Source organism: Armigeres subalbatus, chromosome 3 (genome assembly GCF_024139115.2).
Source record: "Armigeres subalbatus isolate Guangzhou_Male chromosome 3, GZ_Asu_2, whole genome shotgun sequence".
NCBI classification, from domain to species: Eukaryota; Metazoa; Arthropoda; class Insecta; order Diptera; family Culicidae; genus Armigeres; species Armigeres subalbatus.
In genome coordinates, this window is record NC_085141.1 from 337,240,241 (window position 1) to 337,384,419 (window position 144,179).

At 39.7% G+C, this 144,179-nt stretch overlaps 2 protein-coding genes across 3 annotated transcripts in view; both read right to left on the reverse strand.

Moving 5' to 3' along the window:
• Positions 1-2,502: 2,502 nt before the first annotated feature.
• On the reverse strand, positions 2,503-87,834 carry LOC134225784 (glucosylceramide transporter ABCA12). The gene is made up of 16 exons (XM_062706138.1): positions 87,198-87,834; positions 32,360-32,896; positions 21,391-22,122; positions 20,303-21,327; positions 20,117-20,237; positions 19,719-20,048; positions 19,466-19,661; positions 19,225-19,408; positions 18,677-19,160; positions 18,390-18,622; positions 4,747-5,490; positions 4,509-4,689; positions 3,644-4,453; positions 3,480-3,587; positions 3,026-3,421; positions 2,503-2,965 (listed from the first exon to the last, which is right to left on the reverse strand). The coding sequence occupies exons 2-16, from the start codon at positions 32,438-32,440 to the stop codon at positions 2,621-2,623; spliced, it is 5,970 nt and encodes a 1,989-aa protein (XP_062562122.1). The 5' UTR covers positions 32,441-32,896; positions 87,198-87,834; the 3' UTR covers positions 2,503-2,620.
• Positions 87,835-142,764: 54,930 nt separating this feature from the next.
• Positions 142,765-144,179, reverse strand: part of LOC134221353 (polyserase-2-like) — a 2,142-nt gene continuing 727 nt past the window's right edge. For both annotated transcript variants that reach the window (XM_062700549.1, XM_062700550.1), the window contains 2 exons: positions 143,041-144,179; positions 142,765-142,985 (listed from right to left, as the gene is read on the reverse strand). The exon at positions 143,041-144,179 is cut by the window's right edge. In XM_062700549.1, the coding sequence (XP_062556533.1) occupies positions 142,771-142,985; positions 143,041-144,179 (1,354 nt within the window). In that variant the 3' untranslated portion in view covers positions 142,765-142,770. The remainder of the gene's footprint in view (positions 142,986-143,040) is intronic.

Consider the following 144,179-nt stretch of genomic DNA (forward strand, 5'->3'; position numbering starts at 1 on the left):
GATTTAGCGGTGTTGGCAGTCATGGGTGAAGTGAATTAAGTGAATCGACTCATCATTAAACACACGACTGCAATATATGTTCAACAAAATCGTGAGCAGTGACTAATATACTTATTAATACTATGTTTGCACTACGGCCTGAATAACATGTTATTCAAATTATCGACAAAGAAAGCTCATCAAGATAGCCGAATAACATGTTACAAGGCCCTAGTGTGAAGATAGTATAAGTCGTGACGTGAATTTGGAAAGGTTGAACGGAATTATGAACAAAGATGGTTCCGACGATTTAGTAATTTGGTTTTGACCGTTTGGTGATTTTTCGGTGACTCGTTTCTGAGGCTGGTTTCCTGCTTAAGTTCAGTTAGTGGAGGAGTTGTGAATGTGAAGAAAGAACGATACGGTGATAGTGACCGCAATAATTTTCGGTGATCATGATGACTATGTTAACATTAACGTAATGATAGTAGGTGAATATGATGCGTGATTTCATTGCTTATACTGAGTGAAATGATTCGTAGGGGCAGAAATTATATACTTTTGTAAAGGTAAAGAAGAAGAAAAGAGTGATGTTGATATTAGTGATGGTAGTTTGACAATACTAAGTGCTTATAATGATGGGGGTGGGCTGTTATACAAATCCTTGTTTTCATCAACACGGCCCATAACAGTGACCACATGAGCAACATCGCTTAGGAACGTCTGTGTGATGATGAAAAACGGGAGGCTCATAGAAGCCAATATGGGCTGGGTACAGTGTAGATTAATAGCAAGGGACAGCTGCCATTGTAACCACCACACAAAAAAAAAAAAAAAATAAAAGTGTTTTACTCGTGTTAAATTGGCAAAGCATGTATGGATTAAATATTTATTTTCATACCCCTCATGGGCAAATGCTGTTTGAACAGTTTTTTCAACGACTTAAATATATAAGAGAACTGCTCCTGGATTTCGAATCATGGCTCCGATGTTCATCCCATTGAAAGCAGAGCAATGGAAAGGTATTTGATTTGTGATTTTTTTTCAGCAGGAGTTCGCATGTTGACAAAAAGAAGCGAAGAAATTGGTGCCGTATTTCTTTACTTCCCGATAAGATGAATGTATTTTCAGTGAGTGAGATGGAAATCGGAACAGTTCCCCTACATAATTCACGACATAGAAAAAAACTGCTAATGTTTTTTTTTTTTCATTTTCGACTGAAAGCGAAATGAAAAAACTCCCGTGGGTCAAACAATTTGTGCTGAAAATTTAGTTTCTATCCATAGTAGTAGTTTCAAGCTTTGTATTCCTATGCAGGTCTTCTTCAGGAGTAAAGGTTATATGTGGGTTTTATACAGGACTCTACGAAGCTTGGCAGCTTTTATAAGTCTTGATCAAAACCAACATATAACTTAACTGCTGGATTTATGTCAGTTCCATTTTTTAGCTCTGAGGAGGAACACAGGAGCATTATAAAACCTAAAGAGCTGTGGTTTTATATTGGAATTCTAAACGTAGTTCTCAAGTACTCTTGCGGATCTAATTAAATGACAACTGAATAAAACCAAAATAAAACTTTAAGCATTTCTACATGCCGTAATAAAACCTCTATAAAACTAGCATAAATCTTCGAAGCATTGAGATTGTTACTTGGGAATGAATGGGCGAGCTAGTGCCAGATACTAATGTCAACCTGTTGTTGGTTTGCGGTGTGCTGAGTGTAATGAGGGTAGGATAGATTCGCTTCCAGAGACTATAGGGTAACTGCACCAATTTTTGGCGAAAACCAGTACACTTACCCTAAGAGTTTTTCGTAATCGAGGCACGAGTTGAATGGCTCTTGAGCACTGGAAATCAATTATCCGGGTAGTCAAGATGTACCGCTGTCGGGAAATAGTTCGTCGTGCGTGAACGCATGGCTCTCGGATAGTCGGAGCACTATTGAACTACAGTGAGCGTTCACAAATTGGGGCACGACCTCACCCCAACTAACGAATGCCGTTCGCTAATTGGTGCGTTTTGACAAGCGTCAATGTTGTTTACTTTTTGCATTGAACAAAGAAATTTTTTACGCGCCAGAAAATGTCGATCCCGCCAAAAGTTTGGAAAATTATAAGACAAGCTTAAAACTTTGTGAGTTAGTGGTAGCGACAAAGTAGAAGAAACCATCCAGGATCCCTCTTTTTATTGTGGGTTTTACCTTCGGGTTGGCCGTGATCGTTTCGGTTGTGCCAAGCCAGTGAACGTTGAGTAACCATCCATCATTCCGGCCACGAATTTCTAACTTTGTGAGCGGTAGGAGTCGCTGTTCAAGAACACCCTAGAAAGGTTTGTTCCGACCGTCACAGTTGAAGTTTCCCGTGGGGGCCGCCATGTTGTGGTTGTGGTGGTCAATGTGGTTGAGTTTGCGTGCTCGAGCTCATTGATGACTGCCAAAAATGATACATGCAGAGAAATTCAGGGTCTTTCCACCGGAAAACAGGACAGACATTTCGGATTGTTCAAATAATAAACTATCGCTCATTTGCTTAAAATAATATCCATGTGTATGTACTAAAAACCAGCTTAGTAGGTAAGTAGCTTGCCCTGTGGACAATGACGGGAAAGTGGGGACACGGGACCCGGACGGATTCCGTACTAATCAGTTTTCCACGAACCCACCGTTGGAGTGTTCCTCCTCGTGGTTCTGCAGAACGTTCTCAAATACCTGATCCAGCAGACACCGCGAAACCGTGTACCGCAACCGATTGTTTTCGGCAAAGTGATGCAGCTTAACAACTAGGTCACTGACGCTCGCCGTCAGCGCTGGACTGGAATCGATGGTGTTGTTGTTCAGGTTGATCGTAACCTGACTGTTTTTGTGGAGCTTTTCAATGCCACCGTTGGTGTGCCGCCGCCGGTCAACCGACTGTACTTTGCACACAAACTGCAAAGAGTTCTTGTTCTGGATCAGGTCCTCTGAAATGTTGAACTCTCGTTTGATAGTCTGTGGAGTGAGGAAGAAGAATGTAGATAAAAGTCGTTTGGTAGAAATGAAGACACTCACTCTAATGAGATCCACTTCCCGATTTTCTTCGAGGTAGATGGTAATCAGGTAGTTGTTACCGTATCGTTCGGTAAGGTTGTCTGGGGTGTCAACCGTGAGCAAATGTCCATCCTTCAGGATCGCTATCCTTTGACAGATCCTATCTATCTCCGATATGCTGTGAGAAGTGAGCAGAACCGATCGGTTTTGACTGTTCAGCCGTTCGATCGTTCGGTAGACGATGGCTCGGGTTACCGGATCCATGTCACTTGTGGGTTCATCCATTAGAATGATGTCGGTGTTTCCAAAGCAGGCAACCGCTACGCAGAGCTTCCGCCGGTTTCCACCGCTGAGATTCTTGACCAAAATTCGTTTGTACGGTTCCAGGTGATACTCTCTGAGAGTTTCAATTACCAACTGCAAAGAATGCTAAAGTATTAAAGTCTGCGAGTCACTTTATAATATCTTCGCTTACCTTATCGATGTTATCAACGTTACGCAACTGGCCATAGAATTCGATAACTTCCTCTACGGTGAGCAATGGATCCAAAAAGCTATTCTGCGGGCAGTACGATAAGCAGTTCTGTAAAAACAAATCCATTAGTAAACCACGTAGACCAGAAATACATTCCACTGTACCGAAGAGAAGAAGCAGAATCCACCGCTACTCGGGAGCTGTTCGCCAGACAGAATGGAGAATATCGTTGATTTTCCTGCACCGTTTGTTCCCAACAGTCCGAAGCACTCGCCGTAGTGGATCTTGAACGAAACATCATTTACAACCACATCTCCAGATCGGTACTGCTTCGTGAGGTGATCCACTGACAGGATCTGATCGGCAGTCAGAGATTTCTTCTTGCCATTGCCATTCACTACACCGTCTTCAGATCGGACTGCTTTCAGCTCGTAAACTGGCGTGTGAGAGGATTCCGCCTCTTGGAAGAACCTCTGAATGACCTTTCGCTCGATAATCATGTTCAAGAAGATAAAAATTGAGCCCATGATCACCAATGCAATGAGATGCGGTTCAAGGATCGTCATCAAAGGTTTGTAGGAGTCAATGTAGTACCGCTTGAATATCTCCGCCTGGATGTAGTTTTTGGACAGCTCGATCAGGCCATCTGCTAAGGCGTGTTGTGGCAGGATAAGGAAGGCCCGATTCAAGAAGTTCCGGAAATGTTCCGAGGTATCCGATTCTCCCAATATGTCGAACAGGATTATAGTCGTCAAGGTGCCAAGAGCGGTAATCACGTTAAGACAGAATAACGACATATTTGCAAAACTGGCGTCGTTAAACAGCTTTTCGAAAAGATGCACCGCTGGAACGGAGGCAAATCCATAGAATACAAGAAGAAGACAGATGCCTTTTAGCTGGTCTTTTTCAACGTAAGATGGAATGGCGAAAACTTGGAACACTATCACTGCTAGGGCCACGGCGATTAGGAATATCTAGGAAAAAAGACAATTTAACTACGGAAAACAGCTATTGAAGTATTGATCTCACCATTGCGTCCCAAACATAAGTAACTCCCCAATAGTGAAAGAATTTCACTCCAGCGAGCCTTTGTTGCATCTTTTCTCCTCGCACTCGTTCGTTGACGATGTACACAGAAGCTCCTGCCAGGACCAAACTGAACGACAGCAGCAGGATCAACGAAATGCCAGCATCAGCAACCTGCTGAAGACTATTGAAAAGCAGTTAAATCAAACTCTTTATCAGTTTTTACATGATGTCCACTTACATCGATGAAATGGTCAGCTCGTCTTCTTCGATCTTCAGCGGATGGTTGATCGTGCGAATACTATAGTTGGTATTCTCCAGTTCCGATTTCAAAATGGCAGAATCCAACAGATTTAGCCACACCGGCATCGAGTGGTATCCCTTGTTGTTGTACCAAACAAAGTGCTTCTCCTTACGAGCGGTCAAACCTCCGAAGCGACGATCGCTGAACTCGTAGTTCGTCTGTAGTAACCAACGGAAGGCTTCTTCGGAGCTTTTGAACAGGTAGCATTCGGAGTCGGGACAGTGTGACAGAATGCCGGCGTCGATTTCCAGCTGAAAGTCGCTGCCATTGCCCGGTCGGGTGTAGAACTCTGCCGATCCACGGTATAGCGCGGTAGAGAGCTCCAGAGGTTTGTCGTGTTCACCGGGCGGTCGAAGAGTCATGAAGTACATGGCGATGATTTCGAAGAGTGTTGGAAGAATCAGAATACATATAAGAAGGCGGTAATTGCGGCGGAAGTGGAGGAACCGTTTATGGAGTAGGCTGTTGATTATCTGGAACGAGCCGAGGTTGTGTTGGGTGGGTTTGGACCCATGGAAGCCATTGGCAGAGATGATTTCCGGTTCACGGATTTCGGCTGCTTGCGACTCGCGGCTGTTGACGGCGTTGAAGACGTTCATGAGGTTTTCGTTTTTGACGTCGTAGTTTAGGATGAGTTTTTTGTCCTGATACTGGTTGAGCTGATCAAAGAGCGATTTCAAGCTGTTTGGATGGGAAGGTTAGAGTTTAGATAATTGATAGAGAGAAATTGTAAGGAAGTTAACGTTTCGGCACAAAACAGATAGGCATGATAGAACAAACTGCAATATTCAAAGTAGGCTCTTTGCGTATCAACAATCGACGAATGGCACTCCCGTATGTTTCGGGACATTAAGTGATACAACTGTCTAAAATTGTAATCAAAATACTGTTACAATAGAGTATTATAAGGAAGAGCTAATATCTTTGATCTTCCAAGTGGCCGTTGATAATTTGAGTTAGTGAAGAATGACCGGGAACATCGATACCCCTTTTCATGACGATGGCCAACGAGCCCCAGTAATTATTTCGTTGGACCACACGCGGCGGTATGGAAGAACCAACGATTCTGAGGAAATGGTCCACAAAAGTCTGGAGTTTGCAGAAATCGCTCTCAATAGAGGTAGGTCACGACAGCCTGTAGATACGTTTTCGTCAAATCAGATAGATCCCCCACGCTTCGGAAAACCTCTTTTGAACTCGACTCCTTCAACTATCCCTTATAAGACAAGTACAGACAATAGCTTAATTCTCCAACATCTGTCAGCACTTAACAGTGTACTACTGGCGGTGGCTAATGCTCCTATAACAAGTATCCCTAGTTAACCCAATCCAATTCCAAGTTCGTTGGCATCGCAGAGTATTCCTTCCATTGTTCCTGCGAGTGGTCCGAGCGCTCAGCAACTTGCAGCCCGGCATGTTGTACCGAAAGATCTTCCCGTTTTCGATGGAAATCCGTTGGATTGGTCACTCTTAGTATCTACACTAAATCTACCCAGATGTGTGGTTGGTTGTACCGACGCAGAAAACCTCATGCGACTACAACGCTGCTTGAAAGGAAATGCTCTTAATGCGATCGGTTACCAACTCTTGCATCCTTCCTCCGTCCCTCTGTACCTGCGCCAAGGGCCGATAAATTGGAAGCTATCATCAGCTTTGGACTTGTAGTACAAAATGTGTGCGGCTATCTCCAATCCTTGGGTATGGACAATCACCTTTCAAACCCAATTCTACTGCTGGAAATGGTGGGCAAGCTTCCAGCAAATGTGAAACCGAGCTGGGCTCTCTACCGACAACAAGCTTCCGAAGTGGATCTACGAACGTTCGGGGTTTCCATTCCATGTCCTCCTTCGTCTCCGATGCAAGTAATGTTACATATTACATTGGTTATGAATGGAAGTTGGATAAGCCGAAACAAAAATAAAAGGGGTTTCTGAACGCGCACGATAATGGTGAGAAGGCAAAGGGGCATCAAGCAAATTGCGAACATCAGAATGATAGCATCTCCGTAGAAAAGGGAACACTCCAGTCCAAGTCGTGTCCAGTACGTGAAATGCTGAGCCATAAAGTCAGGCAGTTCTTCAAGTTCCAGAGAAGCAGCATCGATGAGCGTTGGAAGTTGGTGCAGCAGCTACAATTATGCAGACGATGTTTGACAACACATGCCAAGTGGCCATGCAAGGCACCAGTTTGTGGATTGGTGCGAGTTGAAGCATTACAGTCTGTTGCATTCAGAGAATCCAGACCCGTCTTCAACCAACGGCAGCATCGTTAAGGGTCACGGAAAACGCTTTTTAGAATTATTCCGGTTATACGGCAGAGACACAACTATCGACGTGCTTGCTTTCTTAGATGATGGTTCTTCATATACCCTGATGGAGCAAGCGATTGCAGATCAACTTCGAATCGACGGTGAGGTAGAATCGTTATGTTTGCAGTGGACAAATAACGTAAAACGGACTGAATATGATTCTAAAATAATTCAGCTGGATATCTCTAGCATTACTGGAGAAAAACGCTATATGTTGGATGAAGTACGAACGGTGGAAAGTCTTGGCTTACCACCACAATTGCTATGCTATGAAGATTTAGCGGAGAAATTCCCATATCTTAGAGGATTGCCGGTGGTAAGCTATGGTGGAAAAGTTCCTCGTATTTTGATAGGGCTGAATAACACTGACTTGCTGGAAACTTTGAAAAGACGAATGGGTAAACCCCGTGAGCCGGTTACAACGAAAACAAAGTTAGGAAGGACAATCTATGGAAACGTAGAAGGCCTGAATAATCCACCGGAACATCATCGTCTGTGCTGCACCTAGTGATTCTGACCTACACTCTCTGGTTGAGAATTTCCTCTCCGTTAAAAGTACTGGAAAGATGACGACCGACGAGCGCGTGAAATAATGCAGAAAACGACGCATCGAATGACTTGATGAGCTGGACACCTTTGATTCGCGGAGAACCTGGTTTCTTGCATTAGTGCTGAACCTGAATAAACCGGGAAAAATCCGTATGGTGTGGGATGCAGCAGCAAAGGTTGAAGGGGTGTCTTTCAATTCGATGCTGCTCACAAGTCCGGACATCCTTACATCACTTCTGTCAGTTCTATATCGCTTCCGCCAACGTTAGGTGCTGTGGTTGGAAGCATCAGGAAAATGTTTTTTTTTTCAAATCCTCATAAACCCTGAGGATCAACAATCTAAATGTTTTGTGTGGCACGACGATCCTGTGAAACCAATTGATGTATACGTGAATAATGTTGAAACCTTCGGGTCAACATGCTCACCATGTTCGGCGCAGTATATAAAAAACAGAAATGCAGAAGAGTGGAGAACCCATTTTCCAGAAGCAGTAGACGCCATAACAAACAATCATTATGTTCATGGCAAGTGTTTGTTACAAGATGTCTGGCGAAGCAAAGTAGATTGGGATCAGGAGATTCCGGACTACATCTATAAGAATTGGTGTCAATGGATCCGGGCAATCCGTGAGATGGGAAAAGTTAAGATACCACGGTTTTACTTCCTGGGATACGGTTTATCCAGCCTAGATAACATAGAGTTGCATGTGTTTGTAGACGCAAGCTTGGTGGCCTTTTTTCTGTGTAGCATACTTCCGGATCATAGTTACTAGGCCCAAAGGGTCATTTGGCCAAAAGGGTCAATTAGCCGAAAGGGTCATTTAGCCGAAAGGGTCATTTGGCTCAATAAGACATTTGGCCGAAAAGGTAATTTCGCTGAATAGTGAAAATTGAATTTGAAAAGTGAGAAATAAGGAATGAGAAGAGAGACGTCTCATTTCTCACTCTTCATTTTTATATTCTCGCTGTATAAAGTAAGTAGTGCGAAGTGAGTAGAGAGACGACTCACTTTTCAAATGACCTATTCGGCCAAATCTCCTATTCGGCCAAATGACCCTTTCGACCAAATGACCCTTTCGGCCAAATGACCCTTTCGGCCAAATGACCCATTCGGCCGGTTTAAAGTCTCCTTAATAAAGACACAAAAAACCCTTTCGGCGAAATTACCCTTTTGGCTAAATGACCCTTTCGGCCAAATGACCCTTTCGACCAAATGACCCTTTCGGCCAAATGACCCTTTCGGCCAAACGTATTTTTCGTCCAAATGTCTTATTCGGCCAAATGTCCTATGACCCTTTCGGCCAAACGACCCTTTTGCCCAAATGACGTTCGGCCTAATGGTCTGTTCGGCCACATGGTATATTCGGCCAAACAACTTTCGGCCTAGTGGCATTCGGCCAAACGACCCTTGGCCGCAAAAAAAACAACACAATTCGAATAAGGCAGAGTGACTTGACAACTCTAGCCCTATACGTTTGTCGGAGTTGACTATTGTGGCCTACATTTCATTCGTATCGGTAGGAGCAATGTCAAGAGATGGGTAGTCTTATTCGTATGCCAAACCATCCGCGCCGTACATCTTGAAGTATCCAGTACTCTCTCAACCGACTCTTGCATATTGGCAGTGAGACGATTCATTGCTATAGAAGAGGTGCTCCGCAGGAGATTCACTGTGATCATTTACAGTTTCAAGGCGCTAGTAAAGAACTGAGGCAAAGGCTACAAAAAATCAACAAAATTCTGTCAAGTACCTTCACTAACTGACAAACTGTGTGGCGATTCAATCCACATGCGGCGCCCCATATGGGAGGTTCGTATGGGAACGTTTGATTCGGTCCGTCAAGATCGGCCTGAATAGTACACTGACTACTTGCAAAAACCCTAATGAGGAAACATTTTATACATTATTATTTCTGGAAAAGCGCTGGTACTTGACTGGACTTGCAAAAAGAGCTTAAAATATATTTTTCCTTTATTAAAGTGTTTTTTGGAAAACGCGTCTGGAAGACCGATAGAAAATTCGCTGTGTTTTGGAATAACACGCCTTGCAGACTGCCGAGTAAAGGGTTGACCATCTTGAAAAACCCAAAGGTGAGTCTTGTAAGCATTGATTTTGGTTAAAGTAAATCTAGTTTGAACTTCCCTCCCCTTGGATATGTTACCTTGCCGTGGTGGGTGGGCTTACGCCATTAGCACTGATATGGCAACCAAAGACATATCCTGTCGTGGTGGTATCACATGTTGACTATTTTTGTTTAATGCCGCGTCATAATCTGGCATTGACGCACTGATCTTACGGATGTGATCCAACGGACGTCGAGTCTTGGAGCCTTGAATGGTAGTGCAGTAAGGCAGATCTCCCTCAGTGATAATGGTGGTAGATCTCTTCTTTTCTGCAATACTTTTCTGAAGTGTTCCCTGATTATGATGAGTCGTAGCCGCGCTTAATTCTAGCTAGATAGGTACTTATTTTTATTGAGTGTGATCAATTTTATCGACGGTAATAGGGAATTGACTGTTGGATTCACTGAGTAGAAGTTTTATCAAAACTAGGAACGTGGCGCCTTTTTTTTGTTATGGCTCACTTTGAAGAACCATAATTAAAAATACCAGGGGCCCTCCTTAGCCGTGAGGTAAGACGCGCGGCTACAAAGCAAGACCATGCTGAGAGTGGCTGGGTTCGATTTCCGGTGCCGGTCTAGGCAATTTTCGGATTGGAAATTATCTCGACTCCCTGGGCATAAAAGTATCATCGTGTTAGCCTCATGATATACGAATGCAAAATGGTAACCTGGCTTAGAAACCTCGCAGTCAACAACTGTGGAATTACTTAATGAACACTAAGCTGCGAGGCGGCTCTGTCCCAGTGTGGGGTTGTAATGCCAAGAAGAAGAAGAAGAAGAATTAAAAATACCACAAATTATAACGATGGTATGCAAACAATTCTATAATAGCTTATTCATTCTCGATAATTTTTACTAATAGATAGGGAATAGGCGTGATGAAGCCTTACTTTGCCACCGAAAAGTGAATCTATAGCTCTGACCACGACCTACACAATTAAAGATACGCTTGCTTTTAAGGCTTTAGGACAATTAGACAACTTAGGGACCATTTCTTCATCTTCGCAAAACGCTTTAACTAGTTTTTTCGTCTAAGCAAATAGTTAACCTTTAGTGATACACAACTGAAGGCAATTTACTGACAGCTATACGCAACATAATCTACAACTAGCATTTATTTAAACTGAATAACGTAGGAAACATGTAATAACTAAGACAAATTTTTTTTAGTAAAGTTAAACATTATAACACGATATGACACCGTACTAAACATTTGACATAATTATGACTGAGAATACGAAAAGATTGAAAATAGAAACATAGACGTGGAGATCAATCATAAGACTTCCTAAGCCCATCATCAAATTGAAGCTCATGAACTGTCGAATCTTGTTTGGAGGCAATTCCGATGCTGTCGAGGACTATCGTAGCCCACAATGATAATATTCGGGGTTTTCTCGAAATGAAGTTCAGAATATGTAGTGATTAAAATTGTGAGTACAGAATTTTTGATGATTGCTTGGTGAACGGTTCTAAACTGCGGCCCGCTTTGGCCTTTTAATGCAGTTTTAGAGGCTTTCACTAAATAATCTTCAAAATCTAATGCAACATTATAGTTAAAATACGTTTTCATTAGAGTTTCCTACTTCATCATCAATATCAATATATTTAGACTGAAACACGTGCGATTGATGATTAACTAATAAATTTTTAACGTACTTTTCGAGCTTCTGTTGCTTGATGGGAACATGACCCAAACGCTATTGATTTTAATTAGAACTAAATGTAAAACATATAATTATATATAATAACTGACATTTCTCCACAGCTTAAGTATTCATCATAAAACTATCCCCAACCTGCCCCAACTCCTTAGGCAGCGATATACTATGAGTATATCCCGCAAAACTTAAAATCCCCATGGGTAAAGATGTTGTGAAGCCTTATCCTTAAGTCCCTGGAGTATCATGGACGATATGAATTCCAAATTCACATCGGTGACTTGCCCCCTGGCCCCCTTATACATCAATAAAATAAAATAAAATAAATAAAAAAAGTAAATCTAGTTTGAACTTCATACACTTCAGGCGGCTTCAGTGTACATGAGGCTACCAGTTTCTAATCCCAAGTTTGTTTTGGAGTTCGGTAATCAGGTTTCTCAAATGTAACATATTCAATGTTCATCTTCGCCTCGCGAAGTAACTTAGGGAATGTAAATAGACATAAATTGATGAAAAGAGTAAAATCTATCCCCTTAAAGTGCTTATTTGACTCCTTTTATGTGTTTTTCTCATTTTTATAATGCATCGCCAATGATAGGTGGATTAATCTGGGTTTTTATGAGAGAAGAAGGGGAATGTGGGGTTTGAGTAAGTTACCATTAGCGTGGTATTACACATTAGGGTCTCGCCGACATTTCTCACCAACACGAATGCACGGTTCGTGGTTGCAAGCAATCCCATTTGATTTTGCCGTGACAGCTGCTCGTAGTTGCAAACAAACTGAGTAAAAGTGTGAGTGAAATATGCGTGTACGTACACGCTCGCAGAAAGCCTAATCATCGTGTCAATCGATGAGCAGCAAGCCGTGACTCGGCCTCTACTTGTCAGATATTCGTGGCGCGCACACGCACCCACGGAGAGCTGCTGTCATCGCATTTCGCTCTGGCCATTTAAGACCACACAGTATCCATTTGAAATCTGGCAATCAACTACAGCGAAATCGAAACTAGCATAATTTATTTAATTTCTAAATTTGCCTGCTGAAAGCGGTGTCGCGTAGTGGATCACGTGTCGAGCGTCTGCACTTTTCACTCCACCGTGACAAGCGAAACTCCCTAATTCTATACAATAATGTGTCTCGAAACGTTAAGCATAGATAACCGATATTTAAGCTGACTGATAACAGAAGTACAGACCCCATACGATTTTGGCAACACGTTCGGAACATCAATGTTGCCAAAATTTACTAGTTTTTGTTTTCTCATGATACTTTACATTAGGGGCCCTCCTTAGCCTAGCGGTAAGACGCGCGGCTACAAAGCAAGACCATGATGAGGGTGGCTGGGTTCGATTCCCGGGCAATCCGTGAGATGGGAAATTTCGGAATTGGAAATTGTCTCGACTTCCCTGGGCATAAAAGTATCATCGTGTTAGGCTCATGATATACGAATGCAAAAATGGTACCATGACTTAGAAACCTTGCAGTTGATAACTGTAGAACCCGAGCAGGAGGGACGACCTCGATAACAGAAATTGGCATGAACTAGTCTTGCATAAGAGGTAAAATACCAAAAGCTTATATGCAGAATACTTGAAGCATATCATGCTTAAGTATTTCAATACCAAAATAATAATAATTTGTTATGCATTTGGTATTGAAATTCAATTTAATAACTGAGTATGTTATGGCTCAAGTATTGTTCATATTATTTTTTGGTATTATTCCTTTGGTATTTTACCTCTTATGCAGGGCTAGTTCATAACAGATTATGGTATCAGAATTAGGTATTATTGAGCCAATTTCTCCTGTCGGGAAGGGCTGAATGAAAACTAAGCAGAGAGGCGGCAATGTTCCCAGTGGGGGATGTAATGCCAATAAGAAGAAGGAGAAGAAGAAAGTACTTCACATTTCTTCACTTATTGTGGCGTTAGACCACACTGTGTCTAGTTTTTTACGCCAATTTTGAAATCTAAGCTTTTTTCCTATACATTTTATTTAACGTGATTTTTTAACGATTTTATATGTTATTTTTACGCTGGTTATATTTTGCCAAAATCGAATGGCTTTGTTGCCAAAATTCAATGGGGTCTGTACATATGAACGCAACTGATTGGTAACCGACGAATCGCAGCCAATAAGTTTGACAACCGCAGTTGCGCTTCTCAAGCACAGTTTCTTTAGACGATCCCCACCAGTGCGTGAATAAAGCCAAAATAGCAACCTCTATCATGACGCGAACTCGCACCGGTCGTTGGTAAACGGGTTTGGGAAATGTAAACGCAACCTTCGGTGAATAGCGAGTTGGCAAATTTGGCGACCCGCTCCAAGCGTTGCCAAACCATCACACGGAAAAATAAAGTAACTCATAAATGAAAAATTTGCCACCTTCTGAAAAATTGTTCGGTTATTTATCATCAAAACTATAGATAGTGGAAAATATAGATGAGCGAAGATAAATCCTCTGTCTCCAAACGAACTGTCAAACGTGTCTCCAAACGAGCATGACGTCACGATTTCAATGGAAACGTTAAGGGCTGTGACGTCATATGCGCGTGTGCACGGGCAAAAAAATCGACTCAGCCATGCTTTCGCTCATCTATAGATTCTACTATCTATAATCAAAACCATTGTGATGGTGGTCAGTTTAGTTTGGATTTCAACTGATTGGTGGCGCTAGTGTGTATGAAATTACGTGATAGGTTAGATATCTCGAATTCTGATATTTTTAGATTTTTTCTGTCTTCTACAAAGTTGTTCGAGTGGTCTAATACTAATGACACACTGGTGGTACAAGTACCATGGTACAAGAATCTTGAAATGAGTTCCGTACTGATTATTGTCTTTATCAAAGATAGTCTTGGAATAATTTTCTTGTCCTCTTGTACCATGGTACAAGTACCACAGGTGTGTCCTTAGTATAAGCCATCATGACGAAAGTATGTTTAGTTCGAAATATAACCGCTTGACGGCGCTAGTGTATAAGAAATAACATGATAGGTTAGATATCAAGACATATTGCGATTTTTTTCACCATTTCGACCCTTATGATAAAAATTTCGTCTTACTCAGATTTCGCTTTCGATTTCGCTGCTGGCTACCGTGCGCATTTCACTTGAAGATCGTGACAGCTGCCGCAAGGGGCCGTTCAAAAATTACGTCCAAGGTTTGAGGGGGGGAGGGGGATTAGAGTTTTGTGACAGTTTGTGACAGGGGAGGAGGGGGTTCGTCTTCTGTGACGTCCATCCACAAGAAAAAATACTGAAAGCATTTTAGGAACAACTTATTTTTTAAAACGCATTTTAAAAACTGTTAAAAAGGACATAACTCATTATGTTATTGTAAATATAGTGTACCAAAAAGAAAAACCAAAATAATCGCAAAAATAAAAATGACACACGTACGTACAGGGGGAGGGGGGGAGTCAATGATTTGTGACAGTTTGTGACATGAGGGGGGGAGGGGGGTTGAAAATGCCGAAAAACGATGGACGTAATTTTTGAACGATCCCCAAGCCCCCTCATGTTTCATTGTTCTCAGCTCTCCAGCTGATCATGTTTACACAACAAAACCAGCTGGTGCCTCGATGTTTACATTCAGTCCCATGGTTCTCAACCGACCACGTGCTTGACAATCAAGGTAATCTATGAAAAGGTTGACGAAAATGCCTTGAAATACAAAATTGACAACTTTTGAATTTCGTTGAGCGAATCTAATCATTCGTGAAAAATACAATATTATCTCAAGATATTATCTCGTATTCTGAAATTTTTAGAATATTGTCGTATTCTACAAAATTGTTCGGATGGACGAAGTTATCAAGTTTAGTTTGAAACACAACCAGTTGGCGTCTAACTAGCGTCCATCGCAATGGTTCCAACCATCCAGATAACTTTGTAGAAGACGGCAACTCTTTCCAAGTCTTATAGATCTCGAGATATCCACCTCATTGAATTGTTGCATGTATGCTAGCGCCACCAAGCAGATGTGTGTCGAACTAATCTGATAATCACAAATCTAAAAGGTTTGAAAATAAATATTTATAAACATTTTTTTCTTATTTTTTTATTCCGTGTTTGTTATAGCAACCGCGGATTTTCACCACCGGTACGAAACATGATTGCACTTCAACAACCTTGATAGAAACAACCGGTGCGAGAACAAGTGCGTAAATAAAATATGAACGCAATTTGTTCTTATTAGAGCATCATTATCGGTCGCGAGCATTTTAATCACCCGCGCAGCGCTTTCATTTTAGTTTCGTCACTCGTTTCCGTATCGGTCACTTTTTTCGGCTCTCAATTTGGTTGCTGTATTCCTTACCGGTGACGTTTGACAGTTGACAGTTCATCAAATAGCAGCGCTCTTATCGCGCTACCAAATTTGGTCACCTGTCAGTCGCGCTACTGTTATAGCAGCGCGTTTAGTAGCGACCGGTAAAGTGTCAAGTAATGATACTGCGCTGCCAAACGGCTTAAACTCACCACCGGTAATCTTGCTCTTATACACTCATTTGGATACGCATCGGTGGGGATCATCTTAGACGATCCCCACCAGTGCGTAAATAAAGCCAAAATAGCAACCTCTATCATGACGCGAACTCGCACCGGTCGTTGGTAAACGGGTTTGGGAAATGTAAACGCAACCTTCGGTGAATAGCGAGTTGGCAAATTTGGCGACCCGCTCCAACCGTTTCCAAACCATCACACGGAAATAAAGAGTAACGCATAAATAAAAAATGCGCCGCCTTCTGAGAAATTTGTCCGTTATTTATCATCAAAACCATTGTGATGGAGGTCAGTTTAGTTTGGATTTCAACTGATTGGCGGCGCTAGTGCCTATGAAATAACCTGATAGGTTAGATATCTCGAAATCTGGAATTTTTAGAATATTGGCGTCTTCTACAAAATTGTTCGGGAGGTCAAAACCATCATGACGAAAACAAGTTTAATTTGAAATACAACCGCTTGGCGGCGCTAGTGAATTGGAAATAACCTAAAAGGTTAGATATTTCGATAGTTGAAATCTTAAGAATATTGCCGTCTTCTACAAAGTTGTTTGGATGATTAAAACCATCATGACGAAAGCAAATTTAGTTAATAATACAACCGCTTGGCGGCGCTAGTGTATTGGAAATAACCTGATAGGTCAGGTATCTCAAAATATGTAATTTTTAGAATATTGCCGCCTTCTACAAAGTTGTTCGGGTTGTCAAAACCATTATGACCAACGCAGGTTTAGATTGAGATATAACCGCTTGGTGGCGCTAGTGTTTAAGAAATAACCTGCTAGGATAAATATTTCGAAAACTGAAATTTTTAGAATATTGCCGTATTCCACAAAGTTGTTCGGGTGGTGAAAACCGTCATGATGCAAGCAAGTTTAGTTTTAAACATAATCGCTTAGCTAGTGCATAAGAAATAAACTGATAAGTTAAATATCTCAAAATCTGGAATTTTCAGAATATTGCCGTATTCTACAAAGTTACTTGCCATAAGACGAGTTCGTACAATTCCATTTAATTCCACCCCTTGGTTGTACCTTTGACAGATACTTATTTCGACTTCTACAGTAAGGCCATCTTTAGTGTCTCGTACTTGACTCGATTCGACTCAGCTCGAGCGCCAACGAGTATTGCGGTTTCAAACAAAATTTCTGGTTTGATTACCCTTTTAAATCTTACATAATAACCAACCTAACAGATAATTCGGATAACTTTGTATAAGATGGCCACTTTCCAACTCTCATACACTAGCGTCGCTATGCGTATGAATTCCAAACTAAACTAGTCTCCATCATAAATGTTATGGCTACCCGATCAACTTTGTAGAAGACAAAATCTTTCTAAGTCTTATAGATCTCGAGATATCCACCTCACTAAATTATTGCATATAAGCTAGCGCCATCTAGCAGATGTGTGTCTAGCTAATCTGATAATCTCAAAATGCATTACGCACATATTTATATTACAAAAGTTGGAGCGCGCTCTGAAAGATTTGAAAATAAATAATAATTTTTTCCTGATTTTATTTATTTCCGTGTTTGCCTCAATAGACTAACGCAAAATGAACTCCCCCAAGAAATTATGACGTTTGAGCGGGTCGCATAATGAACGCAAAATGAACTTTTGTTCGAGAAAACGACCCGCTCAAATGTCAAAATCCATTAGGTGAGTGAATTCGATGAACCCCTGCATAAGTCTACAGTGATCGTTCGCTAATTGGGGCACGACCTCACCCCAACTAGCGAATGCCGTTCGCTAATTGGGGCGGTTTGACAAGCGTCAATGTTGTTTACTTTTTGCATTGAACAAAAGAAAATTTTACGCGCCAGAAAATATCGATCCCGCCAAACACGGAAACAAAACGTCAACGAGTTTTTGACATCACATTCTGACGTTTAGCTGCTTTTTAATTGGGTTTCGCCCCAATTAGCGAACCCCCAACTAAAAAACGCCCCAACTAGAAAAACCCCAATTAGCGAACGTTCACTGTATAGCAACCGGATATTCACCACCGGTGCGAAGCATGACTGCACTTCAACAACCTTGATATTGTCGGCGTAGGACCAACTTAGAACTCAGAAGTCGGGACTTCCGAAACGAACTTTCTTCCGAAGTTTTATTTGTCAAATTAATTGATGCGTTGTTTAGCGCATCTTTAGGCGAATCCAGCGCACTATTTCCGAGAAAAATCCAACTTCGGTATAAAAAGCGTTATAAATTTGTTCCGGATAGACAATAGAAACAACCGGTGCGAGAACAAGTGCATAAATAAAATATGAATGCATTTCGTTCCTATACTAGACACTCATTTGGATACACATCGGTGGGGATCGTCTAATCGACGGATGCATATTACAGATGTTTACACAACGTGTCCGATACTAACCTAAATATCTGTTATCTGTGCGTTTACCAATTTTTCCAAATAAATACTTACTCAATTTCCGACGGATTTTCAGTAGTATACGTGAGCTTGTACTGCAAGACATTCCTTGGAAGTTTCGTAAACTCGTACTGCACGTTGTTTCGCTCATCCAAGCTCTTGTTTAGGTCGGCTATCAAATTCGACCGATCACTCTCCGTTAGTGATTTCAGCGTCAGGTCCAAGTACAAAGTGTTTGTGAAACGATTCTTCAGCTCCTCGTGGCTCTGCTCGAGAATGGCTTTTCCCTGTAAGATGTGAGTCGTATATTATCTTCTTGGATAGAACTTCCCGCAACTTACGTTCTCCATCACGACGACCTTATCGCTCAAGGATTCTGCCTCGTCCAGATGATGCGTTGCCAGAATCACCGCTCGGTCTTTCCTGAGAGTTTGGATTAGCTCCCAGATGTACTTGCGGGCTTTCGTATCGACGCTGCTGCACGGCTCGTCCAGGATTACCATGTTCGGTGATCCCAGGAAGGCGATGGCAATGCATAGCCGCCGTTTGAAGCCTCCCGAGAGCTCCGAAGCGCGGTAGTGTTTGTACTTACCCATCTTCAGGTTATCCAGCGTTCGTTGAACTTCGGTTTCGAATCCTTTGGTTAGCTTGATGCGAGCGTATAGCTGTAGGTGTTCCTTGGCGGTGAGGTTTGGAATGAGAATGTCATTCTGTGAGCAGAGGCCGATCTTTTCTGCATTGTTTTTCAAACCGGATATTAGATCATAGTCTAAGGGGAGGTTGACATCACCCACTATGGGGAGAATCTGACCGGTCAAGAGTTTGCTGAAAATGAAAAAAAAATCAAATTAAATCATGGGTACATAGTAAGCGATTACCATTATCGTACATGATCGTACTCTTCCCGGCTCCGTTGCGACCAAGTAGACACGTAACTTCGTCCCGCTTGAAGGTGATCGACACGTTATCGAGAACCTTTTTGCCGTTTTCGTATATGACATCCACATTCCGCAATTCGGCCCCAATACTTTTGTCTAATTTGGCACGACTAACCTGATAAAACGTTGTGTCCTCTGTAATTATTAAATTAGTTTAGACAGTGATTGATGCTTCTTGTAAGCATTAGTTACCATGAGTAATTTTTTCGTAGATAAAGCCAATAAGATAGTAGATTATCGCATCCAGTAGCATCATCATTATTCCGAAGGCCAGGTCATTCTCTTGAATTGACCCCTTCAACGCCATGAAATCTGCACTACGCTGTTGTAGTTCAAGCCGCATAATGTAGCGCCAAGCGTAGCAAAAGGCTGTTGAAAACGACAGGCTCTGTAAAGAAAACGAATTCCTAATGTTCCGTTGTTAAATTCATGGCTCATATCTTACCGCTACGAATTTTCCCGCGAAGCTTAGCACTGCTCCCAAGGAGATAATTACGATATAGGGTAGGAATGTTGTTAGGAACAGGATGACCGCCGATACCGATCCAATGCTCGCTGAGCTAAAGAACATTGAACACATATAGCAAAAGGCGATCAAGCAAACGCCGAACACTAGCAGGTACACAAATAAAAAGATTTTGCTGGAATGTTCAAGAATACCTCCGCTATACAGAATGGACAGGGCGAGAACGAAGACAATGCACAGCTCAATCAAGGTGGTTATCACCCAGGAAATGGAATCCGAGTACGACTTCAGCCCCATGGCACGCATCAACTGCAAAGTGAGAAAATAAAACTATTTTATATCTGAACAAATAAGATGTTTGTGCTAAATCACCATACCATTGTATTGCCGCTTTCCTTCATCCAAATCTTCTGCCGTACTGATGAAGACACATGCACGATTAGTGCAATGAAGAAGCACATTTGAATCGATTGCGCCAAGTATAGACCTTTCTTGAAACTAAAAAATACAAAACAGAATATTCAGTATTTGTACAACTATTTAAAAGTATTACCTATACTAACTTATCTTTAACATATTTCGGATACGGGAACTGTTTGGTGTAGAATTTCTCATCGGAAACCTTGAAAGTCAATTCCTTCTTCTTAGGTGGACCACCTCCCAAAAACAAACTGAACAGGTTGAACTGCGGAGCTCTTTTCCGACGACTACGAACCGTTGATGTGCTCACCACAAGCGGTTCCTCTTCATCCACCTCTTGCTCCTCTTCATCGTCGTTGAAGTCCAAATAGTCATCCAGCGATGATTTGTTACTGAATTTGGCTAAATCCGACTCCGATATATTGATGTTCTTACTCAAGTTTGCATAAAGAGATTCGAGGTCTTCGGTAGACGTACTGCCTTCAGTAGTGGTTACCGTAGTTGCTTCTGTTTCGTTACTATTTTCTTCTACACTCAGATCATCGCCCAATGACAATCCCAAATCGCCAGACGACGCTTCACTAGTTCTCTTCTCACTTTCAGTCATTTCTTTCTTTAAAGCCTTAATAATGCCCATATCTACTGCGTGCTGGATTTGAATGAACCCGCGGTGGTACCTCATGTCCAACTCGAAACTAGCTTCCGGATCTGGGAACCAGAATCGATTTTTATTTTCTATAGTTACGGGCGTGTCATCAATTCTCATTCGTATCTTGTATGGAATCTCGTTTTCCGTAGTGCCGTTTTCAAAAATCAACCCCGCGAAGAACATCTTCTTCTGATTTAGCTTGAAAGCTTCATCTTCTAGTTGTTGCTCCGAGTCCACCTTAACGAAGCGATCGGTCGAGAAGCACTCGAAGATACTGGCAATAGTTTCCAGTGCGACCGCTACAGTTTTGTCGTTCAAAATTCCGTTCAGCATAGACTCAATCAATTCGATGTTCACGTTTCCACCAACGATCATCTGCACTAGAGGAGACTTGGCCAGCTCGATCAGGCTTTGAAAGCTGCTACGGAACGACTGATCTGTATGGAGCAACTGCACCGTGGTGTTCAACGCTTTGAAGAAGTCTCGCAGTCGACCCATGTCCACGAAAGTTTGATTGGTCTGAAAAAGCGAAACAACAAATAAATCTAAGCTAGATCAACTTCCACGACTTGATCGACTCACAAATTTAACAATCTCATCATTCCTATCGTTCGACGGCCCATACAGAATCTTCCCCTGTAAAATAGGTTTCAGCTGCTTCCAAGTGATCTTACCATTGTTCGTATTGGTCACGTCCCTGTACAGCTGCTTGCAATACTTGGTCGGCATTGCCTCCAACTCATCCGGGTCGGCCCCTTTGAAATCCTTCGAGTACAAAACATTATCAATAAACCTTATGTTTGTACTCCGAGGGAACGGCTTTCCGCACAGGAGCTTGCCGGAGTTAGAGAACATTCGATCGTCGGCGAAAACTTTCTGGATGTCGAAATCACCGCCCACCATATCCTGTAGTTCGGGAAGCATCCGCACCAGCCGGTCGGCGTTGCTTTCGATCTCTTTGAAGCGTCCATTCGTTACGATCGTCGTAACGGCACCGATGAAGTTGCGATCAATTGGTAGACCGATCACTGCATCGAACAGGTCCGGTGTGTCCAAAAATATTTGAACGATATCCAGCACCGGAGTCACCGGTGCTTTGGCAAAGTCGGACGTTTCTTCGTACCTTCGGGGATCACTGCACTCGTTTTCAATAGTGCAGACGTATGACTGGAAAAACGGAAGGATGCCGTTGTTCTGCAGCTGCCGGGCTGGGAACTGGCAGTCGGCTATTTCGACGGACTGGAAGCGATTGCGCAGTATGTAGAGCGATAGGAAGATCAAGCAAGGCCACAGGTACTGAATGATGGTCATCCACTGGAATATAGAGAACAAAAAAGAAGAAATTAAAACGAAGGTCATCGAGAATCAAGCTCTACTGCTATGTCTTCAGGATTGGGTTTAATTATTCGTCGTCCATCGAATTGGATTCATCGTTACGGCATTTCTGCAGAAAGTGAAGAGCCTAGATTTCCTGGGCATTAAACGTGATTTGACGCGCCGTTTTCCGAAGACCGATTTCAATCTGGTTAATCGGAATAAACTACGCATCACCGCACCTACATACCAGGTGGCGAATGAAATTGCGAAAGACAATGTACAATGTTGAATATTTAGTTTATGTGGCCTCCCGGGAGGTCAACATAGAATGTGTAGTTCACGCAGCGAGGATGTGCTTGCAAGGAAAGGTCATTTAAAGATTGCCCTGCAATCTACCGTGGATATTTTGGACTGTAAGGAATTTCATCCAGCAGCCACGCACGGTAGATGGGGAAAAGTTATTTTTTATAATTCCTGATCATAATACCTGGTTTACAGTTCGTCTCTAAATGATAAAACGGTCTACTTTTCCATATCAACGAAATGGGTGCTTTAATGAACATTATGTAGCTTAAATGGGTTGCATAATATTCATTATAACACTCATTTAGGTGCTATGATGAAAAAACAACTGTAATTACATGACTACATTTTGCTGAATTAGCTTGGGTAAGTATTCAAATAGTGTATTCTCTGCGTCGCGTAATAAATGAAATAGTTTGATGGACATGACATCAAAAATTTCCAAAGGCAAGTAGGGGAAACGACGGCTTTGGCAGGTTTTGTTCTATTATCGTTATCGGCGACATGAACGCACAGGTAGGAAGGGAGGAAATGTATAGACCGGTCATCGGCCCGGATAGTCTGCACACTGTATCGAATGATAACGGCCAACGATGCATAAGCTTCGCAGCCTCCCGCGGAATGGTAGTCCGAAGCACCTTCTTTCCCCGCAAAAATATCCACATGGAGATCACTTAACCAAGAAACGGAAAGCTAAATCGACCACGTTCTAATCGACGGTAAATTCTTCTTCGACATCACGAACGTCCGCACTTACCGCAGTGCGAATATTGAATCCGACCACTACCTCGTTGCAGTATGCCTGCGCTCAAAACTCTAGACGGTGTACAACACGCGTCGAAGTCGAACGCCGCGGCTATACATTGGGCGGCTACAAGACAGTTGACTAACGCAAGACTACGCGCAGAAGCTGGAAGTGGCACTCCCAACGGAAAAGCAGCTAGGCGCAGCGTCTCTTGAAGATGACTGGAGAGATATTCGATCCGCCATTGGAAGCCCCCGGACCGAGAAACGACTATTTATGGGTGCACGCTCTGTCACAGATCAGGTGTTGCAGAAATGCCGCGAATACAACGTGCCCACACATCATCTATTAATCGACTTCAAAGCCGCATATCATACAATCGATCGGGACCAGCTATGGCAGCTAATGCACGAAAACGCATTTCCGGATAAACTGATACGGTTGATTTCTGGAGGAGTAGGACGCAGCGCGGACCTTCGCGGCAGAACGTGGAACGTTATAGACGGATGTGGAGACAGCAGACCCGCCTTTTTCAGGAGAAAAAACGCCGCCTGGAAGAAGTGGAGTGCGAGGAGATGGAACAGCTGTGCCGTTCTCAAGAAACACGCGAGTTAGGGCCTAGGCTGACCATACGTACCATATTTAACGGCACAGTCCCGTTTTTTAGACCATATTGTGCTGTCCCGTCGTAATCTAAAAAATCCTCAATTTGTCCCGTTTTGATTCTTCCAAAGAGCTCCAAAATATTGTTCAAACAAATTCAAAATTTTAGTCAGGAATCTAAAATCTAATACGTGGAAAGTGTTTCTTTTATGTTTTTATTAGAGAGATTTGCAACTCTCGGCTGGCTCAATTCTCAACAAAGAACGTGGACGAAATCTATCAAAAAAGTGTGAGATATTATAATATTAGTGTTGCTTTTAAAAGAATGCTTTTCTTAAGGTTTTTAACAGTCAATGACAACTGGTGCTTCTCCGGGAGATTTTTTCATACAGTTTCATTCTAACAATTTTTATCTGCTTATTTCGGAGGCATTAAAATTTGGCCAATTTCATTAGTGGATTGAACGGAATTAGTAAATTGGTAGGCAAGTATTTTCTTAAAATCAGGTCAGGCCTGAACGTCAATAAAATGAAGCGCAGGGACAGATATTCTAATCTCCAGATTAAGTTCATTTTCGATTATTCTTTTTGAATCTGTCGAAGTAGGCAATTCTTTTTTTTTAAATCTGCTTTACCACATAATTTTTGATCAATTGATTCTTTTCGAAACATTAAGAATCATTCAAAGTCTTTCTGAATAGTTCAAAACCATCCACTGTAAAGAAACGACGGTATAATTCATAAATCAACTGAAAAAAAATCAATCGAATTAAAGGCTATATTCAAGGGCCTCACGTACCTGAAGGCTAGTTTAAACATTAGGAGCTTGTCTGCAAATTTCGCTCCCATGTGTGTAGACGGAATTTATTAAATTGCATTATGAAAAAATTAAACATTCCGCACGATTTAAAATACAATCCGGTGGAAATCTCTGAAAGTCCGAGCTGTAAACCAGACTTTAAACTGTCCAGGATTTTTATGCTTTTCGCAACGAAATTGCATGAGTCCCGCTTTTTTGGAGGCACATCGGAGGAAAATCAATGGACGAGATTCCCGAGGTGTGAGGCTACTTTCAGCGGGTAATTTAAATAAATTTCGATCAAAAAGAACTGTAAATTGGTTAAATTTTACATTTTGTAAGTGTTGGTTATGTTATGTGATGAGTGTTGCCGAGAAATTCGTGGAAATTTAGTGTTATACGTGAATTGTTTGTGTATGGAAGGTATGTGTAGGTTTTCCCAGTACTTTAGCGACTGCCGTAGAGCAGGGCGTGATTAGCCTCCACCACCCTAGAAGACCGCAGCCAACCACTCAGCATAGTCCTCCAACCCAACACCAGAGGGCCAGAAGCACCATCGCAGCCATGAATGATGCGAGGTGACCGACCTGGAAAAGGAGGTCATGACCCTAGGATGCGGGAAACAAGCCCAAACCAGGTCACTTATCTAACGCATTTCGAAGTAAATGGATAAAAGTTTGAAAGTTAGCAAAAGTTATCGAGTTAGAAAAAGTTTGTGGAAGAAGACCCGGCGTATAGGACGTCAGGTAACTTGAAGTGGCTGCTTCCGGACACAGAAGCTGATCCCAGCATTTTCTCCTTCTCAGAACCCCGCCGTTTTTTTTGGTTTAAAAACCCTCGCAAGAACCGCCGTCATTCCCAGGTTCCGTAGTCGACCTAATACGGCATTGTTTCCGCCGATAGTCGATCGGCCATCTTATCGGGGAAGTTGCAGCGTAGCAAGGAGCGAGGAAGATCCCCAAGCCACCCCGGCGTTACCACCGGTAAGCCGCAGCGAGCCGAGTCGTCGGCCACAGAAGGAAGAAAGTGTCAGTCACCGACGCTAAGTAGGCCGTTGAAGGGCGAAGGAAGTGAAGATTCCGTACCGAGGAGGAAGCCGCTGTCTACGCCGTGAATGTTCTTGCAACGAACGTTGAAGACAAGGAAGGGCGGAAGGAGAGCTAGGTAGAGGACTATGAAGGACTGGAGTTGGAAAAGGAAGAAGTGAAGTGGCAGAATGCTGCCAGGAAGAGGGGTCCCAAGGAAGACAGGTTAGCTAGGCTTAATAAAGTGCAAAGGCCAATAAAGTGTCACAAAGTGAACTTTTGTGTGGTTTTCCCTACATTTCGATTGCCTGCGAGTAGCTTGAGGTGAGCGTGCTGGCCCTGAGGCCATTGATTCAGGGAGTCTCAGCATAGCTCATGGCATACTTACCCAAATATTACAATTTATTCTTATGCACCAGCCATATTCATGAAAATATTTGAAATTGCATTTTATTAAAGTTCTTCCCTTGTTGAGATTCTTGTTATTCTTTTCTGCCGATTTTTTCTCACTTGTATTCATGAAAAAGGGATTTGGCACGGGAAATCATTAATTGCACCTAAGCTCTATTCGCATTTGTCTTTTGACATTTTTTCTTAAAACTATTTTTTCGTAGGCTTCGAATGGCGAAAACCAGCAGGGTGCTTTGACAATTGTTTGTTATTTTCAATGGTTCAGAATTGGAAAAGTTTTTGATATTGTTCAATAATAAAATCCTTAAGCCTCCGTAATCTAAGAGTAGATTAAAATTAAATTCCAAAATTTCGGCTCCGTAACGTTTCACGGCAATTGAGCCTCCAAAATAAACGAAAGATTAAAAAAAAAAATCCAAAATTCCACAACTTTTCTAAATATTGAAAGATGCGTAATTTTCTGTTCCTTTATGTTTTTGTCCGTGTCCCTTTGAAGAACGTAATATGTGTAATTTAGTATTTTCCACAGAAATGATCTGGTCAGCCTATTCGTGCCGCGAGCCGAAATGTGCAGGGATAAGGATGGGAACTTCCTGACGGGCAAACGTGTGGTGATCGAAGGGTGGAAGCAGCACTACGAGGAACATTTGAATGGCGCTGAGAGTACAGGCAGTGAAAGTCAAGGCAGCGGAGGAGATGACTACGTCAGTTGAGCGGACGATGGAAGCCAACCAGCTCCCATCTTGAGGTAAGTTAAGGATGCCATCCAACAGCTAAAGACCAATAAATAGGCTGGTAAGGATGGTATCGGAGCTGAGCTCATCAAGATGGGCCCGGAAAAAGCTAGCCACTAGCCTGCACAAGCTGATAGCCAGAATCTGGGAAACTGAACAGCTACTAGAGGAGTGGAGGGAAGGGGTTATATACCCCATCTACAAGAAAGGCGCGAGCTGGAGTGTGAGAACTTTCGAGCGATCACCATCCTTAATGCCGTCTACAAAGTGATATCCCAGATCATCTTCCAACGTCTGTCACCATTAGTGAATGAGTAAGTGGTCCCAACGCACCATCCGTTCATTGATTTCAAGGAGGCGGCATACGACAGTATAGACCGCGTAGAGCTATGGAAAATTATGGACGAGAACAGCTTCCCTGGGAAGCTTACCAGACTGATCAAAGCAACGATGGATGGTGTGCAAAACTGTGCAGTTCGTTCGAATCGCGCCGGGGACTAAGATGCCTGGCAGAGTAGACGCGTCTACGCGACGCCGCGCGGAAATTGCACACAAAGGAATAACAATCAATAATAAGGAGCTGTCAAATCGTATGGACGCTTCGCTTCGCACTTCGTGTCTACTCTGGCCGCTCCCTAAGACAAGGTGATGGACTTTCGTGCCTGTTGTTCAACATTGCGCTAGAAGGTGTCATGCGGAGAGCCGGGTGTAACAGCCGGGGTACGATTATCAACAGATCCAGTCAATCTATTTGTTTCGCGGATGACATTGTCGGCCGAACATTTGCAAAGATGGCAGAACTGTACATCCGCCTGAAACGTGAAGCAACAAAAGTTGGACTGGTGGTGAATGCGTCAAAGACAAAGTACATGCTTGTGGCCGGAACCCCGTCTATCGTAACACTGCTTCTCAGGCACGACAGGTCCCGCCTGGGAAGCAGTGTTACGATAGACGGGGATATCTTCGAGGTGGTCGAGGAATTCGTCTACCTAGGATCCTTGCTAACGGCTGATAACAATGTTAGTCGTGAAATACGAAGGCGCATAATCTATGGAAGTCGGGCCTACTACGGGCTTCAGAAGAAACTGCCATCAAAAAACATTCACTACCGGACCAAATGTGTTATGTACAAGACGCTGATAAGACCGGTAGTCCTTCACGGGCGTGAATTATGAACAATGCTCGAGGAGGACTTGCAAGCACTCGGAGTATTCGAGAGACGGGTGCTTAGGACCATCTTTGGCGGTGTGCAAGTAGACGGTATTTGGGGGCGAAAAATGAACCACGAGCCCACCCAGCTCTATGGCGAACCCAGTATCCCAGGGCTGGTAGCGAGTCACTTTTTAGTGACATGGTCACTATTTTGTGCCAAGTCACTTAAAAGTAACTATTTTTCGGAAAATGGTCACTAAAGTAACTATTTTCGCACCGCCGTTTGCAAAAAAAAACTTCAAAATAAAAATTTGTACCTACCGTTATCATCATTAGTTGATGAAATGCAAATCTGTTAGCAAAATATATAAATTTGAGAAATTGCACCTATAAAGCTGTTGTTGAGAATGGACTCCACGTTTGAAGTCTATGCTTACCCAATTATTTGGATATTTTCAGCCCATTATTGAATGCATTATACTCTTGAGCATTCATTTAACAAGGATTATAAGGGTAAGAACTTCACTTGTGGTCATTTTTCATCGTTTCTAAATATTCATTATTTGTCACGTCAATTCACATAATTCAGAGATATTTCTGCGACGAACCACACGGCATGATAGCTCCTTTTCTTAAATTATTGGAGGTTTTATATTGTTTTCATAGCATTCATCTAGAAAGAAGCAGGGTCTATAAAAAATTTGAAACACAAAAATATTGAATTTTATTCCATAAGATTATTCCGTACGATTTTTTTTCATGGATTCTCATTTCTCGGCGAAGTTTTTACAAGAATTAACGTTGCAATTCCCGCGGAAATTTCTGAAAGACAACAGGAATGTCTGTGAAATATTTCGCCTTGAATTTATGATAAGAAAGAATTTCCGGAAGCTTTTGTGCTGATGTTCGCCATCGGATTTCTGTTGAAATTTTCGTTTGAACTGCTGGAGAATGATTTCATAAGAATTGAAGTGTTTCCGCACAATTTCTGGGAAAAAATCCTTGAGATTTCCACAAGCTTTCCACAAAAATTTAATTTCTGTTGAAATTTCTGAAAAAATCTTCTGCATCAAATTCAAGATTTTGGATCACATTTTACGAAACTTGAGTAAATTTGTTAGGTTCTGAATTATTTCTCTCTGAATATAAATTAAAATAATTATCATATTTTTATATGAATTCAAATAATTTGTATACAGAACTTTTTTTTATTAAGTAATTTTCACGTAAGTTTGTCTAATTATCAACAATTACAACAAAGCCGTAGGTGAACAGGACCATCTAGAAGGGATGTGATACTTATTGATATTTTCTTTGCTCTTTTTCAATGTGGTAAAATCATGTAAAAAATTGGAGACAAGCCAGCCTAGTATTGAAAGTCTCCTTAATAAATATTAAAAAAAAATGTAAAAAATCAGTTTTATTACATGAAGTGCACTGGAAGAGAAAACGTCCAGTAAATTGTGATAACAAAAATTGATATTTTTCGCGTACTTGGCGCGAATTGGATTTCAGTCGGCGCAGATTTAACACCGGTCGAAACTTAGATATGGTAAAATTCATGTTATATCTGAGTCCTGGTAATTTTTTTTAGTAACATCGGTTCACGGGCAACCGAGATTAGGGGCTCGAATAACAAATGGTAAATGGGCACTGTATGTATTTAAATTTGTTATCTTGTCTTGTCTTGTTTTAGCATATGCACAGTCAGTATTGAAAAGCATCCTGGAAATGACGGTTTTGTTTCCGAGCACTTTCTTATCAGCATTAATATTTGCAGCGTATCATAAATATGACACAAATATTAAAACGGCCAGGCCCACCGTGCAGGCTTGAAATTGAGAGATAATTCATAACTCCCGGCAATCAGATTATTCAGTAATGAATAACATGCTGATCCATAATGATCACCAAAAAGTTTTGAATTCACGAAAAGAAGAAACGGGGACATCCGTACCAACCGAAATGAAAAGGTGACGTTGGGAGTGACATTGCTAAGAAGATTAATGTCACTCCTTGCTGATCAAACTTCTAGGGATTTGTTATTATTGAAAATGTTATTTATTAATTATTAAAATCACTCTCCTAGTTACGGTGAAGATGGCCAGCAGTAGTAGTCCTCGTGCTTTTTTAGTTTTTGTCTTTTCTTGATTTCTGATATTATTCTAGATAAGGATTTGAAAAAATATGATACATATCACTAGTAAGCTGAGTTGCATTTGCATTGCTAACTACTAAACATTAGTTTCCAATCTACTACGAGTTACACAGTGACAATGCAAATGCAACTCAGCTCACTACCTGTTCAATACTTCATTCAAAAGTCACTATTTGGTCACTTTTCTGCATCTGAAAGTCACTATTTTGTCACTTTTTCGTCATCGTTGGTCACTAGTCACTATTTTGAACGGCATTTATCGCTACCAGCCCTGCAGCATCCAGAAGGTAGCTAAAGCCGGAATGGTGCGATGGGCAGGACATGCTTCAAGAATGCCGGACAGTAACCCTGAAAAGATGGTGTTTGCTTTCGATCCGGCATGTACGAGACGACGTAGAGCGCAGCGAGCGAGGTGGGCAGACCAGGTGCAAAACGTCTTGGCGAGCGTGGGGCACATTCGAGGCTGGAGAGATGCGGCCTTGAACCGTGTATTGTGGCGTCAAAATGTTGATTCAGTGTTATCTGTTTAGATGTAAACTAAATAAATGAATATTACGGTTTATCAAGGCGACGATGGATCGGATGATGTGCGTAGTTCAAGTTTCAGGGGCATTCACGAGTCCCTTCGAAACGGCAAAGTGATGGTCGTTCGTGTCTGCTATTCAACATCGCTTTGGAGGGAGTAATACGAAAAGCAGGGATTGACACGAGTGGTACGATTTTCGCGAAGTCCGTCCAGTTATTTGGTTTCGCCGACGACATTGATATTATGGCACTTAACTTTGAGAGGATGGAGGAAGCCTACATCAGACTAAAAAGCGAAGCTAAACGGATTGGACTAGTCATCAACACGTTGAAAACGAAGTACATGATATGAAGAGGCTCAAGAGAGGACAACGTAAGCCACCCACCACGAGTTTGTATTGGTGGTGACGAAATCGATGTGGTTGAAGAACTCGTGTACTTGGGCTCACTGGTGACCGCCGATAACGATACCAGCAAAGAAATTCGGAGACGCATCATGGCAGGAAATCGTACGTTTTTTGGACTCCGATCGAATAGAGTTCGCCACCGTACCAAACTGACTATCTACAAAACGCTTATTAGACCGGTAGTTCTCTACGGGCACGAGACCTGGACGATGCTCGTGGAGGACCAACGCGCACTGGGAGTTTTAGAAAGGAGAGTGCTGCGTACCATGTATGGTGGGGTGCAGATGGCGGACGGTACGGGAAGAAGGCAAATGAACCACGAGTTGCATCAGCTGTCGGGAGAACCATCCAACGTTCACACCGCGAAAATCGGAAGACTGCGGTGGGCCGCGCACTTTGTCAGAATGTCGGACAGTAATCCGGTGAAAATGGTTCTCGATAACGATCCGACGGGAACAAGAAGGCGAGGTGCACAGCGGGCAAGGTGGATCGATCAGGTGGAGGACGATTTGCGGACGCTCCGCAAACTGCGTGGTGCAGCCATGGACCGAGCCGAATCGAGAAGACTTTTATGTATTGCACAGGCCACTCCGGCCTTAGTCTGGTAATAAATAAATAAATAAATTATGCAAAATGATAAAAATATGCGATCAATTCTCCTAAAGTGCTTTTTTGACCTTTCTAATGTGTTTTTTCTATACATTTTCTGATGCACGAGAAAGGCATTATCGCCGCTAGGTGAATTAATCTATTTTTATTTTTAGGTATAAGGAAGGCATTAAGGTTTTTATTTTCTACTCCTGCAGATACAGATAAAATAAGTAGGACAACACTTTTGTTAAATATTTGTAACCTAATCTTGGTAGATCGAAACAAGTTCGGAAACACTTTTCAGCTTATTATCTCAAAACTAAGTTCTTTACACGGCTTCATGTGGAACAGATCTGACTTTACATTTCGAATAGCTCCTCAAGCCGTATCATCAGGACGTATATTAATCAACGCAAATATAATTAAACTAATCAAATATACGTATATATATTTTCAAGACGACAAAAACCAATTAACTTCTGAGCAAATCACAGTTGCAAAGTCCATTAGCGAATTGGCACATTTAATAAAGGCTAATGTTGATAGCGTAGTCGGTTGCTTCCATAAACGGCATGAATTAAAGCTGTGTGTGGTATTGAATGGCAATAAGCTTCTAACGTTGCGCTTCTTATCATATGGCGCTTATTAACTGTTTAAATCAACTACTTTTAAACTTTCAAACCAGCAATGTACAATTCTGGCTATCAATCAAGAATGTGACCTCCTGCAGGTCATCACAAAAAGCTGTACGGATTCCTTAACAAAGAATCTTTTTCACTCACCGGCTGTCGTATCCGTACGAGGTAGTCCTTCCGTAGCAGGGCTCGAATCTGCAACCAGTCAACATGTTTGCCCAGTTTCATGGCGCTGATATCCAACCGCCTAATTCCACCCAATGGTTGTATCCTCTAGAAACACACGTTTGACCGCTATACAAACAACAACAAACAGTGGCAAATGTTTGCTGTTTGTAGCTCGTTCACACATTCACCCACCCTTTTGATTAATGCAGAGCCACTTTTTTTTTGCTAATTACACAAAACACTAAACACCAGTAGTCACTTAAGCCAAATATGTGTAATGCAGGTGAGGTATTCGTAAAATGCTGCGTGGTTTATCGCGCTATCACAGTGGCGACGACGACGGTGGCGGTAATTATCACATAGTTTACAGCGCTCACGTTGCTGAGCCAAAGCCTGGATTGTTGTTGCATTTGGGGACTCTTCACCGTTACAAGATTTGCATGACAAACGCGTTGATCAAATTCTATAGTTGAACTTGAATTTTCTGGACACTTGATGATTCCTTAGTGGATGACCCTGAAATGAGAGATAGATGATAAGAGAACATGTGAGAATAATTATAATAATCATCATAGCAGAAAGCAAGCAAAGATACTTCAAAGTAAACAGAGATTGCTTTCATCCCAAGTCACTTGCATATATTTGCATATGGTAGCAACTACTGACTCATGTGAGCATGTCGTTACTTTGAAAGTAGTAAAGATGTATCATTTAGCTTAATTCACATTCCATAACAATAAATTCCAGCTCTATATCATACTGCTTTTGGTTCTATAAGAACTTTGGTAATACATATTTTTGTTAAGATCTCAAAACGTTTATCTAATATGGGTCATTCCGCGCCAAGTGACCGAGAAAAAGTGAAAACTTGCAGGTGAATACTATGAATTCTAACCAAAATAGGTGTATCTACTTATTTTGGGCCTACATTTTGAAAAAGCATTTGATCCGACCGTTTGAGCCGCCCCTCCGGCCAAACACACCTCCCCGTTTTTGAAGATTTTTAAAAACATGCCATTTTCAATAATCGATATCTCCGCCCCTGATAAAGCTACAAAAAACGTTAGTACCAGTTTTCCGCTTGAAATTTTGTGAAGATTTTACAAAAAATATTCCAGATGCAAAGCAGTGTTGCCAACTACATTATTTTTATGAAAAAAAATAAAAAATAGCATTTTTCTCAAAATACGTATAATTTTTGTTTTGATTTCTCAGCGGATTTGAGTTTATCAGGCAATTTCCTGTCAGAAACACTTATCGTTACAAAGTAAAATGAGCAGTTGCTGAGTTATGACGGTTTTAGTTAGGTATAATCGAAGGTTTTCATTCAGCATATCGTTCAATTCGTTCTGTAAAGGTAAACAACTATGATAATGTAGTTTTTTTAGTTTCATTCGAATAATTTACAAAAAAAAAACATATTTTTGCAGCACATAATGCTTTTTGGGCCAGTGATGCCAGATTTTCACTGAATATGTTTTAATGGTTTAAAGTTATTATTTCTGATCATAATACCTGGTTTACAGTTTGTCTTTGATTGATAAAACGGCCTACTTTTCCATCGCAACGAAATGGGTGTAATGACCATTATGCAACTCAAATGGGTTGCATAAATTTCATTATAGCACTCATTTGGGTGCTGTAATGAAAAACCAACATTAGGACAGTAGTTACATGACTGCATACTGCTCAATTAGCTCTGCTGGTGGGCTACAAAAGTTCAGTTTCAATAGATCTTTAAACGAGGGAAATGCTTTGATTCCATTAACTTCAATGAAATCAAGTTTTGCTCCCGTTAACATCAGTTTGAAGTACTCGTGGATTACACATACACATATTGTATAAGTGCCTGCTGCTCCTGCCAGAACGCATTCGGGTGGCCGATGTTCGGCGAATTAGATAAATCCAATTTGGTAAAAAAAAAACTTTTTTTCCTTGAAGAGGGCATATATTTCAGACAGATTCGCTAGAACCAAACGCTTCTGCTCCTGCACCCGTTTTCCTCCTTCACGTACGCTTTTGCATTATTTTTTCCCTGTCAGTTCCTTGCTTACGTCGGCCTCGCGAAAGAAATCCTGAACTTAATAGGCTCTCGACTGTTTGAATTTTACTAATACATTTTTTTTTGGCTTTCAGTCTTTACTGGCTATTAAAACGACATATTTCTTCTACGGGCGTAGAAGAAATATGTCGTTTTAATAGCCAGTAAAGACTGAAAGCCAAAAAAATGTATTAGTGAAATCCTGAACTTTTTGTACAATTTCTTGTTGGAGGGGATTACTCCTCTTAAGATTGGGGCAGCACAAAATACCTTTTGTGTCAACACATTCTTTCATGTTCCTTACTAAGCGTTCTGAACACTAAAATTCGTCCGAAGATAATAAAATTTTGATAATTATGTCAGAACATAAATTTATAATCAATAAGGGGTGGCCCATAAACCACGATACATTTTCGAGCCCCATCTTCTTTAATTCCTTAGTACAGAGGTTCCCAAACTTTTTGGATATGCTAGGTGGTTCTAGCAGAATTCAATATTGTTTGCGACCCACAAGGTGCAAAATGAATTGATTTTTAGAAATTTAATAAAAAAGTGAATTATATTGAGCGAATCATACTAAATTACTTTATATTCCTTTATTTATTGGATTTGGAATTTCAAACGATTTGGATTAGTTTTGTATTGGATTGAATTTGGATAGGATTTGGATCAGTTTTGGATTGGATTAGATTTGCATCTAAATTGGATCAGATTTTGATTGAATTTAGATTGGATTAGATTTAGATTGAATTTGGATCTGACTTGAATTGGATTTGTATATGATTTGACTGGATTCTGATTTGCTTTGGTTTGAATTTGGTTCAGATACGGGTTGGATTTCGAATAGATTTTTCAATTGAATTTATATTGTTTTTGGACTGGACATGGATTTTGACGACCAGCACAGTTCAGCATTCATATATTCACCTGTTCTGGATACCTATAGAAAGCTATTTACTTCTTAAAATTTGTTGTACTTTAGTCATTCGTTTATTAGTATTCCAAATCTAATCATTACTTATAAGATTCAAGTCTTAAAGCTGGTATACATTTTTAGGCCAAAAAAGGGACTCAAGTATGAATCAAGAGTTGTCTTTCGCGGCACATCAATGATTATCCCGCGACATCCCTGGAGGTCGATAAGTGTTTTTGACAAGAAATTGCCTGATAAACTCAAATCCGCTGAGAAATTAAAAAAAATTATACGTATTTTGAGAAAAACGTCGTTTTTTATTTTTTTTAGAAAAATAATGTAGTTGGCAACACTGCTTTGCATCTGAATTATTTTTTATAAAATCTTCACAATATTTCAAGCGGAAAACTGGTACTGACGTTTTTTGTAGCTTTATCAGGTGCGGAGATATCGATTATTGAAAATGGCATGTTTTTTAAAATCTTCAAAAACGGGGAGGAGTGTTTGGCCGGAGGGGCGGCTCAAACGGTCGGATCAAATGCTTTTTCGAAATGTAGGCTCAAAGTTAGTAGATACACCTATTTTGGTTGGAATTCATAGTATTCACCTGCAAGTTTTCACTTTTTCTCGGTCCCTTGGCGCGGAATGACCCAAATAAGATTTACTAAAGCTGCCATATCTCAGCAACGGCGCATTTTACTTTGTATCGATAAGTGTTTCGGACTGGAAAAAGTCTGTTAAGCTCGAATCCGTTGAGAAATCGAAGAAATAAATATACGTATTTTGAGAAAAATGCTTTTTTATTATTTTGTGAGAAAAATAATATAGTTGGCAACACTGCATAGCATTCAAAGTATTTTTTCTAAAAACTTCATCAAATTTCAAGCGAAAAACTGGTATTAAAGTTTCTTGTAGCTTTATCGGGGGCTGAGATATCGATATTTGAAAATAGCATGTTTTTAAAAATCTCCAAAAACAGGGAGGGGTTTCTGGTTGAAGGGGCGGTTCAATCAGCAAGTTCATATGGTTATTCAAAATAATAGACCATAATTAATATGTGCCAGATATTTTCCATTATTTTTAAATAGGTTAATTGCACGTGCTCGGTCACTTGGCGCGGAATGACCCATATATGATTTTGAGGGCTGTATGCATCATGCATAATAAGCTATGAAGCAAAATATCTTTCATACATGAAAAGGCTAGGTTTTTAAGGCTAGATTTGAACTCACGGTTCGATCGTCGGGCCTGTAAGGCAAGGGAAGGAATATCTGCAGTAACACTCTTAGTGTTTTATTCTCAAAGCAACCTCCAGGAAATTCTCTGACTATATATTTATTCAGAATAAACTTCAAGGAACCGCACCCATGATCATCCGACCGGCGAAGGCGAACGTGCTGTCAACAGTACTTAGAAGCTGCTCTGCTACGAATCGTGGTACTGTAATTGAAAATTGAACCCTACTTTGCTTGTGAGCTCTTTTATTATAAGGTAAACATAGCCGTGTGGTTGCTGATACAACAACAGAACTGGGCAGAACCGTCCAAAGGTAGCTTCTAATTGCCATAACAAGCTGGCTCGTTCGTCACTTGTTCAATATTCAATGACCGGCGCATACCGACCGGTATTGCTATAAAGATGTAACAACCGGTCTTTGTAAACATGTAATAGCCAGAGTTGTTTCACAAGAAACTCCTAATGTCCAGCGTCATGCGATCGCCCCTTTGCCGTTTGCTGCACGATGTCACCTGATAGTAAATCGCTGAGAAAAACATCCATATGCGGATGTGACATCCGAATGAATGGGCTCATTTACGCTGAGAATCACGTCCACATTAGAATAATGTTATCAGCCTGCGCGTTGTGCGATCTCACAGCCACAGTGAAATGGATGTCCAATAAAAAGTGGGTATTTTCAAATAACCTTTTTTGTTTGTCAATTTTCATATCATAACTTTGTTAATAATACGTTTCATCTCAAATGCATAATAAAACTAAGTACTGGATTTTTATTTCATGGTTTTTTCCACAAGTGCATATATTTTAACAATTACGTATAGAAAGATATACCCTCCCTTACTATGTGCAAGGCACTTTTCAGCAGTCTGAGAACCGATCGATTCTCATCTGACAGCTAGCAAAATATTTGCCATTATTGAATACGAAAGCACCAGCAGAGCACTTACGGTTTAGACAGGAATTTTCAACGAAAAGGCATTGCCACCGACTGGTAGTAACTCAAGTGGAAGATGGCTATCGAACGCGTCAGCAATGAATAGGTTCAGCGTGTGTAAAATGCTCGTGACGATCGATGGGGTTCAGTGGCAGAGGGTGGGCGCAAGCTGGACCCAATCGAAACACCCCGGCCGGCCCGCCGGAAGACAAATCGTTAGCTCGTTGAGATTGCGTCACTGGAGAAGATGCCGGGACTGGGATTTAAATAGATTATGCTGATTGGCGGTTCGCAGCGTGGTGCATTGAACGCGGGCAACAATGTAATTAATCGATAATGAGAGATGGCGCAACGCGCGATGAGAAATGGATAAAAGGGTGATTCTATTTCGCCCAACGCCTCGCATTCACAGTATGATTCTATTATAAGTCCCGGTTTGAGAAATCTTCTAAAAATAGCGTTAAAAATGTTGACAAGTGTACAAAAACTATAAAGTATTATTGTTGCATAACGAAGAATCTCTTGTACTGAACATTGTTGAAAAATGTGATGTGATCATTTGACTATGTAAATGTCGATAACTTTTTTCAAATGCCATTTTCCTTTCAGTACTCTGTAGCACTTGACATTGCTCTAAATATGATCTTTGCGGCGTGCGAACAAACCTGATGTAGAATGACATGTAGTGACATTTTGATAATTATGATCCACACTTTAGAAAAATATTTCATTAGTTTAGATGCTAAGATTATGCTTAGATGGTTTTGGAATCGTCGAAGAGTTGTAGGTTTATCGAACATCCTTATTTGGATTGCCTTCCGAAGGGTGTTTACGACAATTAGTCAAGGGGCATCAAATGACATTTTCATCTCTTCTAACGAAACATCATTTGATGGCGAGAATAGGCTTAGAGCTTGATATTAGCGCAATAACGGTCAAACTTAATTCCAATTTCCCATTCCGAGTAGAAGAGCATATAAAAATTATGGGTTAGGGACAAAAGGTCGAAAGACATAAGGTCGAAAGACATAAGGTCGAAAGGACAAAAAGTCGCAAGACAAAACGTCGAAAGACAAAAGGTCGAAAGGACAAATAGTCGAAAAGGACAAAAGGTCGAAAGGGGCAAAAGGTCGAAAGACAAAACGTCGAACGGGACAAAAGGTCGAAAAGACAAAAGGTCGAAAGGGACCAAAAGGTCGAAAGCGAAAAAGGTTGAAAGAAACAAAAGATCAATAAGATCAAAATTACACAATTTTTAACAATTAATTAAAATGCATTCAGTGAGTACAACTAATAGATGGATGTTTGGGTTTTCTAAATATCACATCGATCTGTCATAATGACGCACACCGCACATCAAATACATCATATAGTGAATAGTGAAAAATAAAAGGGCAACTTTTTTGCCAACTGTATAAACAACTCTGTCTCGCGCAATACAAGTTTTATTCATTTCCAAAATCAACAATCTGCTTTATCTCTAACAAAACTATCTAGACATTAATAATATTGTTTCATAGTAATTTCTCCTTCTTTGAAAATGACTCATTCTTCAATTTTCACACTCGAGTGTGTTATTCTTTCTGCTTGAAGTTCAATGCATAGCACAAACACCAAACTTGTTATCAACTTTTTCTTGATCGGAATTTTGTCGCTTTCGACGTTTTGTCCCTTTCGACGTTTTGTCTTTTTCGACCTTTTGTCCCTTTCGACTTTTTGTCTTTTTCGACCTTTTGTATATTTCGATCTTTTGTCCTTTCGACGTTTTGTCTTTTCGACCTTTTGTCCTTTCGACCTTTTGTCTTTTCGACCTTTTGTCTTTCGACCTTTTGTCTTTCGACCTTTTGTCCTTTCGACCTTTTGTCTTTCGACCTTTTGTCATAGATTCAAAAATGATATCATCATATGTTATTATGTTACACTAAATTTCTACAACAAAATTTGTTAGAAGCTTGGTGCATGATGTTGTTGAGATAACTGATTTAAAAAAATCACACTACTTGAAACAAAAAGCTTCCAAATTTTGTTACAATTTTATCACAAAAGTCCAAAGTACAATTTTGTTAGTAGGCTGACCAGATCATTTCGGTGAAAAACCGAAATTTCAATGTTTATGGCATGGACCTAATTTTCATTTTTCTTGTAAGAAATAAAAAATATTTTAAAGAGAATCATTCACCACCATATTCTTCTACTGTATTAAGTTAGTTGTGAAAAATACTAAACTACAAATATTTCATTCTTCGAAGGGACGCGGACAAAAACAAGAAGGAACAGAAAATTACGCATCTTTCAATATATAAAATAATTAATACTCTTAGATATCAAGGATTTTATTATTGACCAATATCAAAAACTTTTCCAATTCTGAACAATTGAAAATAACAAACAATAGTCAAAGCACCTTGCCTAAGGGGTTTTTGGCATTCGACGCCTACGAAAAATAGTTTCAAGAAAAAATGTCAACAGACAAAAGCGAAAAAAGCAATAAGGTGGAATTATTGATTTCTCGTGCCAAATCCCTTTTTCATGAATATAAGTGGGAAAAAATCTGTGGATAAGAATGGCTGAATTGTGAACTCAAGTTAAAAATTGATTCTCACAGGTATTTTAAACAACACTGCACGACAAGTTTTATTCCTTCTTACTTCATCCTTCTTCTTACTTCCTTCTTCTTTCTGCTTTTTTCTCGTTTCTTCCTACTTCGTTCCTTCTTCTTTCTTCTTTCTTTCTTCTTCTTTCTTCTTTCTTCTTCCTTCTTTCCTCTTTTTTTCCTTCACTCTTCTTCCTTTTTTCTTCTTCTTTCTATCTTCTTCCTTTCTGCTTTTCTCCTTCTTCCTCCTTCCTTTTTTTATCGTCCTTCTCCTTCTTTCTTCATTGTTATTTCTTCTTCATTCTTTTTTCTTCCTTGCTTCTTCTTTCATCTTCATTTTTCCTTATCTTTTATATAAGAAAATCTTTTATTCCTTCATCCTCATTTCCTTTTCTTTCTTCTTTCTTCCTTTTCCTTTTTTTTCTTTTTTCCTTTTTCCTTCTTATTCTTTTTTCTTTCTTCTCCCTTCTTCTTTCTTCCTACTTCCTTCTTCTTTCGAACTACTTTTCCCTTCTTTCTTTTTCATTATTTCTCTCTTCTTTCTTCTTCCTTTTTTCTTTTTTCTTCCTTCTTCTTTGTTTTTTCTTCTTTGTTCCTTTTTCCTTCTTCCTCATTCCATCTTCCTTATTTCTTCTTCCATCTACCTTCTTCCTTCTTTCTTTTTTTATTATTTCTCCTTTTTTCATCTTCCGTTTTCCTAATGTCTTCTTTCTTCTTAGTGCTCTCTTCTTCCATCTTCCTTCTTCTTTCTTCTTCATTCTCCCTTCTTCCTAATCCCTTCTTCTTTCCTCTTCTTCCTTCTTTCTTCTTCCTTCTTCCTCATTCCATCTTCCTTCTTTTTTCTTCATACTCCCTTTTTCCATGTTCCTTCTTCCTTCTTTCATCTTCTTTGTTTCTACTTCCTCCCTAATCCTTACTTCTACCTTTATTTTTATTCTTTCTTCCTTCTTCTTTTTTCTTCTTCCTACTTTCTTCTTTCTTTCTTCTTTCTTCATTCTTCCTTCTTTCTTCCCGAGTAGCACATCTCTGATTCGGTTGCGGCAACTCAAATGTATATGAGTTACTATAACTTACGTACAACATGTGTGCAGCTTGGGTTCTTCCTGCTCCTTATTCCTTCTTTTTTCTCCCTTCTTCCTTCTTGCTACTCGCTATCTCACTTATCCTCCTCACCTATCACATCTAATTTATTACCAATATCTTCACATTACTTTGGACTCCGCAAGACGCTCCGATCGAATAGAGTTCGCCGCCGTACCAAACTGACTATCTACAAAACGCTTATAAGACCGGTAGTTCTCTACGGACACGAGACCTGGACGATGCTCGTGGAGGACCAACGCGCACTGGGAGTTTTCGAAAGGAAAGTGTTGCGTACCATCTATGGTGGGGTGCAGATGGCGGACGGTACGTGGAGGAGGCGAATGAACCACGAGTTGCATCAGCTGTTGGGAGAACCATCCATCGTTCACACTGCGAAAATCGGAAGACTGCGGTGGGCCGGGCACGTAGCCAGAATGTCGGACAGTAATCCGGTGAAAATGGTTCTCGACAACGATCCGACGGGAACAAGAAGGCGAGGTGCACAGCGGGCAAGGTGGATCGATCAGGTGGAGGGCGACTTGCGGACCCTCCGCAGACTGCGTGGTTGGCGAAGTGCAGCCATGGACCGAGCTGAATGGAGATGTCTTTTATGTGCAGCACAGGCCACTCCGGCCTTAGTCTGATGATAAATAAATAAATCTTCACATTAGTCATTTCTCATTTGCCACTTCTCACTTCTTGCTTCCCACTACAAACTTCCCTCTCACTACTCACTATTCACTATCCGGTCAAACGGTATTGGCCAAATGGCGTTCGGTCAAATGACCCTTGCAGCCAAACGGCATTCTTCTAAACGGCATTCGGCCAAATGACCCTAAACCGTTTTCGATTGCCACGTGATCTGGAATAGTTTGATCTGCTTTGTGCGGTCGGTTAACCTTTCCGTCCCCAACGTCTATTTTTAAGGGCTTTCAAAAATCTAAACTGCTGACAACTGACCCCAACGGAATCTGAAATAATTCTGGAACCGTATTGTGGATAGCCTCGAAACTAAATCAAAAATTGGGATCCATCCGGATGGAATGCAACTTGTTGCGAAAGAATCGGTCAAGAAATGCGATTTTTACAGCAGTTTAGATTTTTGAAAGCCCTTAAAAACGGACGTTGGGGACGGAAAGGTTAATAAATTATTTAGTGCGCCTTTTATTTAACCTCAATCAAATTACTCACCACATCCTGCAAACGGTTTACTAAAACAAACTTTGCTACACTTCGCATTCCATAAATTCAATAGCTTAAAGCCCGAAGTCCACTGTTTGTCATAATGACAAATATTTCTTGCGGAGACGAGCCAGCCTAGGGCTGAAAGTCTCCTTAATAAGGACAAACAATATTTCTTACTTAACTTTCCAAAGGACCTAAGTAACATTTTTTTCATGAACTAATTTGAATACTGCAATCAATAGCTTTCATGTTGTTCTGTTGTTTGCGCTATTCAAATTAATTCATGAAAAAAATGTTACTTAGGTCCTTTTGAAAAGTTCCGGACATCTATGAAACCGATTAGAAATCGACATGGATATCAAGCTGACTTGACAAATATTTGTCATTATGACAAACAGTGTACTGATAGCTTAACACACAATAATGGAGTAGCAACCGTGAGCGCTCAATCATACTCGCTCTTGCTCATAAATATTCAACATTTTTAAAATGACGCCCCCTTCTAAAAAAATATTCCCTCTAAAACTTTTCCTCCTTCTAGAAAGTTATTCCTACAGATTCAGAACAAAAATCTGAGGTATCCAGAAACCACCCAATATATCAACAAAATTTGTTTGAATTTAAATTTAGTTTTAATCAGTAATTGAGATACGAGTTGTCGTAATTATACTTGAAGGAAGCGTGTATGTGAACCTTGAACCAAATAACTTGGTTTCCTAACAACGCTTTGGTCTCATCGAAACCACTAGACGACGGCTAGACGAATAATTTGGTGTTTTCTTTTTATCTTTTTAAGCGGAAATTTTTTATCAGATTATATGTCGTAGCCATATTCTGGAGCAAAAGACATTGCGTACCCTTGAACCACTATAAACAAACTTGTCATGCAAAATCGAAAATTTGCATGTATATATTATTAAGATGTAGATCTTCATAAAGTATCACTTTGTTTTGCCGCATAGGAACCTGCTATGGAAATCGATTCCACGAATTCAAATTAGCTTCCGGATGAGATAGATACTGGGGATTCCAACATCACTAATTCTCTTATTTTTGGTATGGAAACAGTAGGATTTGATGGAAAGACTTCATATCGATTGTAAAACCATAAAAATCCCAAGCTGATAAATAATTGACATAGCACTGGAATAATCGGTTAGATTCTGGAATATACACTGAGTCGCGTCACCTCATTATTTTACGACACACATCCGTGAGAAAGTAATTCCACCGGAGTTTGCTTGTAGGAATTTTCCCTTGCACGCAATTCGAGGCACTGTGCTGTGACGCAACGGGTAGTCACGATATTAATAATTCATCTCTTCACATCATTGTTGTAAACGGCTAGCATGTTTTTAGCGTACTTAACCTATCGACTACCACTGATCCCAATCCAGTCCGTATACACGGTGTGATGATCCTTGAGCATGTCAATATGTACTTTGATCGTGAATCTTTTTATAATGCTTATTTAACGACATACTTGTTAAGTAATTATTAAAATATTGACGGTTTAGATGGATGACCTTAAATGCGATGAAAATGCAAATAGGACCGGTTTACGGTCAGCGAACAGCTGTGTGGTGCCCAAACGAGATACGGGCATCCAAAACGGACCCACTTTTCCAGCTGTTGTAATGTTTGAGATGAAAAAATTGCTTCGCATTTCAATTGCGATCTGCGTTGATCGCTCGTTAATTTGATATTCAACTGGAGGTACCCTGCTGTTAGGTGGGGGATAATTGATCATGACAAATCGGAAAAGAACTCGTAGCTTTACTGTACGGCATCGTACCTACGTACGATCGTTGACTTTTTTTTCTCTTTCGCATTGTCATTGTCATGGGTGTAGGGAGCTTTATTTTGGTTAGAGTTTTTTTTTGGGAGGGGTGGTAATAAGCAGTGTGAAATAGAATAAAATATATTACAGATTTTCAAACCATTCTGTTTTGCACCGAAAATTATTTTGATGAATTAGAATTGAATTATCTAATTTCAATATTTTGATAGAGAACACAATCGCCAGTGAAATAATTTCAATCCGCAACCGCAACGAAACAGAATCGTCGGATGTTGGTAAAAAATACTAAAAACACAACGTTGTCTTTATTATTTCCAATTCAGGATGATGGTAAGTCGTTTCGCTGGCCCCTTTTCATAATTGAGACAATAATGTTTTTTTCTAAAATTCATAATTTTATTTATTTGCATACCTGCATTTCGATTTTTAAATAATGAAACCAAAACAAAATCATCGGAAGAGTGACAGTAGCATCGTAGCATAATGTGAAATAAAGGGCCATGTAGCTAAGAGGTGTTTGGTGCTATGTTCTAGCCCCTTAAAAGTTTGAAATGAAAATTAAAAGCCGTTAAAAAAAAATATATAAATATATATTTGTACATTGTATATTCTTTTGACTAGGCTATTTGAGGGCTGAGATACAACAGATTGAGACTGAGATTGAGAACAAGCCAATTTCTCTGTATGCAGAATTTAGAAGGGGCTGATTCCCTCTCTAGCCTCGCCAATGATCATAATTGCGAGCGCCGGCTTTAGAGGAGCAGAAAATTACCCGATGCTTTTGCTTTTCACCCCATAGCCACCCATTTCCACTACTATAGTAAATCAATTTAACCGCAGTCGACTTTGAATAGACTCTGTAAGCGAACAACGGTGGATGAAAAAAATAAATCGGTGGGTGACTGACTGTTGTAATCTGTAGCGAGGTTGTAATCTATCCAAATGGGCTCCGTTTACCTGCATGACCAATAATTTCCAGACTGAGACATGAATTTACAAAAACTGCCCCCGTATCTGAACAAAAGCATTCTAACTCGGTGATGCATAAAATTAATTCGCAATGTTGCGCGCGAAAACGGGGCACTGACTGAGTAGAATGTCGAAAATTTCGTTCGCTATACTAGGCGCTGTGGGAATGTGAAGTGAGTGATACTACTTTGGTTTTGAATGTCTAGTGGCGGTCTGCTGACGAGGCGCAATGATTTTAGATAAGTATCTTCTACTTTAGTTCTATGCTTGGGTTAAATTGGGAAAATATGTTGATCTAGATTAGCCTATCCGTTCCTGACTTCTGTTTTTAAAAGCTTTCGAAAATTAAAACTGAGGTAAAAATCACATTTCCTTCGCAACAACTTGCAATAATCTATGACTTTTAATGGCAATTTTCAGAATGTTTGGGAAAAATCTAGATTTTTTTTAATCACTGAAATATATAAGTTCTATAGCCCATCAAATTTCCATCGGCAAAACCCTTATGGCCTTTTTAAATTTTTTAAATTGATTAAAAGAGGACGGGGTTTTTCAACCGTGTAAAAATAAGTAAGGGGGGGGGGGTGGTGTTGTGGGGATTTGGGGTTGTTGGTCTGAAATCTATTTTAGCAAACTTTAATTCAGAAATCATCACAACAGATAAATTCAAAGAAGTTGAGCATGTCTGGGTAAAAAAAAATGTTATTTTGGTCCTTTTGAAAAGTTAAGCGAGATATATTCGCATCCGTTTATTTCCCACTTAATCATGCTTGTAAACAACATAACTATGATTCTTTATTTGAGTGCGCTGCACAAATACTATCAGAACGTCCACCGGAGGTTAAAGTGCACATCTATGGGAACTTTAATCAACGCAATGCTGACTTTATTCTAGACTATGAAAATTAATGTATCCTACTGACAGCCGTTGTGGATAACGAAACAGTGCAATTATTTTTTGACAAGTTTGCAAGTTTAGGATTGAACCAAATTAATCATATAAAAAACAGTCAAAATTGCTATTGAGACTTCTTGTTGACAAATATCTAGGAAGATTTTTGTGTAACAAAATCTCTAAATCCATTATGGAAATGTGAAGCATTGCACAGCAATCGAATACTTGTTATTCATGCATGAACAACAATGTCCCAAAGACTGTGGGTATGAAGATGTCTTTAAATACAATTTAACGAACTATGGAACTATTCGAGGTAGGATAAGCAGTGTAAACTGGCAAATAGTTTTATTTAAGCAACGAAGAAAATGCTAAGGTATCTGTTAAAACTTTTCACAGATTATAATCGACGACGAATAGAACACGCACTGTACTTACTTGCCCCGATGGCTACTGCAAACTAAGGAAGGTTGCGCTTGTCTCACGAAACTAAATTTAGACTATTTCTTAAATCTGCTGAACGAAAGCTTCGGCAGAAAAATTGATTTTTTGTTGACACTTGGTGCGGTTTGGCAGAACCCCGGTCATTTGATTCACAGTTGCTATCAATCCGCAATAACATCATTATTCTTACTGGAATTTCGAAACTCAAGGCCGAATTAGCTAGAGAAGCAAAAAGTGAAAAATGAGAAGTTTTTTCTTCCTTCTCCCTTTTTGCATCTTCCTTCTTCTATCTGTCTTCTTCCTTCTTCCTCCTTCCTCCTTCCTTCTTCCTTATTCCCTCTTCCTTCTTCCTTCTTCCTTCTTCTTTCTTCCTTCTACCTTCTTCCGTCTTCCTTCTTCCTTCCTCCTTCTTCCTTCTTCCTTCTTCTTTCTTCCTTCTCCCTTCTTCCTTCTTCCTGCTTCCATCTTCCTCCTTCCTTCTTCCTTCTTCCTTCTTCCTTTTTCCGTCTTCATTCTTCTTTCTTCCTTCTTTCTCCCGTCTTTCGTCTTCCTTCTTTCTTCTTCGTTCTTCTTTCTTCCTTCTTACTTCTGCTTTCTTCCTTCTTCCTTCTCCATTCATCGATTTTTCTTCTTCATTTTTCCGTCTTCTTTCTTCTTTCTTCCTTCTTCGTTATTTTTTTCTTCCTTCTTACTTCTTCCTTCTCCCCTCTTCTTTCTTCTTTCTTCCTTCTTCCTTCTTCCTTCTTCTTTCTTCCTTCTTCTTTCTTCCGACATCTTTCTTCCTACTTTCTTCTTCCCTCTTCTTCAACCTTCTTTCTTTTTCCTTCTTTCTTCTTCCCTCTTCTATCTTCTTTCTTTTTCCATCTTCCTTCTTCCTTTTTACTTCTTAGGAAGAAGAAAGAAGGAAAGAGGAAGAAGAAAGAAAAAAAAAGTTCTTTCTTCTTACTTTTTCCTTTTTCCTTATGCCTTTCTGTTTCTTCCTTCTTCTTTCTTCCTTCTCTCTCCCGTCTACCATCTTCCTTCATTCTTCTTCGTTTTTCTTTCTTCATTCTACCTTTTTTCCTTCCTCTTTTTTTCCTTCTTCCTTCTTCTTTCTTCCTTCTTCCATACAAGACATATACCTTTGTCTTCGCGAAAGTTGTAGCAAAAGCTTTCGTGAAAAACTTTGTCGAAGACACTTAGTTCGTAATTTCATTACTTTTGGAGATTTATATTACTTTTCAACGTAATTTATGCAAACTTTGTGTTATTTGGTAGTTCAACAAGTCGCAAATGCATTACATGTGAGTAGTCATAAAAAAATATTACTGAGAACACGTAATAAAGCTTTTCTGAAAAGTCGCGAAAAAGTGGATTTCAAAAAGTGCCTGGGCAATACGCCCCACCGTAATCAAACACGTTTCATAGACCTTCATTAGTATTTTATCTATCACATAATAAAAAGGTTACAAATCCTTATGTGCTTGACATTAAAAAACCAACATAAGTCCATTTAAGCAGGTGTGAATTACATTTCAATATTGTCCATACAATTTGGAAGCAACTGCTGCAGGCTCGCTGCACTTGTGTACAGTTGGTAAGGGCATACCGTCCTGCCTACACTGGGGCGTTTTGGCCAGTGAAACATGTTTTCGAAAATCGTTACATTTTTGAAGATGGAAGAAATTTTATATCATATTAACGACTGAGAAGCGTTATTTTGTTGCCCAACTGAGTGTTCCTGTGCAAGTTTTGCGGACAGTATGCTAGAGTCGCTCCAGAATGTTGAGCAAACAAATATGAAAAGTTACATCAAAACTGTAACTTTTTGTATTTTGCTATTATTTTCATTGTGTAATAGAAAAATACTTCCACATTCACATAGTATGATGGTTTTACAAATATTTATAGGTTCCAACTGATTTTCACCCTTAGTTAGGTATAGTTTTCTAGAAATCAAAGGGGGGCGTTTTGGCCAGGTGGGGCGCATTATACCGTCTTACCCTATAAGCATACAAGCATATGGAGACGCATGGTGCGCTGATTCATTAACTCCTTGTGGGGATTGATTTTGTTTTAAATAGTAAGAATTTTTTTTTGATGAAACATATCTTACACACTCAGTTCAGCTCGGCATATTTTGATTCTTTTGCCGAGATCCGCACAGCCGAGCGCTCGGTTTGTGTTTTTCTGCTGATATCTCAGCTGAAAAAATAGTTTGTTTACTGCGGCATTCAAAGGAGCCACCGTAAACATATGTTTATTCAGCCGATAATCCAGCAAACGAACTTAAACCGAGATTTGCACAGCCGAGATCAGTAGAAAAATTTAAGTGTGTACATTCGCTTACATCGCTAGTTTAGGAATGAATTTAAAGTTCATTACTTGTACTTTGTTATGCGTATGAGATTTGCCCGTTGTTCAAAAGAACTATTATTTTGTTTTTATTTTTGAAGTTTTCAAGTCGTCACCAAACGGCGTATTTTAATATTATCTGAAGCTCTCTAGAACATGCAAAAAATGTGGAAATAAAAATGAAACAGATATTTCAAGGGGTTGTCAGCATAATACGTAAAAAATCTCCAAAAGTAACGGAATTACGAACTTGGTGTCTTCGACAATGTTTTTCAGGGGACTTTTGCTACAATTTTCGTGAAGAATCAAACCTTATATGTTGTGAATTGCAAAAAAAAAAAATATTTTTTTTCTTTGTTTTGTCACTTGTGACTAGGGATGAATCGATACTAGTAAATACGAGTAAATACTCGATACTTTTGATACGATACCAAGTACTTTTGGAATCGATACTTTGAGTCCCGATACCAAGTACGTATCGAATTGAAGTAGTTGAATCATTTGAGTACTCAATTCAAAATCCGTTAAATCTTATACAGATAAATAGAAACATTGTTTTTGTGTAATAATCTTATACTAAAATTAAAAAGTATTTAAATCAGATAAACACTTTCAAGTTTTTTTTTTCTGCTCAACACTTGTTTCTGCTAACTGCTATAACCTATTAGTGAAAATTACAAAAGCGAACTTAGTTTAATTTTAATGATTTCCTATGATCAACTTAAAATTGAGAAACGGAAATGTGGCCGATTTTCAATCCAAGTCAGTTATAGAATATTGGTTTCTATTTTAAATGTAGCTTAAGCGGAAGACGGCACGGAAGGGTTGCCAAGTTACTTAATAATATATCAAATGAGCTGAACCATTCTAAAGTTGGTTTAAGCATAGTCTCTTAAAATCCATTTGTCCACAAAAGGTGTTATAAACATTGTCTCAACCTTATTTGGTCCACACCACAGACCGCCGCTATTTCGTGCAATACATTTCCTTATACCCTTGTCACTTTTGAATAACTCGTTCAATTTTAAAACAAATAGAACTATCAAGCAACCCTTCCCGTTTTCTAGAGCCATCTGTACAATAGAAATAATTCTTCGTCGTCGCAGAATGCCATTAGTGAAAAGAAAGTTTTTTTTTGTATATTTTGTGGTATTAATCTTAATGAAAGAATATATTGAAACTTTATTATGTTCCCCCTGCATAAAGGTAATAATGGATAAATAAATAAAATAAAAATAAATTACTCAAATATCTTGGGTAATCTTAGCTTTGCACTAATATTTGGGGCTGTTTTTTAGTAGCCCTATTGAAGAAGCATCAGAGATTTACATAGAAAGGAACATGAATTTGAAATACAGTAACTATTAATGTTATGTTACTTTTAAAACAATTGGTTTACATTTATAATGTGTTTCGCTGTTGACACACTCTCTATTTAAGTTAACTATAGATTCGATGGACAGAAAGTAATGTGAAAGTGCTTTAAGAAAAGCCTCCCGGAATCCAAATTTGAATCTACTCGCGTTTTCAAAAACACACCACTCAATATGGAAGCAACGCGCAACTGCTACTTTTATTATTTAAAATTTTTTCATTACGGCTAAATTATGGATAACTACTTGTTAGTGACAAAATAATTTTACTTCAAATTCATGAATTACTCATATGATACGAGTAGGTATCGATACTTTTAATTCGATATTTAGTAGTATCGATACTTTTATTCGATACTACTTTAAAGTAAAAGTATCGATACCTTAGTGGTATTGCTTCATCCCTATGTGACGGCTAAGACTGCTCACGGTCCATCCCGCCTAAAAAAAAAAATTTTTTATCTCACTTTAAGGGGGATTGATCAGTAAGCAAAATACCTCTAAAGAAGCGTGTAAGCGCTCGTCGATAAGCGAGCCCATTGTGCACCGTACACTACCGGGTAGCATTGGTATCGGTATGTGCTACCAGGAAATGACAACGTCCGTCATCTACGTCAGAACCAGAAAATGACAACGTCTGTGTCATACGGGATGATAAGCAAAAAGCGCATGTTATCGACAAATTGATAATCTATATCCATTCTAGTTCTTTAAAATCTGCTAATGAGAAATATTTGCTAAAATTTAAAGTTTTGCTTAAATCTAGAGCCATCTTAGTGCCTTAGTGCTGTTGTATCCACATGAATTAATTACCTCCTAATTACGAATATGCTACAAAACAAGTGAGAAACTAAGATAGGTACCGTCAACTGGGGGGAGATGATCATTTTTAAGACAAAACATGCAATAACAATGTGTGTTTACATTTTAAATCGAAACAAATATTTTCAAAACATGTACTGCTATACGTTGCAATAATCAACAACTTTAGTTTTCTGAAATGCGTTCGCATTTATTAAAATAAATTAAATTATCACACATTTTTTGAGTAATCTGGTTTGGGGTGAAGTTGATCAAGACAGCTCTACTAAAATCATTATGACCTAGTAGTCAAAATACACTAGGTTATCTGTATGAATGTTGAATTTCCTACGTAAAGAAGTCTACGAAGTCAATATTTGAAACGAAAATAGCGTCATTTATGACAATCTCTCTCTTTCTTCCACAAAATACATTTTCATGATTATAATGAAAAAACTCGGATTTCTACCTCGCGGTAACATTACTTGAACTGAGAATATTGTTGACTACCGTTTCATAAAAAAATTTGGCACTTTTGACTGACACATCAAATGATCATCTTCACCTCAATGATCATCTTCCCCCCAGTTGACGGTACCCAAGAGTGCATAATCACTTCCCTCGAACCTCCAAGAACGGTAGGCCGTAATGTACATAACTAAATCAATTTCAATCACCTTCAATCACCAAGTTTAATGCTGCAGTGACCTGTGTACAGCTGCTGCAGTGACCTGTGTACAGGGCTGCAAAATGGTGGGTTGACATCAAGGAAAGAGCGCCCAACAGAGCTCTGGTCCCCACAAGTCCCTATCTCACGCTTCCACGGGTCGTCCGATGACAAAAGACCGCCAGCTAAGGGTTGTGTACTTAGCTGGTAGTGCAGCCTGGGCACTGTTGTCCTTCTGACATCAGCTAGAGTGAGAAGGTACGCCTTGAGCGTCTGTTCACCAGGAGGTGCGGCTCAAACAGCGTCTGCCTGGTACCCAGCGGCAGATTAACGAAATGCTGTATCACGTCAGCTATACCTAAGGTGGCAGCCCCATCATCGCGATGTAGGTAACGCGACCCCGGTAAGGTAGCTTACTGGAGTCTCTCAAATACCACGAAAAATGGAGATAGAAGAAAAAGAGAACGTTACTTTTGGCAACCGACCCGGCAACGAAATAAGGACTATGATTGGAAACTCGGTACCTGGAATGTCAGGACCCTAAATGAACCTGGACGAGTGAGCCTTCTGGCTCGTGAACTGCAGAAGGTTGGGCTGAACGTGGCTGCTATTCAAGGAGTCCGATGGCCTCGATCCGGAGAACGTGAATTCCGAGCCGTGGACCCCACGACCATTCTGCATTCAAGTATAACATCTATCACAGCGGCGGTGAAAAAGCAGAGCATGGAGTTGGTTTCGTAGTGATGGGCAAGCAGATGAAGCGAGTGATGCGGTGGAAACCCATTAGAGAACGAATCTGTGTGTTGAGGATACGGGGCAAATTCTTCAATTACAGCCTAATCAATGTTTACGCACCGACAAACGATAAATCCGACGACGTGAAGGACCCGTTTTATGAATGTCTTGATAAAGCCTATGGAGAGTGCCCAAAGCATGACGTGAAAATTGTTATCGGAGACGCTAACGCTCAGGCCGGTAGAGAGGTGTTTTTCCGTCCCATAATCGGTAGGGAGAGCCTTCACTCCGCTACCAATGACAACGGCCTACGGCTAGTAAATTTTGCTGCTGCAAGAGGGATGGCCATCAGTAGCACCTACTTTGCACGAAAGAACATCCGAAAGCACACCTGGAGACACCCAAATGGTGAAACTTGCAACCAGATAGACCATGTTCTGGTGGATGGGCGCCATTTCTCGGATGTTATCGATGTGCGGACATTCAGAGGTCCGAACATTGACTCTGATCACTACCTCGTTGTCAGTAAAATTCTATCACGGTTGTCAACTGTATCGAACGAAAGATCACAGCGAACGATGCGTTACAATATCCAGCGATTGTCGGCGGAAGGAGTATTGGCAGAGTACCGCCAGAAGCTCGACGTACGGATAAGTGCAATCAACGTTAGCGACAACTTCAACGACCTATGGAAGTCGATCCATGGATCAGTGAGCACAACAGCACAAGAAGTTGTAGACACTGCACAGAGGCAACTCAGGACGGGTTGGTTCGATGCGGAGTGTCAGAGAGTGACAGACGAGAAGAACGTTGCCAGAAGCCGAATGTTGGTGTCGGGTACCTGATCGAATAGAGATCGGTACAAGGAAGTAAGAGCAGCCGAAAAACGAACCCACCGCAAGAATAATAAAGAATATGAAGAACAAGTGATTAGCGAAGCGCAGGAAAAATGGAGCAGAACGATATGCGGAGGTTTTATGAGTCTGTCAATGGCGTGCGGAGAAAGACAGCGCCATCTCCCGTCATGTGCAACGACCAACAAGGGAATTTGCTGACAGATAAAACCGAAGTGGCTGCCAGGTGGAAGCAACACTTCGAGACTTTGTTGAATAGTGGAAGTGACGGTGCATCGGTGAACAGAATAAATATTAGCGACGATGGACAAGCTGTGGAGTCACCTACACTAGATGAGGTTAAAAAAGCTGTTAAAGAGCTGAAAAACAATAAGGCTGCGGGGAAGGACCAGCTCCCGGCTGAACTTCTCAAACATGGCAGTGAGCAGCTTTATGAAGTTCTGCACCATATTATGTCGAAAATATGGGAAGACGAGGAAATGCCTGCTAGCTGGTTGGACGGCCTCATTTGCCCAGAAAGGGCACAGACTGGAGTGCGCCAATTACCGACGAATAACCCTTTTTAATTCGGCGTTCAAAATCATGTACCGTATTCTGTTTAACAGATTGAGACCGCTTGAAGAGCCCTTCGTCGGCGAATACCAAGCAGGTATTCGTGAGGGCCGATCAACGACGGATCAAATGTTTACCCTGAGACAAATCCTTGATAAATTCCGGGAGTACAACTTGCACACATCATTTGTTTATAAATTTCGAAGCAGTAAACGATCCAGTGAAACGAAATGAATTATGGCAATTTATGTTTGTTTCAGGCGAAACTGATAGAACTGATTCGTATAACGTTGGACGGATCGAAATCAAGTGTAAGGGTTGCGGATGAAATATCGACGTTATTTGTTACCTTAGATGGATTAAAGCAGTTATGATGCACTCTCGAACCTACTGTTCAATATAGCGCTCGAGGGAGCGATTAGGAGAGCTGGTGTGCAAAGAAGCGGTACCATTATCATAATATGCTCCTGGGATTTGCGGACGATATCGATATTATCGGAATTGATCGCTGTCGTCTAAACCTATGTTTAACAACGCGCGCCCTTTGAAGATGTACTGCAATATCTGTGCCGTCCATGCGGCCGGCAGCACTGGAACGGAGTGACAGAGCTGCCGCCTGTCACAATGCGTGAGTAGGCAAAAGATCAAGAACAGTTGTGAGTTAGTGAATTATTAGATAACGCATTTTGCTATATTATTGGATTGTATTGTATACACATATATTCATTTTTCATTTATTTAGTTAACATCTAAACAGATAACACTGAATCAACAATTTGACGCCACAATGCACGGTTCGAGGCCGCATCTCTCCATCCTCGGATACGCCCCACGCTCGCCAAGTCGTTCTGCACCTGGTCTGCCCATCTCGCTCGCTGCGCTCCACGCCGTCTCGTACCTGCCGGATCGGAAGCGAACACCATCTTTGCAGGGTTGCTGTCCGGCATTCTTGCAACATGTCCTGCCCATCGTACCCTTCCGGCTTTAGCTACCTTCTGGATACTGGGTTCGCCGTAGAGTTGGGCGAGCTCATGGTTCATTCTTCGCCGCCACACACCGTCTTCTTGCACACCGCCAAAGATGGTCCTAAGCACCCGTCTCTCGAATACTCCGAGTGCTTGCAAGTCCTCCTCGAGCATTGTCCATGTTTCATGTCCGTAGAGGACTACCGGTCTTATTAACGTCTTGTACATGACACATTTGGTGCGGTGGCGAATCTTTTTCGACCGCAGTTTCTTCTGGAGCCCGTAGTAGGCCCGACTTCCACAGATGATGCGCCTTCGTATTTCACGACTAACGTTGTTGTCAGCCGTTAGCAAGGATCCGAGGTAGACGAATTCCTCGACCACCTCGAAGGTATCCCCGTCTATCGTAACACTGCTTCCCAGGCGGGCCCTGTCGCGCTCGGTTCCGCCCACAAGCATACATATATATATTGTTTTGAATTTCCATACTTGATACAAGTTATAGTAACACGGTAAAATAATATAAACCTACATCAAACAAATTAAAGCTAATGAACCTATATGCCTTAGATACTTGAACTATTGATAACATACTAAATAGAAGAGTGGTTCCCAAGCTATCCTTATAGTAAACACAAACGGTAATCGGTGAGCTAAGAGTAAATCAATAATTATTAAATTCCAAATCATACAGGAATTGTCATTACAGCATACGACTTCACCACCTTAAGACTCTTACTTCTCATTAAGACCGAACCTAGGGAACTAAACGTAAGTACCTCAAGACTGTTAATTAAAGAGATAAGCTATTTGTTGGATTCGAAATAAGTGCTAAACACCGATACTCTTCGTATTATTAACAATTGTTAAAACCTTATAACTAATTGTATATTCCCGTATATATTTCCACTACTTTAAAAATAGGAAATTTATAAACTCCTTAAATAAAGAGCAAACGAATACGAATCGCTTCGGAGTTTACAAATTCGGAAAACCCGGGTATTCGTCAGTTAGAACGAACTCCAACAATCGCCGTGCCGTGAAAGAGGCTTTTGTGCCTTTTAAAAGGGAGACAGCGAGGATTGGACTCACGATCAATACCAGCAAAACGAAGTACATGGTCGCTGGCAATCAACGTGGGTTCATTAGTGGTAATGGTAGTGAAATAGTGCTGGATGGTGAAAAATTTGAAGTGGTAGAAGAATTTGTGTATCTTGGAACATTAGTGACGTGCGATAATGATGTTACCCACGAGGTGAAAAGGCGTAGTGCAGCTGCAAATAGGGCTTATTACGGACTTCGTAACCAGCTTAAGTCCCGTAGTCTACAAACGCAAACAAAACTCGCGCTGTATACTACTCTGATTCTTCCGGTGGCTTTATACGGCCATGAAACATGGACGTTAAACGAGGCTGATCGGAGAGCTTTCGAAGTGTTTGAGCGTAAGGTGCTGCGGACAATACTCGGCGGTAAACAGAAGAACGGTATCTCGCGGCGCCGCATGAATCACGAATTGTACCAGGTGTATAAAGGGCTGGATATTATTAAGCTTATCCAACACGGCAGTCTACGGTGGGCTGGTTACGTTGTTCGTATGCCGGAAGAACGTCTAGCGAATAAAATATTTTGTAGAGAACTCGGAAGAGGCCGCAGGCTTCGTGGAAGACCGCGTACACGATGGCTTTTTGCAGTTGAAGAGGACCTGAGGGCGCTCAATGTTCAGGGCGAATCTATACCGTTTCGTCGAAAGACATTTCGTCGAATAACATTTAGTCGAATGACAATTGGTCGAAAGGACATTACGTCGAATGGACATTTGGTCGAAGGGACATTTAGTCGAAAATGAATTTTTAATCCAGTAGAGACGTAGGACATTTGGTCGAATGAAGTTTGGTCGAAAGAACACTACGTCGAATGGACATTTCGTCGAATTGACATTTAGTCGAAATCAGATTTTAGATAGAAGAATCTTCGTACATTTGGTCATATGACGTTTGGTTGAAAGTGGATTTTCGAATTAATTATCTTAGTATATTTAGTCTAATGACGTTCCGTCGAATGAATATTTGAAAGAAAGGAACTTGAGCCAATTACAATTAAAAAATAAATGATTTTTTGCGGTGTTCATAAAAGTCATATAATTATTGTTACAATATGGTCTAAAGAATGATGGGTTAATAAAAAGAATAAATAATACGAAAACGGTGAATATTCCGATGTTATTCCCCACTGGATATTGACTTCCGCGAACACCTCTATCCGACTAAGTTGAATCTATACCACCTGGTCAAAAGGGCTTTGGGACAGTTCGTCGAATGACATTTCGTCGAATGACGTTTAGTCGAAAGGACATTTGGTTGAAGGGACATTTAGTCGAAGGGACATTTAGTCGAATGGACATTTAGTCGAATGGAAATTTAGTCAAATGGACATTTAGTCGAATGGACATTTGGTCGAATGGACGTTTAGTCAAAAGGATATTTAGACATTTTTGGTTAAATTTTAATAAATAATCCACAGGATACATGAATAAACTGGTTGGATGAATTCAGTGGACATCAGGAAGTTCAATCAGCAGCGGAAGAAACGAATAAGGAAGCCAATGAGGATTTTTCACCTGAGCTAACAGAAACTTCTGGAGACCCTGGTGGATTATTGAAAAATTGAAAACCAACAGAAATATGAAAATATTAAGTACTGATACCCTCTATTCTATTTTTCGGCAATTGGTAAAAAAGCAATGATATCAATGTTATTTTGCTAATACCTCATCGCTGTCAGCTTTGAAGCATTTCGTTGATTGACATTTGGTCGAATGGAAATGATTTTCTTATTCTTTTCATTGATACTCCTTCTTCCACTCAATATTTATACAATAATTAGTTCAGTATAAAATGGTCTTTCAACCATAATTCGTTAGTTATTGGCCAAAAATTTAATTTTAACCAAATGATCATATGACCTAATCTGCCATCTAACGCATATTCGTCCCATGTTTGCTGGAATGTCCTATGTACATGGGACAGTTATGCGTGTAACGGTAGTAGAAACATCATTCGACTACATTTCTTTTGACCGAATCTATACCGTTTCGTCGAAAGACATTTCGTCGAATAACATTTAGTCGAATGACAATTGGTCGAAAGGAATTCATCCAACCAGTTTATTCATGTATCCTGTGGATTATTTATTAAAATTTAACCAAAAATGTCTAAATATCCTTTCGACTAAATGTCCATTCGACCAAATGTCCATTCGACTAAATGTCCATTTGACTAAATTTCCATTCGACTAAATATCCATTCGACTAAATGTCATTCGACTAAACGTCATTCGACGAAATGTCATTCGACGAACTGTCCCAAAGCCGTTCAGGGCGACTGGAAGCAATTGGCCCAGGATCGAGTCCAGTGGAGAAGGATACTCCATTCGGCGTAGGTTCATCGAAGAGCTGTAGCCCATCAAGTAAGTAAGTAATAATAATATTTCTATTCAGAAAGTATTCAGAAAGAATATAAAATTGGCTATAACAATTATTATAAAAATCCTCCATTCTTCCATATGTTTTAGAAAACTATAACCATACATCTGAATGTCTAAACAAATCCTCTCTGAAATAATATTTATTATTAAATAGGCAGAAAAACAATATGCAAATTTTCTCCAGGAATTCCCTCGACAATTGCTCCAGGCATTCTATCTGGAATTCTATCAGAAACTCTTTAGGAATTTCAATATAAATTTCGCCGAGAATTGATCCGAAAATTCCACCATTATTTACTACAAGAAATCCTCCACGAGCTCCTTCGTAAGTTCTGCAGTGAATTCTTTAGATAATTCTTTCGTGCTGTTTCTCATAAAATTTTCTGAAAAATTGCACCGTGGAATTCCTCAGAATATTCCGTGGAAATTCTGCAGAATTGCCAGTGAACATTCCTGAAAATTTGGCGAAAAATCTTCGAATTTCTTGTGTTCTTCTTCTTCTTCTTATTGGCATTACATCCCCACACTGGGACAGAGCCGCCTCGCAGCTTAGTGTTCATTGAGCACTTCCACAGTTATTAACTGCGAGGTTTCTAAGCCAGGTTACCATTTTTGCATTCGTATATCATGAGGGTAGCACGATGATACTTTGATGCCCAGGGAAGTCGAGACAATTTCCAATCCAAAAATTGCCTAGACCGGCACCGGGAATCGAACCCAGCCACCCTTAGCATGGTCTTGCTTTGTAGCCGCGCGTCTTATGTAAATTCCATAAAATTTCCGTGAAAGTTTCGAATAATTTCTTGTGAAATTTTCAAAGACTTCCAGGAAATCATTCAGGTTTTTTTTTTAAGAAATCAGTCAGGCTTTCTTCAGAAACTTGGCTGGAAATTCCTCCCGAAGTTCTTCCGATAGTTTCTCTGGGAGTTCCTCCGGGAGGTCCTCTAGGAATTCTTATAGGAGTTCCTCCTGAAATTCCTCCGGGAGTACTTACGAGAGCCCCTCCGGCAATTCCTTCAGGAATTCCTCCGGGAGATCCACCGGAAGTTTCTACGATAATTCCTCCGGGAGTTTCACCGGAAACTCCCAGAGTAATTTCCGGAGGAACTCCCGGAGAAATTTTCAGAGGAATTCTCGGAGGAACTGCCGGTGGAACTTCTGGAGGAATTTCTTGAAGAACTACAGGAAGAATTTCGAGAGGGAATGCTGGAGGAACTCTTGTAAGAACTCCTGGATGAAATCCCAAATGCAATTCCGTAAGAATTTCAGGAGGAAATTTGTGAAGAAACTTCTAGTGGAATTTTGGGAGGAAATTCCGTATGTATGCTTGAAGAAACTCTAGACTGCATTCCTGTAGGAAATGCCGGAGATTTTCTGGAAGAATAGCCGAAGAAATGTCTAGAAGTAAAACTTGGAGAGGAGAAAAGAAACGAAAGAAAAGAATCTTCAAGGAATTTCCTCATGAATTTCCTAAAAAAATTAGTGACGGTTTTCTAGATAAGGAGGAATTACAATTACATGAGAAGGATTTTCGAACGATTTTCAGAGGAATTAATGGATAACTTTCCGAAAGAAGTTGGAAGTTCACAAGGGAGCTTCTAGAAGGATTTCAAGAAGAATTCTTGAGCCCGAAATGTTTCTAGTTGTTTCGAATTTTCCTATATTATGGATCCTGGTTACCCCGGTAATCACCTATTTCTGAATATGATTGGAACGTGCTTAGTTTTATTCAAACTAAATCACAACCTAGGTAGTTTTTCGCAGTGAAACGTTCCATGCATTCACATGAGTCGACTGTCCCTTCACTATCGACTCATGAAAGTTTCCGGGTTTGTTTTCTGCGTTCAAACCGTCAATAGTTGAACATATTGCAGCGCCGCACTCTAGATCGACTTCAGTGAGAGCATGATTGTTTTCTCCACAACACACCAGATCGTTGCAATTTCTTGATTATCGGACATTCCTATAGTTAAATTTTACACTTCCCCATACATATGAACACTACGGATCCCAAGACGAGTTATATTGCCGTTCGTGAATTATATTGCCTCAAAGGAAATTCAAACTTATTATTATATATAGACGCTGTTCTGCATAGTATGGCGTTAGTCAAAAGTAGAAATACTAGAATAAGAGAACGGCGAAGACGCCATCTTGTTTCCAATCGAACCGTCAAAAGCGGTTCCAATTCGATTTGTTTACATTTTGCATCCATAAGAAGCAAGAAAAAAGTTCAATTCTCGCGCTTAGTTTCATAGGGGCGTATCTGTATTGATCGATTTCTCTTAAACGATTTTATATTTTGTTAATGACTCAAATGTTTCAAAAGCTACAACCGTGATTATTGATTCTGGTGCAAGATACAAGCATCCTTTATCACACCAAACCATTAAATCATGGACAAACTAACGCAATTCGCTACAATAATAAAAAGAAAACATCGACGAAGAGAAATCGATCAATACAGTTACGCCCCTATGAAACTAAGCGCGAGAATTATTAGAATTATTTTCACGATTTCATACGTTGCCATTGATTGTATAACATTTCACCGAAAACTATTTTGCGGAATTCATTTTCGCGGTTGAACATTTCGCGGAATAACATTTGGCGGTTTGTAACTTTTCGCGGTACGACATTTGGCGGATTGTACCTTTTCGCCGAATGACTTTTGGCGGAATGTACCATTTCGCGGAATGCACCATTTCGCGGAATATTAATAGTAATAGCCTTTGTTCATTCAGCATTCCGAAATTATTACCTGCGAGGTCTCTAAGCCAAGCTACCATTTTGTTTTGCATTCGTTTAACACGAGATTAACGAGACTATCCTTCAGCATAGGCTTGCTTTGCAGTCACGCATCTTCCCGCACGGCTAAGGAACGCCTCCCAGAATATTTAGAAGTAGTTTTCAAAATTTCAATTGCCGCTTATACCGGACAGATACATCCATTTAAAGAAGACGTTACCCCTCCTTTTGCCTTATACCGGGCAGACGCGTTCATCTAAAGAAGGCATTATCAACTACTTTCGCCTTATACCGGGCAGATGCATCCATTTAAAGAAGACGTTACCCATCCCTTCGCCTTATACCGGACAGACGTATTCTTTTAGAGAAGGCCTTATCAACTCCTTTCGCCTTATACCGAGCAGATGTATCCATTTAAAGAAAACGTTACCCCTGTCTTCGCCTTATACCGGGCAGATGCATTCTTTTAAAAAAGGCATTATTAACTCCTTTCGCCTTATACCGGGCAGACGCATTCTTTTGAAGAAGGCATTACCAACTCCTTTCGCAGATGCATCCATTTAAAGAAGGCGTTACCCCTCCCTTCGCCTTATATCTATATACTCCTTTTAAAGACGGCATTATCAACTCCTTTCGCCTTATACCGGGCAGATGCATCCATTTAAAGAAGGCGTTACCCTTCCCTTCGCCTTATACCGGGAAGACGTGTTCTTTGAAAGAAAACATTAGCAACTCCTTTCGCCTTATAACGGGCGTTAGATACGGTCGAGTCGAACCCGTACCCGATGGGTTCGGGTTTGAAAAATTACTACAATATCGGGTTCGGGTCGGGTACGGGTTTGAGAAATAAAATACTGCAAATTATTTTATTCAGTTTTGTTAATTGTGAGGCTAGTTTGTTGTTTGGGCTTACATTTTTTTCAATTTTAAGAGAACCAGAAAATATCTTAGGTAACCGTACCCTTAGTGGTGGTAGCACCAATAGTGGAGGTAGTGGGGTTTTAATGAGATTTATCATGATTAATTATTTTATACACTTTACGATGGTTTCAGTTGATGCGTCGTGCTTTAAATATCCTGTTAAATGCAACTTATCGTAAGATTTCGCTTGAAAAACGATTGAAAACAATGTTTTTCCTTAACAAAATTGACTCTCTTGCACCTATATTGGTGCAACTGTACCAATAGTGGCGAGTCCCATAAGAAACTAATGGATAGCCCCACTATGGGAATCAAAATTAATTTCTACCGCCACTAAAGGAACAGTGTACCCATAGTGGTGCAAGCAATATTTGGTAATTGTTGATGTTAAATGACATCAATCTCATTTTTGTTAGCAAATTTATTAGTTTATCTATTGACTAAGATATTTAAGCTGTAAATTTCCCATAACTATCAATTTTTAAAAAATATTTTCTTTTGTGGATCTACTAATACCTCCACTATTGGTACCGTTACCCTAGTTTGAATTTCTCGGGGAAAAATTGTGTGCGGGCTAAAATAATTAAATTATGTCGGGTTCGAATCGAAATTCTCGGGAACGGGTCGGGTTCGGATTTGCCATAAATGCAAAAAAAAGTTGCCCGGATTTCATGTAATTAAGCAGAAATCGTTAATTATTTGAATGATAATTATTCTAACTGAATTCCGCCAAATGGCATTCCGCGGAATGACTTTCGGTGAAAAGGTACATTCCGCAAAATGTCTTTCGGAAAAAAGGTGCATTCCGCGAAATGTGTTTCGGTGAGTTGCAGGGGAACGACACCCAATTTTTTCACTATGGATTTTGACAGGTTCGCCTGTTCGTGCTTTTTTGGGTGATAAATTTATCCCCCAATGTCAAATCACCCCAATACTGATTTATTTTGCAATAGTATGTGCGCGAATTTTGAATGTTTACGTTTTTACAGGAGAATATGATGCAAAACGCCCATTTCACTCAATAATGCAACATGATACAATCATGAGAAAATAAAGAAACAATGAACGAACTATAAATTAAAACTATTTTAGACTCGATTCCATGCTTTAAACTTAAGAATGTTCAACTTATTTGCTCAATTCTTTAGAATGCTACTTGCGTAAGACACTGTCTATGCCTTCGTTCGTTTTATATCATTTTCACCCTGGAAGTTGTTTGTGTTGCATTCGCAGTGCACTCGTATTGGTGACTCAGAAAAGATGGGACAAAGATGGCGTAGCTTGTCATCCCCGTGGTGAGTTGATACATTCCGCGAAATGTCGTACCGCGAAAAAAAATTCCGCGAAATGGTTTTCGGCAAAATAGTATACAACCGTTGCCATTTCGACAGTTTTTCACTCCCCAGTCAACACAAAATCGCATACGCTAGCGAATAAGTGTACATGGTGGAGGCGCATTCCTCCATTTGACTGCATGCAAAATGTGCGTATATGGCCTCCACTTTGTATACTTATTCGCTATGATATACGATCTTGTGTTTGCTGGGTCCGCCGGTCTCTGGTTATAGGGTTGCTAGTCAAGAGTATTCACCGTTACTGAATGAGTACATTCCCTTGGATCATATGCTCCGGGAGTTGCAAGTTAACTACAACGTATAGTTCTCAGATACATATTTCACACCTGTAATGAAAGTAACTTTAATAAACATAATACTGTACCGCTCATAAAAAAAATGATTTGGTCGCCTCGTGGTGCATTCCGGCGGGGAATACTTGTATAGCACGTGCTATTTGTACTGCGGAGTAATTTTTCACATCTATGAAAAATTGGAAAATTATCACGAAGTTGTCATTTTGTTACAAGGCACAATATAAAACAAGAAAAGAAAAGAGAAAGAAAAGAAGAAAATTTGAATTCTTGCACAAATTCCTTTGTTGACAGAGAAATAAACAAATTTAGATATCTTTTGTAAGGAGGAACATCACCGTCAGCTTAGACGAAAATTTCAGTCCAGTGTTTGGAAACAGTTCTTGTTACACTTTTTATAGCATCCGTCATTATGGTGAGAATGGAAAGCTGGATTACCTACTCATCTTAATCCTAATCTTTATGGTAAATCTGATTAAGAAAAGATTCGCAGTTTTTATTTGGTAAAGTTTTAACTCGTGTGCCACTTCCAAAGTTGAATTAACTAGTTTATTAAATTTATTAAACAATAATGAATCTAATAAATACTATTATTAAATATATTATTGAATGAAACATTTGTTTTTTCCCGCATTCGTGTAATACACATAGATAAATTAGAAACAGTCCATCTGATTTTCATCTTTTTGAAAAAATGTAGAGCCAACTTCGGATCTCGTTTTGTTTGATGGTTTTGTCATTATTATCGAGATTTTCGCTCCATGGCCGTTTGGCATTTTGTTTGATGTATTTACATATTTACTTAATAGTTTTTGCTTTGGTTTTCCATTTTTTTTTTTACATTTTGGTGTAACCATTCACCATAAAATATGTCCCATATTTATTTTTATTCGCAGACCAAGCTGTGCCCTTATTCCATTCACCTAAGCCAATGAGCTATGTCTAGAAACTCTAAAAAATAGCCGTTAAGTATTTTGAAGCAGCAATTTCGCTACATAGTGTCATTTGCTATAACAATTGAAAATAAAATATATTGGGATGCATTCATAGAATTAGGTTCCAATAGTACTCTGAAATGAAACAAAATTAGAAAAAAGCAAATTTGCATTGATAATAAAATTTGTTATTACTCAGTTATCAGTTAATCACATGATTGATAACTAAATATCAAAATGATAACAAGGATAACTTATTATATATTATTATATATTAAAAAAATGGTTTCTAGGTTGCAATGGCACATTATCTGTTGTTATCTTATCATCAGGAACGCACCACAATTTTCTAAAATGGAAAAGAATCTGTCCTCATTCGGATAAGAATGTTTTGTTTTTTCTAAAAACAATCATCAGATGAATGCACACAAAGCCCTGTGTATACTAAGTCTGATTTGATAGAAGAAGCGAAATCGGTGCCCAATGAAGAAGGGGTAAATCCTTGGGTAAATCACAGCTTGACTCTACGTGCAAAAAAAAATTAGATGAGAATAAAACAGCAAATGCGTCAACAAAATTCAAGGTTAACCCACAAATCGCCAATCACATGTTTTGCCCCAGTAACCGATTCGGCACCAACCTACTTAAGTAGCGTAACGGTGTGAAGTAACAGTTTGGTGCTACTACGCTAGGCGCTTTGTGGGTTTTCCCAGTGCAGAGATCGAAGGAAAGTCAAATTCTTTGTTCTAAATTGCATTTTTTTTATTTGTCATTCTATAAAATGGACTTTACCGCAATATTTATATTGGTGATAATTCTGTTCAAATAAAAATATTGATGAGAAAGCCCCTTCACATTACAATTATGTGAACCAGTACCAACCTCGTACAGTTACAAGAAAATAATAAATGCTGAATTCTCCATTGAAAACATAATTGATTTAAATAAGAAAAATAATTTAAGATTTATTATTTGAAAATGAAAATAAAAGGTTTATGTGCATTTAAATTAAAAATATGTTGGAGTTGAAAGCTAATTGGGGGTCACAGAGATTCCCAATCAATCATTCGAGCAAAAGCATGAGAACGTCAATACGTGGAGCGGCAAATTCCATTTCCAAACCGGTATAAACGTTTAGACAATGTGTAATACTTGCCTCTTATGTTGTCAAATTCATAGAATGGCAAGCACAAAAAGCTTGCTATTAACAACTGTTGAAATATTTTTCGGAACAACCATGTTAAAAGGCAGGTCAAGTGACGGTGAGAAGCGCTGTCTTCAGCAGCAGGTTCAGTGAATATGAATACATATGATTAAGCTTGGAAGAACAACCCGCTGTGGCTGGGTAGAATGACGCAGAAGTCATCTGATACAAATATACGAAAACCGGTTACGCAATAATCCAATAAATTAATGATCTTCTTCTGCGGTTATGAAATCCACATATGTATACCTAAATTGGGTCCTATAAGGTAACCGAAAAATATCGTCAGTCAGAACGAAAGGATGAATCCAGAACAGCAAAGAAAAGACAAGACACAACAAAGTGGCTAAGTCCATGACAAGCAGAATTTAACATTCAAGATTCGCCGACAGTTTTCAACAATTTCTCAATCCGCCCAGAATCAATATTCCATTTGAGAAAATATATTCACACAAAAAATATATTTGTATTACCTCGATGATGATGACGAAGATATTGAATCAAGATTCCGAACCTCAAAAGACTTCAATTAAATAACAAGCGAACAACTCCGTGTCGGACATCGCCCGGGTGGGATGAACCGAGAGGAGAACCGCCACCGAGGTAATAACAACCTTTGGATTGCACAACTGGAAATATTATGAGGGGACGGGGGGTTTACTTGATTGATTCTTGATGCAGGCACAAAAAAATAATCTTCATTCGACGTGGTTGTGGTTGAACGGGTTTTCGTGTTTCGTATGCAGAGCCGACGATGTTGAGTAACCTTGAACTTGAACATTTTCACAGTTTGGTTCGAATTGGGTGATCTTCGTTCAAAAATGCGCAGCAAGGCGATATGGGGGAAAATGGCTTTTGCCTTTATCAAGGCGAAGCGAAAGACTACGATCACTGCTCCTGGGTTTCTAATCCTGCTACGCTAATTTTGTTTTTTTTTAGATTTATTCAGCAATATAAAATTAAAAACTGCATAATGGATAAATAAATTTTACAGAAAATCAGTATGAAATATCCCTTTTGTCTAGGAGAATGATCGGTGGTTAGATGGCTGCGCCCGCTGCCTAATTCGAATTTGAATATTTTTATTCACAAATATTTAACTACAAAATACATAGATCGATTATAAAACGCAATACTAGAGAAGATCATGATGATAAACAACAATAACCCAAATTCATTATTGCAATTCGAATATGTAGCGAAAAATCAAAGCTTATTTGTTATTTTCTGATCCTTCAAATCTCAACATATGACAACTCAAGATTTGACTATGAAGTTGTTCGCGATAGACAAAGTGAAAATCAATGTTCACTAGTTCCACTGGATATTGAAATATAGTTAGCCGATTATAATCGTTTATAAGCTATTGGTTTCAAATAATGCCGTTGGAATAATTTTCAAATTTGTGACTTATGTTAGAAATTGGTTCACCATTGAATAAAATCACAAACTGCAGATCAAAACATCAGCAAATGTAGTCAATATCAAAACATTTCACGTTTTACCAATGAACGTGATCGCTTTTAGCAATTCATGTGGCTCCAAGCCACTATTTCTTGATGTGTACATCAGCTAGGCAGCAACTATACGTGACTTGTTACTAACAATCCTGATATTGCCCTACAAACATTGTCTTTTAGCAAGTTTTCGCACTTTGATGGACCACGATCAATCGAAGGTATACGTAAGCAGGAGCAGTTTTGCTAGTCGGAGAGACCACCCCTTGTGAATTAAGAGTTAATCTATATGCGGTATTATTTCGCAACGCCTCAACGACTGAATGACTGACAGACTAGCGGCATGCCGGTAGCAAACCCGAGCTGATGGAGTTAGTTTAGACTTTCGGTTCCGCATATATATTACAGTGTGGTCATCATGGTTGGTCTGAAATGCTTGTTAGGTTTGGTTTATTCTGAACAATGATTGTTTGGATGGGAGACGAGTGAAGGATGGGCCTGATGACCGATATTAATTACCAGCAAAGGTAAAGCGGTAGTAGAAAAAAAAATGATTCAGTCAAAATGTGCCCATCATGACATGACAAAGTGCATAATTCACTGGTTACGCCCAGTCAAGTACTTACTGAATTGGAAATGTATTTCCTGTTTACGCGTAACGTCGCGCCCTACCATTGCATTTCACTCCCTCCTGTGTGGGATGAATTAATTAATTTATTGTTTTTCGTTCTAGAGAAGTTTAAATGTGACCTTGTTGATTGGTCATAAATATCAAATATAATAAATTTTATTCTGTTCTATATGACTGCTTCGATTAAATATTTAGATAGACCGGTGAATTCGGAGATGGCGAGTTTGATATTCGGTTCTGTCCTGCTTCGTTAGCTTAATCCTTTCAGGCCCACGGGATCATATATGACCCCAACAGGAAAATGGGTGTACAAAATCGCACGATGGATAACAGTGAAAAAGAATTGCTTGAAATTAATTCCCCTATCAGAAGAATATATCAGATATATGCGATCAAGGTCTTACGATGTCCTAGAACGTCATGAACACGGTAAAGTAAGGAAGAATAACTTATTAAGGTTCCCCGGAGACAAGTGAAAATATGGGGTAAGTGGGTACTATGGCTGCCGATGAATCGATGAACGTTGTCAATGGAAACAATGTTCTAGAAAGATGAAGCAGGATTATCAACGAATTTGCCCGACACGGAAATATTTGGAATCGAAACCATTTGAGGCACCATGCTAATGCTATTGCTTGATCATGACTTTAAACTACCGGGAAAAGCTATTACTTTTATTTTGATTCATTGGATTTCCAACAGAATAGTCGTTTCTAAATTTATCATTGATGTGGAAGGTGAATAGTTTAAGCAATTAAATGATAGTGTGACATCGAAAACGACTTAAAAATTTATTTAAAGCTAAAATTTGCAATTTTCATTGGCAGCCAAATAAAATTTCCATTTCAAATTAGAAATTTTCCATAAACAAATAGGAAATTGCCAATAAAAAAATCAGGGTATGAGCAATAAATAATTATAAAATTTCCACAAATAAAACAAAATTTCCATAAACTATTAAGAACTTTCCACAAAACAAAAATAAATCAGCATTTTTAAAAGCAAAAATAGCAATTATAAAAGAAGAATTTTCCATAAAGAAATGAAAATGTTCCACGAAAAAAATACAAAATTTCCATAAATAAATCAATATTAGCAATAAACAATTACAAAATTTTCCACAAAACATATATTTTTTTTCCAAAAAAAAATTAAAAATTTTCCACAAAATAATCAATAAAGAGCAATAAAAAAATAAGAAAATTTCCATTAAAAATACAATAAAGCAATAAAGTTGATGAAATTTTACATGAACTTTAAACGCTTTTAAAGAAAGGGTCATCTATGGGAAAAAAGGACAGTTTGATTGCTTTTTTATATTTCTTTATGGAAATTTTCTTATTTTTTTTATTGCTTTATTGATCATTTCGTGGAAAATTTTTATTTTGTTATGGAAAAATATATTTATTTTGTGGAAAATTTTGTATTTTTTTATTGCTAATATTGATTTATTTATGGAAATTTTATATTTTTTTTTCGTGGAACATTTAATTTTTTTTATGGAAAATTCTTCTTTTATAATTGCTATTTTTGCTTTTAAAAGTGCTTATTTATTTTTGTTTTGTGGAAAATTTTTAATTGTTTAAGGAAATTTTGTTTTATTTGTGGAAATTTTATATTTATTTATTGCTCATACCCTGATTTCTTTACTGGCAATTTTCTATTTTCTTATGGGAATTTTCTAATTGTTTAGGGGGAGCATTTATTTTAGTCATTTTCATTTGCCCATGAGTTTTAACATACATGGCGCAAGTGGGACATATTTGAACAACATTTTCAATAGAGCAATTTAAATGTTTTTAGATCGTTGTCTAGTAAAAAATAACTTCGACATTCATATATCATATGGATCTGAATCAGATGCAGTTTTATATAGTTGGTTTCTTTGTAATGTGTTGTGCAGTTAATTTACAAATGTGTATTTTGCATTCTGAAAATTATCCCCGCATGCAAAAGAGCAATAGTTATAACTATGCGATATGTTTCCCTTGACAGTGCAAATAATCTATTTATTCTACGATAGGTCATCAAATTTAGTCTTGTGTTTTGTTATTTTCAAGCTTTACATCAGATTTACAGATTTTCAGATAAATAAAGTGCTTAGCATTAGCATTAGCATTGTTACGGTGTAATTCGTAGATTGGACACTAGTGATACTCATGTTTTACTTTTGAGATCCTTATCTAGAATGCTATCAGAAATCGAGAAGGGGAGTGGTCCTTGATTCCAGTCTCAAACAAAAATAACAAAAGCATGAGGATTAGTATTCCTGGCCACGCCCATCTTCACCGTAACTAGGGAGAGGAAGGAAGTGTTGATGTAGTACTTACTTAACGAGAGGCCACCGACTTAGCGACACCCTCATAAGTACCACGGAGTTGGATAATGAGGAAGGTAATCGTTGGGTCAGGATTTGCCTGACCCTGGCAATGTAACCGTGGTAGATCTTACCCCGTAACACACCACGTAAAGGTGTCTACCCAGCATTACGGGTCATTTCACATAAATAAAGTGCTTAACACATAAATTGGCAATTTCTTTCTATTACAAAATTACAACACTGCGCATCGCCTGAAAAAAAAAAACGTTTCTTTTAAAGTACTGATTTATGTAATAATTTGTGTTCTAAACAGAGAAATATTCATTCGAATGGTGAATAAAGATTTGCTTATCCTTTCCACCTAAAACATTTGGTACAAAAGTAAGCTAATGGGAAGCAAGACAAGAGCCAATTAAACAGTAAATCGTATGTTGTCTTGTGTTCATATCTGCTAACATTATAATAATTTTCTTGATCTGAAAATACTAAGACTCAGAAATAATATGAACATTATATGTTCCTTTAATTAGTTTAGTTCGACAGTATAAAACAGAATAGGTCCCACTTTCCCCGTTTGACGGGGTAAGTGAGTCCTACAGGTTAATTTATTTCTTTCTTTACCAATATTTTTAGAAATTGAATAAATTGAATAAAACACGTCTACACTTCAACAACGGAAGCATATAATGATGTATCCGTGGTTAATGTTCTGAAAAAACCTGTTTTCTAAGTATGCGTTAACAATGTTGCGTTTTTTAGGTCTTGCCCCGAGGTACCTTAAATATATTGGCAGCGGATTGCACTGGTCCAAAATAGGATTTTCATTCAAACGTATCTGTAGAGCTACCGTGATATACAAAACAACTATTTTTAATCTTTCTTGGACATCCTAGGCCATACAAACGATCCTTGAGTTCAGGACTTGAAATCTACTGCTGCAAAAAAGGTTTTATTTGATGCCCAAAGTTTATTTGAGTATTCAACAGTGATCATTACAGCTTATGAAAGATGAGAAAAACATCGCAAGGTAGTTCTGGGTTATTCTGGGTTATCCAAACTATTCTTGAGAACTACATCTGCTTAGAAGCTTTTTTTTTACATCTGCTTAGAAGCTTTTTTCTGCATCAAGCTTCGACATGCATTCAATTATATCCATTACATCTCCTGAGAGGTCAATAGATATCGTAAGATCGTTTTGGGATATTCTGCGTCATCCAAAATGTCCTTCAGCTCGGAACTTAAGATCTACAGCTGCGAGAATTTTTTATCAGTACTCATAGCTTCAATATGCATTCAATTGAGTCCATTAGATCTTTTGGGAGGTCAACAGACATCGTAAGATAGTTTTGAGATAATGTGGGTCATTCGAACTGTTCTTGATTTAAGGACTTGAGATCTGCAGCAGCACGAAAATAGTTTTACAGAAATCGGATACATGCAGCTTTCTATAGAAGTTTAACAGTGGGCTCTGTTAAACTTCTATAAAAAGCTGCATGTAACCTCAAGTAAGCTCCGCCAAAGCAACCGTGTGCCGCACAAGCCCAAATCCTGATGTTAGGTGGGACGCTAAACAGACCTGACGACCCTCCGGCGAGACAGGAGATTTACGCAGGCCCAATAAGCCGCCTTTAAAAACAACCATTACGAACGGCATAAAAGATAATACGACTCGATACAATCGGCAACAACGAATATAGGATCATGATTGGAAGCTTGGATCATGGAACTGCAAGTCGCTAGGTTTCGCAGGTTGCCACAGGATCAACTACAATGAATTACATCTCCGCAACTTCGACGTCGTAGCGGCGCAGGAAATCTGCAGAACAGGACAGAAAGTGTGGAAAAGTCGGCATCGAGTGGGTACCTTCTACCTTCTACCAACGAGCTGGGCTTCATAGTTTTGGGCAAGATGCGCCAACGCGTGATTGGGTGGCAATTGGGTGGATCAACGCAAGGATGTGCAAGCTGAGGATAAAAGGCCGTTGCTTCAACTATAGCATCATCAACGTGCACTGCCCAGGGGAGACCCGAGGACGAGACGACAAACGATGGATGTGGCATTGCCCACTGCGGGACCCCACTGCGGAAGGAAGGAAATGTATAGACCGGTCATTAGGGTGGCTCAAAAACACTTTTTCAAATTGTTTGATGGGCCGCCCTCTTATTCGGTTCTATTCGCCCTGATGCTCTGGACAAAATTCCAGCCAAATCGGTCAACGTTTGGACGGTGCGGTTTTTTAGGCAAAGATATTAGCATTTTACTGGAGTGTTGTAGGGGTGAATTTATTTCTTTTCAAAGGTAAAAGAAACGAAATTTGCTCAAACTCCACTTCAAACTCTAATCTTCTCGCGGTTTTCTGCATAACATTCTGTATTAAATTCTTCAAGATCTGAATGAGTATCATAGTTCTTCATTGTAAGTTGTGCTGTCCAACTGCAATTTACTGGTTTTGGATGTTTCTGCATACATTTATGGATATAAACTTCCAACGAGTTTAGCACCGAACAAACGTTGACCGATTTAACTGAAATTTTGTTCAGAGCATCAAGGCATCAAATAGAATCGAATAAGAGGGCGGCCCATCAAAAAAATTGAAAAAAGTTTTTCCCATTCTAATTTGAGCCACCCTACCGGTCATCGGACCAGATAGTCTTCATACCGTATCGAACGACAACGGCCAACGATGCTTAAATTTTCCAGCCTCCCGCGGAATGGTAGTCCGAAGCACTTTCTTCTCTCACAAGAATATCCACAAGTCCACAGGAAATCATCTAACTTACCGCAGTGCGAACATTGAATCCTACCACTACCTCGTTGCAGTTTGCCTGCGCTCAAAACTATCGACGGTGTACAATACGCGTCGGAGTCGTACGCCGCGGCTAAACATTGGCTGGCTACAAGACGGCAGACTAGCCCAAGACTACGTGCAGCAGCTGGAAGTGGCACTCCCAACGGATGAGCTGCTAGGCGCAGCGTCTCTTGAAGATGGCTGGAGAGATATTCGATCCGCCATTGGAAGCACCGCAGTCGCTGCACTAGGCACGGTGCCCCCAGATCAGAGAAACGACTGGTATGACGGTGAATGGGAGCAGTTCTTCTTCTTCTTATTAGCATTACATCCCCACACTGGGACAGAGCCGCCTCACAGCTTAGTGTTCATTAAGCACTTCCACAGTTATTAACTGCGAGGTTTATATGCCAAGTTACCATTTTTGCATTAGTATATCATGAGGCTAAAACGATGATAATTTTATGCCCAGGGAAGTCGAGACAATTTCCAAACCGAAAATTGTCTAGACTGGCACCGGGAATCGAACCCAGCCACCCTCAGCATGGCTTGCTTTGTAGCCGCGCGTCTTACCGCACGGCTAAGAAGGGCCGTGAGCAGTTAGTTGAGGAGAAGAATGCAGCATGGGGGAGATTGCTGCAACATCGCACAAGGGCGAACAAGGCACGATACAAACGGACGCGGAACAGTCAAAACTCGATTTTTTTGAGGAAAAAGCGCCAGCAGGAAGATCGAGACCGTGAAGAGACGGAGCAACTGTACCGCGCTAATAACGCTCGAAAGTTCTATGAGAACCGCCATCGAGGGTGACAATGGGTCTGGGGGGTGAGAATGGGTCATCGCTCTCACCGGCAGTCTGGAGGTCGTAGAGCAAAATCAGTGACCCATTCTCACCCCCATTTGACCCATTGTCACCCCCGACGACGGAAGTTAAACCGTTCGCTGTATTGTAGCAACTACCGCGCAATCAAATTGCTGAACGCCACCTACAAGGTACTCTCCCAAATTCTATGCCACCGACTAACACCAATCGCAGGAGAGTTCGTAGAGCAGTACCAGGCGGGATTTATGGGTGAACGCTCTACCATAGACCAGGTGTCCGCCGTACGTCAGGTATTGCCGAAATGCCGCGAGGTTCACGGCAAGGTGATGGTCTTTCGTGTCTGCTATTCAACATCGCTTTGGAGGGGGTAATACAAAGCAAAGATTGACGATTTTAACGAAGTCCGTCTAGTTATTTGGTTTCGCCGACGACATTAATATTATGGCAAGTCATCAACACGTCGAAGACGAAGTACATGATTGGAAGAGGCTCAAGAGATGACAACGTAAGCCAGCCACCACGAGTTTGTATTGGTGGTGACGAAATCGAGGTGGTTGAAGATCCGAAGGGAACAAGACGATAGATCAGGTGGAGGACGATTTGCGGACCCTTCGCAGACTGCGTGGTTGGCGACGTGCAGCCATGGACCGAGCTGAATGGAATGGTAATAAATAAAATACTCCTGGAATTTCAACGCATATCTGATAGTTTCGAGATATTCCGGGTAATCCAAACTATTTTTGAGTTCGGGACTTGAGATCTACCTGATATTCATATTGGTGTAAGATAATCTTTTTTCAGTACTTAATGCTTCAATATGCATTCATTTATATCCATTACTTCTCCTGGGAGGTCAACGGATATCGTAAGATAGTTTTGAAATATTATGGGTCATTCAAACTGTCCTTGAGCTCAGGCCTTGATATCTATCACTTTTATATTCTTTATTTTTGTGATTCTTCATATAATATAAGTTCATCACAAGATCTACGGCTAGTTCTGGACTCAATGATGGTTTGGATGACGCAGGATATCCCAAAACCATCTATCCATGTCCCAAGATCTTCATGAATATGTTTTGGATATGTTTTGTAGATCGCAAGTTCTGGACTCAAGAATAGTTTGTATGATCTAGCACATCCTAAAAATATTGTTCAACTTGCTTTGTCATTTTTCCATTATTAATCACGAAATGAAATGGAATAAATCAAATTTACTGGGTAATACCGCTAAGAAAAAAATGGGCTTGAAGGGCTAAATTACATTAGCCGTTCGATAACTGCAACGCATTCTAGACGTCAAACGGTTGTCAATTGACGTCAGATGCCATAAAAGTGCATCTAAATGTGCAGCGCATTGCAGCTGTCATTGAGTTTGACACCAGTTTGAAGTTTCGCGGTCCGATAACTGCAAAACTGTTGCAACTATCGAATTGCAGTTAAATGACTTGCAGGTATCGAACGTCTACTGTATATTATTGTTAATTTGAAGAACTCTTATAGTAAAGTCATAAAAAAACCCAACTAAATTCACCGAGTAGTGATACTGCCTTTCTCGCATTTAACCAAGACACCAACCTTATATGGTGCTAATATGGTTCGATGTACCATTTTCTTTATAATTTTTAAACGCAACGGCCTATCGTTATTAAATTCAATAGTGGTCAACTAGGCTTTGTCCCCTTTCGAATGAAACTTGTTGCGGTCGGAAAATCGGTTGACGATTACTATATAAAAAGTTGTCTAATGTTTTTCTTAGCTTTTCTTAGTTTAACACACATACATACGCACGGACAGACACACATTTGCTCAGCTAGTCAAGCTGAGTCGATTGGTATATAACACTATGGGTCTCCGAGGCTTCTGTAAAAAGTTCGTTTTCGTAGTGAAATGATAGCCTTTCGGTACAACTTTGTTGTACGAGAAAGGCAAAAATAATTCTACAGAAAAACTGGAAATTTGGTGCTGATTGCGAAACTTGATTAAATTTCAAGCTCATAAAGTCATAGAAAAAACACGAAAAACGTTTAAAATCGGTTTCGGCTATCTCCTCAGCTAAAGGACGATGTTATCTTCTTCTTCTTTCTTCTATCTTCTATCTTCTCTTTTTAAAAGTGAGTTTACATTTCCTGTGAGGCAATATAACTCACGAACGGGCTGACCGATTTGCAAGAATTACTCATCAATCGAATTGAAAAAATAGAACATTTTGCTGAGAAAGTTGATGCTGAGTGAATGCTACATTTCCATGAATTCTGAAGAAAACCATCAAGCTCAAACTGAAATTGATCTAGAGGGCGACGACTAAACGATTGACATTTAGGACGAAGAAAAAACAACCCGGGCAGGTTCGTCTGGTATATATATAAAAATGAGTTTGCTTCTTCCTTGAGGCATTATAACTCACGAACGGATTGACCGATTGGCTAGATTTTATCACTAATCGATTCGCCTTGGGATCAGCAGTGTTTGTATATATGTATAAAAAGTTGGTAAATTTAACGGGAAAGTTCTGAAAACTAAAACTATCGTAAAGTGTATTTTTATGAAAAATTTCAGTAAAACCTCCACTGAGAGTACGATTACCCTATGTTTACTTTTTATTGAAAATTCGTCTCGGCTCAACCTTCTGTTGAATGGAATGGTGGTTCTGAAAAGAACTGATTTACTTTCAATAAGGCGCCTTTCTAATCATAAACAGCAACAAAACTAAAGTCAAAATCCTAAGGGAAAATTTCCAATCAAACTGTCAAACCCTTTCTTTTTATAAAATACTTGTCCTGCAAAGGTCGATTTTTCAACACCTTTCATCTGTCTTTCTACTCACAACCTCAGTCCGAACGGCCACTCGATGATTTTTTCGCTAAGACGCCAACATTTAGAATACATTTTCAGCATCGCCACTGACCGAAACTAACACCATTTTTGCAATCATCATTTTCTTCTCATAAAATTTTCATCCCGAAATGCGCATTTCTAATGCGGTCCCATTGTTGTACAATATTATGGTGGAATTAACCTTTCCGTCCCTGACGTCTGTTTCAATTAAATTAAAAACCTCATTTCTTGACCGATTCCTTCGCAAAAAGTCCGGATGGATCCCAATTTTTTTATTCATATTAGATTTGGGTCAATCCTCAGTACGGTTCCAGAATTATTCCAGAATCCGTTGGGGTCAGATGTCCCCGGAAAAAGTGGCCATTAACAAATTTAGGTTAAAACAGGTCGTGTGACACCTCAAACATCATGATTTCACAAAACAATGATGAATTAAATTTTTAGGGTTTCTAGGCCACTCGAATTCAATCCGGCCACAGAGTTCTGTGCGTGTTTTCTTTTGTTTCGGACAGCAGAACGATCACGCGATCGGCCGAAATATTGTGTTCTGCATTGCGCGGCCGGTAACAATGCTAATCAATGATATGGAAATGCTAATATCATCTTCCAAACTTAGACGTACATGTTCATGATAGAATTAGAGGCGAAAGTATAGAATTGATAGTTCCGTTAGGATACGGCAGGCATGAAGAATGTTTTTATAGCTTCCTTCCTTTTGCCAGTGGAGATATATCAGCTTCCACACTGATATTCTTCCCTCCCCCTTCATACGAGAGTTTGGCAGAAGGAAGGTCGTGCCATCACAAATATTGCCCTCCGCTCGCTTTCAAATCGACTTCTATAAAAACATTCTTCATGCCTGCCGTATCCTAACGGAACTATCAATTCTATACTTTCGCCTCTAATTCTATCATGAACATGTACGTCTAACGGAGACGAGCCAGCCTCGGGCTGAAAGTCTCTTTAATAAAGACAAAACAAAAAAATAAAAGATAATGTTAGCATTTCCATATCATTGTAAATCGTTTAACTTCACGTAGAAGTAAAATACACAAATCATTTATTAGAATGCTAATCAGTTGAGTGCGCGATTTCTCTTGTTTCGGACAGCAGAACGATCGCGCGATCGGCCGAAATATTATGTTCTGCATTGCGCAGTCGGTAATAAGAGTAGCCATCGAACAAGTAAGTGCAGTGCGTGTTTTAGTCGTCGGGAAAGAAATAAAATATCTATATTGTGTTCGGTGGCTCATACGCATGTCGCGCGCGGTCGAATAAAGCGCGTTCTGCAATAGTTTGCTGTAGCCATCGAGCAAATGAGTACAGAGTGCTGCGCTTCCGTGCAGTCGTCCAAAAGGCGAATCTCCTCAGTCTTCATATGCCACCGGGCGTAGATGTTTTAACATTCAACTCGTATTAGTGTTATTTCCCTTCCCATAGATCGCATCACTTACCAAAGTGAATCCAGTAAATTATCCTTTGTAACTAAAACGATATCCTATCCCAAGACAATCGTGGAGATGCAGAGGTATACTCGGTCTCTAGTAGCAACGAGAGTCGGACTAACAATCCTTCCGTTCCTATATGACCGTAAGGACGTGGCCGGCGCCGTTATTGACTTTAAATATTTGAGCTCCCGAAACGTGTACATTGAGAATGGGTAGCTAATCCCAAGCCCCATTCATTGTGTTCTCTGTACAATTTCGCAAGTTCAGTCAACCACGAAGTAGCAACTACGAATTGGGCGGTCATAATGCTCATGCTCATACTCATGCTCACTCGAGTTCAATCCGACCACAATCCGGGGACCTTAGAAATGGCCATTTCCTAAATTGAGCCAAAATAGGTCGTGTGACACTTCAAACTTCATGATTTTACAAAGCAATGATCAGAATGATATTTTTAGGGTTCCTGCGCCACTCGGCTCAATACGGCCAACATTCGTGGGACCTCCTAAATGGCCATTTCCTAAATTGAGCCAAAATAGGTTGTGCGACACCTCAAGCTTCATGATTTCACAAAGCAATGATGGGAATGATATTTCCAGGGTTCCTTGGCCTCATTGGCCACAATTTGGGGGACCTACGGAATGATCATTCCTAAATTGAGTCAAAATAGGTCGTGTGACACCTCTAACTTTGTAATTTCACAAAACAATGAAAAGATAGAAGTTTTAAGGGGTTTTTTTTTTCCAAGTTCGTTTATTTGGTAGGCTCAGGCGTGTATAACACTTTACGGAGCCATGGTTCTTTGTGATATATACAATCAATATCATTTTATTATACAGTTAATAAGAGAGGGGAAGGAGCCAGCGTACTCGTGGTGACTCGAGGTTAGTTTACAATGTTTAAGGATGGACGGGGCTTAGGATTTGGGATAAGGAAATTTCAGCTTCTCATCCGGGCATTTGGCGTCAGTGACGATGTGGCGTGTCGTCATGCTCGAGGAATGGTTCGACTGGGAGCATCTTCCGGATGGCAAGAGCTATGGAGCTCTACGGAACAAAAAGACAGAGACAGAACAAAAAAAAACTTTAAAGAAAGAAAAAAAAACAAAATATTAGATTTTGATGTCAGAAGCACAAAGAAAACTATAAATGGCCTGCATATAGACAACATCACGATCTCCCAAAACACCTCGAACTTCCCTGAAGGGTTGTTTACCTCGGGCCACAAGGGTATCCAATAATTGCTCTCTGGAGGCGTCATTTTCCGAGCAGGACCAAACTACGTGATCGATGTCATCATAACCGGCTCCGCACCTACATAAGTTGCTATCGACAAGGTTTATTCTGTACAGATGTGCGTTTAGTGAATAGTGATTGGACATAAGTCTCGACATCACGCGAATGAAGCCTCGACTTAAGTCCTCACCTCTGAACCACGCTCGCCCAGAAACTTTTGGAACTATGGAAAATAGCCACCGTCCAAGTTCATTGTGTGTCCAATTCCTTTGCCATCTGTGAAGAGTACTCTGACGGACTAATGGGAAAAACTCGTTGCTCGAGAATTGTCTATCATAAACCTCACCTTCCTGTGCGCCCACCTTTGCTAGCGAGTCTGCCTTCTCATTGCCGTAGATTGAGCAGTGAGATGGGACCCAAACAAAGGTAATCTTGAATGATCTTTCGACCAAAACACGCATCTGCTCTCTTATGTTTGTAAGAAAGTAAGATGCGTGCTTAACAGGTTTCATCGACCGGAGTGCCTCGATAGAACTAAGACTATCCGAGAAGATGAAATAATGGTCTACGGGCTGATTGGAAATTATCCCCAAAGCGAAGTTAATTGCTGCCAGCTCAGCAACATAAACCGAACACGGTTCCTGAAGTTTTCGGAAGGTGGTTGAAGTTACATTGAAAACACCGAAGCCAGTGGATCCGTTAATGCGAGAACCATCAGTGAAATATCTGCTGTTGCAATTGACATGTTCATATTTTTCAGAAAAAATGGAGGAATAGAAATATTTCAAAGATGATCTGGTATTCCTTGAATAGCATGTTTCATGGACAGATCGTATACAATTGAGGAACTGTCGTTGGTGAAGTGAACTCGAGGGGATTATAACACGGAAGACAAAGATCTGACGATATGTAGTTGAGATAAACTCTCAGGAATCTTGAACGACAAGTTAGTTCAAGCATATTATCGAAGTTATCTAGAACAAGTGTGTTACTTGTTCCACATTTGATGAGTATTCTAAGTGAGAGCTCCCAGTAACGGTGCTTTAAAGGAGTGACTCCAGCAAGCACCTCCAGGCTCATGTTATGCGTTGAATGCATGCAGCCAAGGGCAATACGCAAACAACGATACTGAATTCGTTCCAATTTGATCAGGTGGCAATCAGCTGCTGAGAGGAAGCAGAAAGAGCCATACTCTAAAACAGAGAGAATAGTCGTTCTATAGAGTTTGATGAGGTCTTCCGGGTGAGCACCCCACCATGTTCCGGAGATAGAACGTAGAAAATGGATCCTTTTCCGGCATTTTTGTATCAAATACTCAATGTGGAGTTTCCAGGTGCATTTGGAATCAAACACGACCCCAAGGTATTTAGAAGATAAAGATTGGTTGATGTCATCATTCAACAGCTTGAGTTTCAGTTGAGCAGGATACCGCTTCTTAGTAAACACAACCAACTGAGTTTTTTTGCGGTGAAAACTCGATCCCTAAATGTCTGGCCCAAACAGTCAGATTATCTAAGGTACTTTGCAATGGTCCTTGCAAGACAGCTGCACATGGACCTCTTAGAGAGACCACGGCATCATCTGCAAGTTGTCTGAGCGTGCATTGTCCTTCCAAACAATTGTCAATATCTTTAACATAGAAATTATAAAGCAAGGGACTTAAACATGATCCTTGGGGAAGGCCCATGTAGCTATTTCTGGAAGTTGTCAGAGTGCCGAGTGTGAAGTTCATTTGTTTTTCTGACAACAAATTGTACAAGAAATTATTCAAAATAACGGGTAATCCACTACTGTGCAGATTGCCTGACAGTACTTCTATGGAAACTGAATCAAAAGCGCTCTTAATGTCCAAGAATACTGAAGCCAATTGCTCCTTGTGCGCATAGGCCAGCTGTATATCTGAAGAGAGCAACGCTAGACAATCGTTTGTTCCTTTCCCTTTTCTAAATCCAAACTGAGTATTTGAAAGCAATGCATTTTCTTCGACCCAATGGTCGACTCTTGAAAGGATCATTTTCTCCAATAATTTTCTCATGCATGATAGCATGGCAATCGGTCGGTATGAATTGTGATTAGACGCTGGTTTTCCAGGCTTTTGAATAGCTATTACTTTCACCTGTCGCCATTCAGGTGGCACAATGTTGTACTCCATGAAACAGTTGTACAGGTCAAGTAATCGTCGTTTTGCGATATCTGGGAGGTTTTTAAGAAGATTGAATTTGATGTTATCGCATCCCGGAGCAGAGTTATTCGATGAAAGAAGAGACATAGAAAGTTCCAGCATTGAGAATGGTCCACCCAAAGAATCGGGATCAGTAACTGATTCTCGAAATAGCGGTTCTGCTGGTACGGAATCTGGACAGACCTTTTTTGCGAAGTTGAATATCCATCGATTGGAGTATTCTTCACTCTCGTTGGTGGAAATGCGGTTCCGCATGTTGCGGGCCGTTTTCCAAAGTGTTGTCATTGAGGTTTCTCGTGATAGACCCTCGACGAAACGTCGCCAGTAGCTACGTTTTTTTCCTTGAGAAGATTTTTGAGCTTTCTTTCGAGCCTCAAATACTCTTCAAAGCTCGGACCTTCCGTGTTTACGGAAGGCCTTGAAGGCATCAGATTTCTCAGAATACAACTTAGTACATTCATCATCCCATCCAGGAGTGGCTGGTCTTCTTATGACAGATGTACTTGGAACGCGTCGTTTCTGAGCTTCTTGTGCGCTTTTTTGAATCAACTCAGTAAGGAATCGATATTCATCCAAAGGTGGAAGAACATCAGTTGATTCAATACCAATTTTTACCGCCGATGCAAATTTTGGCCAGTCAATGTTTTTCGTGAGGTCGAAAGGAACATTAACTGGCTCAGATTGTTGATAGCTACTTTTAATTGTGGTAACTATCGGCATATGATCACTACCATGGGGATCTTGAATTACCTTCCACGTGCAATCTAATGATAGTGAATTTGAGCATAAAGACAGATCAATACGGCTTTGTTGACCATTTGGTCCTATTCGAGTTACTACACCAGTGTTCAAAATATTCAAATTGAAATCGTCACACAAATCATAGAAAATAGGCGCTCTATAATCGTCATACGTTTCGCCCCATCCAATACCATGTGCGTTCATATCACCCAATATCAATACTGGAGATGATAGGAGGGAGACTGCGCTCCAAAAATGTCGACGATTAATAGAGGCATTTGGAGGAATGTACACTGAAGCTATGCAAAGATCTTTATTCTTCACATTTACTTGGCATGCGACGATTTCTAAGCCGGGAACAGTCGGAATGGGAATTCTGTAGAAGGAGTAGCATTTTTTGATCCCCAAAAGAACGCCACCATAATGATCATCCCGATCTTGGCGAATAATGTTAAAATCGTGGAAGTTGATTTCATCTTCAGAAGAAAGCCATGTTTCACAGAGTGCAAATATATCGCAATCGGAATTGCGAATCAACAACTTGAACACGTCTAATTTATTTTTCAGACTGTGACAGTTCCACTGCAGCACAGTGATTGTATCTTCGGTGTTGGCCGTATTATCCATCGAAAGATACAATTTCTGCAAGAAGGGGCCATGAAACAGTCAATTGCTTCAGATAACTTTCAACTGTTGGAATAAAGAGGTCAATGATTGGCCTCAATGAATTCGGAATATTGAATAAGTTCAAAATACGATCCACAAGGTCCTTAAAGGAGATCAATCCTCGCTTGGACGGAATACTTTTACTAGAAGTGCGAATTACTTTTTTTTCTTTCGTTGATTCTCCTAGCCGGATGTTTCTTCGAAACATCGGATTTAGGCAATGGCGGGAATGTCTTACTGCAACTAGGATCAAAAGAAGCAGTAGGGACAGATTGCTTCGGGATTTTAAATAAACCCCCATTACCTTCAGATTTTGGCAAGCTTTTATGGATGACTTTTGTTCTCTTACGGCGCGATCCCGGGGAAGACGGTTGCTTCCTCTTTTCGGGCACGTGTACCTCCGCAGAATCATCCATGTCGGCTGCGTCAGAGTCCAATTCGTCAATTGATATGGAATCATAGTAATCACTTACACGAACGGTGGCTGAAATAGCAGTCGATGCAGTGGCTGTGGCGGATGTGTCTTGCGACCTAACCATTTCCGCATACGACTGCTTGGAGCGCTGTACCAACGAGCGCTTCACTTTTTGGGTGTGCTTTTTGTACACCGGGCATTCTTGCAAACCATGGGGGGGGTTCAAACCACAATAAGCACATTTTGTTGCTTGTTGCTGGCAGAACTCCTCCCGATGTCTTTCTGAGCATTTGCCACAACGTGGTTTGTTGTCACAAAACTCGGCAGTGTGACCAAGTTGTTTGCAGTTGGTACAATTAAATACCCTTGGCACAAAAAGACGCACCGGAAACAACGTATTTTCTATATCGACATACTTAGGAAGCATCGAACCGGCGAATGTCACCCGAAGCGAGCCTGACTTGGAATAAACCTTTTTGCCATCTACCGTGGCTGCTGAATGCAATTCCTTGCAGTCCAGAATATCCACGGTAGATTGCAGGGCGTTCTTTAGGCGACCTTTCCCTGCAAGCACATCCTTGCAAGTCAAGCTCGCTGCGTTGATTACGCCTTCTATCTCGACCTCCCGCGAGGGCACATAAACTAAATATTCAACATTGTACGCCCTGTTGCCAGCAATTTCATTCGCCACCTGGTATGTAGGTGCGGTGATGCGTAGTTTGTTCCTGTTGATTTGGCTGAATTCAAGCTTCGTAAAACGACGCGTCAAATCTCGTTTTATGCCCAGAAAATCTAGGCTCTTCACTTTCTGCCGAAAGTAAACAACCCATGGCCCAGGCGAAGCCGCATGGTACAATCGTGTGCGCCCTGCATCTTTTGGAGGCCCATTGCCTTCCACAGTCTCTGTCTCCATTCTCACCCCGCAAGGTGGAAGGATGATTTTGCTTATGTTAACTTAAGACTAATAGCTAATCAGAAAAAAAAACTTAAAAAAACTAATTTTATTTATTCTATCAGTCCCACTCCGAATAAAGCAGATGGGAGAACAATAAAACGTTTCTACTTATCTGCCCCTGCTGCTGTAGGTAGCAGCAGTAACAATAGCCTGCTTCACTGGCGTCGCCAGAAGCAGCTACTTCACTCGCCGACAGCGATCGCCTTGGATCCGTAGGTAGGAATAGCACCACACAATACTTGCACTACCGAACACAATCCGCGATGAGACACAGCACACACGTCTGGCTCGTTCAAGCTATCGGCACGGAATGATTTAAGGGGTTTCTTGGCCACTTGGGTTGAAAAGTGTCATTTCATAGGTCTTCGGATTGTGACCGATGTTACCGGATAACATTCCTAACATTGCTTTGTGAAATCATGAAGTTTGAGGTGTCACACGGCCTGTTTTGACTAAAATTTGTAAATGGCCACTTTTTTTTTTTTTTTTTTTTCTTTTTCACTGACCCCAACGGATTCTGGAATCGTACTGAGGATTGACCCGATAAGTGATTCGATAATTGGGATCCATCCGGATCGAATGCAACTTGTTGCGAAGGAATCGGTCAAGAAATATGATTTTAACGGCAGTTTTATTTTTTGAAAGCCCATAAAAACAGACGTCAGGGACGGAAAGGTTATTAAATGGGATATTAAAAACTCGCCTTATGACAAATGAAGACATTCCACTAAAAGCTCAAAATAATTTGCTTAGGGTGAAAGAGCAATCTAGGACGAACTATTCGGAATCCAATTCTATTACACCTCACGTTTTCAAGGGCACTACTTTCAATAATGAAGCAACTAGTAGCTGTCATCTATTTATTCTACGCTTGCTGGGACGCAGCAAAGCTAAAATAAAAAGATGACAGTTATTTGTTGCTTCTTAGTTGAGAATGGTGCCTCTGAAAATGCGATATGAAAAGTATTTGGGTTCTGGACAGTTTCACCTTAAAGCCAAATAATAAACAACCATGTGAACATCGCTATACTTGAACAATTTTAGGCGCTGATGAAGACGTTTTTGATTATTTAATATAATCCATACATTGCAATGACTGAAAGCTGAAAACCTAACTTAAACCTAATCTCATCGCGAGCCTTTACGACAAATCCTGAAACTTAAAATGCAATTGTCGGAAATAACTATCGAACCCTGTATTTGTTTCATAATTTTTCTAACTCTACAGCTCTTGTCGTGATCTCACATCATCTTAATCCCATTCGACCGCTTCCTCTCACACGACTCTGCTCTGTAGACGGGGATTAATACATGGTGTTAGAACTTAATTCTCACATCAATGTTATGATTCACCAGATCCTGTTTACAGCTCGGAGCAAGCACGTTCATCTCGCACGCTTCGGATGGTAATGCAAACATTTAATCATATCAGCAAAGCGCCAACAAAAATTTGTCGATGGTGAAACGATCCACTTGTTGAACAATTCGATTTATTAAATTTCATTCAGGTGTTAACAACTGGATTCAATTATTAATTAAAAACGCTTATAGTATGAGAATAGAGAAGAACATATAAAGCACCTGTATATAGACCAACTGATTTTTTTTAAAACAAATAAATTATAAAATCATTATTTCATAAATTAAAACATTAAAATAATTAATAATTGTATGACTTTGGAAGTGTAGACCCCCATGAGTTTGATCCGAATAATCTTAATCGTAAAGGCGAAAAGGCTTTAAATTTTAGAGGTGACCTAACCGATATTGATACTTGCCATAAGGCACGATCTTGATAACATTTTAATTATGTTGTCATGAGGCAAAATGTGGTAGCACAATAATAGGAGAACGAAAAATTCAAATTTGAACTACTTTATCTCGAGCCATATGTGCTTGCGTATTAAGCCACTTTCCCCTAATATGTAGCGCCACGCCATCACGTTCGGCCTTAAAATCACTCCACACATTTCAATTATTTAGTAAACCACGTCAACGGTTCTAATAATCAGATCACAGCTGTCCCATCCCATTGTGGAACACTCGACTCGCGCAGAACCTTTCTAACGGGCAAATTGTTGATGTTCTGCTAACCTAGGGGTCAGCGATATGCCTACATATGTACAGCAGGCAGAAATTATTTATAGCAATAACAAAATGCGTGTTTGCGCGTTTTGTTTGGGTGACTCGGATCGCGTGTTCTCCTTTTTCTTCCCCGCTGATGAGTGATGACTATGCAGAGGAAATCCCCAACTGCGTGAAAACTCCGAACAGTCGTGACCGTCAAGGATGGGAGGTGATCTTTAGCGTTTTCGTAAAACAAGATACAATGCACTCACACGTTTTGTTTAGGCTGGATAATATCGATTATGTCTATGCTTCTTTATAGTTATAGGTGACAGAAGCATATTGAAATTTAGAGTTTGCAAACCACAAAATTAGAAGTGGACATGGATACTTCTACCAGTTGAAAATTCATTATCTTGTTCAGGAGAAAACTCTAGATGAAAACGCATACAAATTTAACCTAAGCTTTTTAAATTCTATTTTTGTCATTAAAATTCAGGAATACAAATGGAAAAATGAGGATTGAAACCTCAAACTTCAATGAAGGAGTTCCTTAATCAAAATCTGGGGTATGGAAACATTAATCTAAGCATCCAAGCAAATTTATGTAGGGTGAAATAATTCCAGAAGTTATGCCGTTAGTGTCGAGTTGATTGACAACCTATCCACCTTTGTGTGTGATAAAACCCGCGCCTTAAAATATTAAAGATCTCAACGTCATAACTTTAAATCTCAATATAAATTGGAAAATAGAAGACAGAGCTTGGAGAGTATTGAAATTTCTCACGTATTTAAATCAAAATATATGGAATCCTATTTTCCGATTAATATTTTGCAATCATAACTCAATACTCAAACTATTTGAACTAGGATCTTGGGATTGGAACAATAACAACAAGTAGCCTCTGAAAACGAGTCAATTTCCGTTGCTTACCCTTTCTTCAGTGAAGAAGATTCACACCGCCCAACGCAAAACCAGTCAGTTGCTCACGGTTTTACTTTCGTTGAAACACTTCGCTATGCACCACGCACAACGGTGTCACTTTTCTCACTTTCGCTCAGACCTCCACGGGCTGGCTATAATACAGCCATGATGGTCACACTCACTTCGTTTTTGTATGTTCTCTCACTACGATCGTGACCAAATTCAATACAACTATCACGACTGGTATTTCTTCAGTAGTTAAACACTTTTAGAGGCACTGTTGAAAACTGGTTGGCTGAGTTAACTTTTCTCTTTTGCAGTCGAGCCCCTCGAGTGCAAGTACCTTCGTATTACGCCTGCTGACTGGCCAGTTTGTGACGAAAGCTTGCTTTTGTTGATCCTACAGCGCAATGTATACACGCATATCGGTACTGGGTAATGCAAGCACGCGCTGAAGAACTGGTCACTGGCACAGAAAAGACCGAAGACCGAACAAGGCGACCGTCTGTCACGAGGATTGCACAACCGACCAACTCGACCACTTGCAATAATATTCTACCTAGAAGCGAGAGATCGAAGAGCTTCAACTGGTTCTCGATCGCGTGCCTTTATCAGGCTGTATCCCGTTTCGCACTGTTCTCGACGGATCTCCCGCGTGCCGTATTTATAAATTCGCGATGCTTTAGGCCGGCTCTCGCAATTGGTGGCTCTCAGCGGCGCATCCACCTTGTCATCGTTCTCAACAGTACAATTAGGCGTGTGCTAGTATTCTCATCGGCATCGGACGTTCGCGAGGAAGTCGGGAAGCTTAAGCATTTTTCTCCTATATCCCTATACCAGGGCTGGTAGCTGTTAGTACAGCACGATGTCTGAATTTGGATAATTATTATAAGTTTTTTTTTCAGTCCGTTTATTTGGTAATTATTATAAGTTGCATGAATTGTATTTGTAGGAATTAAAAGCGAGTAATGAGTTGCACTTTAGAAAAACAACAAACTTTTGATCATAGAATAGTTAACAGGGGCTTTCCTTAGCCGTATGGTAAGATGCTCGGCTACAAAACAAGACCATGCTAGAAGGTGGCTGGGTTCGGTTCCCGGTCCGGTCTAGGAAATTTTTGGATTGTAAATTTGCTCGACCTTCCTGGGCATAAAAGTATCATCGTGCTCATTCTTAGTAATCAACCAAACCAATCCCGTCGCGGTCAGGTGGGTTTCATCCATATCACGCACAATGGGCTTGTTTTGCAGCCAACATTGCGCGGCTGGTCCCCACTGACATTTCTGGATCCCAATGGGAATCAAATCAGATGTTGGTAAACAACACAAATACTACCATAAATTTTACTTTGAGATGTTGGCTGCAAAAACATGGCGTCGTGCCAGGTGACTGGTCGCGGTGTGGTTGCTGCAGATCATTCAACCTCAAAGATGGCAGCGATACCTCTTTGGTGGCGAGTGGCCGTCGCCAATAGCAGCAATCATCTGTCACGACGATGACGTTGCACGATATGGGCCACGCCGGGAAATTAGGAGGACAATTTTAAATAACAATGTTAGGGTGACCTTGAAAAATCAATATTTTGATTGTAATTTTCAAGTTTAAAGTTTGATCGAAGTGACGTCCTCTCCAAAGTTTTAGAGCTAAAACAAATGCACGTTTTGGTTATATAACCAAGTGAATACGTTGGTGGATTCAGAGATGTCACTGTTTTTCTTGAAAAAATCCGCCATTTTCAAATGCCTGTATTTTTGAATGGGGGAAAAGGGGGATCCATTTCTCCCTGGGTTAGACACAGGGATTGAACTTATCATTTCATTATCATTTAGTATTCAGCCAATAACTCATTTCAGGTGAGAAATTTCGAAAAGTGTTGTATGGCGGACTTCTAGCGCTATTTCCCCTCTACAACTTTGTCTAAGGGTACATTGCTCTATGTCTAATATTTACATCGTTAAACGCTAGTATCACTTAATATACTAAATGATAATAAGTGTTATTATCATTTAGTATGTTAAATGATACTAGCGTCTCACGCTGTAAATATTAGACATAGAGCAATGTACCCTTAGGCAAAATTGTAGACGGGAAATAGCGCTAGAAGTCCGCCATACAACACTTTTCGGAATTCCACCTCTGGAATGAGTTGTTGACTGAATACTAAATGATAATGAAATGATAAGTTCAATCCCTGGTTAGACAGAGGAAGGGATAAGGATTGCTTTGCATGTTTAGGAACTGGGAAATTTGAGGTTTTTTCATCACTTTAAAAATTGGCTTTTTTACGAAGAAACCAAAATGGTTAGTTCTAGAAGTATTATAAAACCAAAAATTTCGCCCAAAGTGCCTCAAAATTGAATAAGGAACAACTTTCTAGAACATCGTACAATGGTAAAATTAAAAATATAGAAGATCAAAATTTTACCTCAAAATGTAGTGGGACCACCCTATTGCAACAAACTTTAAAATAAAGCCTAAATAATAATGATAATAATAGAGTAGAGAAAATTCACGTACGTTTGCATAAAAAAACTTAGTTTCTACGAAGCTTCGTTCTTCAGTTATGGCTTCGGCGTCGGTGACGTCGGGAAAAAACTAAAAAAATTCACTGATGCATTAAAACTTTTTTTGTTTATCTATGAGCCCTGATTGTGGAAATGTTTTATATAAATCAAAGATGCTTCGGTCCAAATTCACGATAAAAAATCTCCTTATGATATTTGGTTACAACATGCTACTTACAATCAGAAAAGTGAAGCTAAAGGATCATTTATTTATCTATGAATAAAAAACCGCCGATTCTCCATAATTTGCTGTACGTATATGGCTATTCCTAATGTCATAATTTTAAAGTAACATTACTTACTTGTAATTACCACTCATTTGTTACCTAGCAATACTGATATTGATGGAAAGTTACATTCGGACACAAATTTCGGTATTGAATCAGTGGCCAGTCGGTGCTCATTTTGACATAGAATTTTGCTTAAGGTCTTAGTGGTGAGACTCAGACTATAGAATCCTCTATCTGCAAACGCCGCTGCTTCTTTGAAATGGAACATCCGGAACGGGATGTTATCGAATTTAATTCACTTTGTTCAACAAGCGATTCTTTCACTATTTCTTCCATACAGGCTTCTCTTAACAGTTAGTTTTTCACATTTACAATTAAAACTTTCAAGGGCGTAGCCAGAGGGGGCAGGGAAATATGGAAATGGATGGAAATGGATGGAAATTCATGAGGAAATTTCTTGAAGATTTCTTTTTTTCTCTTCAAGTTTTACTTCTAGACATTTCTTCGGCTATTCTTCCAGGAAAATCTCTGGAATTTCCTTCAGGAATGCATTTTAGAGTTCCTCCAAGAATACATACGGAATTTTCTCTCAAAATTCCACTAGAAGTTTCTTCAGAAATTTATGACGGAAATCCTCCGATTTCGCCCCATAACTTCACCTGCTAATCTATAAGAAATTTCTTCGGAAATTCTTCTAGAAACTGCTCCGGGCATTCCTCCAGGAACTCTTCTTTAAATTCCTCCGGGATAACTTCCAGGAATTTTTCCGGGAATACCTCTATAAATTGAATAGCGAAATCCTCTAGGATTACATTCTGGAATTCTTTCCGCAATTACTTCAGAATATCCTTCAAGAATTCCTCTAGAAATTTCTTTAGGAATTTCTCCAGGAATTCGTCCAAGTATTTCCAGAATTTCATTCGGAAATTAATTTGAGAGTTCCTCCAGGATATCTTCCAAGAGTTCTTCCAGGAATTGCTTCAGAACAAACAAAGAACAGCAATTCATCTGGGAATATTTTCAGGATTTCATCTGGGAATTTCTGCATTAATTCCTCCTGGTATTTTTTCGGGAATTCCTTCAGATATTCCTCCAGAAATTCCTTCAAGAGCTTCTCCAATAATTATTTCTGTACTACCTTGTGAGAATTCCTCCGGAACTGCTTGTGGGAGTTCCTCTGGGAGCTCCTCCAGGAGTTTTTCCAAAAGTTCCTCTAGTAATCCCTCCAGGAACTTCACAGGGGATTCTTTGAGGATATTTGGCAGGAATTTCAAGGGAAATGGGATTTCGGAAATTCCTCTAGAAATTCAACTCCGGGTATTCCATCGGCTGTTCCTCTGAAAATTTCTCCGGGAGTTCCTCTAGTAGTTCCTCCGAAAATTCATTCAGGAATTCATTTAGGCTTTCTTTGGGAATTTATCTATAAATTCCTTCAGAAGTTCCTCGAAAAATTTCTCTGGGAGCTCCTCCGGGAGGTCCTTTAAGAATTCTTCCAGGAGTTTCTCCTGGAATTCTTACGGAAGTTCATCCAGAAGTTCTTACGAGAGTTCCTCCAGGATTTCCTCCGGAAATTCTTCCTGTAGTTCTTCAAGAAGCAAGACCATGCTGAGGGTGGCTGGGTTCGATTCCCGGTGCCGGTCTAGGCAATTTTCGGATTGGAAATTGTCTCGACTTCCCTGGGCATGAAGTATCATCGTGCTAGCCTCATGATATACGAATGCAAAAATGGTAACCTGGCTTAGAAACCTCGCAGTTAATAACTGTGGAAGTGCTTAATGAACACTAAGCTTGCGAGGCGGCTCTGTCCCAGTGTGGGGATGTAATGCCAATAAGAAGAAGAAGAAGAAGTTCTTCAAGAAATTCATCTCCTGCAGTTCTTCCGAAAATTCCTCTGATAATTTCTCCGGGAGTTCCTACAGAAATTCGTCGCGGAGTTCCTCCGGAAATTACTCCGGGAGTTCCTTCTCAGTGGATCACCCGGAGGAACTGCCGGTGAAACTCCCGGAGAAATGCTCATAGAAACTGCCGGCGGATCTCCCGGAGGAATTCCCGTAGGAGCTGCCGGAGGAGCTCCCGTAACAACTCCCGGAGGAATTTCAGGAGAAACTCCTAGAAGAGTTCATAGAGGACCTCCCGGAGGAACTCCCAGAGAAACTGTCGCAAGAACTTCGGGAGGAATTTTTAGCAAATTTTCTGAAGAAAGCCTAAATGATTTCCCGAAAAAAGCCTGAATGATCTCCTGGAAGAGCTACTGGTGGATATCCCGGGGGAATTTCTAAAGAAACTCTCGGTAGAATTGCCGGTGGAATTCCCGGAGGAACTGCCGGATGAATTTCTGAAGAAACTCCCGGAAGAATTTTCAAAGGAACCCCCAGAGGAACTACCAGAAGAATTCTCGGAAAAAAATCTTGGAGAATTCATCTTTATTATATAATAATGTCTATATAGACAAATCTCGTCTAGCTGAAACCTTTGTAGGGGTATGTAGCTGGACCGTCATCATCATCATCAGAGGACCTCCCGGAGAATTCCCTGAGAAATTCTCGGAGGAGCTTCTGGAGGAATTTCTGTATAAATTCCTGAAGAAGCCTAAATGAATTTTCAGAGGAACCCCCGTAGGAACTGCCGATAGAACTACCGGAATAATTCTTGGAGGATCTCCCGGAGGAATGGAGGAATTATTGGAGGAACTGCCGGTGGATCTCCTGGAAGAATTTTCGGAATTAATTTTCTTTGGGAATTAATCTAGGAATTCCTCCGAAAATTCCATTGTTGATTTCTTTTTCGATATAATTTCTGTATAAATTTTCGGTGAAATCCTGGAGAAATTCTTTGAAATTTCCACAAAAAAAATATTCGAAACCTTCACGAAAAAATTTATGGAATTTACACAAGAAATACGAAGACTTTTCGCGAAGTTCTCAGGAATGTTTACTGGCCATTCTGCGGAATTTCCAAGGAATATTTTTTAGAAATTTTTATGAGAAACAGTATATTGCCGAAGAAGTTGCTGGAGGCATTCCTAAAGAATCCGGGCGTGAATGCGTCACGTTTATTGGCGTTGCGTTTTAGTACAAAACGCTGAATTCAACGCTGACGCGCAACGCGCTATTGTGATCCGGCCTTTACTGTTGGTTGTGTGTTTGGAACTTATAACATGTATCTGAATTCTCATATGAGTTGAGAAGAACAGTAATACAATAAGGCCAATACGTCATAACATAACAAAATGGGAGCAGTTTGGTTTTATTCCTTCACTCAGGCCGATACGGGTTAAGAAGAGTTCGAGACCTGAGAAAAATCCAAATTTCTTAGCCCATCCAGCACTTTGTTACTCAAGAGTAGTGGGTAATCGTAAGTTTTAGTCGTCGCGTAAAAGAAAAAAAAATCAAAAAAAAATCTTCGTTTTGCAGCAGCCATCGGGGAAGTAAGTACAGTGCGTGTTTTAATCGTCACGAAATGGTTATCGATTAAGTCTTTGGTGAAATACGTTAGCCACACGATACGTTTTCATCTTTGCATCATCATGAATATGGCGTCGTTCAGAAGGAATAATTAGTCGCTTACCAAGGTGAGTTTCAATAGATTTCCTTTCCAACTAACATACTATTCCTTTCCACTGTACTCATGGAGATGCAGGGGATTCGTCGGTATCTTGTAGCAATGAGCGTCGAACTAATTTTCCTCCTCTGATCCTAATTTTCTGTGAGGACCTGGCCGGCATCATTATTGGTTTTGAATTAAAGAAACTCCAAAGCATGTATAGTGAAAATAGCTAGTCCCAAGAAAATTATGCATTTGGTGAGCTGAGCATTATTTGTTGTTTCTTGACCAATCACGACTAGCAACTACGTGTGTCAATCAAGCTAAGCAAACAAAGCTAAGCCATCCTGCGCTCTGTTGCTCGATTACCAAGGTAAATTAAGCATTCTGAACATTTTTTTAACTTGGCTAAACTATGGGAAATTTGGAAGGAATTTTATGATGAATTTAGCAGTTCTTTACTAGGAATCCGAAGAACAGCAGAGGAAAGAGATCCATTTACAGATAGAAGCTTTTAAATCTCCTCCTCCTATCATTATTTGTGTTTAAGTTTCCTGTATTGCGTAGTTTGCATTGGATCACTTTTTATTACGCATTGGTGTGACGATTCACTTGGTGTGACGATTCAAATTCGAAACATTTGAAGCGATTAGTTGACTTTTTTAATTTAAAACAAAAAGTAAATGAATATACGCGTATTTCCCGGCACAGTAGAACTTTGATTGATCATATTTACTTTAACTTTCATTCTGTCACTAGTGTTACGAGTTGTGATTTAAAAGTAACCGATCATAAAACACTAGTCATTAGCATTACAGATGATAGTAGTAATAATAACGATTTGGTAAAACTTAAGTGCTGGCGAAAATATTCGAAACAAGCAATTACGAGCCTTGTCGAAACAGACGTGGATTTTCGAGAAAAAACTGTTAATTTAGATCAAAGAGCAGCTGTTATCACGGACGTTTTAAAATCCTGTACCAATCAATTAGTTGAACAGAAGTTAGTAACTTTGAATAATTCAAACAGTTGGTACAATCTGTCGTGTCCTCAGGAGTCTTAAACGCAAAAGAGATAAGTTGTATAAAACATTTCGTAAAAGTAATAATAAAAATCATTGGAATAGGTACCAGGTTGCGCGGAATAAATATTCGCAATGTTTAAAGCATACTCGATGCGAATATATTCAGAGGAAAATTTATCAGCATCAAAACAACAGCAAAGAGTTTTTTTTTTTTTATTCCTTTATTTATTTGATAGGCACTCTGTGTTACTTGACCGCTACTGTGCCGAGATCTACTGTGGTATTCTGCAGCCAGAATCCACACAGAATCTATTTTTAGATTTTTTCCATTATTCATTGTTATTGTCGTTGCCGGTCCATCTCGTCGTGAGTCCATTGTGTTCGTTTTGTCCATGTCGTGTATCCAATGATCGTTGCATTGTCCGGTTGCCATTTATCCGGGTAACGTTGGAGGAATGCCTCCGAGAAGAACAAGTTGTTAGTCGTCATCAGGCAGCCGTGACGGTGAGGCGTGCACCCCAATACGCCACCGCTTAGGCTGCGCATCCGGCGACTGACGAGGGTTTTGGTGGAGGGGCTGGGAATCGAACCCATGACCATTCGCTTGAAAGGCGAACGTGTAGCCAACTACGCTACGGGACCCCCCTTTGCAGCAAAGAGTTATGGAAAATATTAAAATCTTTGTTAAAACCTACTTCTTGTAAACCGCGATCCATAATGTTTAATGGCACATTAGAAGAGTCAGAAGAAGTAATTGCATCTAAATTTAATGATTATTTTGTCGACAGTGTTTCAACCATTAACCGATCTATCGAGTTAGTGGATGAACCTGACGAAATAAAACAACCAGTCAATAGTAACTTGAGATTCGAAAGTTTTCACCCCATAACATTTCAAGAATTTGAAACGATTTGTTTTAATTTAGGAAAAACGGCTGGTGTTGATAATGGTAATGCTAAAATTATACAAAATTTCATGTCATCGGACACAACCTGCTGGACCTGATAAATGAATCATTGCAAACTGGGCACGTGCCGCAAGTTTGGAAGGAATCGTTAGTGATTCCAATTCTAAGGTTGCTGAAACGATTGAAGCCGAAGAGTTTCGTCCCATCAATATGCTGCACACAGTAGAGAAAATTTTAGAAATTGTTATGAAAGGCTACCTGCATACGTATTTAAATAGAAATAACTGGTTAATACCGGAACAATCGGGATACCGGGAAGGTCGTTTCTGCAAAACCGCTTTGAACTTGGTATTAGCTGAGTGGAAAGCGTAAAGATACGATTGTTGATAGTGTTCTTGGATCTGAAACGCGCTTTTGAGACGATTTCTAGGCCCTTATTATCGAAAACTATAGAACGCTTTGGAAATTCGGGTTCTGCATACAATTTGTTTGAAAGCTATTTGTCTGACAGAACTCAACGAACTGCTTTTAATGATTCTGTATGGAGAGCACCCACTGAGTGCCACAGGGAAGTGTATTGGCCCCCTTTTGTTTATTATTGACATATTGACAATGGCATCAAGAAAATAATCAAGAAGTGTGGAATGCTCTGTCGACTGAAAAACGAATTAAATATTGCTAGTAATACAGTTGTACAAATCAATCATCTCTCCTCACTTGGACTTTTGTCCTTCCATTTTGTTTTTAGCAAATCAGACACAAATATCGAGATTGCAGCGTTTGCAGAATAAGATTATGCGTTTGATTTTGAGATGTAGCAGATTCACTTCCTCAACTTTTTTGTTGGATGCTTTGCAGTGGCTCTCGGTGAAGCAAAGAATGGTCCAATGCACCGAATGAACACAATGACGTTTGAGACGGGCGCTGTTTACTAAAAATGAACACTTGCATGAACTCGATGAATGAAAAAGTATTCATTCTTAGTAAACAGCGCCCGTCTCAAACGTCAGTGATGAATTCGGTGCATTGGACCATTGTGTATTTGACAATGGTGTTCATTTTTAAAGTAGGTAATTAACGGATTGCTGCCTCGATATTTGTGTGATCGAATTGAAGAGGAAGTGACATTCATAGATATAACACTAGAAGCGCGGAAGATATAAGAACACCGTTCTTTTTGCATGGAGCTTCACAAAATTCTTTGTTTTTTAAAGGTATCAATTATTTCAATTCGATGCCTACACATATCAAACGTGCAACTACATTATCACAGTTTAAGAGACTTTGTGTTTCACACGTAAAAGCTACTTAGTTGACTTTTTTATAATTCAATAATTTTGTATCTTGACGAAGTTTGACCCAAGATGAATACACTACTAGGTGTTCCAATCTGCCAAATTCACGATTCAGCAATCTTGGATTTTAGTATGGGAGAGCCAGCCGGTTTGTTGTCGTTTTGCACTGAAAATGAATTTTTCACCCCCGCCTTCTTCTCTCCCATAAACTTAGCAGTTTGGAGCACCTAGTAGTGTATTCATCTTGGTTTGACCTACGGATTGTTTGTTTGGACAATTATATTTTTTTTTATTTATTGAGGCACTGATAAACTACTTTGTTCGCCTCGATGATGATGATGGATTTTATATATATTGACGTAATTGTAATTTGACCTTTTTTTGTGTAAGTCTACAAAAGTTTGAGTCTCGCGCGCGCAAAGCAGATATGAATGATTTTTATTAAATTTATGTACAGACTTGCGCATTTTCAACTGTTTGAATGATTCTTCGGATTAGTAATGGGCTATCTGGAGTTTTGTTCCCGTGATTGATACCGAAACTTTTGATATCGACGGAGTGGTAACACAAGTTTTAGTTTTGTTGACGACTTAGATTATTAATTTTATTGATGCTTATGAGTGACAAACGTTAAGTGGGCTTGTATAAACATGAAACGCGATTCTTGGTGGAACTTTTGAAATCTGTGCGAGAGGTATCACAAGTTTTGCATTTTAGTATAAACTCGAAGTATCACTACCGATGCTTATGAGAATCTGTAGATGAAAACAACAGTTTTTTTTCTTAATTTACATTTTTTGCTGGATAGTAATGGAAAGTTATGTAATTCATATCTGTGATGGTAATCAGATCGTTTTTGTTTTTTTTGCAAAATCTGGTTAAATTGTTATATCAAATTCAATTAATTATTCCGTGTATAGTAGAAAATCGAAAATTTGTTTCATCAATAAAATGAAATATCTGCAGTTATCAGACGTCGCAACTCATTTCTGATTAGTGCGCATGATAGTACATCCATGCGTGCATGATGCGCACTACTAATGAAATATTTCAAATTGTCGCGACTCGCGTCGCAGCGCGAGTGCTCAATCGCGCGGTCCGGTTTGGTAGCGGCCCGACAATATCTTAAAGATAAATCGTCTAGCTCAAACCTTTTTGGCGTACGTGGCGGGAAAAAAACATTGAAGATGACGTTAGTTCCAAACATCATCTGTTGGTTCTCTGTGATCTGACAATAACGGAGCAATAACAGTGCTCGGTTAATCATGCTCATGCTTTTTTATGCTCGTATATCCCTTTCGTCGAAATGACATTCGTCGGCCAAATGGTATGTTCGACAAACCTATTATTCTGCCAACTAGTGTTCGGCTTAATATTCTTCCGAATTGCCAAGGGAAAATTATTTTGAATTGCCAAGGAAATTCTGTCAAATATTCCGAAGGAAATACTGTTGAATATTCAAGGGAAGTTCTGCCGAATTTCCAAGGGAAATTCTTTCAAACTTCCAAGGGAAATTTTTCTGAATTTCTAAACAAGATTCTTTCGAATTTTCAAGGGGAATTCTATCAAATTTTCCAAGGAAAATCTTCTAAAATTTTCAAAGAAACATCTTTTGAATTTCCAAACAAAATGCTTCTGAATTTCCAAATAAAATTATTTTGAATGCCGAGTGACTTTATTAAAATTTAGAAATTCTAGAAGAAAAGTAGAATTTCAATGGGAATTCCTTCGAGTTTTTTTCCCCTTTTCCCACTTTTTCCCTTTTTTACAGGGGATTTTTTTTCGAGTTTCCCAAGGGTTATCAAATGCAAGTGTAAAACGTGCCGATTCGATTCATTATCGATAGACAAGAATAAGACAGGATCCCGATATGTATGCGTAATTAACCCGTTCGAGATAATTTGATCAATTAGAAACTTTAGACAAATTTTATCGTATCATCCCCTAACAGCCCTGCAATGAAAACACTCAAATGAGTCAATATTTTTTGAAGATTCACCGCGAGCCGATCCCCTTCCTTCCGCGTGTGTATCTAATTGCAGTGATTTACAATTTTTTTGCCTGAATATATTTATATATGTGCTGGATATGATCGACGTGCGTCGTGATGATGATGCGAATTTCGTGAACGAAGATGAGTGTTTTCACTTTTTTACAAACGTTAACTTACTCGCATATTACTTTGTTCGCCATCGATAATGGAAGTTATTGGCACAGGTGCAACTAGAATGATATCGTGGCAACAACGCGGTGGATACACGTCAATCCGACGTAAGTAAAAGTAAAATCATCTCCTGTTCGAATCGACAGCGCCATTAGCCGTACAACGATTCTTTGTTAGCTCAAGTGATTCGAGTTCCCGATTCCACCAATTGGTCCGACAATTTCGGCAATGGTATTGAAAACCTAAAATGTTTCGAATCATTATCAAAGTAATGCTTTCAAATTGTTTGTTGTTTCAAGTGGGTTTGTCAAAATTTAGGCACCTTTGCAAGGTACTCTATTGAACTATTTTTGAAGAAGCAATGTATTTTGTTCGATTAGTCTTTAGGGAATGAAATAAAGCCATGTTACAAACAATGCACGTAATAATTCAATCTGAGATGTTGATTGATTGGGTATCAGCGGTTAAAGACATTGCTTCGCAAGATCACGGTATAACTTTTGAACTTGAAGAAAAACTGGTTTTTAATAATCGACGTGATGATACAGCAATATACATGAGCTTTTAAATCAATGAACAATATGCAAATGTGGATGATTGAAGGATTTCGATAGATTGTTCAGTCACAGAGTAGATTTACTAAAGGTCTATAGGTGCTAAAATATTGCCAGATACAACGTTAGTTTGTCGAGCTACTTAGTCACACTTGGCTGACATCAAAGAAACTTTTACCGTATAAGAGGCCGTACACTAATTACGTAAGCAATTTTTCTGGATTTTTCAACCCCTCTCACCCCCATGCATAATTTTTACCCATACAAATATTTGTTTATTTATATGGAGCGTAAGTGCTTGCGTAATTAGTGTACGACCCCTAAAACACTTCTAATAAAATATTGAAGTTTCCGATGGATCAGATACATAATTCCGCTTCTCACATGGAACTCAGTTGTGCCCTCTTCTCTTTAAAACGGCAATGTTTTTAGGCGATTATCGAAATTAGATGTTTCTCACAATCCATACGTTAAATCTTACTTTGGAAGTGGAAGTAGAATGCGCCATTGCGTAAGCATATTTACTTTGACCGAATTGACATTTGAAAGGGCGTCTCAGTGCTGCAAAGTATCATTATTTTCCCGTCGCCTCCGCGGATTTTTATGAAGCTGTACGAATTAGTATTCTGGGCCAGAAAAATCGTTCCATTTAATTTGCGAATTCCAGATGAAGAAATGATTTTAAGTTAATTAAATTAACAATCTAGCACTTTGTAGTGATGTTTTCATTCCTTGTTACTTGAAAGAAATATTTTCCCGGAAAATAAGACTTACACTAGTGGGTCCTATTTGTTAGAAAAGTAGATTTGACAGCCAACCGCTTGCGTCCTTCATTACGGCACGGCACCTTTGCGCCCATAAACCTACCAAACTAAATATAATTTTCGCATGTACTTTCGCCATAGGGGAAACTGGGGTAATATGCACCCCCGGGGCAAAACGACCCTTTGGCATTTTTGAGTACATTTTCGGCAGTCTTTCGATAATATTTACTACAGAGCATGTAGTTCGAATCTCGAACTACCAACTCAGTAGTAATCATTCTCGAAAATATTCCTGGAACACTGCTAAAAAAGCCAAAAGGTCGTTTTGCCCCGGGGGTGCATATTACCCCAGTTTACCCTACCCATTACTTCCAAATGATTAATAGAAGGCGTCATGGGTCTTGCGCCAGCGTGCAGCTCCAATTATCCATGGACCGCGCACCAATCGGCGGTGCGATGGTGTTGCGGCAAGTCAAGTGTATGTTTGTGCGGAAAACGTGAAGCATACGCGATTATCCCCTTCTTGCGCCGCTGGCTGCTACACTGACTGCAGTAAGTGATGCAAGCCAGGAGAAGTGCAAGGCTGCTGTCTAGCACGAGACCGACGTAATAGTTCCAGTTTTGGTCCAAATGTAGCGGACGGACCTGCTGTGGATCAGATGTACTAGGCGAGGAGAAAATAGTGCGCCACCGCCGCCGATTGCTAACTTCGAAGCGGACGCGACTAGATTACAGCTGTGCGGCAGGCTTCGATGCTGCATGCCAAAGCGAAGGTGAAAGTTTGGATCATTTGTTGATTGTTTGTTTGTTCAACTGGAACCGAACTCGCGATGATCGAAGGTTGTATACTTGAAAAGGCGAGTGGCAAACTCGTTAGAAAAGGTTGAGAATGTGCGTTCTATTTTAATATGATCATCAACTTAAGAATGATCTAGACGACATTATGATGATGAAAAGTTTGTCACAATGGTCGATCATTGTCCGCAAAGCAGGCCATAAATGTTGACTGAATTCAAGTAGTGAGATCGTACTTTCGCACTGTGCTGCCGTAATATGAAAAAGTGACGTATACGCCATTTTCCGAAAATACTTATCGCGCTCTCTAACAGAAGAATGGAAAATGTGTGTGTTGTAATTTGACGTATACGTCAATTCTCAGATTACGGCAGTGTGGTCGTCCCTAGACGATGACCGATCAATTGACTAATAGAAAAATCGCCTAAATGTGGGATAGTCATTGCCTCCAATATTTTTCGGGTCTACTTTACGATTTGAGCCTGCGTGATTTTGTAAATAAACATTGCAAAGTAGATTTTCGCTACATCACGCAATTACTAAGAAAATGAATATTGAATATATTTGCAAATTGAGCCTTCCAGGTGAATTAATTTTAACACTGCAAGTACCAACCCCTGCAAAAAGCGTGGAACGGCAACTTTGCCCCGATATATCTCAGGTGTTTTTAGTCCAATTGAAATGATTCTTTCCAGTTACAAACTGCAGGATATCAGGATTTCGCAAGTGACTACAGATTGTAAATCCGTATACATTGGCCGCTGAGAACCAGCCGTTCCACGCTTTTTGCAACACTTACAAGTCGCAACATGTTGCTTGCAAGTCGTACCGCACTGCTTGTGTAAAAGCCGTTCGAATTGAAACTGTCAAACATTTTATGACAAATGAATTAACATTATGTTTCATCAAACTAGTTAGTTTTATCTGTGTTTCTAAAAATCCAGTTTGTGAAAAAGAGCAAGAAAAATAAATAATTTTCTTATACCGAGAAAATGGGATTATAATTTGGATGATTTGTGCAGTTCATAAGATTATGGTCACTGGGGGAATCGAAGTTAGATCGCGGTGCAAATGCGCTGGCCAGGCTGAAAATTGCAATCTGAACTGGTAGAGTAATGATGATATATTACATTCTGGAATCTAGGAATTTAAAATTCAGGATTTTTTAAGGGATTTATATTAATTTATTTAGTATGAGGGATAATCGATAAACAATAGTTTTTATTTCAAAATCAACAGATTGAAAGCCGTTCGCTAGGGTACGAACTTGTATGAAGCGAAAGAATATGAATGGGAGGCATAAATACCATCTATTGAAAAGCACACAATCGAAGCGTGAATCTTTTTGCCTAACGTCCTGGTTGTGGGCGGCTACGAATTTAGGAACTAAATAACTTAGAGATTTAAGAATTTAGGAATTCATGAATCTAGAAACTTGGGAATTTACAATATTACACCCAACCAACGGTTGTTAGATTTTCCAACAATTATGTATAAGAATCTACCAAAATCTGTATAAGAACTGGGCATATGCGAAATTGCTAGATTCTTATACAAATATTGTATAAGAATCTAACAATTTTGTAAGCTTTTCTTACATTTTTTGTATAAAAATCTAACAATTTCGCATATGCCCAGTTCTTTCACAGGTTTTGGTAGATTCTTATACAGAATTGTTAGAAAATCTAACAACCGCCGGTTGGGTGTAGAAATTTAGAAATTTGGGAATTTAGCAATTTATGAAATTAGGGATTCAGGAATTTATGAATTTAGGAATTCAGGAATTTGGGAATTTAGGAATTTGTGAGTTTAGGAGTTTAGGAATTTGGAAATTCAGGAACCCTCGTTGAATACCTTCTAGTGTTCTTCCAAAAACCCATCGAGGAGATCCTCTAGGATTCCATTCAGGAGAATCCCACAGGAATTACTCCTGCAGTTTTTAAATGATTTTTTTCTGGAGTTCAACCAGGAATTCCTCCTGAAATTCCCGAAGGAGCTATACATAAAGATCTTAGAGAATTCACACATAAATTTCTTCTGCAGTTCCTCCACGAATATCTCCTGAAGTTCAGCCAGAAATTCTCCCTGAGGAGCCCATAGCAATTTCTTCTGCAGTTCCTGCACAAATTCTTCCAAGAATTCCTTCTCGAATTCCACCAGAAATTCTTGCTGGCGTTCCTACGACAACTCTACCTAGATATTTTTAAGAGTTTCTTCGGAAAATCAACGTAGAACTTATTCACTGATTCCTTCTTTGGTTCCAGCAGAAACTTCTCCTCAAAATCCAACCTTAGTTTTACAAATTTAAAATATCGCTGCCGATTTTTTTTTCTCTCATTTGTCACTAAAAGTTGTAACCGACTTGAGTTATTCCAAGAATTCATGGAATAGGAATTTCTGGAGGAACCCCAGGTAGAATTCTTGAAGGAACTCCAAAAAAAATCGTGAAAGAACTTCACAAGAAAACCGTGGAAAAGCTCATGAAAAATCAAAGGAGAAATATTTGTAAGAACAACAGGAGTATAAGAGTAATTATTGGAGGAGCTCCCAAAAGCTTGAAGCTTGAAGAAACTCCAGGAAGGAATCCTAGAGGAGCTCCAAGAAGAATTCCTAAAATTCATTCTGAATTTCCCCAGGAATTCATTCTGAATTCCCCCAGGAATTCATTCTGAATTCCCCCAGGAATTCATTCTGAATTCCCCCAGGAATTCATTCTGAATTCCCCCAGGAATTCATTCTGAATTCCCCCAGGAATTCATTCTGAATTCCCCAGGAATTCATTCTGAATTCCCCAGGAATTCATTCTGAATTCCCCAGGAATTCATTCTGAATTCCCCAGGAATTCATTCTGAATTCCCCAGGAATTCATTCTGAATTCCTCCAGGAATTCATTCTGAATTCCCTCAGGAGTTCATTCTGAATTCCCCCAGGATTTCATTCTGAATTCCTTCAGGAATTTATTCTGAATTCCTCCAGGAATTCATTCTGAATTCCCCTAGGAATTAATTCTGAATTCCCCCAGGAATTCATTTTGAATTCCTCCTGGAATTCATTCTGAATTCCCCCAGGAGTTCATTCCAAATTCCCTCCGGAATTCATTCTGAATTCCCCCAGGAATTCATCCTGAATTCCCCAGGAATCATTCTGAATTCCCCAGGAATTCATTCTGAATTTCCCCAGAGGAATTCATTCTGAATTCCTCCAGAATTCATTCTGAATTCTTCAGGAATTCATTCTGAATTCCCCAGGAATTCATTCTGAATTCCCTTAGGAGTTCATTCTGAATTCCCCCCGGAGTTCATTCTGAATTCTCCAGGAATTCATTCTTGAATTCTCCAGGAATTCATTCTGAATTCCCCAGGAATTCACTCTGAATGCTCCTCAGAATTCATTCTGAATTCCCTTAGGAGTTCATTCTGAATTCCCCCCGGAGTTCATTCTGAATTCTCCAGGAATTCATTCTTGAATTCTCCAGGAATTCATTCTTGAATTCCTCCAAGAATTCATTCTTGAATTCCTCCAAGAATTCATTCTGAATTCCTCCAGGAATTCATTCTGAATTCCCCCAGGAATTCATTCTGAATTCCCCCAGGAATTCATTCTGAATTCCCCCAGGAATTCATTCTGAATTCCCCCAGGAATTCATTCTGAATTCCCCCAGGAATTCATTCTGAATTCCCCCAGGAATTCATTCTGAATTTTGAATTCCACCAGGAATTCATTCTGAACTCCACCAGGAATTCATTCTGAATTCCCCAGGAATTCATTCTGAATTCCACCAGGAATTCATTCTGAATTCCCCCAGGAATTCATTCTGAATTCCCCCAGGAATTCATTCTGAATTCCCCCAGGAATTCATTCTGAATTCCCCCAGGAATTCATTCTGAATTCCCCCAGGAATTCATTCTGAATTCCCCAGGAATTCATTCTTAATTCCCCAGAATTCATTCTGAATTCCCCAGGAATTCATTCTGAATTCCCAGGAATTCATTCTGAATTCCCCAGAATTCATTCTGAATTCCCAGGAATTCATTCTGAATTCCCCAGGAATTCATTCTGAATTCCCCAGGAATTAATTCTGAATTCCCCAGGAATTCATTCTGAATTCCCCAGAATTCATTCTGAATTCCCCAGGAATTCATTCTGAATTCCCACAGTAATTCATTCTGAATTCCCCCAGGAATTCATTCTGAATTCCCCCAGGAATTCATTCTGAATTCCTCCAGGAATTCATTTTGAATTCCTCCAGGAATTCATTTTGAATTCCCCCAGGAATTCATTCTGAATTCCCCCAGGAATTCATTCTGAATTCCCCCAGGAATTCATTCTGAATTCCCCCAGGAATTCATTCTGAATTCCCCCAGGAATTCATTCTGAATTCCCCCAGGAATTCATTCTGCCTTCCTCCTGGAATGCATTCTGAATTCCTCCTGGAATTCATTCTGAATTCCCCCTGGAATTCATTCTGAATTCCTCCTGGAATTCATTCTGAATTCCTCCTGGAATTCATTCTGAATTCCTCCAGGAATTCATTCTGAATTCCTCCAGGAATTCATTCTGAATTCCTCCAGGAATTCATTCTGAATTCCTCCAGGTAATCATTCTGAATTCCTTCAGGAATTCATTCAGAATTCCTCCAGGAATTCATTCAGAATTCCTCCAGGAATTCATTCAGAATTCCTTCAGGAATTCATTCGGGATTTCTCCAGGAATTCATTTAAAATTCCTCCAGGAATTCATTCGGAGTTCCTCCAGGATTTAATTCTGAATTCCCTCACGAATTCATTTTGAATTCCTCCATGAATTCATTTTGAAATCCCTCATGAATTCATTCTGAATTCCCCCAGCAATTCATTCGGAATTCCTCCAGGAATTCATTCTGAATTCCTCCAGGAATTCATTCTGATTTCCTCCAGGAATTCATTCTGAATTCCTCCAGGAATTCATTCTGAATTCCTCCAGGAATTCATTCTGAATTCCCCCAGGAATTCATTCTGAATTCCCCCAAGAATTCATTCTGAATTCCCCCAGGAATTTATTCTGAATTCATCCAGGAATTCATTCTGAATTCCTCCAGGAATTCATTCTGAATTCCTCCAGGAATTCATTCTGAATTCCTCCAGGAATTCATTCTGAATTCCTCCAGGAATTAATTCTGAATTCCTCCAGGAATTAATTCTGAATTCCTCCAGGAATTCACTACGAATTCATTCTGAATTCCTCCAGGAATAAATTCTGAATTCCTCCTGGAAATTATTCTGAATTCCTCCAGGAATTCATTCTGAATACCTCCAGGAATTCATTCTGAAATCCTCCTGGAATTCATTCTGAATTCCTCCAGGAATTAATTCTGAATACCTCCAGGAATTCATTCTGAATTCCTCCAGGAATTAATTCTGAATTCCTCCAGGAATTAATTCTGAATTCCCAGGAATTCATTCTGAATTCCCAGGAATTCATTCTGAATTCCCCAGGAATTCATTCTGAATTCCCCAGGAATTCATTCTGAATTCCCCAGAATTCATTCTGAATTCCTCCAGGAATTCATTCTGAATTCCAGGAATTCATTCAGGAATTCCCCAATGAATTCCTCATTATGAATTCTCCAGGAATTCATTCTGAATCTCCCAGGAATTCATTCTGAATTCCCCCCGGAATTCAGTCTGAATTCCCCAGGAATTCATTCTGAATTTCCCCAGGAATTCATTCTGAATTCCCCCATGAAATCATTCTGAATTCTTCCAGGAATTCTTTCTGAATTCCCCCAGGAATTCATTCTGAATCACCCCAGGAATTCATTCTGAATTCCACAGGAATTCATTCTAAATTCCTCAGGAATTCATTCTAAATTCCCCAGGAATTCATTCTGAATTCCCCCAGGAATTCATTCTGAATTCCCCAGGAATTCATTCTGAATTCCCCAGGAATTCATTCTGAATTCCCCAGGAATTCATTCTGAATTCCCCAGGAATTCATTCTGAATTCCCCAGGAATTCATTCTGAATTCCCCAGGAATTCATTCTGAATTCCCCAGGAATTCATTCTGAATTCCCCAGGAATTCATTCTGAATTCCCCAGGAATTCATTCTGAATTCCCCAGGAATTTATTCTGAATACCCTCAGGAATTAATTCTGAATTCCCCAGGAATTAATTCTGAATTCCCCCTGGAATTAATTCTGAATTCCCCCAGAAATTCATTCTGAATTCCCCCAGGAATTCATTCCGAATTCCCCCAGGAATTCATTCTGAATTCCCCCGGAATTCATTCTGAATTCCCCCGGTATTCATTCTGAATTCCCCCGGAATTCATTCTGAATTCCCCCGGAATTCATTCTGAATTCCCCCGGAATTCATTCTTAATTCCTCCGGAATTCATTCTGAATCCCCCAGAATTCATTCTGAATACTCCCGGAATTCATTCTGAATTCCCCCGAAATTCATTCTCAATTCCCCCGGAATTCGTTCTGAATTCCCCCGGAATTCATTCTGAATTCCCCAGGAATTCATTCTGAATTTCCCCAGGAATTCATTCTGAATTCCCCAGAATTCATTTTGAATTCCTCAGGAATTCATTCTGAATTCCCAGGAATTCATTCTGAATTCCCCAGGAATTCATTCTGAATTTCAGAATTCATTCTGAATTCCCAGGAATTCATTCTGAATTCCCCAGGAATTCATTCTGAATTCCCCAGGAATTCATTCTGAATTCCCCAGGAATTCATTCTGAATTCCCAGGAATTCATTCTGAATTCCCCCAGGAATTCATTCTGAATTCCCAGAATTCATTCTGAATTCCCCAGGAATTCATTCTGAATTCCCCCAGGAATTCATTCTGAATTCCCCCAGGAATTCATTCTGATTTCCCCCAGGAATTCATTCTGAATTCCCCCAGGAATTCATTCTGAATTACCCCTGGAATTCATTCTGAATTCCCCCAGGAATTCATTCTGAATTCCCCCAGAGATTAATTTTGAATTCATTCAGAAATTCATTCTGAACTACTCCAGGAATTCATTCTGAACTCTTTCAGGAATTCATTCTGAACTCCCACAGGAATTCATTCTGAACTCCCACAGGAATTCATTCTGAATTCCCCCTGGAATTCATTCTGAATTCCCCCAGGAATTCATTCTGAATTCCCCCAGGAATTCATTCTGAATTCCCCCAGGAATTCATTCTGAATTCCCCCAGGAATTCATTCTGAATTCCCCCAGGAATTCATTCTGAATTACCCCAGGAATTCATTCTGAATTCCCCCAGGAATTCATTCTGAATTCCCCCAGGAATTCATTCTGAATTCCCCCAGGAATTCATTCTGAATTCCCCCAGGAATTCATTCTGAATTTCCCCAGGAATTCATTCTGAATTCCCCCAGGAATTCATTCTGAGTTCGCCTAGGAATTCATTCTGAATTTCTTCAGGAATTTATTCTGAATTCCCCCAGAGATTAATTTTGAATTCATTCAGGAATTGATTCTGAACTACCCCAGGAATTCATTCTGAATTCTTTCAGGAATTCATTCTGAACTCCCCCAGGAATTCATTCTGAGATCCCACAAAAAAATATTCTGAATTCTTCAAGAAATTCATCCCAAATTCCTCCAGAAAATCATTCTGAGCTCCAATAGGAATTCTTCCTGAACTTCCTGGGATTTCAATCTGAATTCTTCCAGGAATTAATTTTGCTTCCCGCCCGGAATTCAATCTGAACTTTCCCAGGAATTCACTCTGAATTCCTCCAGGAATTCATTCTGATTTCCCCCGGGATGCTTTCTGAATTTCCTCAGGAATTCATTCTGAATTCCTTCTAGAATTTAATCAGAACTCCCCCAGGAATTCATTTTAAATTCACCTAGGAATTCATTCTGAGTTCGCCTAGGAATTCATCCTGAATTTCTTCAGGAATTTATTCTGAATTCCCCCAGAGATTAATTCTGAATTCCTTCAGGAATTCATTCCGAACTCCCCCAAGAATTCATTCTGAGATCCCACAAAAAATTATTCGGAATTCTTCAAGAAATTCATCCTAAATTCCTCCAGAAAATCATTCTGAGCTCCTCCAGGAATTCATCCTGAATTTCCAGGGAATTCAATCTGAATTCTTCCAGGAATTAATTTTGCTTCCTGCCCCGAATTCAATCTGAACTTTCCCAGGAATCCACTCTGATTTCCTCCAGGAATTCATTCTGATTTCCTCAGGGATGCTTTCTGAATTTCTTCAGGAATTCATTCTGAATTCCTTCTAGAATTTATTCAGAGCTCCCCCAGGAATTCTATCCAAATTCCACCACGAATTCATTTTGAATTCCCCCAGGAAATCATTCTGAATTCCCCTAGAAATTCATTCTTACTTACTTTCTTAGTTACTTTAAGAATGCCTTGTTGGAGTTTCTTCAAGAAATTGCACAGGAATTTCTCCAAAAATTCTTCTTGAAGCTCCACCAGATATTCCTACTGGAGTTGCTCCAGGATTCCCTTCTGAGTTCACCAAGAAATTCCTCCTGGGATTCCTGCAGGGATTCTATATGGGGTTATCCAGGATATCTTTTTGGAATTCCTACTGGAATCCTTCCTGGGAGTGTCTCCAAAAAATCTTCTTAGAGCAGAAATCACTCCTGGAGTTCCTCCGGGAATTCCTACTAGAGTTCCTGCAGGGATTCCTCCAGGAGATCCTGAAGGATTTTTCAGGGATTCCACCGAGTGTCTCTTCGGAAATTCTTCTTTCGTTCTCCTTCGGAAATTATTCTTAAAGTTCCTCCAGGAATTCTACCTGGCGTTTTTCTAGGATATGCTTTTGGGGTTCTTACGGGAATCTTTACTGATGTTCCTCCAGAAATTACTCCTGGAGTCCCCCAGGAGTTTCTTCCAAATATTTCTTCTTCATGGCATTATTCATACTAATCGGTTCATTCATTCGTGAGTTATATTGCCCTTAAAAGGAAATGTAAACTATTTTTTATATATAGAAGAAGAAGAAAGAAAAGAAGAAGATAGAAGAGAAGAAGAATATTTTTTTTTGCATATACCTACTTTTCTAAAACTTCTTCAGAGGCTCTTAGAACATGTTTGAATATGTTGGATTGCTTGTTTGATGTTCGATCAGCACTTACACAGTTATTAACTGCGAGGTTTCTAAGAAAAGTTATCATTTTTGCGTTCATATATCATGAGGCTAACACGATGATACTTTTATGCCCAGGGAAGTCGAGAAAATTTCCATGACCGGACCGGGAATCGAACCCACCCGCCCTCAGCATGACCTTGCTTTGTAGCTGCACATCTAAGGAGTAGCTGCACGTCTAAGGAAGCAGTGTTGCCACAAGTACTTTCTGTACAGATGAAAAAGATTTTTGAGCCCATGGTACAGATAAAAATGTGGCAACACTGGCGACTACTCGACATTCTGTTGGCTAATCTTGAAGCGGCATGTTGGCGAGTGCCTGTTTAGGAGCGGTTTCGGTTACGACAGGTCGTTCTGGACCTTACTTCATCAACCGAAGCCTAAAATAATAAAACAATTCATCATTAATTGATATGAATAAAAATGATAAATTCAAAAATCATTCCCCAACTTAATTGTTGCTAGATTGCATTTGCATTTGCCGTGAATCGTTACGAGGCCGAAATCAAGTTAAATAATACATTTCTTGATTCTTATAGGCTGTACCAGTTGTGGCTATAGCACCAATTGTCGCACTAGTGCTTTATATGCCAAATGGCCAATCAAATCACCGCAAACCAAGTTCATATTGATAAAGCATACTCATATGATACGATTAAACCTTCGATCTCCTCCAAAACAAGCAAAGCATAATTGTAAAAATTGATTTTGCTTAAGTTTTGACGTCCCTTGCACCAGTTGTCGCACTAGTGGTCCCTATTTGGCCAGTCCCATAAGAAAACAATGGGATTTGCCAAATAAGGAACTAAAATTTAGAATAGTGCCACAACTGGTGCATGCGTTCCTATTATGGATTAATCAATTTTGATGATTATAACAAATTTTATTGTGGTTTTCACAGCTGTTCTAAGGAGCAGGAAGTAAAACCTTTCGCTTGATTTATAAAGTCCACCCACATGCCTTTTACTTATTTAAAAAAAAATAGTTGTTCTTATGTATGGCGACAATTGGTACACCCACCTTTCATAGTGTTAGTTTCGGGGAGCAAAAAGACTCGCGGTTTGGTCGAAGTTAGGGAATACAATAATATAATAGGAAAGGAATGGATTTTAGGGTACGTACTTAAGTAATTACGATGCAGAAGTTCTCAAAGATAATATTTTTCGCGATGTTCCACATATGCAACGAGACTAACAAGCTTTTACTTGGGAGATAACAACGCGAGGGAGACATACGGAAGGGATTAACGACAGACATTGAAATGCACAAGAAGAGGAATTTAGGCACAAGAAGAGGAAGACATTAGTAATGGGGTACGACAGACAAGGGGATGGGTAGACTATGATTACAGTGTTACATCAGCAGCTTTCAAAAAAATGGTGGATAAGGGACATGTAACTCGATATCATGACCCGACAGCATCCGTCCCTAATAAGCTTGGATTGCTTTCCTCGGACCCGGAGAACCCTGGTAAATATTTGTCAGAAAATTCTTGCTCGATACCCGAGCAAAGCTTGAGATAAAATCGATAACTTGTTTTAATGTTGAGGATCGCTGATTTTGATTACTTTTAGGTTGATATCCTTTATCCTATAACGGTTAAAATAACGAAATCTACAGCAGAAAAATCTTACTGTAACATCAAATTAAAAACTATTTCTGCTGTCGATGAGAGCAAATTGAAAACTGATTTTGATATTGGTTTTTGATATCGAAATAAGTAATCAGTATGATATCAGTTCATGAAATTTAGAAATCAACAGAAAACTGAAATCAAAATAAATTATGAATTCAATTTGATGTTGATATTAAAATATGTTTTGCATTTGCACTGAGGCTGATACAAATATTTAAAAACAATTATGTCTCCTTGAAAACTCCTTGATTTTTCTCGATATCGACTCGGGGAAATAAATTACGCCATAATAAAAAATATTTTTTGGGCTACTGTGGTCCCTGCAAACGGCTCTCCAAGGATTCCCCATCTCAAAATCGACTCATGGAGGCTTGACTATAGTTCAATCTATTCTTACCGCCCCTCTTCAGTGGAACAACAGCCTGCACTACTGTCCTGCGATCGATTCCAATGAGGACAATGTCATGCAAGTAGTTCCAAACTAAAAAAAAAATACAAGTAGGGGGAAAGACGGCTTTGGCAGGGTTTGTTCTATTATTGGCAGGGGGGTTTTGTCGACCAAATTTTATGAAATTTGGCCACAATATTCTTTGATATGCAAAGAATGCTAAGGCCAAATTTGAGCATAGTCAGTCATAAAAAAAACCCTGCCAATAATAGAACAAAAGCTGCCAAAGCCGTCATTCCCCCTATTACAAAATTGATGTTTGAAAATAATATTCTAATATCCACTACTATATTCAACTGTTCGCCTCTATTCTAATACAATGCATAGTGCCTTACCGTTACGCTGTTTATGTGAAATGCAATCATCTTTGTTTATGTACGATTTGCTAAAAAATAGAAACAAATATCACAATTTTTAAATTCCAGTTATAAGTCACGGTCATGGTACTCGACAAGCCAATAACTTGCAACAATCTAGAGCTCGAACAAGCTTCGGGCAAACTAAGTTTTCTTAGTTCGGTCCTTTCAAATACAACTTCCTTCCAGAAAACAAATTAATAACCGATTCACATTCAAAGAAAAATTAAAACAACATTATAAAACTAAGATTCATGATTTTCTAGTTTGATTAATTCCTTTTTTTTTCCAATCTAATAATTCATTTGCCCTTACCAATAAGAAAGAATAACATTTGCTGTTTATTTACAGAATCCTTAAAAGGATTTCCCGATTTCCACTGGATTCTTTTGTATGTGTGTTGCAACTAATTATGTAGCTATGCCACACCTCTACATTATAGCAAACAAAATTTTATGAATATTTTTGTAGCTTAGAAAATGCGTTGTCAAAAGTTTTAGTTGCGACCATTACCAGGAGGCTCAAATTGAGCTTTTTGGTGTGGGGGTGAGTGGTGGGCAATTAAAAAAAAATAATGTTGGCCCAGGAGCATATGCGACCATGTGATGATAGTATCGTTCCTCTGCACGCCAGATCTTCTAATCGCGCCTTCAAGTTCTTAGTGTTACATTACATTTGAAAGTGCATACCCCTGCTTTATTCCAATTAAGTTAGCGGTGCTCAACATGGGGTACGTGAAGATTTGATACTTTCACCACAGACAAACAGACGTAACACTAGAGAAAATACTATCGACCTTGACTTTAACAACCAATTTGAATTTGATTGATTAAGCGTTTCACAACTAGAGGCGCTAGCGTCGGAATCCTTCGAGTTTGACATTCCACTCTAGCGCCTTCTGGTGACATTGTTTCGTGTAACATGCTCGCAAGATGGTGGTAGAGGAGTTGAGCGATGGATTTTTCAGAAAAATGTTCAAGCTGTTACGTCTGTTTGTCTGTGCTTTCACTTTCCGAGAATAAGCAAGTGGAGTTTGGTGTCTCCTATTTTAATCAAGAGAAGCTCTTGAATCAAAATGGTATACTAGCGAGAGCTGTCATCCTTCAATAGGTGAGTTTCTTAAAAGTATACAGTCTTTGAAGTAACTAGCTACGATGATTGGGAGGGCTTATAAGTCATATAACTATATTCTTCGTTTTGAGCTGTTTGTCGAATAATCAAACGTCTTGCTTAGGTTATCTTTGATTTAAAGTTCGAATACAGTTCGGCTACTATCAATTTGATGTCATACGCTATTTTAACAACAATTTAAAAACAATAACTTTTGATACAGGATCGACTGTAACTTTGATATTAAATTTTATGGCAACGGAGTCTTTGTTGATAGAAACGGTTTTTTTTTCATCGCCAAACGTTTTGACACGCTGAATGTGTCTTCCATAGGGGTTTTTATTTGTATTGTTTCACGAAACGTTTATATAAATTTCTCTTAAATTGATGCTTTCCTTAACAATTTACAAATCCAAAGAGTTCGGCATCAACAGTTATTTGAAAATTAGTATATAATGGATGGCACCATTCTATAAGTTGTAGAGTTAAATAAAGAGCAGATGGAACATTCTTAGTTTCTTAGCTCTTCATTTCTGTGAACTTTGATATGATATCGGATCTACACTGAATCCTCGGAGAATTCGAGTTTTATATTACAGGTGGAATTTGAGAAAACGATGGATACACTGCTGAACGAATTTGTGCAGTTTCTTCAGTGTTTTTTTTAAATATTTTTTTGAGAAGTTTTAGAGAATATTCTGTTGGAAAATCTCTCTAGAAAATTTCTGTTTCATTTAGTAGAAAACCTCTAAGAAAATCCAGCGGAGGGAAGATGTGTTTAACCTTCCGGGACTCGCATCGTTGTAAAAAGTACAACGGCTTCGAAAAAAGCACACTTGTCGTTCACAAGAGCGGCGGGACTGCGTGGGTGATCCAGGACCAAGCGAGTCCCGGAAGGTTAAAAAATACAAAGGATTTTCGGAGGAAAGTAGAGGACCGGAGATCCATAGCGTTGTATACCAATCGACTCAGCTTGACGAACAATGATGTCTGTGTGTGGGGGAACGGCCGTTTGGCCGTAATTGCCATAATCCGGCCAAACGCATATTTTTAAAGAAGGGATTACATCCACCATTGCTCTAATCCGGGCATGCGCCTACTTTTGCATTGCCTTGCAAATGCATTCTTTCCACGAGAGGATCATGTATTTTTAATATTGTTATCGACGGGTGTTATATTTACTATTCTGGGGTGTTTCCCGCACCACTTAGTCACCATTTAGCGAACGCAAAGAAAAATTATGCCAAATGTCAGTTATGCCAAAAGACTCTTACTTTTGACGCTGGACACGATTATGCCATATGTCCGTTATGCCAAATGACCGTTATGCCAAATGGCCTTTATACCAAATGACCTTATACCAAATGGCGTTATGCTAAATGACTTTATACCAAATGGCCCGCTCCCCATTGGAACAACCCTCCTTCCTGTTGCCCAGTTGTGCTAAAAACATCGCAAAAACTTAAATTAATCCACCTAGATGTGTTAGTGCCTTTCTCGTGCATATGAAAAAAAAGTATTTTGGCCACTCATAGTTCGATCTGGCAAATTTAAAATAGGAAACAATGGGACATGATTCCCCGTCGAATGCAACTTGTTGCGAGCAAATCGGTTTATCCTTAACCGTGCCTAAAAAATACGAGTTATTTTTGCGCCCATACATACACACACATACACACATACGGGGAAGGGCGTTTGGCCGAATGGGTTCGGCAGAAAGCCATTTGGCCGAAAGTTTTTTGGCTGAATAGGACATTTGCCAAATATGACATTTGGCCGAATAGATCATTTGGCCGAATACGACATTTTGCCGAATCGGGCATTTGACCGAATAGGATGTTTGACCGAATAGGTTATTTGGCCAGACAGATCATTTGGCTGAATAGGTCATTTGATCGAACATGTGATTTAGCCGAGTAGGACATTTCACACTTTTCACTTTTCACAGTGAGAAGTGTGGAATGAGAAGTGAGACGTCTCACTACTCACTTCTCACTTCTTACTTTTCACAGTGAGCAGTGAGAAATGAGAAGTGAGTATTGCAACGTCTCCTTTCTCTCTCCTCATTTCTCACTGCTCACTGTAAAAAGTGCGAAGCACGAAGTGAGTTGTGAGACGTTTCATCTCACACTACTCACTTTTCACAATGAGAAGTGGGATATAAGTAGTGAGAAGTGAAACGTTTCTCTTTTTATACCTCCCACTTTTCAAATGACCTATTCGCCAAAATTCCCTGTTCGGCCAAATGACATGTTCGGTCAAATGACCTATTCAGTCAAATGATCTGTTCGGCCAAATGTTCTTTTCGGCCAATTGTCCTGTTCGGCCAAATATCGTATTCGGCCACATGTCCTATTAGGTCAAACGTCCTATTCAGCCAAAAATCCTATTCGGCCAAATATCCTATTCGGCTAAATGTCCTATTCGGCCAAATGACCTATTCGGTCAATCGTCCTATTCAGCCAAAAATCCTATTCGGTCAAATGACCTATTCGGCCAAATATCCTATTCAGCTAAATGTCCTATTCGGCCAAATGACCTATTCGGCCATATGACCCTTTCGGTCTAATGGTTTGTTCGTCCAAATGGTATATTTGGCCAAACAACTTTCGGCCTATGATACCTTCTTTAAAAGTAGGCGTGTGGCCGTATTATGGCAATGAAGGATGTGATCCCTTCTAAAAGTAGGTGCTTGCCTGGATTATGGCAATGGAGGATATGATCTCTTCTTTAAAAGTAGGCGCTTGCCTAGATTAAGGTTATGGTGGATGCGATCCCTTCTTTAAAAGTAGGCGCTTGGATGGATTATGGCAATGGAGGATGTGATCCCTTCTTTAAAAGAAGGCGCTTGCCCAGATTGAGGCAATGATGGATGTGATCCCTTCTAAAAGTAGGTGCTTTCCTGGATTATGGCAATGATGGATATGATCTCTTCTTTAAAAGTAGGCGCTTGCCCAGATTAAGGTTATGGTGGATGCGATCCTTTCTTTAAAAGTAAGCGCTTGCCCGGATTATGACAATGGTGGATGTGATTCCTTCTTTAAAAGAAGGCGCTTGCCATGATTGAGGTAATGGTGGATGTGATCCCTTCTTTAAAAGTAGGCGCTTGCCCGGATTAAGACAATGGTGGATGTGATTCCTTCTTTACAAGAAGACGCTTGCCCGGATTGAAGCAATGGTGGATGTGATCCCTTCTTTAAAAATAGGCGCTTGCACGGATTATGGCAATGGAGGATTTGATTCGTTCTTTAAAAGTAGGCGTTTGCCCGGATTGAAGCAATGGTGGATGTAATCCCTTCTTTAAAAGTAGGTGCACAGAAAAACAGACGTCTCACTCAACATATGGTCCATCGTTTACCTTTTTAACGGTAGATTCAATTTTTTGTAGTTGTACAATCGGCCACCAATGGCGCTTCCATCGGATTTGCTTGTGTTTCACGTTTGCCACTACCGTCATCTGGTTGCCACTTGGCCACACACAGTGTATTTAGCACTGGGCGATAATGCATCCGTTACGATGATTTTGATTGCAGTTTGTTCTAAGTGAGACGTCTGTTTCTCTGTGGTAGGTGTGTGGCCCGAATTGTGGCAATGGTGGATGTGATCCCTTCTTTATAAGTAGGCGCTTGCGGGAAATAAATCAATGGTAGATGTGATCTCTTCCCCGAGTAGCTAAATTCAGATTGATTTGTTTGTAGTAACTCATAAGTGACTTGATTGGTTTTAGTAATTCGTCTACGACAAGTGTATTGCTTGAGTTTTTAATGTTAGGCGCTTGCCCGGATTAAGGCAATGGTGAATTTGATCCGGTCTTAAGGCGCATTCCCGGATTGAAGCAATGGTGGATGTAATCCCTACTTTAAAAGTAGGCATGTGGCCGGAATAAGTCTTCTTTCTTCCGGAAAATGTCTACCATCAGTCTAAATTTATCAGAAAACAGCCTCGACCTACTTTATCTACGCTAAACAATACATGAAATATCCCTTTCACTTTCACAGTTCGAAATTATGCCAAATGACCCACTCTTTTCTTGCAGTTCAAAATTATGCCAAATGTCCGTAATGCCAAATGACCATTATGCCAAATGGCCTTTATGTCAAATAACCTTATGCCAAATGGCGTTATACCAAATGACCTAGACCCGTTCCAATGAGCATTATGTAATTAAAGTGAGAGGGAAGGTCAAGTCAAGCGTTACTTGTTTATACATGAGTGGATGAGGGAGTTCAAATTTCCGATTTTCTGCGTTACATAAGGCCGGTACAATATTAAAATAAATGTCACTCCCTTGGATTTTTTGCCCAAAAATAATAATTTGAGGGGACGACAATAAAATGTTCGGATAATTTTGAGGATTTTCAAAACGTTCTTTAACAAATTCGAGAAATTTTTATTAAATTCAGAATTTAAATTTTAATGTTTGCACTGTGATTCGATTTCATTTGGCAGAGCAAACATCAAAACTTATTTTTTCCACATGCTAAATTAGGTTCCATTTGACTGATAAGTTCTCGAGTTATGCAGAAATTAGTGCCTTCTTCTAGCCTTCTAGCCTTTCTTCTAGAAAATTTAAAGTTTTCAAAAACCTCCACGTGACAAATTTGATTTTATTTGCTTGATTAGTTCCTGAGGTATGTAAAAATGTGTGCTTCATTTGTATGGAAGCCCCCTCTTCTAGAGCGAGGAGTGGACTCAAACCTTCGTAGAAATATTTTTTGTCTTCAAAAACGTCCACATGCCAAATTTGGTTTCATTAGCTTGAATAATTCTCGAGTTATGTAGATATTTATGTTTCATTTGTATGGGAGCGGAAGGGGGGGGGGTCTCTAATCATCTTAAGAACCTTCCCCGGCCCCAAAAACTAAGCATACAAATTTTCAAGCCGTAGTTTCCTAGTCTAGACGGGTCAGACAGACGGAAATTCATTTTTATGTATACAAAAATAAGAAGAAGAAGATATCACCATTATTGTAAATAATGCCAACAAACTATTAAATGGAACGTCTTACCTCCATTTCATCCCGAAAATTTCTAATAGTTCATATCATTCTGTGACGCACTTTAGTCGGCTAAAAGTACCCCCGCAACGCCAACATGTGGAATAAAGGATGGTCATTTACAAGGGGTATGTTCTGCGTCGAAGGGCGCTTCAAGGTGGATACAAGTGAAAAAAGCTCCACCAATGAAAAAGATTCCGAAAGAACCGATCAATTACCCAAAAAAAAAACAAGATCTGTTTGTTGCTTGCGTTCGGTTGGGGCAATTATCCAAACCAATCGATTGGATGACGTGAATACAAGTCTACAGTCTGTGAAGAAGCCGCTCAATTGAGGTGTGCACGGAGAGGGGCGATGGTAATTACAGAGCACGCGGAAACCAGAAGGCACCACAATCAACAAGGGTCATCATCAGTACCATCATCATTTCCGAGAGCGGGTCAGGTGAGTACGCCGGAGCATCGAAAATGATTGTTTTCACTGTCGTCGTCGGCGCGAAAAGCTGTGAATCATCTATTTGGTTAGAATATAGGATGTGTGATGTGCAATGTGATTTTCGATAGATGCAATTTTTATTTCCAAGAAATGCTGAGACCGGTTCTCCTTGAAAGGTGATTATTGAAACGATAATCGAGTTTCGCTAATTATCGTGCTGTAGATTTTAACCTTGGACGGACAGGACGGGATTTGCGTAATACTTGATAATGGTTCCAAAGAGAATTCATTCTAACTATCGGGATAAGATTATATTTTTAAACATAAAAAAGTTGATAAGAAAATTATTTTGAGCTTTTTAGTGGAATGTTTTCACCTGTCATAAGACGAGTTTATACAATCCCATTGAACAGGGCTGACAGGGCTTCTACTGTTGCAATACAACGGGTAGAGAGGTTTGCCAAAATACCAAAAATAGAATAATATATTTCTCACACCTAATCTTAATCTTAACTGCATTGGTCGATATTTCGTCGTCGATGTTCTTTTCTTATCGATGTGGCGAATTGCGATTATTGAAAAAGTTATGAGTTGATGTTATAAACGATGATTGTAGCTTGCACCAGAAACAATGATCAAGGCTGTAGCTCTTAATCCAGTTCAGTTATCACCGAAACATAAAATCTTTCAATCCAGTTTTACCCTCCCCCAACTATTATGGATCAATTAGTGTTGAAGCCTATCTTCAAAATTCACTAAAAAAATGTAGGAGGTTGGAACTTTGAATGTAAAAACGGATATAACATCGCTTATCTATCATGTTTTGATTGGCACAGTCTTTTATAGGGTAACCGTACCCTTAGTGGAGGTAGCACCAATAGTGGAGGTAGTGGGGTTTTAATGAGATTTATCATATTTATACACTTCACGATGGTTTCAGTCGATACGTCGCGTTTAAAATATCCTGTTAAATGCAACTTATCTTAAGATTTCGCTTGAAAAACCATTGAAAACAATGATTTTCCTTAACAAAATTGACTCCCTTGCACCTATAGTGGTGCAACTGTACGAATAGTGGCGAGTCTCATAAGAAACCAATGGATAGCACCACTATGGGAACCAAAATTAATTTTTACCGCCACTAAAGGAACAGTGTACCCATAGTGGTGTAAGCAATATTTGGTAATTGTTGATGTTAAATGACATCTATCTCATTTTTGTTAGCAAATTTATTAGTTTATCTATTAGCTAAGTTATTAAAGCTGTAAATTTCCCATAATTATCAATTTAAAAAAAAAATATTTTCTTTTGTTGATCTACTAATACCTCCACTATTGGTACCGTTACCCTACATAAAATTTCATTAAAATATAGCCATAAACTAAATATTTGAACATAAGCCAAAAACCATATTATGGAACATTTTTAGAAGCGTTCACAATTATGGATCAATTTGATACTATGGATCAGTATACTGATCAGAGCATAAAATATTCATCTTCATGAAGCAACTTTGGTCCGAATTTTGACAAACATCACATAAATATTCAAAACATGGAAAGGCATAGTCAGACGACTACTCCACCAACTCATTCATTCGACTGTCACTGAATGTGCTTACTATGTGCAGAAAAAAACATTATTAGCATTGTTTATTTTGATGTTTACCGTTGAAAGTTCCCCGCGGATGAAAAATCGGATTCAGTTCTATGTTTTTTACTCATTTGAAACGTGTTCAGATTTCAGATAATTTATCAATTTGTAAAATGTGCATAAATATTCAATGACTAATATTCAACTGAATATTGACTGTCCAGAGCCGACTATGAATGTGTCGGAAGTGAACTGACAAATGAAGAAAAATGAACTTTACTAAACATTTTCGATTATTTTACACTCTGCTTAGTGGAGGTAGCACCAATAGTGGAGGTAGTGGGATTTAAATGAGATTTATCATTAATATACCTTTTACGATGGCTTCAGTTGATGCGTCATGATTTAAATATCCTGTTAAATGCAACTTATCCTAAAATTTCGCTGGAAAAACTGTCGAAATAATGATTTTTCTTAATAAAATTGACTCCCTTGCACAAATAAGACAAATAAGACAAATAAGACAAATAAGACAAATAAGACAAATAAGACAAATAAGACAAATAAGACAAATAAGACAAATAAGACAAATAAGACAAATAAGACAAATAAGACAAATAAGACAAATAAGACAATTAAGACAAATAAAACAAATAAGACAAATAAGACAAATAAGACAAATAAGACAATTAAGACAAATAAGACAAATAAGACAAATAAGACAAATAAGACAAATAAGACAAATAAGACAAATAAGACAAATAAGACAAATAAGACAAATAAGACAAATAAGACAAATAAGACAAATAAGACAAATAAGACAAATAAGACAAATAAGACAAATAAGACAAATAAGACAAATAAGACAAATAAGACAAATAAGACAAATAAGACAAATAAGACAAATAAGACAAATAAGAAAAATAAGACAAATAAGACAAATAAGACAAGTAGAACAAATAAGACAAATAAAACAAATAAGACAAATAAAACAAATAAGACAAATAAGACAAATAAAAAAAAGACAAATAAAACAAATAAGACAAAAAAACTAATAAGAAGTTCCTCCAGGAATTCCGTCGGAACTTCCTTCAGGAATTCCGTCGGAAGTTCCTCCAGGAATTCCGTCGGAAGTTCCTCCAGGAATTCCGTCGGAAGTTCCTCCAGGAATTCCTCCGGAAGTTCCTCCAGAAATTTCTCTGGAAGTTCCTCCTGGAATTCCTCCGGACGTTCCTCCAGGAATTCCTCCGGAAGTTCCTCCAGGAATTCCTCCGGAAGTTCCTCCAGGAATTCCTCCGGAAGTTCCTCCAGGAATTCCTCCGGAAGTTCCTCCAGGAATTCCTCCGGAAGTTCCTCCAGGAACACCTCCGGAAGTTCCTCCAGGAATTCCTCCGGAAGTTCCTCCAGGAATTCCTCCGGAAGTTCCTCCAGGAATTCCTCCGGAAGTTCCTCCAGGAATTCCTCCGGAAGTTCCTCCAGGAATTCCTCCGGAAGTTCCTCCAGGAATTCCTCCGGAAGTTCCTCCAGGAATTCCTCCGGAAGTTCCTCCAGGAATTCCTCCGGAAGTTCCTCCAGGAATTCCTCCGGAAGTTCCTCCAGGAATTCCTCCGGAAGTTCCTCCAGGAATTCCTCCGGAAGTTCCTCCAGGAATTCCTCCGGAAGTTCCTCCAGGAATTCCTCCGGAAGTTCCTCCAGGAATTCCTCCGGAAGTTCCTCCAGGAATTCATCCGGAAGTTCCTCCAGGAATTCCTCCGGAAGTTCCTCCAGGAATTCCTCCGGAAGTTCCTCCAGGAATTCCTCCGGAAGTTCCTTTGGAATTCCTCCGGAAGTTCCTCCAGGAATTCCTCCGGAAGTTCCTCCAGGAATTCCTCCGGAAGTTCCTCCAGGAATTCCTCCGGAAGTTCTTCCAGGAATTCCTCCGGAAGTTCCTCCAGGAATTCCTCCGGAAGTTCCTCCAGGAATTCCTCCGGAAGTTCCTCCAGGAATTCCTCCGGAAGTTCCTCCAGGAATTCCTCCGGAAGTTCCTCCAGGAATTCCTCCGGAAGTTCCTCCAGGAATTCCTCCGGAAGTTCCTCCAGGAATTCCTCCAGGAATTCCTCCGGAAGTTCCTCCAGGAAGTTCCTCCTCCGGAAGTTCTTCCAGGAATTCCTCCGGAAGTTCCTCCAGGAATTCCTCCGGAAGTTCCTCCAGGAATTCCTCCGAAAGTTCCTCCAGGAATTCCTCCGGAAGTTCCTCCAGGAATTCCTCCGGAAGTTCCTCCAGGAATTCCTCCGGAAGTTCCTCCAGGAATTCCTCCGGAAGTTCCTCCAGGAATTCCTCCAGGAATTCCTCCGGAAGTTCCTCCAGGAATTCCTCCGGAAGTTCCTCCAGGAATTCCTCCGGAAGTTCCTCCAGGAATTCCTCCGGAAGTTCCTCCAGGAATTCCTCCGGAAGTTCCTCCAGGAATTCCTCCGGAAGTTCCTCCAGGAATTCCTCCGGAAGTTCCTCCAGGAATTCCTCCGGAAGTTCCTCCAGGAATTCCTCCGGAAGTTCTTCCAGGAATTCCTCCGGAAGTTCCTCCAGGAATTCCTCCGGAAGTTCCTTCAGGATTTTTTCCGGCAGTTTCTTCAAGAATTCCTCCGGCAGCTCCTCCAGGAATTCCTCATAAAGTTCCTCCAGGAATTCCTTCGGAAGTTTCTCCAGGAATCCATCCGGAAGTTCCTCCAGTAATTCATCCGGAATTTCCTCTAGGAATTCGTCCGGAAGTTCCTCCAGGAATTCGTCCGGAAGTTCCTTCAGGAATTCTTTAGGAAGTTCCTGCAGAAATCATTCCGGAAGTTCCTCCAGGAATTCTTCCGAAAGTTCCTCAAGAAATTCCTCTCGATGTTTGTCCAGAAATTCCTCCGGAAGTTCCTCCAAGAATTCTTCCGGAAGTTCGTCCAGTAATTCCTCCGGAAGTTTCTCCGGGAATTCCTTCGGAAGTTCCTCAATCCAGGAATTCCTTCGGATGCTCCTCCAGAAATATCTCTGAATTTCCTTCAGGAATTACTGCTGAAGTTCCTTCAAGGATTCTCCCAGAAGTTCCTACAAAAATTATCCCGGAAGTTACTCAAAAAATTCGCCTGGCAGTTCCTCCGGAAGATATCCTCAAGGTACTTCCAGAGGAATTCCTAAAGGAACTTCCTGAAGAATTCCTCAAGAAACTTCCTGAGAAATTCCTAAAGGAACTTCCATAAAAATCCTCAAGGAACTTCCGGAGGAATTCCTCAAGGAACTTCCGGAGGAATTCCTCAAGGAACTTCCGGAGGAATTCCTCAAGCAACTTCCGGAGGAATTCCTCAAGCAACTTTCGCAGGAAATACTGAAAGAATTTCAACCTTAAATATCACTTTAATAAAGAATTTAAAAAAAATGAAAGAATTTCTGGAGCAATCCCTAAAAGGGATCTTTGAAATACGGATTATTATAGACAATATTGATCGTTACTAATATAATTTAGTTTTCTATATTTTTAGAATTCAAAAACGTTTACTAACTTTTTATCAGCTTCCTTTTTTTTCACCACTTTACCCGTGTCCAATGTTGGGAAGCCTCCCGGAATCCAAAACCACTCGCGTTTTCAAGGGCACACCATCCAATACGGTAGCATCACACAACTGTCATTTTTATTATTCCACGTATGCTGCGACGCAGCAAAGCTGCAATAAAATATTAACAGTTATGCGTTGCTTCCGTATTGAGTGATGTGCCCTTGAAAACGCGAGTAATTAATTTAAATTTAATCGGGAAGCCTTAAGAAGATTCCCTAATGATGATAACTAATCCTTCACACTATTCTATAGCCCAAGTAACATTTTAAGTTTTATTCCGCTCTAAGAATGGTTTTCAAGATCAATTTATAAGATCTAACAATAAAACCGAGTAATAAACGGCAACCTTCTGATGACCACTATAAGAGTAAGATATTGCCAAGTGGCCCTCTCCAGATAACCACTATAAACCTATTATAAGAGCATTTAGAAACCCTTTTTAAACCACCCGCAAAAAAGGGAATTTGGCTGCGGCAGCTGTCAAAATGTTGCATTAAAAAAGAGAAACAAATCTTTTCAGAAAAATAATAACAAAATGGATTGTTGATGAAAATTATGATGATGACAACAAAATAATAATTTATTTCAGGTTGTTTTTTTCGATTCAGTACCATTTAAAAGAAGTGCGCTTCCGATTTTATGGTCAAATGTTGTGAAAAAAATAAGGTTGAACACCACGCGCCGGCCATATAACGTAGTTCAGGGAAATAAATCAAAAATATTGATTACCACAACATCTAGGATGTCCACTAAATCGATTAGTATTTTTGCCCAAACTATTAATTAATAAAATTATTCATCGGAAAAAGTATGATAAGCGGTGAAAATTTCGTTAAATTATGCATTTCAGTGATATATTTCACTGACTGCGAAATGCTTTTCCGTTTTCAATATGGCCATCATGGAATTTGATCAGAAAAAATTTGCTTTTAAAAAACACCGTCATAAACTCTTCGCAATACAAACATTCTTATGGTGGTAATTCATTTGACCACATTATGACCAGAAATTATGACCGAAAAATGGTAAACATGCGGATAGCTCGTCTAGTTTGACAGAACAGTGTTTTCTTGTATTCGATTTTCACAATCTTGAACAACGGGTTGGACAATTCTAGATTCACTTGAAGCGTCGCATTTCTTGCTAGACTATGCATGCTTCCATAGTTTGTTCCAGAGTTTAGCACTTCGGTGGAATTATCAAAATCTTGAGAAATTTCCGAAAATAATCTAGATGTTCAACATCCAAACGCATATTACTTCTCAGAATTTTGTTATTCGTCTCACGTTAATTTCGTAATGATGTTTTATGTCAGTGTCAGTCAGATTACTTATGTCAATGGTTGGGAGTATAGACACTATAGGTTCCATTAGGCTTTCTGCGAGCGTGTACGCACACGCACATTTCACTCACACTTTTACTCAGTTTGTTTGCAACCACGAGCAGTTGTCACGGAAAAATCAAATGGGATTGTTTGCAACCACGAACCGTGCGTTCGTGTTGGTGAAAAATGTCGGCGAGACCCTAATAGACGAGCGGAGGAACGGTTGGGTAATTTCGATTAAGTGTGTTTTTCCACTTTTTCACTGTGTACCACGTGAATTTGACGTCACACGCTCCGTTGTTTGGATTGCAATCATGACGTCATGCTCGTTTGGCTACACTAACAGACAGTTCGTTTGGCTACACTCGCCTTCGCCTCAGCTCGTCTATGGAACCTATAGTGTCTATTGTTGGGAGTATCTTAGTAATCAGTAGATAAAAATAATAACAGTCGACTCTCTACACGTAAAAAAATAACCTTATATGTTATGGCAAAAAACCATTCGAAAATACTTATACTCTTCATTATGCCACCTAATGAATGATCGCATATCAAAAAGCTAATAATATTCATAAGTTAATGAAAAGTATAAGTTTAGGAATGTATGTGACTAATGCGATGTATAAGTTTTTTCTTATACATATCATTAAGCGTTTGCTTTGGCAAAAAAGTATTAGAAATCTTAATAATAAATAACATTAAATTTTTTTTACGTGTACATCTCGTTGTTCTATATATCGATATCTCTCCCTATGTCGATGGTTTTCTCGGTCCCTTCAATTTACATACATTTGAGATTTCTACATCTCCATAACCTCCCTATCTCGATATCTCTTTATCTCGATGTGTTTTGGTCATATTTTGCTTCTCTATACTTATTAGGGTGGTTCAAAAAATCGATTTTGCTCCACAGTGCTCATCTGATTCTTTACCATGTTCTGAGTGTCCTCTGAAAATTTGAGCTCATTTGGATTAAAACTGATTTAGCACAAGCCGTTTCAACTTTGCATGCAAATTAGTATGGGGAAATTTATTTTTTCATTATACTGTTAATGACGTTTCCCCATTAAGCGCAGGTGAAAAGAAAACCTACATAGCTTACAGGGATACTCAACAGCTTTCACCCAACGAAAACCGCATGTTGATTAATCGTCCCAATAATTAGTAATCGATTTTAAGACAGGTTGCGAATCTTTAGTCATGATCGTTAAACTTCTTTGAGGGCATCACTGAAACGTGCAGTGCAACATAGTAGCCTGAATTTGTGTGTGCTATCTTTCGCGCCACGAGCAGCAATGTTGCCTGTTGATGAGTTATGCAATTAGCTCCAGAAAACCACGGTATGGATTAAATTCGATTACTAATTATTGGAACGATTAATTGAGATGCGGTTTTCACTGAGTGAAAGCTGTTGAGTATTCCTTTTAGCTATGTAGGTTTTCTTTTAACATGCGCTTGATGGGGAAGCGTCATTAATAGTATAATGAAAAAATAAAATTCCCCATACTAATTTGCATGCAATGTTGAAACGGCTTGTGCTAAATCAGTTTTAATCCAAATGAGCTCAAATTTTCAGAGGACACTCAGAACATGGTAAAGAATCAGATGAGCACTGTGGAGCAAAATCGATTTTTGAACCACCCTAATACTTATGTCAATATGTTCACATTTCTAGTGTACTAGACCATCTTTGGCCAATAACAAACACATCAAAAACAAGAGAAGACATTTGTTTTGCTATCGTTTTCCATAGCATATTGAAATGTGGATAGATGTCTGTATTAAGTATAATTACCACAAAGTTTAAAAAAATTCGACTTAAAATAGATTTATAGTTTGAATTTTTGGATTTTTCGAGAAAATACTATGGGTCCCGGACCTGTTATCGGTCGGTTTTGCTGTAATCTTCACTTAGTGTACGAAAAAGGACATATAATGCGTATCTTACTTTTCGCACAAATACAAGTGGAACCCCATTTTAAGTTCAACTTTCTCGTGTAACTGAGTATACCGCATGTGCAGCGTTAATCCCTCATGAAATACATCTACAAAAAGACATGAATTCGCAAAAGCACCTACCGTTTATTTTCAAACTCTGAGTTCGCCTCATGTTTTAAACAGTTGCATTTTGACACCCTAAAACACTCTTTGACACAGTTGCATTTTGACACCCTAAAACTTATATGTGACCATTTCAAAGCCAGTGCTCAAAATACGAATTAGGATCGAACTATGAATCGAAAGCGTTAATATTCTCCAACCAAATATGTATTCAATAGTGATGCTTACCTCTAATAACAAAATTTCCAGCGACTCATTTATGTACGTCTATACCCAACGATGCTAATCACATTGAACTTTAAACTGCTGAATTACTTTATTATAGACTGCTTCTTCATATACACATCATAAATACAATCACAATCTTCTGCAATTATTGTTTTTTCTTCAACCTCACAACACGTAACTCTACAGATTTCCAGGTGAAAACACCAGAAACCAATAATAGCAACAGTACACAAATAACAAAACACGAAAAACAAGCTCTCGAGTATCGGCTCTTTTTGAATATACGCTTCGCTCTCACAACACCAGCGAGTGATCGTTAAACAGTTTCAATCACGATCGATCGTACCTCGCCCAAGCCCGAAAACCACTTCGAAAATTTCGCTTCTATCCATCTGTACACATACACACTACCCAAGCTATACGCCTCGCATTCTTCCCAACTATTATCGAATTGCGCCACGCCAAACCATCCCAGAGCACGCGAACCTGTCACTCGAAATATAATAATCTCCAATTCGCAATCAGCGTCGATTTCCCGCTCGCCGCCTCCGCCGTTGGTCGCCCTGAACACGGAAGTTATCGTACCGAGTTTGATCCGCGCGAGATCCACGCGACCACCTACACCTGACTGGCACCTACTCGGTATCCAACGAGAAAAGCGATGACGACGTACCCGACTGAGCCAACAGTTGGCACTAAACTGAGTGCGGTAGCGCGATCAGCCGGCGACGCTCGACTCTTCAGTGGACGGCGCGCCGTCGTCGTGTGGAGAACTCTCGCAACCAATCTCGCATTGGGGATACCGCGAGAGGTTCTAGTACTGCATTTCGCGGTCGCGTCTCGCGCTTCACTGAGGTTAGCGTGAGATCTGCGTCTCGCACGCTAAAGATCATTTTCATGCGATTTATTCCCGGTTTTTGTTTACACTGCGCATCTAGCATGGAAAGCACTTCAAAACTGTGCAACATTCCACATGGTCAGATCCATTCTGCCATGATGGATGAATACAATTATTTTAGAGCTGTTTCCAGTTTAAGACAATTAAGTCCTACTATACCATTTAATTCCTCCACTTCATTGTGACTTTACATATACATATATCGTCTTTGGTGTTTCGTATTTTAGTAAAAAACAAGACACTGATAATGATCTTTCTGTTGAGATCGAAATACGTATTTGTAAAGTTGAAACAAAATGTGCTACTGAACTTAAGAGTGTATGTAAAAGTAGTGATCGTGGCGCGTAAGTTGCGGTAGGTTGTGGTAGGGATCAAAATAGAAATTGCTCTATGCGGGATGCTGGTTCTGAGTAAGTTAATAACCAGTGGTCTCAGTTTGGTCACTCCACTCTCTTCGCCTCTTGTTGCAGTAGAGCTTAGGAGAGCTAAGCGAGGTTAAGAGTTCAGAGACCCGAAGAAGGTTGTGCATTGCTGGAATAGTTGGTAGACAGTAAACTAGTATATATAGCAGGTTGTATGGTTTCTTAGGGCTGGTAGTGAACCATTACAATGAAGTTATTTTGTTTTGACTTGACTTTACTTTTGTGTTTCATACACTCACAAAAAACTCCGCATTATATTCATGAGTTCATACATGGATTTTTGCAATGGGGGTAGCGACATGAATTCCATATTTTCGACACATATATTCCATGCGCCCACATGCATTGCATGAGTTTTCACACATACTATCCATGTGGGTCATAGTATTCATGTGTGAATTTGTATGTAATTAAGTATGTGCCGACGCATGATATGCATATTTCAAAATACATGGATTTTTGCCATTAAGTATGTGTCGATTTTCCTGAGTGTAGTAGGACTATAATTAATGAAATATATCCCACAATCTATAAAAAAAAACAATATTGTGAAATACTGAGTAAAAAAGCAAGATATTTCTGACCTATTTTAATTTAATAATGGCATGAAGATAACAAATTTTATCATAATTACATTTTTTTAAAGAATTACCAAGTACCGATAATTATTGAAGTTACCGAAACTTCAATATTGGTCGAGAAACCGACAGAGACAGAATAACTATTGGGCCCAAAAGATTGAAACTAATCAAGCTTCCGAGAAAAGTTGTGGTAACATTGGTTAAATAGTATGCAAATGAAACTTTAAATACCTACAGCAGTGTCTTTTATCAAAAAATCATTACTGAAGTGATCAACACTTGGTCTTGGTGGCAAAAAAAAAATCAAAAACATATTTCATTAAAAGAAGCAACCATTTTTTATCCTTTTTCGACATCAATAATCACACCAGCCCTGTTGTTGACTGGGTTGGAATATGATAGCGTGGCAGTTCGACCATAATCTGCTGCAAATCGATACGTTGCGGTTACTATCAGATGGCATTACGCGATCGTGCCAGCAGGGTCCATTCTACGATGATGATCTTCTATCTATATACATAAAACAAAGTTGGCATTCGTACGACCGCACATTGTTCAACAATGGCCAGACCAATTGCTGCTAATATATATTTATTTTATTCTTCTATTTACGAGGAAAAATATTATGATCAATCTGGAAGACTTTAAAAATGAAAATCCACTATTTCCGAGGAATTCAAATATTGATAATCTGCATACTGCCCAAAATCGCATATGTGTCTCATATGAATAGGAAATCCAGCAAAGATGGGACTGATATGCGATCATAGCCAGCATATATAACACAATGTTATTATTCGAAAAACTGATATAATAAAGCTGAAAAAAGGAAAAATATATTCTGGAGAAGCATCAGTTTTGGACTAGACAAAGTTTGCCGGGTCAGCTAGTAATTTATAATCACTTATATATGGGGTATGCATAATCTGTTTTGTTTTCTCTTGCTACCGGAAAAGATTCTGTGTTGATATAAACTCTGCTCATATGACGATCTTCCTGTTGAAAACGAGCTCGAACGGCTGGAAGTTGTTCATGTGAAAGTGGTACGACCAGAGAGGCATCTTCACATGTTTTGACTTTTCTTGGTGTAACCGGGTGTAAGCAGAGGAATATCTGTCTCTCTTCTGTTGAGAACCGGTTTAGCGGAAGACGTTTATAGTTATGACATGTTTGGCAGCTATTTAATGCTTTATATGGCTGCAGTTCCGCTCGGATAGTGCAACGAAGGTCGTTGTGCAAGGTGATATCGGTTGTTGGAATACGTATCTGATGATACTGAAATTCTTGCTTTATGATTATGGGTATCGTGCAAATTTGAGCTTTCAATTGGATACTTGTTCTGGACGATCTTAGAACCAATCCATCCCCAACCACTTAAGTAATACTTAAATAATACTGGTTAAATAGCTGTAATGGAATTGTTGGTCAACACGCTTCAAAGTTGACTGTCAACTTTGAAGCGTAATGATCAACAATTCCATTACAGCTATTTAACCAGTATTATTCAACAACGTGAGGTTTATATTATTGCTTATTGATTACGATTGGTTCAGTTTGTGTTTTCAAATCCTTTTACTTCATTACATCGCAACGCTAATTCAGGCGTTGTTAAACATTGGAGCTGAGATAAAAAAAAACAAATTGGAAACAGTTTACCAGTATCGATGCCACGACCTTTGAATTCCCAGCCCTCTTGACTACTATTGGCTATATTTGTCACCTTGGATAGTACTAAGCTGAATTAGAAATATAAATCTCACGTTGTTGAATAATACTGGTTGAATAGCTGTAATGGGATTGTTGGTCATTATCCTTCAAAGTTAACAACAATCGTACAAAAGCTGAACAGGAATTCCATGATGTTATAGCTAGTGTAAAATGTCACACCGGAAAGCAAACTATTATAGTTCTGGTATGATAGTTTGCTATTGTATATTTGTTTTATAAGCAACCTACATGCATCACGTTTATTAATCCATTACACATGAACTGCACGTAATGGTTAATATAATCAGTGTGACAATTCCCAAAATAAAAGTAATATTCACGGTGCTTTCTGTTGTCATCAACGCTGCTGGCGATTGTGGAGATTATCTGCCTTCGTTGAAAACGCAGATTATTGCAGGATTTGTCAATTATTCCCCAAGTAAGTAGGTATTAGAATAAATTAATTGTGTGAATTCAGTGAATTGAAAAGTGCAGAAAGTTACAATGCTACCAATAAACAGCACAGCAGCTTAAATAAATCAATTTAAAGAATGAAAAAAAAAACGTTTTTACAACGTTTATTCAAAGCTTTTGTTGTTATTGCAATAAGCAAATTATCAAACGTTTATTCAGCGTTTCAAGATTATGTTAATAAAATTTCATTGGATTCATCTACAGAAGCGATGTTGTTTACTGATAACGTCAATTATTAGACTTCTAAATAAGCTTGTGTTGTGCTTAGATTGTAGTAGAGTTTTCAAGCGTTTGTTCAATGGTTCAAACACAAATTATTTAACATATGAATCATAATGAATAGGAGAAACTTTGCAAGTTTAAGTTTTTTGTATTCAGCTAATTGTTCAATATTAGTTTTGAAATAGAACGAAATGTTTCGGCAACTTTTAAAAACGTATTTTTCAGATATATAGTTGAAAGTGGAACAGTAGATGGTTACTAATGTCAGCATTGTTTGCTCAACTTCTTATTCAATACTATGCATTATCAGCTACGAATACTTTTATTAAACCTTAGTTCGACAATGATGTCTGTTTGTTGCTACTAATTGTTACTTGGGCTTACAGTTGACCCTTAATTCTTGGTGTGACGCGGCTTTAAGCTTACCGTGCCTACGAATGAATCGTTAGTGGGGTCTTAAAAGAACCTAATCGCTAACGGAGCCTGTGAAGCACCAGCGCACCCTCATTTACAGTATTTAGACCCTACTGCGCTAACCGGAGCCAAGATGAATACACAGCTAGGTGTATCAACCTGCCAAGTTTATGGACGAGAAGAAGGCGGGAGTGAAAAATTCATTTTCGGTGCAAAACATAAACAAACCGGCTGGCTCTCCCATACTAAAATCCAAGATGGCTGATTCGTGAATTTGGCAGATTGGAACACCTAGTGGTGTATTCATCTTGACCGGAGCTATGACATATTGGAATTTTTGCTTCTCCGAAATAATCGGCTACTTTTATTTAATCTCAACTTGAGGTTAAATAAGGGTGGGATTATTAGTATTTTCTATTTAGTTTTTCAAAAACTTGTCACCTACCGTAGGGGACCGAAATCCATCCATCTCATGAAATATCAACAAATTAAAGGGAGTTAAAGATAATTAATTTAGAAATAATTTATCTCATCGACAGCAGAGGCGTCGCGTGATCAATTCTGGATTGCTTTCGTAAGATAAGTATTCAAACATTTTTGCCTTTCTCGTACAACAAAGTTGTACCGAAAGGCTATATGATTGCTTCAAAAAAGAACTTTTGATAGAAGGCCCGGAGACCCATAGTGTTATATACCGATCACCTCAGCTCGACGAACTGAGGTGATGTCTGTATGTGTGTATGTATGTATGTGTGTGTGTGTATGTGTGTATGTGTACAAATTTTGTAGACACACTTTTTGGAACTTAGCATTATCCGATTTACTCGCAACATGTTGCATTCGACGGGGAATGCGGTCCCATTGTTTGCTATTGAAAATTGTTTCGATCGGACATTGCATTTCGGAATTATTGAAAAATCATTGTTTTTTCCCAAGGGTCCCCCCTTGGAAAAAAAATTCAAAACCGATTTTTTAAAGGGAAATGGTGGCAATGCATTTTAACTAATGCAAAAACATGCAAAATTATCGAAAACATATATTCTATTCTCCTAAAGAGCTTTTTTGACCTTTCTAATGTGATTTTTTCAATATATTTTATAATGCACGAGAAAGGCATCATCACTGCTAGGTGGATTAATCTGGGTTTTTTAGCTAAATTTCATGCAGACAAATAGTCAAAAATCTTGTCTTTCCATACCATTGGAAGAAGGAAGGGTTGAAGTCATTAACGGATGTTAAATTTCCACGAAGAGAAAATTCACATAAGAGCACCGGAGTTTTTAAATTTCTACTACTACTTTATCTACCTTCAGTACTAGAAATGAAGTTTTGAATATGTTCATCTCATTTCCGGTGCATTTATTCCAAATATTTAATTTTTTTCATAGAATCCAGGGGGCAACCTTAGGATTTCGCATACTGGCTGTGCAAGTGTCACAATTCAAGAGCACAATCATAAGATTGTGCAATCAAGGCGAGAATAAATATTAATCAATTATAATATAGACCAGAGCTGAACTACCGAGGGTTGGGCTGAAATTCTCTTGGTTAAAGATTAATACAGGAATAGATTATATTCTTGTGTGTCATCACGTTACTTCTATCACTCATCGCGTTATTTTCACGAATGTATGACTCTTAACTTGTCTATTTGTCTTTCTATTTCATCGCATCATATTTTAAGGAATTTTTTTAACTTTCAACATATTAAATAATTATGTTACACTTTCATGGCATTAATTGAAGCTGATTCGTAAAACTATTTAATTTTTGACATCATACACTTAAACCTTTGTATCTTCGTTCATGTTGATATTTTGAATAGGTCATTGCGCGCGGCAAACCTAACCTCTCTATTTTGACAGGTACTGGTCCTGTTGTTTACGTTTCGGACTTAGAATTTTTTTGATCCAAATTAAATCTGCATATTTCACGATGTTGAAGACATTCCGTACATTCCGCATGCAAATATTGGTAATTATCGATAAGCTTAGATAATTAACGATCACAAAATCCAAAGAATGATAGAAGTATCTCAAAATTAAAATAAAATCGTCTGTAAACAACAGGACCAGTACCTGTCAAAAGTCGTGTGTGACGTCACTGTGCAATGGAGTATTGGTAAATATGTATATTTGCCACCCCCATGAAACGGCTGTCATCCACGAACAACTCGCCTGAAGCCAAAAACATGGTGCTGCAACATGGTGCTGGATGTAAACATTGCCGGTTAAGCAATAAACACACGAAGTCAGAATGTCGAAGTCGGATGCATAAGCGGCATGTGTTGTATTGTTAAATTATATTCAACGAGATGTATTGCATTGTTGCGTGATTTTCGACGTGATTAATTGGCGCTTTGATGTTGCATGAAGAAGAAGAAGAGCAGAAAGATGATATTTAAAAAATTTCGCACGGGAAAACATACGAAGATATCTTTGAAATTCTAGAGGCAATTTAATTACAAACGGTAAACAGTACGGGGTTGGACTTTTCTTATACTGTGTATTAAGTATGATATCACAGAATAAAAATTGAAATTGAAATATTACGTTTATTATGCAGTAGAAAACAAGTCTAACCCCGTACTGCTTACCGTTTTTAATTAAATTGCTTCTAGAATTTTAAAGAAGAGTTTCAAAAATTTCTTCGTAGGTAAGTTTTCCCGTGCGAATATTTTTGATTATCATCTTTCTGCTTCTTCTACTTCATGCAACATCAAAGGGCCAATCGCTAATTCTATCGCGGCAGTATGACCGGAGCTTAAAATTGGAAAGGCAACACTAGCGCCACCCAATCGGTAGACGGCTTCAAGAACTACATCTCATTTCAGGGGGGTGATATTTGCACCGTTTGGTTAGTTTCTGTCGATATCTAGTGATGTACAAAAAATCAAGCCCTTTGGTTGGAACGCGGTCGAGTTATTAACGTTGCGGACGGGAATAGGAGGTGCTGCCCAAATGGTCCCGCTCCCTATTCTGAATCTTATTTTATCATTAACTCAAAACCTATAGTTTTACAATATATTTCATACTCCATTGTATGCTACTTATAATTGTCGTGCCTGCTTATGTAACAAGCGATTGGGCTAAAATTTCGAGAAATTTATTTTCTCACCAAAAGACACAATCTTGGGGGGCTTGTACAAAGAATGCAAAAAAAGTCAGAATACATATTCATATTAATCAAAACAATTATGTTATTATGTATGATACTGCTATCCGTCTTTTTATTTCATCTTTTCAGAAATCAAGAAGTATATTTCTTGATGTTTGAACCAGAATGAAGCATATTCCCCGATCTAAACCAGAACATTGCTTGAAGAGTAATTGATTTTATATCGCTGAAGGCATAAATCCAAAACTAGCTGGCGTTGAAGAAAGGTCCTTTCTCATCCAGGACATGGAATTGAAACTTGGTGAGAGAATTCCATTATTTATATTTTCCAAATTATATTGATTGACTATATGATTATATACCATAAAAACACCGGTTTGTTCTACCAACGACGCCCATGCGTCTGTGGCATGGACGTCCGTACGTCCCAAGCCAGCTCACCTCTTGGGGATCTCAGGGCCGGCACAATAGCGCACTAAGAAAGACTTGCCTGTTCTTTTGATCTGTTCTCAACTTAAAAATCAAACGTTTGAAGCATGCAAATAATGTTCGCGACACAAGGTAATTTATTGTTAATGGTTTAATCAAGCGCATTTATTGAAAGCTAATTTAGATAGGAAACACTCCACTATTTTATTAAATCACTGTTTCGTTGGACCTGCATCGTCGATAGGGCCTGGGTACCGGCGTGTTCGGCCGGAAGGGATGGGATCAGGCTTGGCCGGATTCAGGAACCTGCTTTACGATGTCGGCTTCAATACCGAGAGGCTTCACCGTGAGCGAAAAGACAATCACGGACTTTTGGGGACTGCTTTGTAACGTACAGTCTTGTTCCACCTTCTGGGAAGCGTGCACCACGTGGCTGGCAAACCACTCAAACTTTCCGATGTGATCGTGTCACTACGGTGATCACTGTACCAGTGTCTTCAATCGCGGATCTTCTATCGTTCACACGCGATAACAGGGCAAACACTTGAGCGAGGAATTACTCCTTAACTTTTAGCTCCCACTACTCAAGGCTGCAAAAATGTGCGAGATAAACTTTTCTACAACTAGCACTTTCATAAACTTCACGCTATCCCAGGATTAAGAGCGTTTTCCTCCCTTGGGATGGGGCTTTTATAGCTCAGTGGGCGCTGGTCGGGTTGAGTCGTCCATTCGGTTCGTTCACCCCATCAAACGATCATCGCGGGTTCGGATCTTTGCGCGCTTCGCTGTTTCGAGCAGTTGGATTTTAGTGTGGATTACAGTGGAGCAATATTGAGTATATCTACTGCATGTGATTCGTGAACGAATTCTGTTTATTTAGATTTAAATTGAACGTTTTTTTTATTAAATCAAAATCATTATATTGCATGTGGAAATTTACTTTTTAATACATACATATCTATTTATTTTCAAATTAAAAGTTCATCAAATTTTTGAAAATAAGTTTGAAAACTTTGGAAAAGGTTACAGGTTGAAGCGATTTGGATAGTAAGAGTGGAATCGCCAACATCCTATTGTTAACATCTCGCGGACAAATGGCGGGCTCTTTTCCCCATCTATTGGGTCAATCTGGGAAACGAGGGCTAGATTATAATATTGTATGTACGAACTTTCTTCTGGAACCACTCCACCAATTTTTGGCCCTGCATACAGGAGTCTGATGAAATACAAACAATAGTACAATCATGATCAAATCGTTTGTCAGATATGGCCAGTGCTATCGGCAGGTGCCTTGCTCCAATAGATGGTAGTATCATCATCATCATCATAATCATTATAAGCGTAGGCAACACTTTTCCAGGACATAAAATGAATCTCCACATATTTAAATGGTTTTAAGTCTCAATTATCATCAAACAACAACTTCACCTTTCCAGTGGGACAAATTGACTCGAGTTTGAGATTTATCATGAAAGTTAACAAGGGAACGTGTCGTGTCGTACAACATGCGGTGGCGGGGGGACGTTTCAGTATTGTAAAGTAAAATATTAGGCACCTCCATCGCAGCATTTCGGTCAGGGGTCTGCGAAGCGGCCATATTTCTGATGCCAGCATCAAAACCACGGATAATTTATTACGAAGACGTAATCATAGTAGTTGAAAACCTGCAATTGAAAATATGTTTTAAATATTATTATATTTTGGCGAAATAGAGCGCATGCTGACGATGAAAACACATTAAAGGCATGAATTTTCTTGTTGGAATACACCTCGCATTCATATTTTCGCACAAGTTCTCGAAAAATGATTACGTCTATTTGTAAAAAAAATAAATCGGGTTAGTGGCTTGTTTACAAAATAGGATTGTCAGTAGGGAACCCAATTTAACAGAACAATGGTAAACCCAAAGATGTTGGCTATTGTCAAACGTAGCGAGTGCACGTAAAAAAATAATGTTATTTATTATTAAGGTTTCTAATTCTTTTTTGCCAAAGCAGGCGCTTATAAGAAAATACTTATAAGGCTCCCCCAGGCCTAAGATTTCATCGCCGCGACTCTGTCGTTGGGTCGCTGCAGGCAATGTTCTAGTGACGCCTCTATACCAACGGCGACAGAATCGCTGTCGCCAAGCGATAGAATCGTGTCACATTGCATTAGCCACATACATTCCATAACTTATACTTTTCATTAACTTATGAATGTTAGCTTTTTAGTATGGGATCATTCATTAAGGGGCATCATGAAGTGTATTGATATTTTCGAATAGTTTTTTGACATAACTTACAGGGTTTTTTCTTTAAGTGTAAGATTGGGGGTTGCCAGATATCAGATTTCGGTTGCCTCATATCGCATTCATATCACAAGCCGCCCATAAAAAAAAATTAGAGCATATTTTACGATTACGTATTTATACAAAATCGTCAAATTTGTGAAAAACGTACGATAAATGTACATAATCCAAATATATATTTGGATAAGAATGACAATAAATTTATTGAGTGTTTGAATGTTATGCAACGTACACACCAGTCAAGCAGTTTGACGAACATTGACTCCGCCCCCAAGAAAACGCTTCGGTTGCTGCTTTGTTTGAACGTGTGTGAAGTTGTTCGATCAACCATTTGACAGTTGGCGGCTCGGTTGGAAAAAATTAAAACGGTTTGATTTTGGTTTGAGTTGTCGGGGGTGGAGTCAAGGTTCGCCGAACATGTTTGAGCATTTGTAGTGAAGTTGCACGAACCCCAATATATTTGTTGATGGTTGGTGCTCAAGTTTGCGCTTCGATCTTTCGTGAGCGATATTGTTAGTAGAATAAATTGATTGTTCGTGCCGCTGTTGGTAAAGCTTGATGGATGTTTGAATAAACGAGAGGTGGAGTCAATGTTGGTCAAACTGCTTGACCGTGTGTACCTTCCATTAGGGACAACATTGCTACCTGTGCAGTGCACAGGTTGCACATGCGGACGCGACGCCTCTGCTTGACAGTAAGCTTTTTTGGCATAGAAATGGAAAGTAGGCACCCACCAAACGCGGAATTTATGCCATCATTTTTTTGCATGTAGAGCATAATTGCACCAAAAATAACTAAGTTTTAATTGCTAATAGCGAATCATTACATAAGATAAGTGGAAAACAAATCGAAGGGAGCGCTCCTCAAGGCACATATTGAATTATTTACAGTGATAATTTAGTCAATCAGACTGCTTCAATTTAAATATTTAGTTAAACAATAGCTGTATGGATTTTGATCCTTTGATTCGAAATTCGATGCCCCATGATACCCCATGGATTCGCATTATGCGTTATGAACATTGTACTCTGTGGTTCGTGAAGGCAGCAGGGTCAAAGTCCAAGGGCTTGACGATCCCTCCCCAGGCCATGTGCGTTGTGGGGCTTGCCTAGGATGTGGCGGGGTTTGACAGTGGGCCCTGTTAAATTCCTATAAAAAGCTGCATATATTCGCAAATAGGTCCCACCAAAGCGACCATGTGCCGCTCAAAGCTCACAAGCCCAAGTCCTGGTGTCAGGTGGGACACAAAACAGACCTGACACAACGGCCCTCCGACGAGACAGGAGGTTTGCGCAGGCCCAATAAACCGCCTGGAGAACCAATAATTACGAGCAATATACGAGATGATACGACTCGATATAATCGACAGGCGACGAATAAAAGATCACGATTGGAAGCTTGGAACATGGAACTGCAAGTCGCTAGGTTTCGCAGGTTGCGACAGGATGATCTACGATGAATTACATCCCCGCAACTCCGACGTCGGGGCGCTGCAGGAGATTCGCTGGACAGGACAGAAAGTGTGGAAAAGCGGGCATCGAGCGGCTACCTTCTACCAAAGCTGTGGCACCACCAACGAGCAGGGAACCGGCTTCATAATTTTGGGTAAGATGCGTCAACATGTGATTGGATGGCAGCCAATCAACGCAAGGATCTGCAAGCTGAGGATAAAAGGCCGTTTCTTCAATGGCATCATCAACGTGCACTGCCCACACGAAGGGAGACCCGACGACGAGGAAAAAGCGTTCTAAGCACATTTGGAGCAGACATACGATAGATGCCCACTGCGGGACGTCAAAATCGTCATCGGCGACATGAACGCTCAGGTAGGAAGGGAGGAAATGTATAGACCGGTCATCGGACCGGACAGTCAGCACACCGTATTGAACGATAACGACCAACGATGCATAAACTTCGCAGCCTCCCACGGAATGGTAGTCCGAAGCACCTTCTTTCCCCTTAAAAATAACCACAAGGCCACATGGAGATCACCTAACCAAGAAACGGAAAACCAAATCGACCACATGCTAATCGACGGTAAATTCTTCTTCGACATCCCGAACGTCCGCATTTATCGCAGTGCTCGTTGCAGTATACCTGCGCTCAAAAATCCCGACGGTGTACAACACGCGAAGTCACGAAGTCGAACGCCGCGGCCTAACATTGGGCGGCTAAAAGACGGTAGACTAGCCCAAGGATACGCGCAGCAGCTTGAAGTGGCACTCCCAACGGAAGAGCAGTTAGGCTGAAGATGGCTGAAAAGATATTCGATCCACCATTGGAAGCACCGCAGCAGCTTCACTTGGCTCGGTGCTTCCGGATCAGAGAAACGACTGGTATGACGGCGAATGTGAGCAGTTAATTGAGGAGAAGAATGCAGCATGGACGAGGTTGCTGGAACACCGCACGAGGGCGAACGAGGCACGATACAAAATGGGGCACGGAACAGACAATTTTTCGGAAGAAAAAGCGCCAGCAGGAAGATCGAGACCGTGAAGAGACGGAGAAACTGTACCGCGCTAATAACCCACGAAAGTTCAATGAGAAGTTGAACCATTCACGTAAGGGCCAAGTACCTGATGTGTGTAAGGACATAAACGGGAACCTTCTTACGAACGAGCGTGAGGTGGACCAAAGGTGGGGGCAGCACTACGAGAACACCTGAATAGCGATGTGGCAGACGAAGATGGCGGTATGGTGATGGACCTGGGAGAACGCGCGCAGGGCATAATTTTACCAGCTCCGGATCTCCAGGAAATCCAGGAGATTGGCCGGCTGAAGAACAACGAGGAAGTTTGCCGCAGGAGTGGATGGAACGTGTCGTGTGTCTCATCTACAAAAAGGGCGATAAGCTAGATTGTAGCAATTATCGCGCAATCACATTGCTGAACGCCGTCTACAAAGTACTCTCCCAAATTTTATGCCGTCTACTAGCACCAATTGCAAGGGAGTTCGTGGGGCAGTATCAGGCGGGTTTTATGGGCGAATGCTCACCACGGACCAGGTGTTCGGCAATCGGCAAGTACTGCAGAAATTGCATTCGTTGCATTCGCACAACGTGCCCACACATTATCGACTTCAAAGCCGCATATGATACAATCGAGCTTTGGCAGCTAATGCACGAAAACTGATTTCCGGATAAACTTAGACGGTTGATCAAAGCGACGATGGAGCGGATGATGTGCGTAGTTCGAGTTTCAGGGACATTCTCGAGTCCCTTCGAAACGCACAGAGGGCTACGGCAAGGTGATGGTCTTTCGTGTCTGCTATTCAACGTCGCTTTGGAGGGAGTAAGAGAGTGGTACGATTTTTACGAAGTCCGTCCAGTTATTTGCTTTCGCCGACAACATTGATATCATGGCAAGTAACTCTGAGAGGATGGAGGAAGCCTACATCTACATCAGACTGAAAAGCGAAGCTAAACGGATTGGACTAGTCATCAACACGTCGAAGGCGAAGTACATGATAGAAAGAGGCTCAAGAGAGGACAATGTAAGTCACCCACCACGAGTTTGTATCGGTGGTGACGAAATCGAGGTGGCTGAAGAATTCGTGTACTTGGGCTCACTGGTGACCGCCGATAACGATACCAGCAGACATTATGGCACGTAACTTTGAGAAGATGGCGACCTGCAACAGAACCCTCATTAGACCCGTATCCTCTACGGAGAGGCGACCTGGACGATGCTCGTGGAAGAACAATGCGCACTTGGAGTTTTTGAAAGAAAGGTGCTGCGTACAATCTACAGTGGGATCAAATGACGGATGGTGCGTGGAAAAGGAGAAAGAACCACACGTTGCAGCAGCTCACACCGCGAAAATCGAACGACTACGTGTACAGCGAGCATAGGGGGGATTGATCAAGTATTAGACGATTTGCGGACACTCCGTAGACTGCGTGGTTGGTGACATGCAACTTTGGACTAATCTGAATGAAGACGACTTTTATGTATTGCAAAGTCTGAAAATATTGTCGCGCTCTTCTAAAACGCTCAGCTCTTCGCGATGGTAACGCGCAAGCAAAGATTGCACAGCAGCGCGCCCATAAGCTTTTACACAGGGTGCGTGTCTGTGCTTTCAAATTTTATAAGTCGCTGAATGGGGTTTCCATAGCTGAATAGTCGCCGTGTGAAAAGTAAATCCAGCGCGATTCGATGGAGGCTGATGATCGACGGAGATGATCATGATCTGAGTGTTTATCTTGGGATGCATAATAAATAGATGAAAGAGTTGATCCGACGTTCTTTTCCTAGCTTGGAGCAAAGGTGATATCATGCGAGTAATTCAAACACGTTTATCGGTGTAGACATTATAAATATGCATTCGGACAACAAACTATCGCTAAATGGCCTTTGAACAAACAAGTTTTTACCTTTGCCAGTCCTTTTCGGTGATTTTCCAGCAACCGTTGGCACCGATCTGCAGTTACGCACTTCCCCAAACCTTCCCCGGATGCTGGAAGACACGGATCTTCCTCGAAGTATTCTTGTTGGTTGAATGTTTCGTCGTTCTTCATAGTCTTAGCTGAAATCAAATGAATTAGAGTTTAAATTTGACAACGGTGAATAGAACAACGTACCAATGTGGTCCAACACCACTGACTCGATCCATGCGTAATGTTCAGCTATCGAGACTGCCTCAAACTGTTCATCTCGTCCCCCACAGTTGCGTCCTTTCGAATTGATTCCATGCAAAATTGGAACGATAATGCCAGTTTCAGAAATTATGTAGTTGATTACAGAGCCCCCCAGTTGAATTTCACATGACTTAGGAACAAAATTTTCCTTATTTTCCATGCAAATGAGTCCTTCTTTGCACTGACTGCTGGGAGTAACCAAGACATTTGCAGTCATTCTCGTTTGAAATTGAGATTCAACAACGGATACAAACATTCTATTGTCAGTTCTGTTTGAATTCTTCATCAAACAAGCGGGTCCGGACGCTTGGAATCGGGCTCCAGGTTCGAAAAATTTATCCAATTCAATGATGGCCAAATTGTTTTTCTGCTCGCTTGATTTAGGGTGTATTGTTATCATGGTTATGTTGGCACGATCTGCTTTCTGTAATACAAAGTTTGGTTTGTTCTGTCCCGAGACACAATCCGCTGAAGTGAGGACATGCCGATAGTCAATCAGGGAACCTCCACATATAGACTGGCTGCTGTTATCGCTCATTAGGTCAACATGAAACTCATTTGAAAATGGAGATTTTACAACTACTGAGCTTATGGTTTCTTTGTGAAACGGTGCACATTCCGTATTGCGAGCGCAAGTCGTAGGATCAAAATCAACTCCCGTTATATTCTGAATCCAGTCGATGTAGGATGCTACACGAGTATACAATCCCATGGACCCATCGTTGCATCCAGTTCCAATGGAAATGATTCCAGCCACGAATGGAATCTTCTTTTGGTATTTGTACGGGGTGGGGTCTACCAAGTCCACAAGAATTGGTCCACCAGAGTCACCAGGGCAGGCATCCTTATCTGGTGCAGCCGCACAGAATTGACTAGCGAGTATTCCTTCGGATATCTTACGATTCATTGGAAACTGATCTCTACATTCTGCTTCGCCAAGTGGGGAGAGATCGGCCTTCAGCAATATGGGGCTTGATTCTGCAGCAAATGTGGTCGATCCAAATCCCATTACCGTTAGAACCTCGAAGCCTAAACTCATATCAGTCCAGAGACACGCCGAGCAGACGAATCGTCCCGGATTG

Bases quoted from the DNA above. Each gene is read 5' to 3' on its own strand.
- LOC134225784 (XM_062706138.1), bottom strand. From the start codon at position 32,440: ATGAAACTGGGCAAACATGTTGACTGGTTGCAGATTCGAGCCCTGCTA. The intron at 22,123-32,359 runs GTGAGTGAAAAA...TCTATATTCCAG, and splicing joins TCGTACGGATACGACAGCCG to TGGATGACCATCATTCAGTA. The intron at 21,328-21,390 runs GTGAGTCGATCA...TCGCTTTTTCAG, and splicing joins ATGATGAGATTGTTAAATTT to ACCAATCAAACTTTCGTGGA.